The 144,179-nt window shown below is 47.1% G+C and overlaps 1 long non-coding RNA gene across 3 annotated transcripts; it reads left to right on the top strand.

Moving 5' to 3' along the window:
- The first annotated feature begins 35,323 nt into the window (after positions 1–35,323).
- On the top strand, positions 35,324–135,437 carry LOC144762056 (uncharacterized). 3 transcript variants are annotated; one of them, XR_013596032.1, is made up of 3 exons: positions 35,324–35,403; positions 70,774–70,923; positions 134,825–135,437. It is a non-coding gene; the product is annotated as an uncharacterized LOC144762056 (long non-coding RNA). The 3 variants fall into 3 exon arrangements; XR_013596031.1 differs by lacking the exon at positions 134,825–135,437 and adding an exon at positions 95,664–95,744; XR_013596030.1 differs by lacking the exon at positions 134,825–135,437 and adding an exon at positions 95,169–95,247.
- Positions 135,438–144,179: the final 8,742 nt, after the last annotated feature.

Below are 144,179 nucleotides of genomic sequence, written 5' to 3'. Positions count from 1 at the left end.
AGCTGTGCTTATCATGTGGTACTGCTCGTGCCACTGCTCTTGTGTCCGTATCAATGTAGCTAACATTTAATGCAATAAGTTTATTTCTTGATGATGATTTAAAAGTACAAACCCTGTGATGTGTTTTCATAATGACATTATTATGTATTAATTTGTTTTCGCTTACTTTTCATGTACCGCGGGAAATGGGGGTCTGAGGGAGAGGAGAGCCATATTGGAGGTCCCTTCTGCGCCTGTGCGACATTCGGCAGCATGAGGGACCTTGACAGATGGAACACCGCCAGTTGGCAGTGATGGGCAAGATGCTCCTGAGAAAGTCACCTCTGCCCTGCGAGAACAGCGAATGTGGCTCCTCATATGATACAATGTTAAATTGTCATTGTGTTTCTGCACAGTTTTTCCTGGGAACCCCGAACCTGCTAGGCGGTACCCAAGTATGCTAATGAAGGCTTTAAATCGTGTATTGTGATTGGTGTGTTACCCAAATCCTACCTTAGGACCAATCGAAATTGAGGGATTCTGACACTTTGCAACATTGGGGGGTGGTACACTGTCCCCAAACTGTATATCTACCCTGGGTTCACCTAGTGAACCGTCCGACTTGTCTGGTTTAGCTGACCTGTCACTGACCCAACGCACTCAATAGGTGACTGAAGATACAGAGCGCTGCGGAGCTCTCTGTTCGAATTTGACCATAGACTAAGGTTCTACTGAACCTTAAAGTGCTGGCGAAGCACTTTACTGGGAGTTTGCTGACCCAATTGGGGTCTTGATCGATAGCTACAGAGCGGGTGGAGCGCAGGCGTTGCTTCCGAACTGTGGGTTCCGGTCCTGTCCTGAAGAGGGTCCTGTCCTGAAGAGGGTCCTGTCCTGAGGGTTTGCTGTCCTGTCCTGAGGGTCCTGTCCTGATTCCTATTCCGAGGGTATCCTGTCCTGTCCTGGGTGTCCATTCTGCACCTGCTGTCCTTTGAGGGGTATCCTTCCTTGAGGGTTTCCTGTCCTTAACTGACCCGTGGCCAGGGTTTGGTTTCCACACCTTTCTAGGTAAATATTGCTCTGAACCTTTTGAAAATCTTGCACCTTCTGAATTTCTAACTTTTGCTTTAATAAAGTTCAACATTGCATATGTGATATTTTCCATGCCTTTCTGCAACTATTGAAAAGTCATTTATACATTTTGCAAAGTTATTCCTATGCCTTCTCATTTGTTAGAAATTATATTTTGCATAGCAGTGTGTCATTTCCTGATATGGTCTAGAACTTCGTTGCCTAGATTGTTCAAAGGCCCCTTCACCTTAAGTGAAACGTGTTATTCATTATAAGCTCTCCTATAGTCACACACACTTAGCCTATCCCTGTTTAGATAATACTGACTTACATAGTATTTTCTCGCTACATTTTATTAGTACCTTGATGATTACTCTGTCATTATTTCTTCATGCTTATGTGATTTACGTTATCTTGGTTATTGATTGCCTTATTTTACTGTACCTCATGCAAGAAATTATTGAACTTTAGATAAACATTTTAAAACTTCCAGTTGTCCGTGGTCATTTTAAACAGTATTTGAATGTTATTGGTTGGGTTTGTATTTTGCTGCCTTTCTTTACAGCTAGCTCCCTGATTCATTGTGGTCATTAGGCACCCGCATCGGTGGATGGTAAGTCGGGTGCACCGAAAATTGGTAGCAGGGAACACACACACACCAACCTGGTAGAGCTTGTGAAGTCACCCGATCGATGTATATGGTGATTTGGAAAGTATATGGGCCCTGAAGCCGGAAACGGCGAAAACTATTGGTCGGGTGGCCTCGCGCGCTCTATCAGGTGAACCATGAGGCTTTCTTGCTGCCGGGTCTGCTGGGAGGGTTCTTCAGTGGTGCGAGGTCGTCGGCTCAGTTGGTGAGCCACTGTGTGAGGTTCCGGACTGCTTCGTTGGGGTCTGTCGTGTTGGTGGGAGGTTTCTGGCTAAGGGAGGTGGTGAGCTGGTCGCGGTGATCTTGCTTCAGCTTCTGCGGGGAACCTGTTGCGGGTGGGGGTGGGTCGTGGTTCTCCTGAAGTTGAAGTGGACACAGCTGTGATCTGTCCATAGTAGTCCGGTGGAGTGGCTGAAGGAGATGTGCTTGCTGGAGGAGAAGACGGGGTCAAGCGTGTGGCCAGTGTAGTGGGTGGGGGTGTTCACCAGTTGCTTGAGTCCGAGGTTTGCGAGGTTGTCCAGCAGGGTGGTGGTGTGGCTGTCGTTGTTATTCTCTAGGCGGAAGTTGAGGTCCCCTAGGAGAATGCAGTCTGAAGAGGTTAGGGCGTGTGTGCTGACGAAGTCTGCGATGGCTTCGCTGACTTGTGTGCGTGGTCCCGGGGGTCTGTAGATGAGAGTGCCTCTGAGGGTGGTCTTGGGGTCGGTGTGTATCTGGAAGTGAAGGTGCTCGGCGGCGGTGAGGGTGTCGTCGGAGTTGGTCCTGATGCAGATGGTGTCTCTGTGGACGATGGCGATGCCTCCTCCGGTTTGGTTGACGCGATCCCTCCGGGTGATCTTGTAGCCATCCGGGATGGCTATGGCAATGTCGGGGGCTGAGGAGGCGTTCATCCAGGTTTCTGTGAGGAAGACGACGTCTGGTGATGTTGTGCCGATGAGGTTCCAGAGTTCGATGGCGTGCTTGTGGAAGGAGCGGGTGTTGAGCAGGATGCACTTGAGGTGATGGTTGCTGGTGCTCGGCTTGGCGGTTTCCGGGCCGGGTCAGAGGTAGGTGAATTTGCAGGTTTGGCAAGTGAAGGGTCCGTGGGTGCGTTTCGGGGTGGCTCGGTAGCAGGCGGGGTTCCGGCCGGCGTTGAGTGCGTGGAGGGTGGCAGCGTCGTACGTTCATCGGGTGGGCAAGCCTCGACGAGGGCCAGGTGTCCTGGCGCTGGGCGCGGACCAGGCGCGGATGGGCGCAGACGGGCTTGCCTTAGGCGCGCCTTCAGCACGTCCGAGGTGCGCCCGCTGCGCACGTCCACCGTGCGGTCTCCAAATGAGGCGAAGTGGGAGGGAGGAGCAGCTGGGAGGCGGGAGCGGGGCGGCCAATGGGCGGAGGGCACAGAAGAAAAAGGGGAGGGCTGGGCCGCGAGGGAGCAACGGCGGGAAGCGGGGAGCGGGGTGGGCACACCAGAGGGATACAACAGTTATGGGAAAAATAAGAAATACCACAAATATAGAAATAAGAAAGAAGATTGCACAGTTCAAACACAGGTGTGGGCAACAGCAAAGGTAGCGGCAGAGGCAGCTACGGAAAATACGAGAAATACCACAACTACAGAAGTAAAGAAAAAAACACAGTTCAGACACAAATGTGGGCAACAGCAACGGTAGCGGCAGGGGGACACCGAGGCCAGGGGCGAACCTGCGGCGCCGGGTCAGAGACGCGCTTTACAGATGAGGAGTTGTGTGGCGTGGGGGGTGGCATGGGGTCAGGTCACACTCACCTGCGCCGCGCGGCCTCCATATGAGGCCAAGTGGGAGGGAGGAGCAGCTGGGAGGCGGGAGAGGGGCGGCCAATGGGCGGAGGGCACAGAAGAAAAAGGGGCGGGCCGCGAGGGAGCAGCAGCGGGAAGCGGGGAGCGGGGGGGGCACACCAGAGGGATACCATAGTTACGGGAAAAAACGAGAAATACCACAAATATAGAAATAAGAAAGAAAATTGCACAGTTCAAACACAGGTGTGGGCAACAGCAAAGGTAGCGGCAGGGGCAGCTACGGAAAATACGGGAAATACCACAACTACAGAAGTAAAGAAAAAAACACAGTTCAGACACAAGTGTCGGCAGCAGCAACGGTAGCGGCAGGGGGGCGCCGAGGCCAGGGGCGAACCTGCGGTGCCGGGTCAGAGACACGCTTTACAGCTGAGGAGCCATGCGGCATGATTAACTTTGCCATTGCGCCGAAGGCTGCCAGGGTCCCTCGAGTGAGCTGTCCATCATAGTGTGTAAAGGGCGGGAAGACGGTGCACACCGCTAGTGTCAGTGGCGGGGCCAAACGGGGGGGGGCTTCTATGCGAGTTCACATGCCTCTTGTGTGGATGTATGACGTTATAACGCATACTATTACTCCGCAGACCATTACAACGCGACTTTTACTCCGCATACCGTTACAACGCATAGCGCCTTGGGGCGCTGGATAGTGGTAAGTATAATTTACTATTCTAACTCCAGTCCCCGTGGACCCTAGGGAAGGTGTTGGATAGTAAATTATACTTATTCCCTATCCTAGAGCGCCCCCCAGCGCAATGCGTTGTAATGGTATGCGGAGTAAAAGTCGCGTTGTAATGGTAGTGCGGAGTAAAAGATCCGTTGTAACGGGTGTATACCCTCTTGTGTGTATATAAAAGGTCAGACACCGATCAGAGCAGCAGATGACGAGAAAGAAGTTCCTGGTCACGGGGATTGCGCCCGTGAAAGTCAAGGATGCAAAGGCCTCCATCAAGCATCATAGCTAATTTTCGACGGTAGATATGGGGAACACGCACACCTGCCCAGCCTCGACAAAGCCACATTTTTTTTGGGCTGATTAACTTTGCCATTGGGCCGAAGGGCGCCAGGGTCCCTCGAGTGAGCTGTCCATCATAGTGTGTAAAGGGCGGGAAGACGGTGCACACCGCTAGTGTGAGTGGAAGGGCCAAACGGGGGGTGGGCTTCTATGCGAGTTCACATGCCTCTTGTGTGTGTATAAAAGGTCAGACACAGATCAGAGCAGCAGAAGACAAGAAAGAAGCTCCTGGTCACGGGGATTGCACCCGTGTAGTCAAGGATGCAAAGGCCTCCATCAAGCATCATAGCTAATTTTCGACTGTAGATATGGGGAGAACGCACACTTGCCCAGCCTTGACAAAGCGCACAATTTTTTGGGGCTGATCAACTTTGCCATTGCGACGAAGGGCGCCAGGGTCCCTCGAGTGAGCTCCATCATAGTGTGTAAATGGCGGGAAGACGGTGCACACCGCTAGTGTGGTTGGTGGGGCCAAACAGGGGGGGGGGCTTCTATACAAGTTCACATGCCTCTTGTGTGTGTATAAAAGGTCACACACCGATCAGAGCAGCAGATGACGAGAAAGAAGCTCCTGGGCATGGGGATTGCGCCCATGAAAATCAAGGATGCAAAGGCCTCCATCAAGCATCATAGTTAATTTTCGACTGTAGATATGGGGAGAACGCACACCTGTCCAGCCACGACAAAGCGCACATTTTTTTGGGGCTTATTAACTTTGCCATTGCGCCGAAGGGCGCCGGGGTCCCTCGAGTGAGCTGTCCATCATAGTGTGTAAAGGGCGGTAAGATGGTGCACACCGCTAGTGTGAGTGGCGAGGCCAAACAGGGGGTGGGCTTCTATGCGAGGTTACATGCCTCTTGTGTGTGTATAAAAGGTCAGACACCGATCAGAGCAGCATATGACGAGAAAGAAGCTCCTGGCCTCAGGGATTGCACCCGTGAAGGTCAAGGATGCAAATGCCTCCATCAAGCATCATTGCTAATTTTCGACAGTAGATGTGGGGAGAATGCACACCTGTCCAGCCTCGACAAAGAGCACATGTTTTTTTGGGCTGATTAACTTTGCCATTGCACCGAAGGGCGCCAGGGTCCCTCGAGTGAGCTGTCCATCATAGTGTGTAAAGGGCGGGAAGACGGTGCACACCGCTTGTGTGAGTGGCGGGGCCAAAAGGGGGGGGGCTTCTATGCGAGTTCACATGCCTCTTGTGTGTGTATAAAAGGTCAGACACCGATCATAACAGCAGAGGATGAGAAAGAAGTTCCTGGTCACGGGGATTGCGCCGGTGAAGTTAAGGATGCAAAGGCCTCCATCAAGCATCATAGCTAATTTTCGACTGCAGATATGGGGAGAACGCACACCTGCCCAGCCTCGACAAAGCACACATTTATTGGGGGCTGATTCACTTTGCCATTGCGCTGATGGGCGCCAGGGTCCCTCGAGTGAGCTGTCCATCATAGTGTGTAACGGGCGGGAAGACGGTGCACACCGCTAGTGTGGTTGGCGGGGCCAAACGGCGGGGGGATTCTATGCGAGTTCACATGCCTCTTGTGTGTGTATAAAAGGTCAAACACCGATCAGAGCAGCAGATGATGAGAAAGAAGCTCCTGGTCATGGGGATTGCGCCAGTGAAAGTCAAGGATGCAAAGGCCACAATCAAGCATCATAGCTAATTTTTGATTGTAGATATGGGAAGAACGCACACCTGCCCAGCCTCGACAAAGCGCACATTTTTTTGGGGTTGATTAACTTTGCCATTGCGCCGAAGGGCGCCAGGGTCCCTCGAGTGAGCTGTCCATTATAGTGTGTAAAGGGCGGGAAGACGATGCACACCGCTAGTGTGAGTGGCGGGGCCAAATGGGGGGGGGGCTTCTATGCGAGTTCACATGCCTCTTGCGTGTGTATAAAAGGTCAGACACCGATCAGAGCAGCAGATGACGAGAAAGAAGTTCCTGGTCACAGGGTTTGCGCCCGTGAAAGTCAAGGATGCAAATGCCTCCATCATGCATCATAGCTAATTTTCGACGGTAGATATGGGTAACACACACACCTGCCCTTTCTCAACAAAGCCACATTTTTTTTGGGCTGATTAACTTTGCCATTGCGCCGAAGGCCGCCAGGGTCCCTCGAGTGAGCTGTCCATCATAGTGTGTAAAGGGCGGGAAGACGGTGCACATCGCTAGTGTGAGTGGCAGGGCCAAACGGGGTGTAGGCTTCTATGCGAGTTTATATGCCTCTTGTGTGTGTATAAAAGGTCAGACACCGATCAGAGCAGCAGAAAACAAGAAAGAAGCTCCTGGTCACAGGGATTGCGCCTGTGAAGTCAAGGATGCAAAGGCCTCCATCAAGCATCATAGCTAATTTTCGACTGTAGATATGGGGAGAACGCACACCTGCCCAACCTCTACAAAGCGCACATTTTTTTGGGGCTGATTAATGAGTTACTGAATTTGAGCTTCAACTCAGGCACCTGCTTTAATTATTTGTATCTGTAAGTGCTTCCTGTTGAGGTTTAATTTTTGTGACAGGAGCCTTGTTGTCTACTTATAACTATTCTCTGACCCTGCTTAGAGGGTCAGACTAGGGTCAGAGAATAGTTGCAAGTAGGCAACGAGGCGCCGCTCAGGAAGCACTTACAGGGTTACAGCAGGTGCCCAAGTTGAAGTTAATTTCTTTGTAACCCTTTTTGTAAACGGTTACAAAGAAATTAACTTCAACTTGTGCACCTGCTGCTGTAACCCTGTAAGTGCTTCCATGAAAATTCGTCCCGCTCGCGAATTCGCGGATTTTCTGCGATTTCGCGAGATTCGCAGATCGCGACATCGCGGATCGCAAATTCGCGGAAAGTCCAAAAATTCCGCGAGCGGAACGAATTTTCTGCCGTAACTTAGTACCTACAATAGCTCAGTTTATTAGTACTGAATTTAACAACACTGGAAGAAGAAGGATGTGATTGCCCTGCTGGTATTCATACTCATTTTCTGCAGCTCACTCTGCGATATCAGTAGTGAGTCCTTAACTCAATGAGCTCAACTCCTAAAGCGATTCCATCTATGATGATAGTCTACCAAGGTAGAAGAATATTACAGGAGTGGCATAACATTATAGTCAAATAAAGAAACAATAGCTCTTACATGGCTTTCACTAATGGCGTCAATGTGAATATATGGGTGCAAGATGTGCAAGAATGGGTAGAAACTCATGATATTAATCTATATATATAGTAATCCTCCAATTCCCGATTCGGCAGCCACCACATCAAAGAGACAGAGCTCATCACAGCTACTGACGATATCCGAGTACTGCTCGACTAAGAAGCGACTGTTGCTCTGATCAACCTAGACCTCTCTGCAGCCTTTGATAATGTTTCCCACCACTCACTCATCACAAGACTGCACAACATAGGCAGCCAAGGAGCTGCCCTCAGCTGGATTGCCCCTTTCCTCACAGAAAAACCCCCAAAAGGCCCCCTTCACTTCTGAACCTAAGGAAATCATCTAAGGGGTTTCTCAAGGATCCTTGCTCAGCCCTACCCTCTTAAACACTTATAGAACACCTCTTGCCAGCATCACCAAAACCATGGACTCAACATAATTTCCTATTCTGACAACACACTACTCATCTTCTCCTGCTCCTAAGACACCACCAATACCAACTCAAAACTTCCACAACTTCATGACTGATGTCGCAAACTGGATAAAGGACAACTGCCTGAACCTCAACACATACAAGACAAATGTTCTGATTTTTTTAAACAAAAACTCCCCCTGGGACAGATCCTGGTAGCCCTCAGAACTTGGACCTACTCCTAACCCCACTGATCACGTTAGGCAACTTGGCATCATTCTGGACAACAAGCTAACCATGATGACTCTGGTAAACTCTCCTGTTTCTTCATCCTCCTCATGCTTCATAAGATATTCAAATGGCTACTCCAAAGCTCTAGATACACCATCACCCAGGCCCTCATCTTCAGCCGACTTGACTACAGCAAGCTCTCTATGCTGGGATTGCAGATCATTTCCTATGACAATTAAAAACCATACAGAACGCTGTAGCCCGACCCCGTCTTGGTTCTCACTAGATTAACTCACATCATCTCCTACCTCAGGAACTCCACAGGGTCCTTGTATAGAAAAGATGCTAGGCTAGACTCCTGACATGTTCATACAAGGCCCTACATAACTACAGGCCCACCTACTTAAACCACCTTCTAAACTTCCATCAGCTCAAACAACACCCCAAATCTGCGTCCCTTTCTCCAAACCTCACCCCCTGCCTACACCACAGCAGATGCGGAGGTCACTCCTTCTCCTACCTAGCAGTAAGGACATGGAACAAGTTACCCTTTCATCTACAGACCTCCCCATTTCTTCTGGAGTTTAAAAATTCTCAAAGACTTGGCTATTCAGCTCATCAACTGGATCCTGCCAGGGCCTGGATAGTTGTGGTGTTCTAAGTGCTTTACCACCTGATGTACTAACCCTGCTCTATGTTACAGGCAGGCTCCGGTGCCATGGGCGTTCCAAGTCCTATACAATTGATGTACTAACCCTACTGTACGTGCCAGGTCAGCTCTTCCTCTAGAGATTCTTTGAATCAAAGGGACCTTCTGGGGCTCTGTTTACCTGCAGTCATCTTATGCCAGGGCTGTATTGTGTGTCTACACTGTTATAACTGTGCAAACATCTGTTGTGCCAAGAATGCTCCAGTGTCTGGGAAGCTGAATGTGTAATTGGTAATTTCATGCCAGGTTCCTTCTTCTGCCAGGTCCACCAAAAAAGCAACTGGTGCTCTATTTTTGGGGTAATTTCTCTAATATTAAAAAGAATTGAGAAAAGTATAGTTTTTTCAAAGCGGGCGATCCCTTTCGCTGCTAGGCTACCCTCACACAGCCATTCTAAGCTATTTTTTGGCTACGTGGGATAGTTAGCGCTTAAGTTTTTATTCCAACCAAGCTATACACGCCAAATTTGTGATTTTTGGGGGATGCAATAGGAAATAAGTGCTTTGGATAAAAATGTTAGTTTTTTTCATAAAGATGGTAAAAAAATGATTTCATTTGCTAAAGCCTGCATGCTTACAGCAGCATGTCAAGATGAATAAAAAAAACAATTTTAGCATTTTTCAAAGAGGGAGCCAATTGTTTTTATTTTTTGTGCTTTCAACCTACTTTCAGTTTGTGGTGCAAACCAGTGTGAAACCCACGGTTGATCCAGGAAAGCTATATATTTCTGAAAAGTAGACAACATTTTGAATTCTGAAATATGGCCGTGTCTGAACTGGGGTGGCGGAGTGAGCTAAAGAACGGTGATGGATTAAACCCAGATCAGTTGACTGGGGGTGAGTGTTTTGTATTGTCAACGCTCCGTCCATCACCACCTTTGGTTTTTCTGAATTCTGAAATAGGTCATATGTGTAGATCCCCAAAAAACAAACTGCTGAAATAAAGTACGATTGAAAATGAGTATGAATAAACAGCTATTTGTGATAATATTTTCATCTGTAACTTTTTGTAAGAATGGCCGATTTACAAAAGCAATGAACAATTGCATTCACTAGACACTTTTGGCTGTGGGGATATGTAGGGTTTGTAGGTTCTCCAAGAGCCTGAGGTTTCCTGAGCCAAAAACTGAACTGTACCGTACAATGGTTTTTCATTCTGTACTGAGTACAGACCAGTTCATATGTAGAGTGAAAAATAGGAATCAAGGTAACTTATGTATTTCTGAAATGGGTCCAAGATATGGAATTTATGAGCAGTGGGTTTTTGTCCATCTCTGGATTTGTGGCGACCCATATGAGCATATGATTTGGAGGGTATTTTTCCAAAATTTAACCTTTCTTGAATAATAGTGTACATTTGGATGGAACGAATGCAGCAAAATCGAACTGGTAATAATAAATATCCACTATTCTTCACGCCTACATGTCTTTTGATGAAAATGGCATCTTACTTGTGCAGGGAGGCCGAGTGCCCATGACAGGAAATGACCCAAACCGAAACATGGATACAAATGGATCAAATTTTTTCACTCAAAACTTACCTGTGTTTTTTTTAAGCGGGTAGCTGTGGATTTTTTGCCCTATCTCAGCTGGCACTTAGGGAAATCTAGCAAATCTGTAAATTGTTAAAATTAGACACCTAGGAAAACCTACATTGAGGTGACTTGTGTGGCTTTCACCAGGTTAGTTGTTTTATCCAGAGTCCCTTGCAAATCTCAAACTGTGACTGATAACACATTTTCCTCACATTTCTGTGAAAAAAGTTCTGGAATCTGTAGGGAACCGCAAACCTTCTAACATCCAGCATTTCCCTAAATCTTCTACTAAAACTGGTCGAGAGAGTGTGTGCGCGCGGGAGTGTTGTCCTACTCATTTTGTATTAAAACGTGCATGGCCCAGTGATACCATCCCAGCGTTCTGCTGACAATTACAAATATCTCCTGAGATACCCAGCCCCTCCCCTTCCAAGGAGAGCCTGGTACCCAGTCCCTCTGCCGCTCCCGGCGGTTCCCTGGCAGGACCTCTAAGAATGGCACACTGGGCACAATCCAGGGCATACACAGACCATAAACTCTTTAAAGCCCCTGCCTGCCGCTGACTCTTAACAGTTGTTTCATAAAATAAATCGGCTTGTTGTAAACATTAACCGGTGAGCCAAACATGCAGTGTTTACCTCTGCTGTCCGAGAGGGCATGCCCGTGGGGTCTGTGTGCAGGATCACACAGAGAGACACACATCACCAGGCCTCAGAGACACTGTACGGACTAGTGGAGTAGGAGGGGCAAGCACTGATATACCAAAATATAAACTACTATTTTAGTGATAATAATTTCCAGACATTAACATACTCACAACCCCTTTCTTTTTTGACAGTTGCGCTAGGAGCCAATATGCTGCGCACTATAATGCCGCAAAAAAGGAGGACGTGAGGCACACATCCAACTACCGTGCTTGGTATTCATCTTATAGCAGCTTATCAATGGTAATTAACACTCTTTGTTTGTGGGTTCAAAATCTATGTATTGTTTTAACCAGGAGCTGCACTGGGCTGTTTTTCATTGCTGCGCTTCTGTTTTCCTTCGTGTAGCCAGATAGAGGTTTTACAAGTATTTTCGCTGGCGGGCACATACGGGGGAGACATCTAACGCCGGCTTCAACACAAGTCCCCAGTGTGTGTGTGTGTGTGTGTGTATGTGTGTGTAGGGGCACGAGGGTGTGCGTGTGCGCATTATATCCTGAGAAAACAAGCTCACCCTTTGCTCCTGTCAGCCAGAAATTAAGTTCTCATCATTGGACTAACTGAAAGCTATTATGACCCTGTAATAATGCACACATACTGTGCACATGACAAGTCATAGAAGATGGGCAGCCCCTGTGCCCTCTGAGCTGCCCCCACCCCCGCGAAGGGTTGGTAGGGTTAGAAACGCAACCGCAATTTTATTTAACTAGACTACTTCAAGCGTCCCACTTCAGCAGGTAAACACCTGTGAAAAAGGCTTTAAAATCAGAATTAAACAGAACTAGGCGAACACAAAAAGCACAGAGGTAAGCATATTAAAATATCACAAGAGTTTTGCTTTGCAAGAGGCAGGAAACCTTTACAACATAAAACAAGCGCTGAAACACAAACGTGGCCCCGCGGCCGCAAAAGTGATACAGTACTGGGCTACGTAGGAGCTGTGGGGCGAGCAAACATGTGTTGCCAAAGCTCGCTCTTGCAAGAGAATCGCCAAACGTGCATGCATTGCCATTGAAAGCAATGCAATGTGTGCACGTTTTTGTCTGAAAAGCCAAAGCCATTTCTGTAGGTCTTTTTCCTATCAGCGCATGGGTGCTGCGTAGGCGAGACCAAAAAATGCATTAAATACAGGTAAAGTTGACAGAAAATAAATATGGATAAATACAGGCGGAAACTTCAAAAAAATTAATCCCATAAAACCGGGAGCCCTATTTTAAAGTACTTTCAGACTGAGTTAAAAGTTACTACATTTAGAAGGTAGATAAGAATGTGCCACCAATACAATGTTGTGGAAAATAGCCAATCTCTAACGAATACCCAGGCTGTTGGCGCAAGACGCCTCTAATTTCCAATATCAATAGTTACCAAAATAAAGAGACAGGTGCAGGAAACTGGAAAGCAAGAACAGGTTTGTTTGCTCCAGAGGAGAGCACGTTGCTTCTGACACACACAGAATGTCTTCAGGAGATGCTCTGACAATTTCTCTGCTGCCCTTCTTTTCATACATTTTACAGTGACTTTATTGGTCGTCAAACATCCTTGGAATTCCTGCCTCCAGCCAGTTTCCACACAGACTCACCAGCTGTCGTTCCCCCTCCCAAATCTAACAGATGATTGCCATCTTGCAGCTGGACATTCCAACAGGACATAAAAGTGTGTGGGAATGGTCAGATTTAAAGGTTGTGCAAGTGATAAGATCAAGCATTTCTGTTCGTGTAACAAGTCTTGCTGAGTGGGGGGCAATAAAGTACGTCCGCAAGGCTTTGTTTACAACCTGGGACTGAATCAAGTGGCCAGGTGCAGTTGGGGGTTATCAGAAGGCCTAGCTCATGTGCAGGAGATGAAAGGACAAATGTGTTTTAGGGTGGGAAGTGTCTCTGTGGCTTTGTCAGGCTGACAGGGTTTTATGACCTTAGTGCATTTGGTCATGCTGAATCAGGCCACCGGGGATGGTTGCAGGGTTAGGGTGAATCATAGGTGACTTGCAAAGCGCGAGATGGCCGCGGCACCTAAAATGGATGCCGTTTACGTGCGGACAGTGGCTTTTTGTTTTGTTGTGATGTTCATTCTTATCAATTATATTTCAACAATGTATGCCTAAAAACGCTACCCCCCGGATACCTTATTATTCACCCTAAAACTGGGGTAAAAGTCCCTCTCAGCAGCCATAAATCTCCCCAAGGCACAAGGAATCTCATATCAGTTCAAATACACAGGCGGATATTCTTAAGAACGTGTGATAATTACCGCAAAATTAGCTTAACACAACTCTTCATATCGCTGGAAAACAACGTCGTGTTAACTCCGTATTCACAACACAGTGGTACCATGCGATAGGCCCACGACAACGTGTCAAATGTCGGCGATACAGACAACGAGACGCCGCAAAAATGCGAAACACCAACTCAAAAAAAGTTGCAATGAGTCCAATTGCGATATAAAAACCACGAAAACCGGTGACAGACATGCAAATCCGCCGCATAAGGCAGGAAAATGCACTATAAAAGCAACAAACAGAACACACCAAAAACAATTCAAAGTGTGTAGCACCATGGATGCACCCGGACTTAGTGCAGAGGCCAACGCGAATCCCACAGCCCCACAGACCACCAGCAAGAAACCTCTGGGTCGGAGGAGAAGAGGAAGAGGAAGACGGGGTGCAATCCGCAGCAAAACTAGATCAGCGTCACAGATGTGACAGTACACAACCATCAACTGACCCACAAGTAGATCAACATGAATGCAGTCGAAGTATCGAGGAGGACAATGGAGGAGGCCAAGAGGCGCTGGCATGATGTGAAAAGCAAAACCAAGCACAAACCCACTGCCAACGGGAAGGCAGCAACAGGAGGTGGGAGTCCACCACCACAGGAGGAGCTGGAGGAAATTAAGGCCACAGTCATCAAAGTGGAGACGGTGCAAGTAGTTGGGAGTATGGACACAGCTCGCTAGGACCTTACACAATATCAACAGGGTAAGTAACGCCACACATTCACAACCACGTGTTGCATACTGTACACCCACAATGATCTAGGATCATGTCCCTGAGCCCTGTGGCACACCGCAGCACGCACACATAGCAATCACAGCACATCCCACGACAATGTGGTATAAAGTACAACACCAACACTGAAGAACAGGGGACACAACTGGGTCCGCTCATGTGCAGAAACAGGCCTATCGCATCTAACAGAGCAGGAAACTGTGAGATTGAAATGTACATGTACAACCTCACATCTGTCACGTAGTCCAAATGTCCACTATCCCGCATCAAACTGCGAGCACCTCCCAAACAGTCACAAAGTACATTGTCATAAAGTCTGCATGTCAGCAAGAACAATGCACCAACATACATGTCAACACAATTTCAACATGCATCTTCCCTTCACATTACAGAGGGACATACAACATATCCAGCAGAGCAGACCAGAGACATCATCAGTGATGCTGGAGACGACCACCACACCTTGTTTACAGATGCCCTAAAACAGCTCATGGACTTCTTAGGTAACCACCCCCAGGAGCAGGGCAGCCAAACTACATAGAGGAGAACCCCACCCCTGCACAGACCACACAGCAGGAAGCACCCGCCACCATGGCCTGCTCCCAACGCTCCAGCGAAGCACACATCGAATTCAGAAGCCAGGTGTCAAAATGCCAAAAAGAGGTAGCCGAACAGGTGCGGGTGGGCTCAGAGCTCAGGAAAGCTGAACTACATCACATATGGGGTGCCTAAGCCCTATCATGGACTACCTACACCCCTCAAAGGAGACCGACACAGTGACAGAGACACAAGCATTTGCACATTTCCTGTACTGAACCATGCCCAGAGCACCGGAAGTACCATTCACACACCCACGCTGGACCTCCATACGACAGCCCAGTACACTCCTCTTACGTATTGAGTGGCTGACAACAAGGCTACATGTCCAAGGTCGTACGCGCCGCCAGTGGGGGAATGGTTGCATCCGCTCTACATAGCACAGTGTAATGTTGTAGGGCCCGGGCCCTCATGCATACATTATGAGCACATGGACACACTTATATAGTTGGTGGGACTGGCTACGGGCACGTGCACCCGGCCCCTTTATTGGCTGGGTCACATGTACAGTGACGCCTGTGCTGGATGTGTGTAGGGTGAGTGTAAGCCAGCCCTCACAGAGTTGTTCGTGCTGGCAACAACTACAACAGTGAACAAAAATAGAAACAGAAAACACCAGCATTACTGAGACAACAGCGGAGCATCATGGTGGTAGCCGGAGCAAGTACAGAGGTCACCCAATGAGCAAACAGAAGTGTCCATGAGTTGCAGTGCACTGAGGTTGGGGCACTAGAGCTGAGCGCGCTCATGTGAAGAAAATGTCTAGGATTGTGTCCCTTTGCAGTGGGGGGGTGTCACACCTGCATCATCTTCCTCATCATCATCCCAGGTCTCCCACACTGCCTGAGGTGACATTGCTACATGAGCTCTCCACAGCACATAACCAAAACAGAACTGGACGATGACTCGTGATGCACTGATTCAGTGGCACCTGGAGTGCTGAGGAGGGTATCGGGGTGATGTTGGCATCCACAACAGGTGTGAGCAGCTCCGTTAGTCTGCCAGTACGGCTGTTTTGAGTCTGGCAGTTGGTGTTTGGAGGTGGTTCTGGCGGTGGTGGCGTGCGCCTCCTGCGGTGATGCGGCATCCGGGCCGGTCAGGACTCAATTTGATGTGTGAGCCCTGGTGGACCGCAGTGTAGGCTGAAGGCAGCGGACAGAGCAGGGCCACTGACACATGACGTTGAAGACCCAAGGCCATCATCTCACAGGCCATCCAATATCTCAGAAGACAGGGTCCCTGAGCTGCACAGAGTCAGTAGCCCCAGATGCACTGCGGCCAGCACAGGCATGCCCCCACGGGACAGTGACTTGCGGTGCACTGAGGTAGGGCCACGCGTACTGAGTGGGTCCTCATCGACGTCCAAGGGGAATGTGGCAGAGGGCTGCAGGGGACAGTGGAAGGTGTCCTCCAGGGCATGATGCAGAAGGCAGAAGCCACCCATAAGTGGCAAATTGAGGATTGGAATGCTACTGCCTTGTTACTACCACCAAGTCTGCATCAGCTACATGAGGATGAAGACAACCCCCAGTCCATAGACTCCAATGTCACCAAAGTTCAACCAGAGAGTGTCTATGAATGTCAGGAAACAGACTTAGTGCCACCGGGGTTGAAAGGTGATGCAGACTTTGATGAGGTCGGTACAATGATATGGACTCTGCCATTGCAAAATCAAGACTCAGTCCCAAATGTGTGACCTACTCGACCGCAGTGTAGGCCGGAGGCAGCGGTCATCAGTGGCCCACATCCACGTGTATTTGGCTCACGATGCACAGAGTTGGTGACACCAGGGCAGTTGTCGGTAGTGTTCGATCACCTTCATAACGATGCTCCTTTTTTTCCTCATGACTGCAACGCATCATCCTCTTACACCACTCCTTGCGTGCAATGATATGTACTCTGCCACAGAAAAATCAAGACTCAGTTCCAAATGTGTGGCCTACTCGAGCTTAGTGTGGCCCGAGGGCAGTAGTCTGTGTGGGCCCACAGACACGTGTGGTTGTAATGCTATGCACAGTCTTGGTGGCACCACATCGAAGGGAGTATAGTGACATAAAATCCGCCATAAATAATGTTCTCTGCCATAGTGTAATGAAGACTCAGTTTCAAATGGGTGACCTACTAGTCCGCTGTGTATGCGGTTAGAGTATGTAAACGAGAAAGGAGTACTGCAGGCCTTGCTCGCGGAGGCCGTGATGGTCATAGCAGGTTGCCAGGGTTGCGGGCCTCGGGTTTGGATCTTGCACCGGCACATGTTGGGCCCTCTTCGACACAGCAGGTGAGCAGTGAGGCCTTGCTGCACAGAAGCGGGCAAGAATGGTTCCGGGACCAGCAGCCTGGGGTGCAGCAGGAGTACAGGATTGCAGGCAACACCCCTCACGGCGACGGCATCGGCCTGTGGCAGGGTGAGGGATGCCGTGCTGGCAAAGATGTTGGGCATTCCAGAAGAGAACCACGCCCAGAGCTAAGTTCTTTTTATTCACACCCCTACACTGGCCTGGCATACGCCGGGCCAGCCCACTCCGCTCACGCTTACAGGAGGGGACGTAACAAGCTACATTTCAGCGATCTTCCCCACTGGCTGGTGTACACTCCAAACACCAGCGGTGTATGTCGACATGGATATGTGTGTGATCTGCATACTGAAGTCTGTCCATCACATCCATGGCACACTTGGCATAGTGTACATTCTCATTCATCGAGCACTTGCCTCCTTCGCACGTGCCTGGTTCCCACTTCTTCTCACAATCTTCTATCGTGTGGTTGAGGTGCCATGCCATTGATGGATTATGTGCATGGCTGGCCCAGGTTCCCACAGTAAGTTGTGTTGTCGTGTCTGGTGGGTGGGCATGTTGTTTGGCATGTTGTATGTGAGTTTGTAACGTGTGCATTACCAGTGTTGTGAGTTGCATGATTGTGGAGTTGAGGTGTGTGGTGTGTTCATTTGGTACTTGCCAACAAGCAGTACATTTCCTTAGGTGCCATCCTGGTGGCGCTGGTTGATGATGGACTGTCGGTAGATGTAGGAATCATTCACACTGCCTGGGTGGTTGTCGTTGGCGTTGGTGGAGTACCAAGCTGATGATGTCATCCACAACCGTTGTGAGGAACTTGGATTGGGCTGGCTGTGAGACTCCTCCAGCTCTGGCTGTTGTTGGTTAGAAGGTACCAGAGGCCAACACGTGCAGCACTGCCAGCAGCTTTTCTGAGGTGGGATGTTGATTGTCCGCTGTGTTGGTACCGTCAGCCTGTGGGCAATGGTGGTCAGGATGGTTGTTCCTTTGAGCCTGTGGTGGACAATGACATTCTCTGGTGTTGAGTCTGTGAGGTTGGTGCGTTTTCAGGGGGTCGCTGTCTTTGTCCGCGCTGCCTCAGTGTTGATCCGGGTCCGGTAAGGGCGGTCCTGCGGGTGGTGGCGGTGGGTGTAGTGGCCCTCTTTGGTGTCCGGGCTGCATGATCAGTGTTTCCATGGCATTTGTTATTCTTCAGGTGTGGCTCTGACCTGGCCTCCCTTTTCTAGTGCAGTCTGTCATCCGACTTTACACCGGGTAAGAGCAGGTGTTACATTCCTGCTGCTAACGTGCCTTATCACCTGTTTTGAGATCTTATCGTCGATCTGGCTGGTCGTTTAGAATGTTGCGGAGTGGTGTTGTTGCGGCTTTTGGCACAGGAACACCTACTCTGCCTCTCATTAGTGATTGTTGCCTGAGTCATCTGTGGCGATGTTTTTTGCAGCTGCTATTGCAGGTAAACTGGTGATATGGGTTGTTATCACCAGTTTGTGAATGGGGCGTTAGTTTTATTGCAACTTTGGCTGCGATAAAGTGCAGATAACGCGGTGATAGTTCCTTGAGAATATGCCATACAGTTGCTTGCAGGAGATCCCGAATGTTGTACTTTAATAAGAGTGGCGTTAACACTTTTTTCATATGGACAGCGCAGTTACACAGTTCCATAGGATATGCAGGCAGTCACACTGAATTATTAAATCACAGGTGCAGTTTTCCTATCACGGCCAGTTTCACCTTACTGCTCCAGAAAGGATGTAGGTCAGTTCTTAATCTGTGTACCTCATATCTAAGCTTGGGATTGGGTAATGCCTCTATGTCCGGGAGCCATTCCTCATTTTACCATGAATCATATGCAAATTGGGGGATGTCTTACCCCTAAATTCCCCACGTCATGTTCTCTGTTTGCATTTATTGTTAAAGTGGGAAGCTCCCTCTTTGTGGTCTTAATTACCAGATCTTGTCTATGTGTAGCCAACATTACTCTGCTACATGAGCCTCCCAGTTTTTACTCTGACTCTATTGGCCCATTTCAGTTCACTGTGTGTTATCTCATTTTTACAGTGTGTTGCTACCTTTTGTCAATCACCTGTTGTTAGGCAAAGCCAGAATCTCATCACCTCAACATCTGCAGAGTAGCTCCAGGAGGGTAAACCTGTCTCCATCCTAATAGACTGTATCATTGTTGTCTCGGGTAATGTCTGTCGGGTAATAACAGAACTCAAGAACTTCAGGCCCATCTCCCTCCCCACTTCCCAGCCAGGGTCATCGTGAAGGCCCTCAACGTGCAACTCTCCGAGTTCATTGAAGTGAACTACTTCCTGGACACCTCCCAATCCGGCTTCAGAAGTAACTACAGCCTGGAGACCACACTCCTCGCTACCACCTACAACACCCACTCCCTCCTCAACAGGGATGAGACCGCAGCCCTCATCCTACTAGACCTCTCGGCCACCTTCAACACCGTCTCCCACGGCACCCTAATCACAAGACTCCACAACGCCGCCATCTGCAACAAGGCACTGTACTGGATCCACTCCTTCCTCCCTGGCCAGACACAGCGAGTCAAACTACCACCGTTCCTCTCAGAACCCATAGAGATCAGCTGTGGAGTCCCACAGAAATCCTCCCGGAGCCCCACCCTCTTCAACGTCTACATGGCCCACCTCGCAGCCATCATCAGAAGCCATGGACTCAACATCATCTCCTACACCGACAACACTCAGCTGATCTTCTCCCTCACCAACGAACCCACAACTATCAGAACCAACTTCCACAGTGGAATGAAGACCATTGCTATTGATGAAAGACAGCTGCATCAACTTGGACAAGACCGAAGTACTCATCCTTGGACCCACCCCTTCAGCTTGGGATGACTCACGGTGGCCAGCCGCTCTGGGCATTCCCCTGACCCCGACACACCACGCACGCAACCTCAGCCTCATACTGGGCTCATCGCTCACTATGAACCACCAAGTCAGTGCAGTTTCCTCAGCCTGCTATGAAAGACATTCAGATGGATCCCCAGAGAATCCAGAAAGATGGCATCCACACACTCATCACTAGCAGACTTGACTACGACAACGCATGGTATGTCCTATCACTGCATAGCCTCATAATTCTGTTGTAGGTTGCCCGGAATCACCCGGAAACAGCTCAATAAACTACAGAAAGTCCAAAACACCACACCCAGACTAGCCCGCAGCCACATCACGCAACACCTCCAACAACTACACTGGCTTCCAATCAACAAGAGGGTCACTTTCAGGTTCCTTACTCACGCCTACAAAGCTCGACATGACAAAGGACTAGCATATCTAAACAACAGCCTCACATTCCATGTACCTGTCAGACAACTCTGATACTCCCAACTTGCCCTTGCCTCTGTCCCCAGGATCCACATGGCCAGAACTGGTGGAAATGTATTCTCCTACCTCGCCGCCAAGCCCTGGAACACCTGGCCTCAGCCCCTCAGGCAATGCGCATTGCCGACCCTATTCAGGGCAGACCTAAAGATCTGTCTCTTTGAATACTCCTCCACCCAGTCCGATCAGCAGCCCCCCGCACCTTGAGACCTTCATAGGAGAGTAGCCCTCGATTTATTGATTGATTGGCTGATTGGTTGACAGCAGGCTTTTTAAACATTTACCCTCTTCCTACTTCCAATCCCACTTTCCACTTAAATTTAACATCACAACTCCATAGTGGAATTGCAGGCGAACCCTAGCCGCATATGCATTTAGCACAGGTCTTAAATACATACCACTGTAATCTTTGTTTCATTTCTTTAGACCACTTACTGAGACCATTGCTCTTGTTTTTAATGCTTCGATGTGCTCCTTCCACAAAAGCTTCTTCGCAAACCATACTCCTAGGTATACATATTTGCCTCAACCTCTAGTTTATTTGTACCTAGGGGCCATTCGTATTTGGCTACTTTTTTCCCAAACACCATCACTTTCATTTACCACGTTTCTTCTCGTGATAATATTCCATAAAGACATCCAAGTTCCAGTAATGACAAGATCGTCCGCATATAATAAGCATGCCAAATGTTTGCTGTTCATATGGGAGCTTAACTCTCTTGATGCAGCGAGCAGTGATGGCGAATCTGCTATAGACAGGGAGAAAAGCAGCAGGGCCAAGACACAGCTCTGGCGCGGCCGCTTGTGATTGGTATTTTCCTGGACAGTCTTCCTTCAGTGTCCGTTATTACCTGCGCCCAATTCTGACAAAGAAGTGCTTTGAAAATAGCCAAAACACTCCTAGGGATACCTAGATTTGGTCATTTTTCCCAAAGGCAGTGATGATCCACTCGATCAAACGCTGCACAGAAATCAACAAAGCAGCAGCCAATAGAGCCCTTTGTTTTACGGCCTACAGTGAGAGCCCATAGGCTAAAACAGTGATCTGTAGTCGAATGGCCTCCTGAACCCCTCTCCCGTCCTAATGGGACTATATTATGCGTTTCTGCCCATTCTTGGAGCCTTCCCAACATTACTTTAGAAAAACATTTTCTCCCACTTCGAGAGGTTGACTAAGTTATTGTTTTTGGGGTCCGTAAACTCCTCTTTTTTTTATATATCCACTTTATTTTTGCACCATTCCTGCTGTCTTGAATCTTAACAGTTGCTAATATTTTCTGGAAAGCTATGTAGAAGAATATGGCCCTCCAATCTATCTTGGTTTTAATTATAACAGCTGCACAGATTGCTGGCTTCACAGTCCTGGTTAGTTTTAGTGTCCCTATGGTGGCTTTAATAATCTGGAAGGCGTAGTATGTCTTTTTTTTTTTTTTTTTTTTTTCTCGAGGTAGATACCCTCTACTCCAATACCAGTCCACCCCTACTGTAATGGTATCACATCCCAGACACTCCTCTCCTGCCATAAACCCCTGACTAATGGTGCTACATAACCTATAGCCCAACTCCTTACCCCTTACTATTTTTGCCATCCCAGTCCACCTTGATCCCTCTCATACAACACACCTTTTGTTCATTACTCCACGGACTGACTGGGTTTAGTCACGCAGTCTCGGCAGCATACGGTCATTACAGACAGTGTCCTGACATCGTGTGTAGACTACGATACTATATGCGCTAACATTCGCACCATTACACTCCCTATGGACACTGCATGAATACTCACTTAGGCATTCCCTGTAACGTTCCACCTTCCGGTCTATTTACACCTGCCTCCCTGAGCTATTGATCTCGAAGCCATTCGCGATCTGTGAAAGCATGTTGTGCCACTCCCAAGATGGCCCCTTCACTGTACCATCCGAGCATCTAATTCTGCCCATTGTCCCAGACCGGGTACAGCGCATGCGCGTAGCGCAATCTCAATGCGCCTTCATCCCCATACCGGGTACTGCGCATGCGCTTGACGCAACCTAGATGCGCCTTCATCCCCTTAAAAGGGCGGACACCGGTAGAAACCTCCACCAGCAGCTCCGCACCCTGACCAGGTGCCGCGAGCGTGAGGGGTAGGTGTTCCGCCGTTCCAGTGTCTACTCAAAGGTAAGCTCAACTCGAGACCGTTAAAGCCCCAGCGTCATCATGGAGCGTGGTTGACGGGACAATATCGGGCCGAGTTGCTAGACCACCGCCTGGACCCGCTATAGATCACCTGGCTGATTGGAAGCCTTACCGGAGGCCCACTATGCAGAGTGTAGTTAAACTAGTCTGCCCCGCCTGACCACTCATTTGACCCGCCCCCAGTTCGCCGGGTCTCCATCTATATAGAAACATGGGAAGGCTGTTGTTATACATAACCCTCCCGGGAGTCCCCCGGAGCGTATCTCTTAGCACAATATGTTAGAGCATCATACTGTGGCCCACTCGACCATGCACCCGCCCCCCCCCTCGCCTGATCAATGGCTGAAGGGGCCGAGGGCTGCACTTCACCTGCCTCGCTGTCCCATGCGACAATGGATAGGAGTAGTGTTTAATTTAATTTCATTTATTTTACTTGCCTAACATTAATTGATTAGTACTGCTACCTAGGGAGCCACAGCCAATGGGGACTATCCCGCCCAGCCATTCTCTCTCTCTCTCCCTCACCCGATTATGAATTGATGCAGGGAGAGGGTCCTACGCGCTATCTGGGGCCACTATTGCCAATACTAAGTGTACCACCATTCACATCCACTTTACACTTCAACCTTACCTGTCTCAGTTACCAGCTACCTATTTTTACATCCAATAGGTGTATCCAATCCTTATTACGCTGGCCTCACGGGAGCTTGCTGCGGGGCCCATTCTCAATCCCCTTAGGGTAAGAACTTGACCAACGCTGCACGCCTACTGTTGTTTCCGGAGGGGCGGGTTGTTATCCTGAAAGCTTCGGTTATATACCACAGTTTGTTTTTTAAAAACACACAATGAAAATTCCCCAATTGTGATATCTGGGTGGTGTATGCTCCCTTTCCACACCACCCCCCTTCACTTCTCACAGTGTGGAGCCTGTGTCACAAGAGTCACGCTGCACGATTTGAACATTGAGTCACTATATTGCATTTGACTTGAGCTGTTCTCTTTGTTTTTATATTGTGTTCCCCTACCTCTAGGTCGCTTAAATAGAGCAGGACCCCTTGGCCCTCTTGTCCTCCGACCCAGCGAGGTTGTATTTGCTTTCTTTATATAGATTGAGCATTGAGTTCACTTTTTTTTTTTTTTTTTTTTTTTGTGTAGTACTTTATTTTAGGTCCTGACGAATCGCCTTTCGGCGAGAAACATGTTGACCACACTAGGGGGTAGAGTTATTGTTCTGTACACCTTTTACGGTCTCTAAACTCCCCTCCCACCCCTTTTAACTAAGGAATCAGCCACGTTATTAAAGTTGCAAGTGGACTGATTACCTTTTTTATCGCCTTCACTCACCACTGCACTGACTACACCTTCGTTTCATCCTCACCCACATCCACCATCGGCAAGGAACTAAAAGAACCCCGTCAAAAGAGTACCTTTGGGGACTCCGTCAGATATTGCAGCGCCGGTCTGACGAGGGGCAGTGAGCCGATGATGACACCGGACACCCTCTAGTAAGGGTGTGTTTCACGCTTATTACTTTGGGTGTGTGAGGCTCTCTAAGTTCCGACTAGGGAACCCTTTCTTCACAGCCACGGTATTCATAATACCAACTCCTTGCTCCACACGGTTTAACGCCCCCTGGGGAACTTTGTACTCTGCTGTTAGGCGTAGTATGTCCTAATTTCCCCCACTACAGTAGACCTTTCCTCCCTTTCTTTTGCCTTCTCCTCACATCCAGCACCAGACATATCTTTTAGGTGCCTTACCCATTCCTCTTCTTCTACAACACACCTCAATGACCTTCCTGTACCTTTCTGCACCAGCTGCCAGACCTTTCTTGTATTGTTAGTTTCTATTGCTTTCTGCATGTTTGTCCAGCAACTCTCCTTATAAGACCTTTTCCTATCGACTATTAATTTTCAATATCTCCGCTTAGCGCTGAGTAGCTGGGATTATTTCTCGTGATCATATTTTATCTTCATGCTCTTCTCCCATTTTCATATCTGGCTTTTTAGGTTTCTACATTCCCTATCAATCCATAAGTCATAGATTCTTATATAGCGCACGAATCACCAAAAAGGTCTCAAGGCGCTTAGCAGAAAGAGATAACGACCCTTGAGTAAGAAGGTGACACTGGTTAGTTAGGGAAGAGCCATGTTTTCAGACCCTTCCGGAAGGCCATATGGTTAGAAATGGATGAGAGATAAGGAGGCAGTTTGTTCCAGAGTAAGGGGCCTATATAGGAGAATGCCCGACAGCCATTTCTCGTAGTTCTGGCCCTTGGTTGGACCAGAAGGCATTTAGAGCTGGATCTTAGAACTCTGGAAGGCTTGTACGGAACCAGTTTCTTTGCTAGATAAGAAGGACCAGTTCCCAGGAGAAGCTTGTGGACAATACTAAGTATCTTAAAGTGGCTTCTTTGGCGCACAGGGAGCCAGTGTAACTCCCTGAGGCTAGGCAGAGCAGATGACCTAGGGGGCAGGCCAAGCACCAGGCGGGTTGCGGCGTTCTGAACCGTCTGTAGCTTGGTCAACAGACACTCATTTATGGAAGCAAACAAGGCGTTGCCATAATCCAAGCGACTGATAATGAGTCCCTGAATCAAGGGTTTCCTGGATTCAAGGGGGAGCCACTTAAATATCTTACGCAGGCGGCGCAAGAGGCCATAGCAGGTATGGGACACAAGATTAACATGGGATTTCATAGAGAGGGTGGGTTCAATCATGATTCCCAAGTCACGAACCACCTCTTTGGGCTCGGGGCAAGGTCCCATTTCCTGCGGCCACCAATCCTGGGTCCATATCTGCTTGGCCTTACCGAACAGCATTATTTCCGTCTTGCCGCAGTTCAGTTGGAGTTTGTTGACACGCTACAATCAAAAGAGAGAGTAAGGGAGTTTATTCACTCAAAGGTGAACTAGAGATCACTCCTATTCCCCTGGGAGGAAATGTATCAAAAACAATGAGAGGAGTATCCCCTATGAAGTTGAAGAAACAGACGTATCTGGAGGGCTGGTTTTGGCAAGAAGGAAAAAATTCATCCTTTTGTTTAAAACCCCTCACTCACCAACCTAGTGGTGACATGCTTCATCATCGGGGTCCACCTTGGCGTCCTAGCGACACCAAGGTGTGCTGCGACACCTGAACTACAGTGGAGCTGGTTGTGACTGTGGGTGCGAAAAATTTCAAAGATGTTAAAAATTGTCCTGGTTGTACTCAAAAATGTAAATTTAATTATAGAGCAACTGAACAATTTTTAAAATATAGGAGGGCGATATCCTGGTAGGGAAGTTACGGCCAAAGGATCTCTATATGTGTTGAGTGGTCAACATGTTTCTACCTTAGGGGCAATTGCCCGGTATTCGTCAGGACCAGAAAAAACAGGTGGACAGGGGGTGTGTGCTCCCTAAAAAGCACACCCGTACCTTGATCCCCTGTGTACCTACTGGTAAAACAGCCAGTGGTATGTGCTGCTCAATAAAATAAGTGAGCAGATGAGAAAGTGAAAAAGAGACTCGATTATGAGCTCTCAGGGCTTCAACGGGCAGGGCGTAGGTTCAGTGCCTTAAACGTAACATACTAGTTACTGGCCGGTAAGATCTGATCAGACCTACTCCTAGCGTCCTCTGCTCGGCTAATCAATTATGATGGAGTTTGTTGACACTCATCCAGTCCTTGATGGCAATCATACATTTCTGGAATCTGGAACGAGTGTCAACAAAATCCAGACTGCAGGTAATCAACACCTGAGTATCATCTGCATAAGATACTGTGGAGAAGCCGTAAACTTTATTACTTTAGCCAGAGGGGTGAGGTAGAGATTAAAAAGCAGGGGACTTAGAATTGACCCCTGGGGAACTCCAACGGGAAGGGGGATCTTGCTGGATTCCAGGGAGTCCACCTTTACATAGGTGTACCGGCCGGCCAGATAACTCTCAAACCAAGCACTGGCTTTGCCTTTGACACCGATCTCCCACAGTCGTTGATGAAGAATACTGTGGGAGACGGTGTCAAAGGCGGCTGATAAATCCAGCAGGACAAGGACCGCGGACTCACCCCTATCAAGAGAGAGGCGGATATTGTCCACTACCTCCATCACAGCAGTCTCGGTCCCATGAGCAGCCCGGAACCCCGACTGTGAGGGATCGAGGAGACCCTGTTCCTCTATAAATGTTGAAACTCGTTTATTAACAAGATGCTCCAGTACCTTACCAAAGTAAGGCAGAAGCGAGATCGGCCTATAGTTGGACAAGATGGTAGGGTCACTATTGTTTTTTTTTAGAATAGGCTTGATCTGAGCCACCTTCCAGCGACTGGGGAACGAGGCGAGGTCAAATGAAGCATTAAAAATATTGGTAAGAGAGCTAATCAAAGAAGGGAAAATCATTTTACACTTGCGTGGGATCACAGAATCTGTAGGGGAACCAGATTTCACCTTCAAGAGGGTTTTTGACACTTCCTCTGTAGTGATGGTCTCAAATTCCAGAATGGAAGGGGATTCAGTGTGGGCAGGGGCAGCAAGAAGGCAGGGTGGGTCCTCTCTGATTTGGTGGGTATCGGATTTAGGGGTAACAAATGTGGAGTAGATCGACTTAATTTTATTGTCAAAATAAACTGCAAGTGAGTCAACCCACTGAGCTGAGGGCAAGAATGCTGACTGCTCCACCTGCGGAGAGGTGAATTCTTTAACTATTTTATAAAGTTCTTTGCTCGAGTGGGCGGCTTTATTAATCCTGGACGTGAGGTAAGTGGATTTAGCAGCTTTTATTTTTTTCAGGTAGGTTGCATGAACCCGTTTATAATTCAGACGATTTTCTGGTGTTCCGGTCTTTCTCCACAGTCGTTCCGCCGATCTACTGGCGGATTTATCCGCTTTGAGTTCATCCATGAACCAAGGCGATGCTATAGATTTCACCTTGACTGTTGTTTCAGGTATGATAGTATCCAAAGTACCCCTAATTGATGCTTCTAGTTGGGCTGCGGTTAAGTTGATATTTGTTACATGAGGGTTTGGGGGAGTAAAAGCTGAAGAAAAAGCTTCTAGGGTCAACTTACGCCAGGGACGTACTGATTTGGTGTCTGTGCGTTTGGAAGGCCTGGAGTCAGTTGGTATGCAAAAACTAAATTTTACAAGGTGGTGATCGGTCCACGTCATAGGTAATGGGGGCTCACAATTAAGGCTAGGAAGATTGGAAAAAATCAAGTCAAGAGTGTGCCCCGCTTGATGTGTCGGTCCAGTGACTCTTTGAGATAGTGATAGCGTTTTTAGAGTAGAAAATAGATGGCAATTATCTTCATCGTGGTCAAGTTCAGCGTGGAAATTAAAGTCACCTATCAAGATGAAATTATCAGTGGCCAATACATGGGAGGCTATTGTATCAAGAAGAACATTGACAAATTTGGTTTTGTCTCTCGGGGGTCTATAAACTAGGGCAGCCCTTCCCAACGGTGTATTGTTGTACAAGATGTTAACTATTAATATTTCAAGCATTGGTTTAATGAAAGAGTCGAGAAGGGTAATGGAGATAGGAGGTCTGGCCGCCACCGCGACTCCTCCGCCTTTCCTACCTTCTCTATCTTGCCTGATTAGATGGTAGTCCTGGGGAAATGCAATAGCCACATCTGGCGAAGCAAGGCTATGTAACCAGGTTTCAGTGAAGTAACAAATGTCAGGCCGCTCCATATCTAAAAGGCTCCAGATCTCAAGAGCATGCTTGGGGATGGATCTAGTATTGAGGTATAGGGCTGATACCTGAATGCATCCTTTGGCTGTGACCGAATTCGTAGGGGCGGAGCAAACAAGATTGGGCAGAGGAATAGCGGTAACTGTGGATTTGCAGGTACTAAGCTTCAGTGTGCTCTGCACAACTTGGACTTTACGTACATTCAACGAGTTTCTGGGATTGAGGGCTAATAATTCTTCCCGTGAGTAATTGAGCATGATAGCTAGGGAAGAAACTTACCGCTGTACAGCTAAGGAGGTATGTAGGGGTCGGGACGGCAGGGCGGTGTCCTGGCGCGGACGGGCGCAGACTGGCTTGCCTTTGGCGCGCCGCCGGCGCGCCGCTGCGCGCGTCCCGCTATGGAGTGGAATATGTAGGAGAAAGGGGCGGGGCAGCTCTGATGACGCTGCTATGTGTTCCCTTGCTGAGTGTCCCTCCGCAACAACCGGCACAGCCGTGGCGGACCGGGGACCAGCAGGCGGTACGCGTAAGTAAAAGTTAATTGCGGTAGTATTTACTGCAATTTACGAAAAAAAGATGCATTTGTAAAATAAGCAAACATAATGCCACATTAGAGCACGAAGTGCAGTTAAAAATGAAAGCCCCAAATATACGAATACACAGTTCAGTTTTAAATCACTGCTAAGCATGGAAGTATAGCAGAGTCTCTCCACACAGATTCACACAGTGTAAAGCAACGGACGTCAGCCACCTTACAACAGGGGTGCCGCTCTAGCTGCCATAGGTTCTCTTTCACATCCCAACATTGGTCCTTTATTCTATTATTCTATTGCTTGGGTAATCATATCACTATTTCTTGCAATGAAGTTCTCAGGTATGTCTTCCCACTGCATCACCTCAGAGTTCTGTTGTAGGTTGGCCAAACCTTGCAGCTAATCTTCTGAAATCCTAGTGGTTAATGTTAGGGTATTCTACCTGTAAGGGGTCTAACTTTTTTAGAGCTGGTCCCCACTGAAATTATTACTAGATTCAGGGGCTATGATCCATGCTGCATTACCTTAAAGCTTATGCTTTTATACCATGAGTATACAAAGATATAATCAATCAGACACAATTGCTTTTTCCATTTCAAAAGGTCTGTCTAGCGGGACTATCTAGGGTATTGCGGCCATTTATACTGAACTTTCCTATTTGGCTCAGATGTTTTACCAGTGCAGCCTCACGCGCTGTAGTTTTACACGCTGGGAATCTTGCAGCCCTAATATTATATGCTCTCAGGGTAACTTTGACCAAGGGGTCTCTTTTACTTGGATCCAACATGATCATATCCTTACATATAATTTGTGCAAAGTAATTCAAGATCATCCTTGACTCTGAATCGAAATCCTCCAAGCTCCCTGCATGAATTATATATTAATTATGATCAGATCATCATAACCCTTATCCTTATTATGCACCTCCACTTGACAGATCACAGGCCAATTCCTGTTTGCCTTTATTTGTATTATTTTTTTTTTCAATATTTCTTGAGATCGGAGTTATCAGCCCTCCCCCGAAGGCCGTCCCAAGGCCCCATTTTTATTTAACTTCTAAAAACCCATTGACAGGAGATTCATCACACAGCTATGATTGTTGTAAGCATATTATCACATATATTCTGTAATTTCTTTAAATACTGCTCGACGTAGCATTTTTGTTAAACCTGACACATTCCAAGATAAGATGCAGAGGCTGTGTGACAACCGTCATTCCTATTCTAGCTCTGTTGGAGGGATTCTGCACATACACAGAACTATGCAAAGGAAAACAGGACCTTGGTGTATAGAGGTTGTACCTTCCTACCATCTTAGTGCCCAAAATCCCAAAACCGACTAGCTGTAGTGTCTCACTCATTCTCCTATATGATCACAAAGCTGCAAATGATTAGACAACCCAGAACACAAACCTCCTGACTCTCTCAGGAATCACGGTAGCAAGACATACCCTTTTGCTCACTCACTCGCACTTCTCCACAATAAGGATTGTCAGAGTCACTGTATAGTTCAAAATGTTTATTTTAACTATCGTGCTCTATAATGCAGTATACGAGCGGATACCAGCAGCATAATGCATAAGCCTACCACAGTTAGCATTGTTACAATACCATAGAATATGAAGGGGGTGTCATTATATACAGACAGTGGAAAAACAACTATAAGGCCTAACCACCCTCCCCTTGGTAAGTTGTGGTTTATTATATAAAGGACGATCTCTGGGCTTTGTCAGCAAACCTCAAACCTTAGAGCCTAGATGGTAGCTTTACATCAAAGGAACAGCATGGCTCTTCTCCGAAGAAAAGATTTCCCTCCAAATGTGTGTGAACAACATGCAACTCCGAAATATCAAAGCACGAGCTCTCCAGCAGCGCAACTGTGTGTAGCATGTTTTGTCTAGGTAATAGGGACTGACCAGAACAGAATACCAAGGGGCATTTTTATCAACCTTGCACATCGGGTTCAGACTGAACACCAGGATAAACAGAGAAGGCAGAAAGCAGACCGTTCACATGTGAAAGGCACAAACAGAGTCTTGCCAAATAAAGTCATGTAGTAACGAACGCAAAAGCAGCATCATGGCAGCAGAGCTCATGCTAACTTAGCAATGTGGAGAATGACCCTAAAGGCCATATAACAGCTCGCTCAGCCACCTCTCCACATTATAGGCAGGGGAGGCTAAGATCGCATTACAAATCCCAACTCAATTTGCTTTCTAGTTTTCGTTGAACCAGTACTGTGAAACGGTGACTTTTAATGTTCCTTCTTTATTGTTCTCTACCTGTCTTCTATGCCGATTCTCTTGTCGAGCCAGTCTTACTTCGCTGTTCCCTAAACCTGCCGGTGCTTCAGGAAGGGGTTGTTCAAGTGACCCTCATCTACTGTTTCATTGTTGGGGACCAATTTCATTCCTTCACTTTACACCGCCTCTTCAGCTCTCTCAAATGCATCTTTCACCATTACTGAATAAACCAAAACTTTTGTGTCCTCCTTCCCTGCTTTACTTTTAGTAAAACCTACTAGCCTCATATCCCTTGATGCCAATTGTTTCAAACTAGAGCATTTAGCTAGGGAGAACAATAACTGTGTGCAGTGTATGGGGAATTAACTTTCTCGTTACCTCAAATTAACTTCCAGGTGAACTCCTCAGTGGCCTCACTTACCGCCAAGTTAGAAGCTGATAGATTTATTATTAGCTGTTGCTTACATTTAATAACATCCAGTTGGAAACAAGCTCATGATGTTAGCTTTCGATCTTGGTGGAACGCTATAGGTTTTCATCATAGATTAGACTGTAACTATGTCTCACCTGTATTGTGCTGGGTCTGGTGGCTCAGTGGACCAATGCTTCCACTGCAGCGGCCTGTGTCTGACCTCATGGTCTCAGGTTCAAATCCTGGTGGGTCCACTCAGCCTTCCATCCATCTGAGGTTGATAAAATGAGTAACATTTAATTGGGTAACAAATCAGCATCTGTTCTTCAGCATCAAGATACCTATGGGTGAACGTGTTATGTTGGCTATACAGAGAGATCTGTTATGGCTTCCACTTCCTCCTTATTCATTACTTTCTAGTTCACTTGTGAATAAAACCATTAATGTGTCTGCTGAAGTAAGAAAGCCCCCTTTAACTTACACATCTGCCTTTTTATATTTTATTATTATACAGTTTACAAATATGTATGAGTAATATTTGCTTTTCATAATGTCTAGAGTTTCTATTGTTATTAGCTTTTTAATCTTTATTGCATAGTTATATATATTCTTATTCTTCCCACCTTTCTCTGCCCATATGCACCTTATACATTTACATGTTTTGCAGCGTAACATGTAATAGGATTATACTTGCTATGTATTGGATTTTATATTTATTACTCCTGTCCTATTTGATTATCTTTGAATGTGTCAACTATTATGTGCTTTTTTTTAATTTCAAAGTATTTCATTAAATTTTTAAATTCAGTTATTATTGCTTTACCATTACAGGGTATCAGCCCAAACTGGCTGTCTTTGCCAAGAATACAGGTAAGTGTTATACATGTTTGGCTGTTCCCCTTTCCACTGTCTTGCTAGGAGAATACGAGTGGATGAAAGGGAAAAGAAAGAGAATAGAAGAGAGAAGAGAGAAGGGAGGAGATAGTATACAAGAAGATTACTTTAGTCGTGGGTCTTTTCTGGGACTGTGCGGATATGCTTTGTGGCCAGGCGCCCTTCTTCAGTTGAGTTCACGGGAGTTCGTAGGGGTCCAGGGACTCATGCAGTGATGCCCACATTCCCCTGGTTGCTGGTCTCCAGGGTGAGTTCCGCAGGGCGGTACTGTCTGCGCCTCTGAGGTACGTCACCAAATTGATCCCGCCTTTGAATGTCGCCTTAGCTGTATCCTTCCATTTGGAAAGTACCCTTTTCACTGCCAAGGTCAGAAGGAGATCCAACAGGTCCCTGTCGTGCTGTGAATCTAGCTCTGCGGTCATAAACGCGGTGGCAAGGGTAGAGAACTCTGGTTTTAGTGCGCACCCCAGTGCTTTTTTTATGAAAATGAATATTTTCTCCCAGAACCCTTTAATTTTTGGACAGTAGAAGATGAGGTGTGCTAGGTCCCCCTTTCCGTTGTCGCAGTTCCAGCACAGGTTGTTTTCCCTGAGGCCTAGGGCTGCTAGGCGAGCTGGGGTCATTTCATTGTTCTAAATTAACTCGAATTAACACAAAACAAAAATGAGTTTCTGTTCTAGAGGGATATGTCCGCGTCGTAATATAGCGAGAATCCTATACCTCCCATTGTACACTAGCGCCATCTTGTGGCCTTTGATAAACAGTTCTCAGAGTTTAGCTTTTACATGTCTTACATGTCCTAGCTAAGAGGGAAATTGGAACTACACAGTTTTATCCCACTTCAGCACACGGTTCAACACACAGTTTCATCCCATCAGCTGTGGAGGCTCTCCCAAGTGTAACTCTTTTGAGTGACAATCTCAGGTAATCTGGGAAAATTACCGAAAGTGTGTTATTCTAACGTAAGATGTGTTGCACTTGGCAGGGATTTTAAACATTATATCCCTAAGGTCATAGGGGTTGTGAAAGATCCAAGCATCATACAAAAAACAGTGCAGCACATGTGCCATGCACCTTCAGCGGAAGAGTGTTGAAATAATGGGTGGAAATTGTGTTTCATGTAAATTAATCATTTGCGCATCACCAAGTAAAAAGTTGCCAATTCTAAGAAAATCTGTGTTTCAATCACATTGCAGAATTACAAAAAACATGTTTAATTTGTGCTTTCCTAATTGCTGATATAATTTAAAATATGTGTAATTACTGTAATGATTACCTACAAATAGTAGGTGCAATCATAACCCGATAGCTGAGCCCCATTAAATTGTCTTGTGTTGGACCTGGCTCCTTTTGCAAGGTTATCCCCAAACCTTTTGCCTTCCTGCACATATTTTTCTGGCTTCTTTTGTTGTCATTAGGACTCTGGGCACTTTACCACTGCTAATCAGTGCTAAAGAACATGTGCTCTCTCCTCTAAACAAGGTATGATTGGTCATATTTGATTTACTTGTGAGTCCCTTGTAAAATGGTATATCATATACTGAGGGCCTGCAAATTAAATGCTACTAGTGGGCCTGCAACACTGCTTATGCCACCCACAGATGTAGCCTTTCAAACCTGACTCAGGCCTGCCACTGCAGGGCCTGTGTGCGCAGATTACTGACACTGTGGCCTGGCATTTAAAACTTCTTTTCAAGCTTTAAATTACCCTTAATTACACATAGGTCACCTCTAAGGTAAGCCCTACGTCTCCCCTGAGAAGGGGGTGGTCAACATAAAAGGTAAGACATGTGCCTTTATGTTTGGTGTGTTCTGGTAAAGATAAACAGTTCATTTTCTCACTGATGTGAGACCTACTCCTCTCATTGGCTAACATTGGGAATTCCCTTTTTTGTGGTAACTCCTGATCTGAAGGGAGTAGTGTTGCCATGTTTGGTATGTTTAGAATGGTGGCGATAAAATCGGGTTACTGGTGTAGTTAAATTTTACATCACTATTTTAGAAATGCCACTTTTAGAAAGTAGCCAATTCTCTGTGCATATGGCTCTTTGTGCTTTTGACAATAATCTCTGTGACACTCTCCTATTCTCTGATGTCAGGTCCTGTTTTGACCTGAAAGAAACTTTTTTATGGATGTTGCATGAATTATAAACACACATTTCTCTGAAAAATGTCTGTAATAAACACTCACACAACGGCCAAAATAAAGATAAAGGAAAGGAACATGGTACTTAAAACAAGCTTATCAGGGCAAGACTGTAGAACAGAGCTGGCTCTGTCAGGGGCGCCTGGAAGGCTGGGGCCCCGGGCCAGGGCCCTCGTTGCCCATGTCAAAGGTCTCTGACAGCAGGAGTGTTACCAGCCCTGACTCTCAAGCTTTACCCATGCCAAAGGTCTCTGCCAGCAGGAGTGTAACCAGCCCTGACTCTCAAGCTTTGCCCATGTCAAAGGTCTCTGCCAGCAGGAGTGTTACCAGCCCTGACTCTCGAGCTTTGCCCATGTCAAAGGTCTCTGCCAGCAGGAGTGTTACCAGCCCTGACTCTCGAGCTTTACCCATGCCAAAGGTCTCTGCCAGCAGGAGTGTAACCAGCCCTGACTCTCAAGCTTTGCTCTTGCTGTGAGGTGTGTGTCTTACAATGGAACTGTACCCGCGTGGACACATCCTGCTGCGCTCTGCTGTGCGCTGGAAATGCTGGCACCGGCTCCAGGATGTCAAACACCGGGACAGGCGAGGACAGGGGGCGGCGACTCTTAATGGGAGGCGGAGTCAGAGGAAGAAACAGGTCCATCCCCGTCCCCCATTGGCCAGCCTTGCGAAACACACAGGCAGAGGCCTATAAATATGGTGGCTCCACCACTTGGAGTTCAGAGCGTCCCTCGGATATCAAGATGAAGAACGCTGGCTGTTACCTGCTCGCCCTGGCCCTTGTGCTGGGCCCCGTGCTCCAGATGTGCGCAGCTCGTGAGTACAGACTCTGTGTGGCTTCTCTACACACTGCCCAGGGGCGGAGGGTCCCCACTGCTGAGGAGGGAGAGGGTGCGAGCTCCCTTGGGAGGGAACTGCGTGCAGCTTCAGCACATGAGGGAGAGGGTGCGAGCTCCCTTGGGAGGGAGCTGTGTGCAGCTTCAGCACATGAGGGAGGGGGTGCGAGCTTTAGTGGCAGGGAACTGTGTGCAGCTGCAGCACATGAGGGAGAGGGTGCACGCATCAGTGGCAGGGAGCTGTGTGCAGCTGCAGCACATGAGGGAGAGGGTGCGAGCTTCCTTGGAAGGGAGCTGTGTGCAGCTCCAGCACATGAGGGAGAGGGTGTGAGCTTCCTTGGAAGGGAGCTGTGTGCAGCCGCAGCATATGAGGGAGAGGGTGCGAGCTTCCTTGGGAGGGAGCTGTGTGCAGCCGCAGCAAATGAGGGAGAAGGTGCGAGCTTCAGTGGCAGGGAGCTGTGTGCAGCCGCAGCAGATGAGGGAGAGGGTGCGAGCTTCAGTGGCAGGGAGCTGTGTGCAGCTTCAGCACATGAGGGAGAGGGTGCGAGCTCCCTTGGGAGGGAGCTGTGTGCAGCTTCAGCACATGAGGGAGGGGGTGCGAGCTTTAGTGGCAGGGAACTGTGTGCAGCTGCAGCACATGAGGGAGAGGGTGCACGCATCAGTGGCAGGGAGCTGTGTGCAGCTGCAGCACATGAGGGAGAGGGTGCGAGCTTCCTTGGAAGGGAGCTGTGTGCAGCTCCAGCACATGAGGGAGAGGGTGTGAGCTTCCTTGGAAGGGAGCTGTGTGCAGCCGCAGCATATGAGGGAGAGGGTGCGAGCTTCCTTGGGAGGGAGCTGTGTGCATCCGCAGCACATGAGGGAGAAGGTGCGAGCTTCAGTGGCAGGGAGCTGTGTGCAGCCGCAGCAGATGAGGGAGAGGGTGCGAGCTTCCTTGGGAGGGAGCTGTGTGCAGCTTCAGCACATGATTTCGGGAAGGACTCCTGGCAGTGGCCAGCTGGATGAATACCAACTGTCTCCAGCTCAATGCCAAAAAAACGGAGGTCATGATAGTGGGTAAGCGAGCGGATCTTTGGGGTGATAAGTGGCAGCCCCCTGAGCTGGGTGTAACCCCTATTCCAGTGACAGAGGTGAAGAACCTGGGGGTTTGGCTTGACCCTGCCCTCAGCTTTTGTGGCCATTTTAAGGTTCTTTGATTCCTAAACCAGGCAGCTGGTTATTCAAGCATCTATATTATCACAGCTTAATTATGCCAGCTCATTACTCTTGGGGGCCAACCAGGCTGAAATTGCGCGGATGCAACGTATCCAGAATGCAGCAGCCAGAGCCCTCGTGGGGCTCCCGAGGTTCTGTTCTGCTGAGAGTACCATCCTCTCGCTACACTGGCTACCGGTTACACAGAGGATATATTTTAAGACCCTCTGTCTGGCATTCAAGATCCTCAGGATGGCCTCCCCTCCGATTCTTGACAATCTTCTGAAGCTTTATGTTCCTTCGCGCCCTTTGAGATCCCTGGGCCAAAACTTGGCTGTGGTCCCACGATTTAGACTGAGTAGAGCGGGAGGACGTTCCTTTCGAGTCTTGGCTGCTAAGCTGTGGAATTCTCTATCTTCCCACATTCGAGAAATTGATGAGCTGCTGAAATTCAGGAAAGCCATCAAAACGCATTTGTTCCCTCATCCCTCTTAGGTGCCTCCTCCATTGTTCTGTTGTGTTGTGTTTGAGTATCTTACCAGAAGCGCCGGGACGCCCCTTGGCTGGGGCATCTGTGCGCTATAGAAATGTTATTAACATAACATAACATAACATGAGGGAGAGGGTGCGAGCTGTCTTGTGAGGGAGCTGTGTGCACGTTGACGCTTCCTCAGGGTTGTCTTGCAAACTGACGCATGCTCACGGATAGGTGTGTCTGCACACTAATGCTTTTGGTGCACTGTGTAAGGCTGGACTCTGTAGCAGGCCCGGCTCCAGGAATTTTTATTTGGGGGGCCAAGGGTGCATTTGGGTGGGCCACTGCGGACTTGATTTGTTGCATTTATGTCTAGGCAGGCCTGCTTCAGGGCCCTCCTTTATCTCTTTTAAGTCTTACAAGGCCCAGTAAAACTCACTCTTTTGCAAATCTCTTTTTAATGTTATCACTCTCAAAAAGTGTTATTTTCCATGTAATGTTCCTTTGATGGGAAGAGGAGGTTTCTGAGGTGGGAGTATCAGGCAAGTGACACTCCTCGGGCTCCCTCTGTGCGAACCTTCAGGGAGAATCCCTCTTCATTACTACCTCCACCTAACCACGGGCTCTGCAACACACTCCCTTACAGGCTTGATTATCCACTACTCCTCTCCAGTGCACCTTACCTCACAGATGACCTTGGGCCCCAGCCCCACATCAGGCAGCACCGGGCTCCACTTTAATTTTTCCCAGTAAAAACATTAGTAAAATCACCTTCATACTTAAAACATTGAATATAGCAGTAAATATATCGTAATTAGCAGGCACTTTAAAGTATGTTGCACAGTAGCCCTTATGGCCCGACTGCTAATTAAATAAACAAAAACAGAAGGGCATGACAGGGCCGGCTTTAGCACTGATGCGAAAGTAATTTTTGGTGCCCCACCAATGACCGCTTTCTCAGCAAATACCTTTACTACCACCCTCCCCCAGTGCCCCTCATCCCTCCATGGCCCCCCCTATTGACCTCTTCCTTGGATTCCCTCACTACCACCCTCCACCAGTGTCCCTCATCTCTCTGTAGCCCCTCCCCCTCAAGACCTCCTCCTCAGACTCCCCCACTACCACCCTCCCCCAGTGCTCCTCATCCCTCCATGACCCCCCTATTGACCTCTTCCTCGGATTCCCTCACTGCCACACACCACAAGTGCCCCATATCTCCTCATAGCCCCCCATGACCTCCTTCTCAGACTCCCTCACTACCACCCTCCACCAGTGCCCCTCATCTCTCTGGAGCCCCTCCCCCTCATGACCTTCTCCTCAGATTCCCTCACTACCACCCTCCAACAGTGTCCATCATCTCTCTGTAGCCCCCCCTATTGAACTCGTCATCTGGCTCCCTCACTACCACCCTCCACCAGTGCCCCTCATCTCTCTGTAGCCCCTCCCCCTCATGACCTCCTCCTCAGACTCCCCCACTACCACCCTCCACCAGTGCCCCTCATCTCTCTGTAGCCCCTCCCCCTCATGATCTCCTCCTCAGACTCCCTCACTACCACCATCCACCAGTGCCCCTCATCTCTCTGTAGCCCCTCCCCCTCAAGACCTCCTCCTCAGACTCCCCCACTACCACCCTCCACCAGTGCCCCTCATCTCTCCGTAGCCCCTCCCCCTCATGACCTCCTCCTCAGACTCCCTAACTACCACCCTCCGCCAGTGCCCCTCATCTCTCTGTAGCCCCGCCCCCTCAAGACCTCCTCCTCAGACTCCCCACTACCACCCTCCAACAGTGCCCCTCATCTCTCCGTAGCCCCTCCCCCTCATGACCTCCTCCTCAGACTCCCTCACTACCACCCTCCAACAGGGCCCCTCATCTCTCCGTAGCCCCCCCTACTGAACTCGTCATCTGGCTCCCTCACTACCACCCTCCACCAGTGCCCCTCATCTCTCTGGAGCCCCTCCCCCTCATGACCTTCTCCTCAGATTCCCTCACTACCACCCTCCACCAGTGTCCCTCATCTCTCTGTAGCCCCCCCTATTGAACTCATCATATGGCTCCCTCACTACCACCCTCCACCAGTACCCCTCATCTCTCTGTAGCCCCTCCCCCTCATGACCTCCTCCTCAGACTCCCTCACTACCACCATCCACCAGTGCCCCTCATCTCTCTGTAGCCCCTCCCCCTCAAGACCTCCTCCTCAGACTCCCCCACTACCACCCTCCACCAGTGCCCCTCATCTCTCCGTAGACCCTCCCCCTCATGACCTCCTCCTCAGACTCCCTAACTACCACCCTCCACCAGTGCACCTCATCTCTCTGTAGCCCCGCCCCCTCAAGACCTCCTCCTCAGACTCCCCCACTACCACCCTCCAACAGTGCCCCTCATCTCTCCGTAGCCCCTCCCCTTCATGACCTCCTCCTCAGACTCCCTCACTACCACCCTCCAACAGGGCCCCTCATCTCTCCGTAGCCCCCCCAATTGAACTCGTCATCTGGCTCCCTCACTACCACCCTCCACCAGTGCCCCTCATCTCTCTGGAGCCCCTCCCCCTCATGACCTTCTCCTCAGATTCCCTCACTACCACCCTCCAACAGTGTCCCTCATCTCTCTGTAGCCCCCCCTATTGAACTCGTCATATGGCTCCCTCACTACCACCCTCCACCAGTGCCCCTCATCTCTCTGTAGCCCCTCCCCCTCATGACCTCCTCCTCAGACTCCCTCACTACCACCATCCACCCGTGCCCCTCATCTCTCTGTAGCCCCTCCCCATCAAGACCTCCTCCTCAGACTCCCCCACTACCACCCTCCACCAGTGCCCCTCATCTCTCCGTAGCCCCTCCCCATCATGACCTCCTCCTCAGACTCCCTAACTACCACCCTCCACCAGTGCCCCTCATCTCTCTGTAGCCCCTCCCCCTCAAGACCTCCTCCTCAGACTCCCCCACTACCACCCTCCACCAGTGCCCCTCATCTCTCTGTAGCCCCTCCCCCTCATGACCTCCTCCTCAGACTCCCTCACTACCACCATCCACCCGTGCCCCTCATCTCTCTGTAGCCCCTCCCCATCAAGACCTCCTCCTCAGACTCCCCCACTACCACCCTCCACCAGTGCCCCTCATCTCTCCGTAGCCCCTCCCCATCATGACCTCCTCCTCAGACTCCCTAACTACCACCCTCCACCAGTGCCCCTCATCTCTCTGTAGCCCCGCCCCCTCAAGACCTCCTCCTCAGACTCCCCCACTACCACCCTCCAACAGGGCCCCTCATCTCTCCGTAGCCCCCCCAATTGAACTCGTCATCTGGCTCCCTCACTACCACCCTCCACCAGTGCCCCTCATCTCTCTGGAGCCCCTCCCCCTCATGACCTTCTCCTCAGATTCCCTCACTACCACCCTCCAACAGTGTCCCTCATCTCTCTGTAGCCCCCCCTATTGAACTCGTCATATGGCTCCCTCACTACCACCCTCCACCAGTGCCCCTCATCTCTCTGTAGCCCCTCCCCCTCATGACCTCCTCCTCAGACTCCCCCACTACCACCCTCCACCAGTGCCCCTCATCTCTCTGTAGCCCCTCCCCCTCATGACCTCCTCCTCAGACTCCCTCACTACCACCATCCACCCGTGCCCCTCATCTCTCTGTAGCCCCTCCCCATCAAGACCTCCTCCTCAGACTCCCCCACTACCACCCTCCACCAGTGCCCCTCATCTCTCCGTAGCCCCTCCCCATCATGACCTCCTCCTCAGACTCCCTCACTACCACCCTCCACCAGTGTCCCTCATCTCTCTGTAGCCCCCCCTATTGAACTCGTCATCTGGCTCCCTCGCTGCCACCCTCCAACAGTGCCCCTCATCTCTCTGTAGCCCCTCCCCCTCAAGACCTCCTCCTCAGACTCCCCCACTACCACCCTCCCCCAGTGCTCCTCATCCCTCCATGACCCCCCTATTGACCTCTTCCTCGGATTCCCTCACTGCCACACACCACAAGTGCCCCTCATCTCCTCATAGCCCCCCATGACCTCCTTCTCAGACTCCCTCACTACCACCCTCCACCAGTGCCCCTCATCTCTCTGGAGCCCCTCCCCCTCATGACCTCCTCCTCAGACTCCCTCACTACCACCCTCCAACAGGGCCCCTCATCTCTCCGTAGCCCCCCCTATTGAACTCGTCATCTGGCTCCCTCACTACCACCCTCCACCAGTGCCCCTCATCTCTCTGGAGCCTCTCCCCTCATGACCTCCTGGGATTCCCTCACTACCACCCTCCACCAGTGCCCCTCATCTCTCTGAGGAGGAGTTCATGAGGGGGAGGGACTACAGACTCCCTCACTTCCACCCTCCCCCAGTGCCCCTCATCTCTCTGTAGCCCCTCCCCCTCATGACCTCCTCCTCAGACTCCCTCACTTCCACCCTCCCCCAGTGCCCCTCATCTCTCTGGAGCCCCTCCCCCTCATGACCTTCTCCTCAGATTCCCTCACTACCACCCTCCAACAGTGTCCCTCATCTCTCTGTAGCCCCCCCATTGAACTCGTCATATGGCTCCCCCACTACCACCCTCCACCAGTGCCCCTCATCTCTCTGTAGCCCCTCCCCCTCATGACCTCCTCCTCAGGCTCCCTCACTACCACCATCCACCAGTGCCCCTCATCTCTCTGTAGCCCCTCCCCCTCAAGACCTCCTCCTCAGACTCCCCCACTACCACCCTCCACCAGTGCCCCTCATCTCTCCGTAGCCCCTCCCCCTCATGACCTCCTCCTCAGACTCCCTAACTACCACCCTCCGCCAGTGCCCCTCATCTCTCTGTAGCCCCGCCCCCTCAAGACCTCCTCCTCAGACTCCCCCACTACCACCCTCCAACAGTGCCCCTCATCTCTCCGTAGCCCCCCCTACTGAACTCGTCATCTGGCTCCCTCACTACCACCCTCCACCAGTGCCCATCATCTCTCTGGAGCCCCTCCCCCTCATGACCTTCTCCTCAGATTCCCTCACTACCACCCTCCAACAGTGTCCCTCATCTCTCTGTAGCCCCCCCATTGAACTCGTCATATGGCTCCCTCACTACCACCCTCCACCAGTGCCCCTCATCTCTCTGTAGCCCCTCCCCCTCATGACCTCCTCCTCAGACTCCCCCACTACCACCCTCCACCAGTGCCCCTCATCTCTCTGTAGCCCCTCCCCCTCATGACCTCCTCCTCAGACTCCCTCACTACCACCATCCACCAGTGCCCCTCATCTCTCTGTAGCCCCTCCCCCTCAAGACCTCCTTCTCAGACTCCCCCACTACCACCCTCCACCAGTGCCCCTCATCTCTCCATAGCCCCTCCCCCTCATGACCTCCTCCTCAGACTCCCTCACTACCACCCTCCAACAGGGCCCCCCATCTCTCCGTAGCCCCCCCTATTGAACTTGTCATCTGGCTCCCTCACTGCCACCCTCCACCAGTGCACCTCATCTCTCTGTAGCCCCTCCCCCTCAAGACCTCCTCCTCAGACTCCCCCACTACCACCCTCCACCAGTGCCCCTCATCTCTCCATAGCCCCTCCCCCTCATGACCTCCTCCTCAGACTCCCTCACTACCACCCTCCAACAGGGCCCCCCATCTCTCCGTAGCCCCCCCTATTGAACTTGTCATCTGGCTCCCTCACTGCCACCCTCCACCAGTGCCCCTCATCTCTCCGTAGCCCCTCCCCCTCATGACCTCCTCCTCAGACTCCCTCACTACCACCCTCCAACAGGGCCACCCATCTCTCCGTAGCCCCCCCTATTGAACTTGTCATCTGGCTCCCTCACTGCCACCCTCCAACAGTGCCCCTCATCTCTCTGTAGCCCCTCCCCCTCATGACCTCCTCCTCAGACTCCCTCACTACCACCCTCCAACAGGGCCCCCCATCTCTCCGTAGCCCCCCCTATTGAACTTGTCATCTGGCTCCCTCACTGCCACCCTCCACCAGTGCACCTCATCTCTCTGTAGCCCCTCCCCTCATAACCTCCTCCTCAGACTCCCTCACTACCACCCTCCAACAGGGCCACCCATCTCTCCATAGCCCCCCCTATTGAACTCGTCATCTGGCTCCTTCACTACCACCCTCCAACAGGGCCCCTCATCTCTCCGTATCCCCCCCTATTGAACTCGTCATCTGGCTCCCTCACTGCCACCCTCCACCAGTGTCCCTCATCTCTCTGTAACCCCTCCTACTCATGACCTCCTCCTCAGACTCCCTCACTACCACTCTCCACCAGTGCCCCTCATCTCTCTGGAGCCCCTCCCCCTCATGACCTCCTCCTCAGATTCCCTCACTACCACCCTCCACCAGTGCCCCTCATCTCCTCATAGCCCCTCCCCCCCATGACCTCCTCCTCAGACTCCCTCACTACCACCATCCACCAGTGCCCCTCATCTCTCTGTAGCCCCTCCCCCTCATGACCTCCTCCTCAGACTCCCTCACTACCACCCTCCAACAATGCCCCTCATCTCTCCGTAGCCCCCCCTATTGAACTCGTCATCTGGCTCCCTCACTGCCACCCTCCAACGGTGCCCCTCATCTTTACGTAGCCCCTCTCTCATATGCATTTCATTTGTTGTATAGCACTACTCATATCAGTGTAGTGTGTGTCAGTACTTTACACCAAGCACATATTATACAGAGAGAATGAATCATACAAGTGTGTAAATCACTCTACAGGGAATGTCACATAAGCCAATGAGGATTACAAGGTGTAGGAATCACATGTCATCCATACTGGTGGGCAGTATATTTTAAGAGGGTTTGGTCTGGGGAAACACAACATTAGAATTCAAAGAGTATTCCATGGGGGTCAGCTTTACTGATAAAAATGTATATCTGCCCAAACACACTCATTTTAGCAACATTAGAATAATAAAAGACTGGGGAAGTTCTAACTATATCACAAAACAAAAAAAGCGAAGTTCTAAGTATACCATTCATGTTTGTATGCAGCTCTTTGGTGACAGTTCATAGGTCACTGTCCTATGTTAGGATTGTAACTTCTGAACTGCAAGTAACACAATAATCTCTGTGACAAAGGCAGTAACCCACTGAGCTTCCACATAAAATACAGTTCATCTGAATTTAAAAACTATTAACAGACAAATGATTGCTCTCCAGAAGGATCAATAATGACCAGCGTTATCTGGGCATTTTGTATCGTCTTATTGCTGTCCTGCATGATAATGATAAAAACTGTTTACATGAAGCACATACGAAGTATGTGTCCTGCTGGGCCTGTGCAGATTTTAAAAAGAAAATAACACATTCTCTTACCTAATAAATTAGTCAAACTTTGTGTCACAACCCGATGAGCCTGCAGGGGTCAGGAAAGGTGACTAGGAAGAAACAAACTTATTTTCTCCTGGGCTGCATAGAAAAAGAAATAAGCAGCAGGACAGTAGGCAAAGGTTAACAAAGGTTACCAAGGTCAAAGAAAGGATGTGTCACCTTTCACCATGCAGAGATGAAGGGGTGAAAAAATAAACAAAGTCTCGTTAACATTTAAAGACCTGTGAAGTACTCGGTGCGGCTGCGATCATTTCTAAAACTGTCTGTGTGTGTGTATGTGTGCGTGCGTGCGTGCGTGTGTGTGCGCGCGCGCGCGCCCGGGTAGCTATCTTGGCCCGGGCTGACACACACGACCTGTGCGGTGCGCAGCTGCCTTCGAGCCCTCACTGCGAGGCCCAAGGCTCCTGTTTGGGTGGGCCTGGCCCACCCGCCCAACCGCTAGACCCGGGCCTGCTCTGTAGAGCCCGTCTCTGTGCTCAGCCATCGTCTGCACTGTACTCACCGTGCTTCAGCTCCCCCCCCGTCGCCTCCTCTGCCCGGGCTAAGAGGACACGCACTGAAATGATGCACTAACGCTGCGCATCCGATCCGAGATTGTGATTTTTTTTATGCTTTCTGAGAGGCCCAGCAGCCCGAGCCAGACAGCCAGCCTCTGAACAGTTTCAACGAGTGAAACCCCTTGTTTTCCTTTAGAGTGGCACTGAGGTGAAATCCTTGCCTGAAGGCAGGGATTGCACCTAAGCACTTGATGTATTGTGAGCATGGGGTGTGAAGTGCACAGCAGGGGGAAAGGGCTGGCCAGTGCAGGTGACACTTTTCCTTTGTAAAGGAATTTCTGCTGGCGTCATAGCCCAGGGTGTGCTGTCTGTGCACTTGTATAGATGTGTATTCCATACAAGTGCACAGACAGCAAACCCTGGGCTATGACACCAGCAGAAATTAATTTACAATGGAAAAGCGTCACCTACACTGCCATCCCTTTGCCCCTGCTGTCTGTGCACTTGGATGGAATTCACATCCGCTGCACTGCTCACGAGATGAATGGTGAACAGGGCCATGGATCTTTCTATTTTTGCATCCAAGGGCCCCCACAAAGAAACAGAGGAGGCCCAGGCAAGGAGAAACCAGGAAACTTTAGACCCACACCTATCTACTCTGTGAGACCTTCGGGAGGGGCTGGATGCCAGGACGCAGTGCTGCTGATCAGCCAGACTCCACAGTATAGCATCAGAAGAGCAGGCAGCAGTTTTTTTTATGTAAGTTCCAGTAACTTTAATGCATTTAAGGGTTCAGAGTGGGTGTGGGTTTTGGGGTGTCAGGGGGGCAATTTTAGGGTTCTGGGTGGGTATGGGTTTTGGTGTGCCAGGGGTAATTTTAGGGTTCAGGGCAGGTGTGGGTTTTGGGATGTCAGGGGGCAATTTTAGGGTTCATGGTGGGTATGGGTTATGGGATGCCAGGGGGAATTTATGGGTCAGGGTGGGTATGGGTTATGGGATGCCAGGGGGAATTTATGGTTCAGGGTGGGTATGGGTTATGGGGTGCCAGAGGGGAAATTATGGTTCAGCATGGGTATGGGTTTTGGGGTGCCACAGGGTTAATTTTAGTGTTCAGCGTGGGTATGTGTTTGGTGTGCCAGGGGGAATTTTAGGGTTCAGGGCAGGTGTGGGTTTTGGAGTGTCAGGGGGCTATTTTAGGGTTCAGGGTGGGTATGGGTTATGGGGTGCCAGGGGGGAATTTATGGTTCAGCATGGTTATGGGTTTTGGGGTGCCAAGGGTAATTTTAAGGTTCAGGGTGGGTACGGGTTTTGGGGGGCAAGGGTGTAATTTTAGGGATCAGCCCGGGTATGGGTTTTGGGGCTCCAGGGGGGTGAATTTAGGGTTCAGGGTGGTAATGAGTTTTGGGATGCCAGGGGGTAATTTTAGGGTTTGGGGTGGGTATGAGTTTTGGGATGCCAGGGGGGGATAATTTTAGGGATCAGGATGGGTATGGATTTTGGGGTGCCAGTTGTAATTTTAGGGTTCAAGGAGGGCATGGATTTTGGGGTTCCAGGGGTAATTTTAGGGTTCAGGGTGGGTTTGGGATTTGGGGTGCCAGGGGGTAACTTTAGGGTTCAGGGAAATAATGGGTTTCGGGGTGCCATGGGGTTAATTTTAGGGTTCAGGGCGGGTATGGGTTTTAGGGTGTGAGGGGGTTAATTTTAAGGTTCAATGTGGGTATGTGTTTTGGTGAGCCAGGGGTAATTTTAGGGTTCAGGGCAGGTGTGGGTTATGGGGTGCCAGGGGGGAATTTATGTTCAGGGTGGCTATGGGTTATGGGGTGCCAGGGGGGAATTTATGGTTCCGATTGGGTATGGGTTATGGGATGCCTAGAGGAATTTATGGTTCAGCATGGGTATAGATTTTGGGGTGCCAGGGGTCATTTTAAAATTCAGGGTGGGAGTCGGTTTTGGGGGGCAAGGGTGTAATTTTAGGGATCAGTGCAGGTATGGGTTTTGGGGTAGACTATAGAAGCACATGTGAAAATGTACCCTTCTTTTTGAAATATTTCGTTCGTTGCTATTCTTTAGCAAACATAACTCCCCTTGTTACATCATTAATTGGGGTAGCCAAAATATCTTGGGTTGGTGCTTAATTCAAAAAATTGCCTGATTCTCATATAACAGTAAAATACAGTTGCGAGACCAATCATACCACACTTAATCTCGTGACAAAAACTAATGTAGTGATAAACCGAAAAAAGTGGGTGAAAGCGAGATGGCACCTCACGGGCGCACCACCAAGCGGGGACCTGACTGGTACTCGTCAGGACTGCCCTGTTGTCATCATCGGTACCATCAAGCTTAGAACAGAAAATAGTGTCCAAATGCACAAAAGATTTGTGCAGGAACGAAATATTTCAAAAAGAAGGGTAAATTTTCACATGTGCTTCTATAGTCTAGGTCTTTGTGTTTTTGCTGCATACTGAGTGGAGGGCGACCTATTGACTGGCTTTTCCCTCTAAAGCTCCTCTTTTTCTTGAACTGCATTGAACGGCGGCTCAGCCGTGAGAGCTATCTAGCCTTATGATTCTCTTGTTTTTAAGAAATATTTAATCCGCACCCTTGTGCCGTCTAGCTCCTTTCCTGTGAGTCGTGAGCCTCAGGAATTGCTTTGTACACCTTGACTCTTCTGATTGACTAGACTATGGATAAAAACTGTTTGGCCTTTTCTGAGGATCAGATTGCCGCAATTCTAGCAGCCCCTTCACTTCTGTCAGACACACCATTACTTGGGAAATCATCTGTGAGAGAAGAGTGGGAGAAACTAAGTAATTTAAAGAAAAAACAGGTTCGAATAGCTCTACATGGGGCGTTGATGTCAGAATATTACACGTCTGGAGCATCCCCTGCAAGCCTTTTGGTTAGAATAGAACCAAGGATATTCCTTGATGACAAAAAGTTCAGACTCGACTGGAGTTACATCGCTAATAAGTGCACCAGGGACTGGTTGATCCTTATAATCAGTACAGCCCAAAGACTAAGTGAGGATTTGCTAAAAGAGATCTTAGATCTCGAAGAGAGCATTAAACGAGACGACACTCTTACGAATGCCAAAGACCATCTGAGCAAAATGCAAGACGATATCTCAGAATACAAAACGTATATGATAAACCAGAAAATCAAGGGTTTACAAAGAAATCTACAGAGATATACGCACGAGTGGGCTTTTCCTTACGTAACCGATACTTATTACCAGTCTGACTCTGAACAAATCCATCAAACAGGACCACGTAGAGGTGGCGGTGGGGCAGGCCAGCAACAACCCCGTCCTCAACAACATAAACGGACTCCGGCCAACTGGTCTTTTGATAATACGTCGAGCGAGGACGAGCAAGATAGACCCCAGGGGAACCGAGTAAGGTTTAACGAACAACCACAAAACAACGCCGATTTGGGGGTCCTACTGCGATCTTTTTTAGAGCAAGGCCAGGGGACCAACAAGGGAACAGGTCAACCAGGAAGGGGAAGAGGACGAGGCAATCGACCACCCCAATGGCAGACATACTCCCCAAGACTAACTCGCAGCAGAGGCAGACAACCCCAATAAACAATATTGTGGTCAATCTCTCAGACTACCAGCTTACAGAAAGTGAAGAACGTGTCCTTAATAAAGGGCTGGGTTTTGTTCCGACCCCCACTCATGATCCCTTTCAGTGCAGGGTAGAGTTTTTTGAGACGATCCGAAAAATTAAACTCAAAAAGTTTTTTGCCACTCACCCCCAAGAAAAACAAGGGGGCTATAATACTGATCTTAAAAGACCATCTGGATTTACTCCCTCGAGTGCAGTAGTGGGACCAGAAATTGCTGTGTTTGAAGCAAAAGTCCTAGAGGACATTGAAAAATTGGAATCCCTTAATCAGAATACAGGTTACAAGAACATGTCCAGATCTGATTGGGAAGCAATTAAGTCCCTGCAAAACAACACTAATATCACTATCAAGAGTGCGGACAAGGGGGGAGCGGTGGTGATTCTTAATACCCAAGACTATGAGGCAGAAGTCTTACGACTATTAAATGTCAGGGCCAATTACCAACCGCTAATACGTGACCCCACGCAAGACTTACAGAAACAGATCAAGAAACTGGTGGCAGATGCTAAAGAGAAAAAATGGATTACGAGCAGGGAAGCAGAATTCCTGGTGAATATGAATCCCAGGATGCCTGCATTCTATATTCTACCGAAAATACATAAGCCTGCCCGGCCACCGCCTGGCAGGCCGATTGTATCCGGAATCCAGTCGATCCTTGAGCCTTTGTCTCAGTTTGCCGACTATTTTTTACGGGAATCTGTAATTACACAAAAATCTTTTGTAAAAGATACTATGGATATCCTGAATGTGATCGGGGAAATTTCCTTTGACCCCACGTGTGAGATATTGGTTACCATCGATATCAAATCTCTCTACTCTTGTATCCCTCAGGACGCCACGCTGGTGGCAGCAGCAAGGGCCCTGAGGGACCAGGAGTGGTTTTATGATGCCCCGCAGACATTTGTGCTCCAATGCATCGAAATAGCACTCACTCGCAATTTCTTTTGCTATAAGGACAAGATGTATCTGCAAACCACGGGCACCTCGATGGGGGCCACAATGGCACCGAGCCTGGCATGTATATATGTAGGCCAATTCGAAGAGCACATCATCTATCCTACCAGCAATCCCTTCAGAGACCATGTGCATCTCTGGAGGAGATATATAGATGATGTGCTCTGCATCTGGACTGGAGATGAGACTACCCTGTTGGAGTTTCTTAATTGGCTCAATTGTCAAGATCAAAGCCTGAGATTCACCTGGTCTTACAGCAGGGATTCCGCTGTGTATCTAGATCTGGACATTACTGTCAAAGATAAAACCCTGACCACGAGCGTGCACCAGAAACCCACAGATAAGAATTCATTATTATCTTATCAATCTTACCACCCGCGGGCGCTCAGGGACAATCTGCCGGTAGGCCAGTTCCTCCGGTATAGGAGGAATTGCTCTAGCACCGAGACTTTTGTGGAACAATCACAGGTGTTGGGGGAGAAACTTTTACAAAGAGAATACCCTGCAAGAACTATTAAAACTGCGAAGAAAAGAGCCCTTAATACACCACGCAGTGCTTTGTTAGAAGTAAATAAAAAAGAGAAAAAGGACTGCTTACCGGTAGTTATGACTTTTAACCCTCTAGCCTCCAAAATCCGGCAGTCAATACGAAAACATTGGGCGATCCTCTCTAATAAAGACTTCAAAATGCCTCAACCCACTTTTGCTTTTAAACGTACCAGCAACCTAAAAGACAAATTGGTCCACACTCGTGTACAAACAACAAAAGCGAATAGCAAAATACATCTTACGGGACATCATCCCTGTGGCACTTGCTCTGTATGTCACCTTACTGAAAAAACAACTCAGGTCACCCTACAGTCAGGCAGAGAATGGGAGCTCAGGCAATTTAGTAATTGCAATACCACATGCGTGGTGTACAAACTAAGTTGCGAATGCGGCCTTCAATATATAGGCCTTACGACACGGAAAATAAAAACCCGCATCCAAGAACACCTAAGCACCATAAAATCTGGAAAGCTGACAACGAAACTTGTACAACACTGCCACACAAATAAACATACATTCAAGTGGGTAGTTCTCGAGAAGGTGACAGGGGACACATACACAGTGGAATGTCTGTTAGCCAGAAAGGAAGCTAAATGGATTTTCCAGGAGAAATCAGATAAGATGGGGTTGAATGATTTATTGGAGTGGAATAAGATACACTAAGTTTCGCTTTGGCATCTGTATGAGGTTGCTTGTACACTCTTATTGCTGTAAGACATGTCCCGGGCGCACTTATGCATACAAACTGGAGCACCCTTAATGTGTTCTTACTATGGTCTTGAATATGTATTCTGCCTAAGATATGAAAGCACGTTCATTAGATTCACAAAAATAAAAATTGGGTTGATGATAAAATAACTGCAATTGTTCCCATCCAATTTTAACATTTGTGGCTGGTCCATAAGGTCCTTTGAATTGAATCAGTGGTAATGGATCCCAGTTAAATATATTTAAGCAATGTGCATACTGGCTATTTGCAAATTACATACAAGATGTGATTGTTTTCAGATAGGTGCATAAAGTTTTAAAAGTGCTGTAAAAAGCGAGATCGAGATCACGCGCCGAAATCTCGCGTTAGTTTCCGCCTTGACGAGCACTTTTCGCTTTGTTGAATATGAACTTGCCCAATCCAAAATGGCCGACGCGGTTCCCCGCGAGATCACAGGCGGCATTACAAGTACTTTCCTAATGCAAAGGAAAACACGGCACGGGCTGAGATACAGCAGCCGCTTCTTCACTGCTCGGTAAGGCAACTGGGGGTCTCAAACGGAGGGTGTCAGGAAGCGATGTTATGCGCATATGCTTAGAAGGTACAGGCGATGGCCTGGAGACACGCAGTGTCCGCGCTGGAAACCGATCTCCATGCACGCTGCAATTTGGTGCAGGCATCAGAGGGGATCCGTTTTTATCTAACATGTTTTTTATCTAACGCGATGTGTGGAACGTGCAGGGCGTTTTGGGTAACTTGAGCAATGCACAGTTTTGCTTCTTGCCTATCGCTTGTGACTCGGTGTAGACTTGGTAACTGGGGAGGATAATACAGAAGGTCATGGCATATTGTCACTCCGCCTTTATCTACACACTATGTACAACGTAGTTATAAGTGAATGATGGTTTGCATGATATACATATGTTTAAATACGAACTAAGTATGGTGTTTTGTCTCTCCCACCTCCATAGCACTCGCAAAGGGAGAAGTGAACAATCGACTTGTTGCGATTTGTTCTATCATTTTTTTTAAAATACAACCTCGTCCCGTCTGGCTGGTAGGAGCACCTATGGCCTGTTGAGGGTAATTATCAGAGAGTCAATTGTGTGTGAGAGTAAGACACAGACTAGATGCTTTATGTTAACCACAATGGTGCGGATTTTATGTATTTACAGTTGCGAAGACATGTGGGTCCACCTGCAGTGGCTTTAATATATTTGACGCCCTGATGAAATTGCCTACAAGTTCACTAGGCAATGAAACATGTCGGCAAGTACAAGTATGAATGGTTGAATAGGTGATAACCATCTCTACTTGTTTTCTTTTATTATTCCATACACAACACAAGAAATTGAATAAAAGTAGTGTGTCTGTGTTGTGTTATGAGTGTTTTAAGGTGTTGATTGACACTATTTTGGTCCTTTTGTTTTCTGTTCACTGCACTTTTTCCTGCACAAATCTTTTGTGCATTTGGACACTATTTTCTGTTCTAAGCTTGATGGTACCGATGATGACAACAGGGCAGTCCTGACGAGTACCAGTCAGGTCCCCGCTTGGTGGTGCGCCCGTGAGGTGCCATCTCGCTTTCACCCACTTTTTTCGGTTTATCACTACATTAGTTTTTGTCACGAGATTAAGTGTGGTATGATTGGTCTCGCAACTGTATTTTACTGTTATATGAGAATCAGGCAATTTTTTGAATTAAGCACCAACCCAAGATATTTTGGCTACCCCAATTAATGATGTAACAAGGGGAGTTATGTTTGCTAAAGAATAGCAACGAACGAAATATTTCAAAAAGAAGGGTAAATTTTCACATGTGCTTCTATAGTCTAGGTCTTTGTGTTTTTGCTGCATACTGAGTGGAGGGCGACCTATTGACTGGCTTTTCCCTCTAAAGCTCCTCTTTTTCTTGAAATGGGTTTTGGGGTGCCAGGGGTAATTTTAGGGTTCAGGGTGGGCATGGGTTTTGGGATGCTAGGGGTGATTTTAGAGTTCAGGGCGGATATGGGTTTTGGGGTGCCAAGGGGTTAATTTCAGAGTTTAGGCTGGTAATGGGTTTTTGGGTGCCTGGAGTAATTTTGGGGTTCAGTGTGGGTATGGGTTTTGGGTTAATTTGAAGGTTCAGGGTGGGTATGTATATATATACACACTTTACTAAAAAAAATAAGCCAGTTACAGGTATATATTATTATTATTATTAGGGAGATTTATAGAGCGCCTGGTTTACGCCCAGAGGCGTGTCCTGATTGACTATAAATAGCTCTCATTTTCTCATGTTCTCTTATTTAAGGTTTTTTTATTTAAATATTTCACTATTTGTGATGTATCCCACATGAAACCAATTGAGATGCTCTTATTTCAGATTATATATAGCGTTTATACTTACCTGTAAAATAGTTATATTTTAAAACAAAACTTTTACCACACGTATGCCTTTGTTATAAAGGCATTTGCATGATAAAAGTTTGCATTGTAATGGTAACGTGTTGTAACAGCACTTGAGTTGTTACAACCGCGTTCTAAAGGCATGCGTTGTGATGGCATGTGTTGTAATGTCATACATGCGTGCGATGCTGAAGCTGCTATCCTTTCATCCATCAATCCAACCATCCATCCTTTCTGATTTCAATGTACTCTGCCAACCTTACACCCATCCTTTTAGCCATCATTTCAGATATTTATTTACTCTACCATCCCTTCACCAACGCACCCATCCTCTCACATTTACATTTACTATACTTTCACCCTTGTATCCATCCATTCTGATTTTCTTTTACGCTGCCATCATTTTACCCATTTAATTGGGATTTACCTAACCCACACAAACGCCACTTTGTGTGATTTTGCGTGGATTAGGAACTCCAGAGTAATGAGAGGCAGAGCATTGAGCTGCCTTGAGTGACCTTGCGTTGGGAAGTCGTTCCATGGGTGGAGCTAGGGCATTCCCACACACCTGTCTATGGATTTTACGAGCACATTGTCCTCCTATAAAAGCAATTGTTAATGAACTGGCAAAAAAGGGTCGTCGCCTTGAAATGGTATTGTGAAAATTGGTTATATTGTGTTCCTAAAGTGCTTTGTAGTAAAATATATTAAATTGGCCTTTTAATTCAGTATATTCTGTTCCTTTTTCATAAGACAATAGCATATAAATGCATCAAATTAACAAAAATGTGTGCTCTAATTGTTGTCCAGTTTCAAATGCAGAATTCACCACATTGTTTCTCAGCTTGACCTGAGCATTAATCGATCCTGATTATCTGCCATTTTAGCTCCGGCCCATTAATTAACATTAGCCACGCCCCTTCATTTGCCATGTTAGCCCCCCCCCCCCGAAATTAAGATCTAGTTGCGCCTAAGCATGGGCGGATTTTGCGGATTGGCAATCCGCGAACTTGCGTATTTACGGATTCGCAATCCGCGAAGATCCGCGAACTCTAGCGGACTTGCGGATTTTTCCGTTTTTTGTGTTGGCGCGTGTTCGCGCCGATTTTGGGGCAAGTTCGCAATTGCGAACTTACTTTTCGGCTTGCAACGGCCGCGACTATGTTGTTTCTACGTCTGGTTTATCATCACAGGTTCACAGCACCCTCTGTTTCACCACTGCCACCCTCTGGGACACCCATGCCACCCTCTAGTACATCCTCACAGGCACCTATTAGGTTTATTTATTACTGTAGATTATGGTGGTTGAAAAAAGCTAGCACACCTGCCCTTCTTCAACTGCCATCAATTAATTTGTGTTTCATTAATGTGTCAGTAATTTTGAAAGTTCCAGTCTGGCTGGCACCTGCTTCCTTCCTTATCTGTAATTTGCTTTTTGTTGCAGTGAAATTTTTTTTTTACAGGACCTTTATGGTGCTATTCTATGAGCCTGCTGTTTGGGTCATAGCAGGGTCATAGAATTGTTGCAAACTCTGGAGGGGCCCATCAGGAAGCACTACCTTGAATGTTACTAATGTTAAGTTTGAACTTTTGCACCTGCTCATTGCTTTCATTTTAGCTAAAATCGTTTTTTTTGCAATTTCGCGCGTTATTTGGGGCGCGAATCCGTGCGAGATCGATTTCGGAAGCCGCGAATACGTGCGAATACAAAATTGTTTTTGTTGCGACGTGTATGTTCGCGTGATCTTGCGCGTGTTCGCGAGGCGCTTCTAGCTATTCGTTTGCCAAGTTACCCTATCGGTCGTACACGGGCGCGGCCATCTTGTTGGCGTGACGTAATTCCGTTTCCGCCCGCTATGTGTAATCTCGCAAAGTGTGCTGCTCGCGAGTACAAGTTCGCGCGTACTCGCAAGGAAAATCTCGCGCGAACTTACCCACGCGGTCGTGAACGGGCGCGGCCATCTTGTTTCTCATTCATTGCTATGGTTCTGGGCATGCTTTCTCTATCCTCTCTCAATCTCTGCCATCCTTTGCTTGTTTGAAGTTTTTTTGATCTAATTTTACTTATTATCTAACCCTCTATTTTTCTAGCTCTATATTTTTGTGTTTTCTGCAGCTTTTAGTTACTTTTAAACTACTTTTTTAAACTCTTTTATTTTCTTCTTCACTATTCTATTTCTTCTTTATCATTTAAGTTTATTTCTGCCCAGACCATGGTAAAGGGAGCCGGGAAGCACCCTGAGAAGGGGAAGGGTCCCGCACCCCGTGCCCGGCTCCCGTGCGGGCGTTTAAGGGGGGAGCAAGTGGTACCGAGGGAGATCTTTAGCGCGGAGGAAGTGGCGGCACTGATCTTCCATGTCCAGCGCCGCCTCCCCAAGACGATCCTGGGAGGCGGCAAGATCGCGACCGGCTATGGCATCCGGGAGCGCCGCCAGCGGTGGGAGAAGGTGTGCCGGGCCATGTACAAGATCTCTGGGGTCCGGCGCACATATAACCAGGCCACCCACCGCTGGACCGATGTCATGGACCGGGAGCGGGACTTGCTGGACGCGCTCGGCGTAGAGGTCCCCGGGCTTGGTGAGTAGTAGTAGTAGTACATTTACTACTCTGTTTTATCCTGCTCTGTTATTTGCAAATCTTTGTTCTTTACCAAGAGCAATAATGCTGCCGATTACATTGAGGTAAATTATATTTCAAAATCTTCTATGCATTTCATTTTCAGGTGCACTGCTCTCCTTCTCAGTAGCCTTGCTTGCTACTATGCTTCTTTGTTTTGTATGTTGTGTTCAGAAGCATTTCATTGGCCTGAGAAATTATGTATCAGTGTACTGTAAAGAAAAGAACTGCGTAATGCTAGACAGTAAGGGTCATATTTTCAATTACCGGCGCATCCCTGCAAAGTAGCAGGGATGCGGCAGTAATTGTGTGCCATGCCACCACCACCCATTGGCCCAAAACGTCACAGAAGCCTTACGCATCTGTGCCGTAAAGGCAGCGCATTGCTGGAGTTGCGTGCCAACGATGGCGCAGCTCCAGCAATGCTCTGGGGTACCCTATCTCCCCAATGCTGCATCAAGCCGTACGTCGGCTTCAAGCGCGCAGGGTTTGAGTCATGCATCATTGTCATAAAAATGACTGATTGACATCTTGTAGATTTCCCTCAGCCACTTTTAGGATTCGTTCCTGCGCAGGTACGCCCTCCCTTGCGCCGGAACGCCCCCTGATGGCGCAGGGCTTTACAACGTGATGCATCGCCCATATGTGTTTTTTTTTTTAATATATACGCCGCACCAACACCATGGCGAGTCTTTTGTTCTGCCGCTGCGTCAGAAAAGGCACGCAACAATGGAGGAAAATCAGCCGCAACTTCCGCAAGGGACTTATAAATCAGCCCCAACAGACTGAAGTCCAGTGTCCTTCCTTTAGACAGTCACATGGCTATCAGAAGAAATAGTGGCGGGGGTGGCGGGTGGATTGATAGTTTGAGTATTCACTGATCTGCAAGCAGGATGGACTTTGTCTGTCACGTGTTGTGCACTACTGCCTGCAGTGCCAGGCCTAGGCAAACCTCTTTAGTAGTCTGTTTATTGAGTTACATAGGAACTTTCTAAGTCAACGTTCCGCAAATCAGGCAATACGAATAACGTAGTATACCACATGAGATAGATCCCGTGGAATAGTTGTCTATCTATTTGCTATTTTTCCAAAATATGTTGTTATTGTTCTTTTGAAATGTTTGATTTGGTTGAAAAATCTCATCCATGTTTTATGGTTTTTCTTTCTTTCATGTTGTACATCAGCTCCCCCCAAGGGCAAGAGGGCACAGGAGGAGGGTGCTGAGGATGCAGGCCAGGATCGGGCAGGCGAGGGCTCCTTTGCTGGCCCCAGTAAGTTTACATTTTACTAAACAGTACCTATTTTTTCCTAGCGTTCCTCATTCGATTTTTTCTAAATCGTCTTTGATCTTCTTGTAGACTGGATATAAATTCTTATCCTGCCTCGAATATGATGACTCCCTGTGGTATTACTAGACTATTCTTATTAGTCTGTCTGTGTAGCTAACTAAGATTGGACATTTGGCAATTCCATTGGACTCCCATTATATTCAGCAATACCTCTATGCACTGTCTCCTTACTGACTAGATAGTGTGGCAGAGTCATTCAGCTCCCGAAGTCACCGATTATAGATCCCCAATGATCTCTAGATTATCGTACGCAGGACAAGAGAGTAGTACGGAGTCACAGCACAGTCAAGAAGTGTCAGAGGCACTCATGCTTGCAAAAATTCCAAAACCTTTAGCTCATCCACTCTAGTCTAGAGGAACAAAAACCACAGAGTCTATTTAAGTGTAAAAGCTTTATTAAAAGTAAACACATTTATTGAAATCTACTTTGTCATAAAACTATTTAACTGTAAACGGAAAAGTGGTTAGTGCTGACGATTAATTGGACACATTTCTTGTGGTCGAGCCGAACTCTCACCTACTTTGAACTTGATCCTGGTCGTGTTCTTAGGACTCAGGAGTCAAGCTTCTGTCTGTTAGGAGAAAAAGTGGTGCGTGTTAAAAATCAAAAGCAAGCATTCATCAGTTGTGCATAAAAGTGCAGCAAGACAACAGCCTTCCCTGGAAAATGGGACATTTTTACTATGGAGTAGACAGTCACAAATTATTACATTGTATTCTGTTTTTTTAACATTTCTCCTAGACCAAATATTATATAGTAGTGAGTGGTGTATTCTAACTTTCTTAAATGTACTTTGTAGGTGTAACATCTGGTGACGGGGCCAGCGCGGAGGTGGCTGATGTGTTGGACTTGGACTCGGAGGCCTCTGGGGAGGATGCGGCGGTAGAAGAGCTGGTGGCCGTTCCTGTGGGGGATCAAACGGTGGTGGCGGAAACAGGTAAGCTATATATTCCTTACTTATTGAGATTGAAGACTGCATAGTGTGCTTTCTGCACGGGTGTATTACAATTACAAATCAACCAGGTAGTAGCCTCCTCGAAATGTACTTCGACTTAGCTGTGAAGTTTTTGGTGAGAAGAATCCCAATAAGTTCTTAGACGAACGTGATGGATGGGATGAACGAAAAGCGAAAGAAGGGTGTAAGTAAGTGGGACGCGAACTTGTATGATGGCTGGCAAAGAAGAACGATATGTGTTTGCTTGGACCCAGAGGTGGCTGGGAAGGAAAGAATATGGTATGGTGCATGGCTGGGTCAATGATGAAGCAAGGATGGGTGGAAGGACAGCAGCCTGGGTGGGTGAAACAGAAACTGTATGTGTGCGTATACTTTGAATGAATGGATGCCTGGAGCATGGTATTCTCTGACTCTTACATAGCAAATGTGTATCTAGAGAGAGTAGATGGTCGCCAGGTGAAGTAAGTGTTACCTTGAAGAGCATGTACCACCGCACCCGCACGTCCGTCCCAGTGCAGGGAAGGCAAGGAAAAGAAATTGTAAATGTGTCCAATACTACCATGAATAGTAGCAGTACTTTGTATTGCGTTTGCATTCACAGCATATATCTGGTTATTACGGTGGACACTCCGTACCTCTCTTAATAACTTTAGTTTACTTGTAGTACGTCATTCATGTGTGGGTGTATCACTGTGTTCACTCAATATTAAGCAAAGCACCTAAAGTCATCTCATCTGTCATTAAATACGTCCCATGTGAAGTGATAGATAATCAAATTAGTTAGCTTCTTCAGTTTCCTTTTCTAGTACTCATTTGCACTGTAGGGTGAAAGGTAAATTAATTAAGCAGTAGCCCTTGTAACAGAGTATTCTCAGTGCCACCCGTAATAGAAAAGTAATAGCTTCACCACCTGCATGTACTGGACCGGTACAGTAACGCAAGTCTGTCTCCATCATCATGGTGTGCAACTTTTTTTCTCGGGTGCAACTTCACTGTGCTGTGTCCATGTCATTCTGCCGGCTTGCATAAGATAACGTACCCATTTCCCTAAACAAGAGAGAAGAAGAAGAATAAGACTGGTGTACTGTCATAGTCGACTGTAATGGAAGTCCATAGTGGTCGTAGAATTAGTTCATTAAACTACCACTACTGTTAGAGCAAGGATGCAGAAGTGGGAGGGTTACATAGATACTGTCCTCAATAGTTATGTACTGTGCTTTCAATTTGCTACTTGTACTCTGTGACCCAACTTTCGGCTCAATCACTTTGTGTTATTAATAAGGAGCATTGGTTACAGACTATGTCTTTCTTTCTTCATATAGTTGCTCCTTCCAAATCAACAACAAGGAGGGAGCAGGCTAGATTGGCCCGGCAACGGAGGCTGGAGGCCACAGTCGCCGAGTATCGGCGGCTGGTGGCCCTGGAGGAGGAGGAGGACACGCAGTCGAGCGGGGCAACATCTTCGACTGCATCCTCCTCCGTGACTAAACCAGCGGGACCGAGCCGGGCTAAGAAAGCCGACCGCCACCGCCAAGCACCCGAAACACCAGCTGCCCCCCACAGGAGCTGCAAGGAACGCCAACACCGCCTACGAGTCCGCATGTCCAACCTGGAGCAGGAGGTCCTGAGGTATAAGACCTTGGTTAAGGGCCTCCGCTCCGAGCTTGCCACCCTCAGCAAGGAGTATGATGCCCATGCCGCATCATGCACCAGCACCAGCACCCTCCAGTAGTGGAGTGTCCCTTGCCCTTTTTTTATAGACTTTTGGGGGGTGGGATTTGGGAGTTGGGATCGTTTTGGGACGTTTCAGAGACAATCGTTGGGGTTAGGGTGGGTGAGGGAGATTATTTTGTTAGGGATAAATAAATATATTTTTCAACTACTTTATCTGACCATACCTGTTTTTTACTGCTTTTCAGTCTGGTGGGTGGGGGGCGGGGGTGTAACAGTAACTTTGTTTTCCTGAACAGTCGTAGGACTTTAGTAGTACAACCGTCAAACTCTTGTCTACTCCGAAATAATACTCCATTATACTACCTCCCACCAAACGCTTATCTTACCTGTAATTTGTGTTAGAAATTAGGGCTAGGCCCAGGGCTGGCTCCAGGTGAAATGGGGATTAACGTTGTCATTCCTGGGCGGGTGACATTTCCTCATTGCGGTGTTACTAGTGGTGTGACACAGTGGCAGTTGCATGCCTATGGAAAAAAAGAAAACGAAACCTTGTTTGTACTCCTTACTGTAGCATTACAACGGTTACGGTACGATCGAGAAAATAGCAGGTGACAGTACACTAGAACAGTGCCATAATGTAGCCTAACAAATGGTAAAGTATTGCAAGTATAACTAGTACTTGCGTTGAATTTATTTGACATTGGCTACTACTACTAGAAGATATAGTACTGAAGCTGAGTAAGTCTAGAAGATATCCTCGTATTCCTTCACCAGCCTGTTGCTGCTATCACCTTATCCTCCCCAGCAAGTGTGTGGAATTATTGATGTCATTTTAGTCAGACATCAAGCAAAACAACACAGCCCGGGGGAAGAGGGTTAGGGTTTGTAAAATGGATGGGAATGGGGGTTTCTTTTTGGGTAGGTTTTGTTGAGAGAAGAAAAAAAAAGCAGAGCATGGACAAACAATAATTGAAGATACAGAGTTTACAGACAATCTTTGGTTACAAAGTAAAGGTAAGCACATGCAGTCACACTCATAGAATAAAAGACAACAATGGATACTGTATCTGTATTGCGTATGTTGTTGGAGTTGTCCTGTTGAAATTGGTAAGTAAGTTGCATGCAGCAAACAATTCCTCTTATTGGCGGCACTCCTCCATTCCAGCTGACGCTTCGTCCATCAATGTGGTGGTGACCACTGACAGAAGAGACACCCTGTCCACTGCCTGCCTGGCGGATGTTGACTGAAACCCGGCCTGTAATTATTGAACGGAAAACAGGAAGTGCTATTACAATACCACTGATAAATAAATAAAAGGTATGTACGCTGTGTGGTTCAAAAAGTCACACTTTGATTTCCCTAATAGACAGTACAATATTTTTGAAATTGCGTGCTCTGTCTGAGTCACCTTTTTAAGGATCAATAAGTATGGCCAAAATATTATAGCGGATCTTTCCCCTCAAGGTGGCTGTACTACTGTGTTTTAGAACAAAATTTGACCTTCCCAGCAATGCTCCCACCAAGGCCCTTACTAAAGCCAGTCGCAAAAATGTAGAAGAACCCAATCATATCTCCAAAAACGATGCCTAGCAGAAAAATGGTTACAAAACGTACTTTGAAAGTAACAGTAGACCCAAATACAGACCGTGGATTGTATTCAAACCACTTGCCTGCAAGCAAAAGTATCCATAGCCAGCATCGCTCCAACAGTGCTCTACAACAACAGAACCGCGTTGCAATAGAACCCCCCTAAACACATGCAATCCTGCTGCTAGGGCTAACCCTAACGAACCCTAACTTACAAAGTGCCAAAACTGGTGTTTCCTTATGGATTTTGTCCAACTAACTTCTAGCCGGTATTAGACCTTCCCAGGAATGCCCCAGGCAAGACCCGCCAACCCACCCGCAAAAAAACACCCGACACAACACCACCAAACAGCGAAAAAGCTAAATCTCATACTTACAATGTCTCTCGGCCTTCGGTCCAAACGCGGCGCTGTGCAGCTAGGTCGTCATCATCATCATCAATCATCATAACTCCTGTTTTCCACCACGGATTTCCTGAAAAGCAAATGCAATCAAGATTAGACTGTCGCAGCAGTGCTTCGACAGAGACCCCGGCCGCAACCCACCCACGAACAGCAGGAAGCCCCCCAAAACGCTACATTGAGCAAGATGTCTGAAGAAATGGCAAAAAAAAGGCTGTTCCTTATGGATTTTGTCCAAAACACTTGTATCCGGTATTAGACCTTCCCAGGAATGCCCCAGGCAAGACCCGCCGGCGCCAACCCACCCGCAAAAAAACACGCGACACAACACCACCAAACAGCGAAAAAGCTAAATCTCATACTTACAATGTCTCTCGGCCTTCGGTCCAAACGCGGCGCTGTGCAGCTAGGTCGTCATCATCATCAATCATCATAACTCCTGTTTTCCACCACGGATTTCCTGAAAAGCAAATGCAATCAAGATTAGACTGTCGCAGCAGTGCTTCGACAGAGACCCCGGCCGCAACCCACCCACGAACAGCAGGAAGCCCCCCAAAACGCTACATTGAGCAAGATGTCTGAAGAAATGGCAAAAAAAAGGCTGTTCCTTATGGATTTTGTCCAAAACACTTGTATCCGGTATTAGACCTTCCCAGGAATGCCCCAGGCAAGACCCGCCGGCGCCAACCCACCCGCAAAAAAACACCCGACAACACCCCCAAACAGCGAAAAAGCTAAATCTCATACTTACAATATCTCTCGGCCTTCGGTCCAAAGTAACGCGCTGTGCAGCTAGGTCATCATCAATCATCATAACTCCTGTTTTCCACCACGGATTTCCTGAAAAGCAAATGCAATCAAGATTAGACTGTCGCAGCAGTGCTTCGACAGACACCAAAAATTACACACAAACCCCCGGAACCCCGCCAAAGAGCACCTCAAAGGCAAGCAAGTCAGCAAAAACGGCAAGAAATTTCCACCTCATATTTGGTCCAAAACACTTTTGTCCATTATTAGAGCTTCACAGCAATGGGCCCAAAACCGTCAACTCACCCGCAAAGAAGTACAACACCCCCACAAGTGCTGAGTCTTTCTTCATTGTGCGTAATCCAGCACTCTGCTTGGAGGGAAATCGCAGTCTGGAGGAGGAGGATAGAGGAGCATGTTCTTCAGAACTTGTGAACCTGAGGAATGTAGACTGCGGCACCTTCAAATCAATAAGCAAACAAGTGAAGACAGTTCTGATGATGGTCTTGTTTTTGGGATTAGGTGATTAAAGTTTGAATTAAATTAACTGTGCAAAACAAAGAAAGAGAGACACAAAGCACACAGGAATAAAAGTGAATAAGGACGAAAAAGAAAGTTCTTGATTGATTGTCTCATTTTCAGGGCTCGGTGTCAGGGAATAAGAACAAGATTTCGTCATCATACTCTGCGAATTCAGGCTGGATGAGGTCAGTGGCACCGAACAGAGAAAAAATCCCCTCATCTACGTTGCTGTCCTCATCGTCTTCATGTGGCGTGCTTTCTCGCACTTTGTAATCTGGTGGTATGAGGTGCTGATTCATCTTGATCATTGTCAGCCGCTCCACATTTTTGGGCGATAGGCGGCTCCGTTTGGCAGTTACAATGCCACCAGCAGCACTGAAAACACGTTCAGAAGACACACTTGCGAGTGGGCAAGACAAATAGTTTATAGCCAGGTTGTAGAGCTGTGGCCACAATTGTTTTTTGCCATGCCAATACTGCAATGGCTCCTCATTAAGAAAGACCACTGTTGAGTCATTCAGATAGTCCTGCACCATCGACTCAAGGTCATCAACTGTTCCTCCACTTTGCTTACTTTTTGCTGTGCCTGTGACATTTTTTAGAGAACCATACCCCATCAAACTTAGCCAATCCTCCTCCCCAGCCACTGTTAGTGTTGTCATTGTGTGTGGTGCAGATGATCCAGTTGCCGGTGTCTTTAACGGCTGAGAGGTCACTTGTGCCCCAGCCACAGGTGCAGAAGTGGATTCTTGTGACTGCGGATGGCCTGCTGATGCTGATGCTGATGTACTGGCTTCTCCTTCAATAACCTGCCGTTCTTTTTCAAACCTCTTGGCTGACCAGGCTAACCAATGTTTGTACTTTTGAACATCTGCATCAGCGAAAGGAAAGAATGCGTTGTCTGCCAGCGCCTTTTTGTAGCGTGGATCCAGAATAGTAGCACAAATGTAATGCTGATCTGAGTTGATGTTTTTAAGACGTTCATCACCACGTAGGCGATGTAATAATTTCTCAGACAAAATGAAATGGTTTTTTTTTTTTTCATCTTTTTCAAACTCAGAAGAAACCGCCATCAGTTGGTGCTCCAGTATGCACAACAATGGGATAGCTTTTCCCAAATTACAGTCCTCCTGGCTGACTGCACGCGTGAAGAACTCAAAAGGACGAAGCATGTCTGTCAGGCTTTTAACTATGGCCCATTGCGCCTTACTCATCCGCAGGTCCTCCTTCTGAGATGTAGCCTCTGTCAAGAAATAGTGATCGAGTACCGTATACTGCTCATGCAGACGCTCAAGCATGTAGAAGGTTGAGTTCCAACGTGTTGCCACCTCCTGGATGAGTGCTTTCACTGGCATTCCACGTTGAAGTAGCAGTCTCCGCAGATGCTTCCGGGCCTTAAAAGAATGGCTGAAATGGTTGCACATTTTGCGGCAGGTGGCCATTACCTCGAACGCTGGACTCTCTTTATCACTCAAGAATTTTTGAACTACCAGGTTGATACAGTGCGCCAAACACGGCACTCTAACATGGTGACCCTGTGACATGGCCTTAACTACATTGGCGCCATTATCCGTGGAAACATAACCAATCTTGCGTTTTAGGGGGGATAGCATTGACAACACCTTTTTGTCAAACTCTTCCAAAAGGTTTTCTGCTGTGTGACTTTTCTCCAAGGCAAACATGGCTAGTGTTGCATGTTTCCGAGCAGCTTTGAAAACTTGGTCCGGGTCAACACCTGCGTTTAGCTTTGCTATAACACCTGAAAAAGAGACCCAGTGTGCAGTGATGCACATGTAATCATCGCCTGGGCCACTGGTCCACATGTCTGTTGTCAGATGTATTGTGTGAACAGCACTCTTCTGCAAAGCTGCCCCAATCGCCTGCAGCACATCTTCATGTAGTGCTGGAACCGCAACTCTGGCAAAATAGAACCGGCTCGGAACCTTCCATTTAGGGCAGAGCGTTGCAACTAATTCAAGAAAACCTACCGCTTCTACAAAAGAAAAAGGTAGAAGGTCCACAGCTAGCATTTTAGCCAGCTTAGTGTTATACAGACGCGTCAGTGGGTGGTTGCGTTCATATGGCACGTCTGAAGTAAGCATTGTTCTAATGTTGGCCTGGACCAAGCATTTACGGGCTGATAATGACTTCGTTGACCCAATTTTGCTCGCTGGTGAACTTTTGTGCGTTGGTGTCTCACTCGCTCCAACACTCTTAGTGTGCCTCACATTGGGTGTGCTGCTGAGAGGGGTACTGGGTGTAAGGGAAGTGTTTGACACGTCTTCTTCCTGCTCGTCAACATCAGATGAAACATCAACGTTTCCTTGATTTTGGCCTTTCTTGATCGCAGCTAGGTGCGCAAACCATTGGACACCGTGCTTTCTGTCAAGATGACCACTCTGGCCGCCGGTACCATAGTTGCTACCTGGCTTACCACGACTAACTGCAAGCTTACAAAGGGTACAAATGGCAAACCTTGGATTTTTGGGACAAACAGTAAAGAAGTCCCAAACTGGGGACTTGAAGTGTCTGTGGGACCTGGAGGAGGCGGCGATACTGGTGGTGGTGGTGGTCATGAAGCTAATGCCAGATGAAGTGGAGGATCTGGATTGGCCAACTTTTGTACGTTTTCCACTTTCACCGCCACTAATTAAGGTCGAGGTTGACGCAGGTCTCTTCTTGCCAGAAAGAAATATGGAAGCGGGACGAGTTGGTGTACTACTTAACTCCAATGATTGTGGTGTTTCCACTGCCTCCTCATCGACAACATCATCATCATCATCATCACGCGCAGCAGCTCTTCGGGCTAGGGTCAAAATGTCTGTTTGCTGCATGCCCGCTGGGGCTGCAGTGACCTTTATGATGACTGGGTCGTCGTTGGCAGAGTCTTCATCAGCAGCAGTATCCGCCACTTCTTGTTGAGCCTCATCACACTCCATAAGTCTGAGACTTTGGACGAGCTTCCTTTTACGCTTAAGTACCTTTGTTGGATCATGGTGTGCCTCACTCTCAGACGGCTGTGGTGCTGGTTCCCAAGTTTGATCCGTATCATCAGAAGGAGGTGTGCTTGAAGAGGATGTAGACACCACCCTTGATCTCTTCCTTGCTAGGGTTGTGGAAGACAATGAAGGATCATCAGGAGGAGTGGCTTCCTCAAATGATACCTCGCCTTGATTGTCGATTTCCTGATGTGCCCCTACTTCGGGAGGAACAACTATTGTGGGCACTTGTTGTGACCCTCCATGCACCTCTGCATGCGCATCTCCTTGCGCTGCCTCTCCTTCCACATGTACTTGGGCTTGTACTTGCACATGTGATTGTTGTTGCCGCTGTGGTTGTTCAACACTCGTCAGATGAGCTACAACAACCTGTGTTGATTGAGGGACATTGCTGCTGCTTTCTTGCGATGAGCCAACATCACTGGTCGATGGTGATTGAAGAAGTATACTGGCTGCCTCTGCAGCACTCAAGGGCTTGGACTTAAGTTGGCGTGGTGGTGGTGGTGGCACTGAGCCCAATGGAGCGGGGGTGCTGCTGCCAGCTTGGTCCCCAGCAGATCCCGCTGCAGCTGCTGCAGGCATACTTTTTTTTTTACTCACAAAAAAAGGGGCGGGCGGCACACCAGTGTCCTTGGTAACTTGCTTCTTCTGCTCCTTACTGGCACCTTTCTTGCTAGAGGAGCTACGGGTTACTTTTTTTGGGGCCATCTTCTTCAGAGCAGGTCAGCAGGCAGCAGTTGCACGAGTTGCAGAGGGTTCTGTGTCCAGACGTGACGTCGCGTGACGTTATGCTGCACACACCGCTGCAGGACTTCTTCCTGGCACTGGTGGTTCTATTGAGTCTTCTTGTGCACCTAAAAGCAATGGAAGACAGAGGAACATCAGTTCAGTTATACACCCCAAAAAATCGACAAAACACAGAAAAATGAGCACAATCCCATGCCATCCATGATGTTTACATTGAAGACACCCCACAGAAAGACTAGGGACATGCAAGTATGCAACACTCACTACCCCTGGGCATAAGGGATGAAAAGTAGGCAAAATAAGTGCAGGCCTCAGACACTGCCTCTCCTCAAAATGGCCCCCTTACACCCCAAGCACATGTTGCCTGTACCAGCCAGCACTCAAGATGGCCACCACCACCACCCACATGGCCAGTCCACATCAACAGTACACCCCCAAAAAACAGAAAAACAGCCAGAAATCACCACAATCCAATGCCATCCATGATGTTTACATCAAAGAGAGTGAGACAACACCACAGGCACACTCAGTCCATGCACCACCACCACCCCTGGGCAAGCAAAAGGCCACACCAGCAGCCCCCCAAAAACGACAAAAAACAATAAAATAAGCACAATCCCAGCCCATCCATGGCCTCAATTATGTTTAAATTCAAGAAGACACCCCACAGAAAGACTAGGCCCATGCAACACTCACCACCCCTGGGCAAAGGGCCACACCAGCAGGCCCAAAAAAACGACAAAAAACAATAAAATCTGCACAATCCCAGCCCATCCATGGCCTCAATGGTGTTTAAATTCAAGAAGACACCCCACAGAAAGACTAGGCCCATGCAACACTCACCACCCCTGGGCAAAGGGCCACACCAGCAGGCCCAAAAAAACGACAAAAACCAATAAAATCTGCACATTCCCAGTCCATCCATGACCTCAATGGTGTTTAAATTCAAGAAGACACCCCTCAGAAACACTAGGCCCATGCAACACTCACTACCCCTGGGCATAAGGGATGAAAAGTAGGCAAAATAAGTGCAGGCCTCAGACACTGCCTCTCCTCAAAATGGCCCCCTTACACCCCAAGCACATGTTGCCTGTACCAGCCAGCACTCAAGATGGCCACCACCACCACCCACATGGCCAGTCCACATCAACAGTACACCCCCAAAAAACAGAAAAACTGCCAGAAATCACCACAATCCAATGCCATCCATGATGTTTACATCAAAAAGAGTGAGACAACACCACAGGCACACTCAGTCCATGCACCACCACCACCCCTGGGCAAGCAAAAGGCCACACCAGCAGCCCCCCAAAAACGACAAAAAACAATAAAATAAGCACAATCCCAGCCCATCCATGGCCTCAATTATGTTTAAATTCAAGAAGACACCCCACAGAAAGACTAGGCCCATGCAACACTCACCACCCCTGGGCAAAGGGCCACACCAGCAGGCCCAAAAAAACGACAAAAAACAATAAAATCTGCACAATCCCAGCCCATCCATGGCCTCAATGGTGTTTAAATTCAAGAAGACACCCCACAGAAAGACTAGGCCCATGCAACACTCACCACCCCTGGGCAAAGGGCCACACCAGCAGGCCCAAAAAAACGACAAAAAACAATAAAATCTGCACAATCCCAGCCCATCCATGGCCTCAATGGTGTTTAAATTCAAGAAGACACCCCACAGAAAGACTAGGCCCATGCAACACTCACCACCCCTGGGCAAAGGGCCACACCAGCAGGCCCAAAAAAACGACAAAAAACAATAAAATCTGCACAATCCCAGCCCATCCATGGCCTCAATGGTGTTTAAATTCAAGAAGACACCCCTCAGAAACACTAGGCCCATGCAACACTCACTACCCCTGGGCATAAGGGATGAAAAGTAGGCAAAATAAGTGCAGGCCTCAGACACTGCCTCTCCTCAAAATGGCCCCCTTACACCCCAAGCACATGTTGCCTGTACCAGCCAGCACTCAAGATGGCCACCACCACCACCCACATGGCCAGTCCACATCAACAGTACACCCCCAAAAAACAGAAAAACAGCCAGAAATCACCACAATCCAATGCCATCCATGATGTTTACATCAAAGAGAGTGAGACAACACCACAGGCACACTCAGTCCATGCACCACCACCACCCCTGGGCAAGCAAAAGGCCACACCAGCAGCCCCCCAAAAACGACAAAAAACAATAAAATAAGCACAATCCCAGCCCATCCATGGCCTCAATTATGTTTAAATTCAAGAAGACACCCCACAGAAAGACTAGGCCCATGCAACACTCACCACCCCTGGGCAAAGGGCCACACCAGCAGGCCCAAAAAAACGACAAAAAACAATAAAATCTGCACAATCCCAGCCCATCCATGGCCTCAATGGTGTTTAAATTCAAGAAGACACCCCACAGAAAGACTAGGCCCATGCAACACTCACCACCCCTGGGCAAAGGGCCACACCAGCAGGCCCAAAAAAACGACAAAAAACAATAAAATCTGCACAATCCCAGCCCATCCATGGCCTCAATGGTGTTTAAATTCAAGAAGACACCCCTCAGAAACACTAGGCCCATGCAACACTCACTACCCCTGGGCATAAGGGATGAAAAGTAGGCAAAATAAGTGCAGGCCTCAGACACTGCCTCTCCTCAAAATGGCCCCCTTACACCCCAAGCACATGTTGCCTGTACCAGCCAGCACTCAAGATGGCCACCACCACCACCCACATGGCCAGACCACATCAACAGTACACCCCCAAAAAACAGAAAAACAGCCAGAAATCACCACAATCCAATGCCATCCATGATGTTTACATCAAAGAGAGTGAGACAACACCACAGGCACACTCAGTCCATGCACCACCACCACCCCTGGGCAAGCAAAAGGCCACACCAGCAGCCCCCCAAAAACGACAAAAAACAATAAAATAAGCACAATCCCAGCCCATCCATGGCCTCAATTATGTTTAAATTCAAGAAGACACCCCACAGAAAGACTAGGCCCATGCAACACTCACCACCCCTGGGCAAAGGGCCACACCAGCAGGCCCAAAAAAACGACAAAAAACAATAAAATCTGCACAATCCCAGCCCATCCATGGCCTCAATGGTGTTTAAATTCAACAAAACAGTTGTATCATGCACCCATAACCAACCCTGGTCCTACTGGATACTGTGGCTACCCACAATATAATTTATTTAATTTTCTGAAAAAGTTCCAAAATTGTACTTGCAGCAACTGTAATGCCCCAAACAAACTTACTTGTGAAAGTTGATTTCTAATCCAAAAGTGATCCAAAGACAGTCAAAAAGGCCTCAAATCCAAATATCCAGCAGCACCCACAAAAAGTAATCCTTCCAGCTCCAGATCCAAATGAAAGTGACCAGGAGATGGACAAAGCACTGGGAGGAGCCTGCTGGACAGGAACAGGAAGTTGGAGACTGTGGGGCACTTCCTTCCTCCCCCCCCCCCCAAAATGGACTCCTTGCAAAAAAAAAGGCCATGCAAATGTCAACCTGAGGAGTGATTCTGATAAAAATCATAATTTTCTGAAGGTTTATCCTGTTTGCTGGTGATTTTCTTGTGCGAAATTGCAAAATCTCTATTTCGCAAGTGCGAGATTGTTCCTTTCCGCCGCAACTACATGTTCGCAATTGCGAACTCTCGCGAGGTGTGCTGTGCAAGGTGGCAAGCCGCGAGTACGTATTCGCGGGCGACAAACTCCCGCGGGAACACGCAGCAAGATCTAAAATGGCGCGTCACTCGCAAAGAAAAACAACTCGGCAAACGCTAAAATGACGGAAAGTGAACGCCGTGCACCACGCCGCGCGCCGCAACCAAGCAAAAAATCCGCCGCGAGCGGATTCACGGATTTTCGACAAATTCGCGAGCGTTCGCGGATTGCGGATTTGCCGAAAATCCGAAAAATCCGCGAGCGGAGCGGATTTTACGCCCATGTTTGCGCCCCTGCTGGCTCCAATGAGCATGGAAACTCTTCAGGGGCTGGATGCGAATGAAGAGGCCGCAGACTCACCCATTCTTTCATTTTGTTTATTACAGAGGGAGGCGACGGCTGTACTCCGACAGAGCATATGCGGCAGATCTGCGAGGAACTAGGTGGTATCCGCAATGACTGCGGCGTGAATGAAGTGTGCGATGAGGGGATATGCTGCCTCAAAGACGGCTGCGTCTTGCGTTGCATGTCATCAGGTAAGGGGCAATGCAGGGGTCTCCATGGCAACGCCTGGGGGGAGGGGGGCTCACACACTTCCGGCTGCTTTGGGTCCGGCAGGGCCACGGAACTGGCACGAAGCAGGGGGCGGGCCTGATCTTTACCATAAGTGTAAACTGAACCTACATTCAGGCGGGTAGGGCTGCGGGCAGAGGGCGCATCCAGGGCATTGTCAGAGTCCAGCCTGAGCCTCTCTGAGAATAAACCCATCACAACTTCACACGTCACAGGTGACCCAGAGCAGGCCCAGGCGCACCGGACAGACAGACGTCATCCCTGATGCTAAGGGTCGGGAGAAATATCTATATATATCTATATAATAATGAACCTCAATACATGGCATAGCTATGGTTAGGGGCCCCGGTGCAAGAAAAGGTTCCTTCGAACTTCATTAAGATGCAGAAAAGAAGTGCAAGCTTCCTTCACACACAGAACAGGGGCAGCACTGGCTGCAGCAGTGCAAGCTTCCTTCACGCATAGAACAGGGGCAGCACTGGCTGCAGCAGTGCAAGCTTCCTCCACACACGGAACAGAGGCAGCACTGGCTGCAGCAGTGCAAGCTTCCTCCACACACAGAACAGGGGCAGCACTGGCTGCAGGAGTGCAAGCTCCCTCCACACACAGAACAGGGGCAGCACTGGCTGCAGCAGTGCAAGCTTCCTTCACACACGGAACAGGGGCAGCACTGGCTGCAGCAGTGCAAGCTCCCTCCACACACAGAACAGGGACAGCACTGGCTGCAGCAGTGCAAGCTTCCTCCACACACAGAACAGGGACAGCACTGGCTGCAGCAGTGCAAGCTTCCTCCACACACAGAACAGGGGCAGCACTGGCTGCAGCAGTGCAAGCTTCCTTCACTCACAGAACAGGGGCAGCACTGGCTCCAACAGTGCAAGCTTCCTCCACACACGGAACAAGGGGCAGCACTGGCTGCAGCACTGCAAGCTTCCTCAATACATGGAACAGGGGCAGCACTGGCTGCCACAGTGCAAGCTTCCTCCACTCACAGAACAGGGGCAGCACTGGCTGCAGCACTGCAAGCTTCCTTCACACACGGAACATTGGCAGTACTGGCTTCAGCAGTGCAAGCTTCCTTCACTCACAGAACAGGGGCAGCACTGGCTCCAACAGTGCAAGCTTCCTCCACACACGGAACAGGGGCAGCACTAGCTTTAGCAGTGCAAGCTTCCTCCTCTCACAGAACAGGGGCAGCACTGGCTCCAACAGTGCAAGCTTCCTCCACACACGGAACAGGGGCAGCACTGGCTTTAGCAGTGCAAGCTTCCTCCTCTCACAGAACAGGGGCAGCACTGGCTGCAGCAGTGCAAGCTTCCTCCACACATACAACAGGCGACGCACTGGCTGCAGCAGTGCAAGCTTCCTTCACACACAGAACAGCGGCAGCACTGGCTTTAGCAGTGCAAGCTTCCTCCACTCACAAAACAGGGGCAGCACTGGCTGCAGCAGTGCAAGCTTCCTCTACACACGGAACACGCGCAGCACTGGCTGCAGCAGTGCAAGCTTCCTTCACGCATAGAACAGGCAACGCACTGGCTTCAGCAGTGCAAGCTTCCTTCACGCATAGAACAGGCGACGCACTGGCTGCAGCAGTGCAAGCTTCCTTCACACACAGAACAGGGGCAGCACTGGCTGCAGCAGTGCAAGCTTCCTTCACACACAGAACAGGGCCAGCACTGGATGCAGCAGTGCAAGCTTCCTTCACACACAGAACAGGGGCAGCACTGGTTGCAGCAGTGCAAGCTTCCTCCACACACAGAACAGTGGTAGCACTGGCTGCAGCAGTGCAAGCTTCCTTCACACACAGAACAGGGGCAGCACTGGCTGCAGCAGTGCAAACGTCCTTCACACACAGAACAGGTACAGCACTGGCTGCAGCAGTGCAAGCTTCCTTCACACACAGAACAGGGGCAGCACTGGCTGCAGCAGTGCAAGCTTCCTTCACACACAAAACAGGGGCAGCACTGGCTGCAGCAGTGCAAGCTTCCTCCACACTCGGAACAGGAGCAGCACTGGCTTTAGCCAGTCAGCCCTCAGCCTTGTCAGAGAAGGCCGGGAGACGGCACCCCGAGACCCTCCTCAGGAGGTGTTCTGGTACATTCTGACCCTCCGAAAACAGACTCGGAAGTTCCGGGAGCTGGCCGAGGCCAACCTGGAGGCGAGCCAGGAAGAAATGAAGCGCTGGTACGACCAGAATGCCACTCTGGTCGAGTTCCAGCCGGGCCAGCAGGTATGGGTCATGGCCCCAGGAAAACCTTGCGCCCTCCAAGATAAGTAGATGGGGCCCTTCAAGGTGATCGAGCGGAAAAGCCAAGTCAAGTACTTGATGGACGTCCAGTCCCCCCGGAACCCCCTGCGGGTCCTGCACGTGAACCGCCTCAAGCCTCACTTCGTGCGGACGGAGCTGAGTCTACTGTTGGCCACAGATGATGGGGCGGAAGAGGAAACGGAGCCTCTCCCTGACCTCCTGTGCACCAAAGAGAAAGATGGCTCCGTGGACGGAGTGAACCTCTCCTCTTCCCTCACTCTCCAGCAACGCGAAGACTGCCGCCAGCTCTTGGGGCAGTTCTCTGACCTGTTTTCCCTCATCCCCAAGGTCACCGACTGGTGTGTCCACGACGTGGACACCGGAGACAACCAGCCGTTCGCCACCGAGCCAACCGAGTACCCGATCAAGTCCGGTCCTGCATCCAGGCCGAGGTCTCGAAGATGTTGTCCATGGGAGTGGTCGAACCCTCAGACAGCCCCAGGGCCAGCCCAGTGGTGCTGGTCCCGAAAGTCACTGCCCCTGGTCTCGCCCCTGAACTGAGATTCTGCGTGGACTGCCATCACCCGAGCCGACGCTCACCCTATCCCCCGCGCCGATGAGCTCATTGACCATCTCGGGTCTGCTCATTTTCTCAGCACCTTTGACTTGACCTGCGGATACTGGCAAATTGCACTCACAGAGGGAGCCAAGGAGCGGTCCGCCTTCCCAACCCCGGATGGGCACTATCGCTTTCGTGTGATGCCCTTCAGGATGAAAAATGCCCCGGCCACTTTTCAGAGACTGGTAAACAGAGTCCTGGCCGGGTTGGAAGAGTTCAGTGCCGCATATCTGGACGATATCGCGGTTTTCAGTTAGGAATGCAGTGAGCACCTCCAGCACCTCCGGAGGGTGCTGATGGCTCTGCGCCAGGCAGGCCTCACAGTGAAAGCTAGCAAATGCCAGATTGGGCTAGGGTCGGTGGTCTACCTGGGACACCAGGTAGGAAGCGGGCAAATCGCCCCTTTACAGCCTAAGATCGACGCCATATTTACCTGGGAACCACCAACCACCCAAACAGAGGTCCGAGCCTTCCTGGGCCTCACCGGCTACTACCGGAGGTTCATCAGGAGTTACGGCAGCCTCGTAGGTCCCCTCACAGAACTAACGTCCAAAAAGCAGCTCAAGAAGGTGCAGTGGACTCCCGCCTGCCAAGAGGCGTTCAACGCCCTCAAGAAAGCCACGTGTACTGCCCTGTGCTACGGGCCCCTGACTACTCAAAAGAGTTTGTGGTACAGACCGATGCTTCGGAACACGGCATTGGGGCCGAACTATCCCAACTGAATGAGAAAGGTCTAGACCAGTGGTAATCTTCCTTAGCCGGAGGCTACTCCCCAGAGAGCAGAGGTGGAGCATCATCGAACGAGAAGCGTTCGCAGTAGTCTGGGCCCTAAAGAAATTACGGCCCTACTTGTTCGGAACCCATTTCCGAGTCCAGACGGATCATCAACCATTGCGGTGGTTGATGCAGATGAGGGGCGAGAACCCCAAACTACTGCGATGGGCGATCTCCCTCCAGGGGATGGATTTCACTGTAGAGCATCGCCCTGGTACCAACCACGCCAACGCTGACGACCTCTCCAGGTTCTTCCGCCTCAGCGAAGAGAACCCCCAAGAGGATGGGTAGTTCTCCCCGACTTTCAGCTGGGGGGGACTCATGTTAAACCCGGCCTCATGGCGTGGTCCTCCCTGACCTGTAGCAACACCCTTCCGAGCTTTACACCACAACAGACCCCTGAGTAATGTCCCCCAGCCTAGCCGACCCTTCCCTCCATGTTACACACACACGTCCCCGGACTTCCCCGTCTGTGCCTACTTCCCGGCCCCTAAGACGGCCGCCCGATCAGCGCGGCCCAGGCCAAGGGGCGCCACCTTGGCTGGAGGACAGCACGCTCCCCTTGAGTGAGAGAGGGAGGAGCAGTTTCTCTCACACCTCCAACCTCCCCTCGGGAGATGGGTTTCAATCGCCCTCAGGCCACCCTGAGGGCTGGCTCCACACCTGCTGTGTGTCTGGGACCCCTCCCGAACCTGGCATGAATGGATCAAAGGGCCGCGTGGCAGGAAACCCCAACAAGCGGCCCTAAGGTGCTAAGACCCCAGGATACCAGAACTCCGGAGATCAGAGAGGAGTCGTCCTATAACTGGGGATGCTCCAGGACTATCAGGAGATTCGATTCTGGAACGACGAGAGCCCTGCTGACGTGGTCGCAGCTCGCTTGGCAGAGAAGGACTTCTGCTGGAACCACCTGAGCCCTGCTGAGTGACTCGCGGCTCCCCTGACGATCGTACGACCTCCGACATCGTGCTTGAGCCCTGCTGAGTGACTCGCGGCTCCCTGACTCTCCTGGTCCGGCTGGACCCCAAAGATCGCATCATATCCCCCGGCTCGAGGATTGAGAGCTGTGCGCCGGATACGCACCGATATTGACACTGATGCCCTAAGACTGTCCCGCTACCCCTACCCTGACCGAGACTCTTTGAGCCCTTGCTCTATTTGTAACTACCTGAGCCCGGAAGATGCAGAGGAGCTGGGGGTGGGGAGCGCCGTCACGCCCCATGCAAGGAGGTCTAGAGGAGCTCGGGACCCCATCCCGAGCCCCGAAGCAAAGTAGGAGAGCGCTTTCGCGCTCCCCGTGAAGATGCCCCCCCAGTGCAGCGCCAGGAGCCCACCCTGGCCCCCGCCAACGCTGGATGGGGAAGCACCGTCGCACCGCCCCAAAGATGTTCGGGGGCCCGGGATCCCATCCCCGGGCCCGAGTGCTGGCTGGCGAGAGGGGGAGTGCCATTGCACTCCCCCAGGAAGCCGGAGGAGCTGGTGAAGACCCAAGCGTCTGCCCGCCGGAGCAGGCAGACGAGAAGAGGAATAACACTCCCGTGGCTGCACGCGAGGGTGCTAGGCAAACGGGGAGCCGGCAGGGGCAGCCGGGGGTAGGCTCCCTGAGCTGCCCTCCACTGAACGGGCATTTGGGGGTCCCGGGTGGGACCGGGACCCCAATACAGCAAGGAAGTGCAGCAATGGGCCCGGGTGGGACCGGGCCCCCGAAAGTTGGAAAAGGCTGCAGGGATTGGGCTCCCCGAGCCGTTACACTCACCTAGGGCAACGAGGGATGCCACGGCCGGAGGCTCACATCGCGGCTCTACTCAACACAGCGGGAGAGACGCTGCTATAATATTCATTAGAAGGAGCCTGAAGCTCCCCATAATGCCTTGCAAGGAATGGGGAAATCAGCGTTTTTGGTGTGTGGTGGCCCCCAGAGGAGGGGGGTTACCCTCAATTATGAATAAGGTGCTGGGGGAGCTGCTGGAGGAGCGCAGTCTCCCCCCAGCACGAAGAGAAGTCCCTCCCTAAGTCACATGGGGACTTGAAAGGAATAACCCCTCAAGGGCTCAGCCAACATTTAACACCTTCTAGGCAGGAACCTTTGTTCTACAGCTGAGGGTGTATTGAGAAGTGCATTAAGGAGTGAAGGGCTGAGTTGGGGATGTCTGCAGAAGGGCATCCCCTAGCGGTGAAGAGGTGTAATTGCATCAGAAATGCTTTTACTAATGTTATTTCTTTTAGAGGGACTGAAGTTCACGTGTCTAATGTGAAGTACATGATAAAGGTGATGTCATAAGCAAAGTGGGGTTATGTTGCCAGACATTCCTGCTAGGGTGTCTAGCTGTATATAAGTAATCCTGTGATTTCATCTGTGATGCCTTTAGGGGCTGGAATTGCAATGTAGTCTAATGATACACAAATGTGATGAGTACCCTCATTCTAAAGTGATGCTTAAACATGTATTCCTGCTGCTACACTTAGATGAAGAACCCAGATGGCTTGCCCTTAAGATGTAGAGGTGCATACCTCATGGTCAGTAGGAAATGCTCAGTCAGGGTTGTGTGTCACCAAGGCAGGGTTACCTATTTTAAATGCTTGTTGAGATAAAGGGGTGGGTCGCCACTGGGATGGTGTCAGTGTGCAGGGGCCTCGCTCCAGCTTATGTCAACTGTTAGAAAGGCGATCCCAGGGGAGGCAGAAGATGTCTGACTGCCGCCCCGGAACCCACCTTTCCGTATGTAATTGGCCGAGCGCCGTCGTTATATAAAAGAATAAAGGCAAGGTTCCGCAGCAATATGTACAGGGGGATCGAGGGATCCCAACAGTGTCTCAATGTCCAGGGAAGGGGGTAGCGGGACAGTCTTGGTACCAGCTGGTACTAGGAAACCCTGCGCACAGCTCTCAATCCTCGAGCTGGGGGGTGCCGGGAGCCGCAACAGCGTCAGCAGGGCTCGACGGATGGTTCAGCGTAGTCAGGCCGCGACAGCGTCAGCAGGGCCTCCGAAGACGGTTCAGCTTGGTAGAGCCGCGACAGCGTCAGCAGGGCTCGGCGGATGGTTCAGCGTGGTCAGGCCACGACAGCGTCAGCAGGGCCTTCGAAGATGGTTCAGCTTGGTAGAGCCGCGACAGCGTCAGCAGGGCTCGGCGGATGGTTCAGCGTGGTCAGGCCGCGACAGCGTCAGCAGGGCCTCCGAAGATGGTTCAGCTTGGTAGAGCCGCGACAGCGTCAGCAGGGCTCGGCGGATGGTTCAGCGTGGTCAGGCCGCGACAGCGTCAGCAGGGCCTCCAAAGATGGTTCTGCTTGGTAGAGCCGCGACAGCGTCAGCAGGGCTCAGCGGATGGTTCAGCGTGGTCAGGCCGCGACAGCGTCAGCAGGGCCTCCGAAGATGGTTCAGCTTGGTAGAGCCGCGACAGCGTCAGCAGGGCTCAGAGGTTCCAGGTTCCAGAGTTCTTAGCAGGGTCAGCCGTGACGAGGTCAGCAGGGCTTCGATCCCAGATACAACTGATCTCCTGATCCAGGGCTGGCCCAGATATAGGACTGGAGTCCTTTGATGTCCGGACCCTCGCGCCTGGGGGTCAGAGGCACCGGGATGAAGGTGTCCAGACACCCAGCAGGGGGGTGGAGCCAGCACCCAGGGAAGCCAGAGGGCGATCGATACCAGGCGTCCGGGGACGGCTGGAGGGCCATCGAAACTCTTCTCCTCCGGGATCCGTCAAGTGGCCACTTTACCACCTGGGTTGATCTTGGTGCCACAATGTCGGGGCTTTGCTGGGGCCACGGCCGGGGTCGGGCCGAGGCCACGTGCTCGGGACGTGATGGGCCCAAGATGGAGTCGGGCCTGAAATGGTGGCCCGGCGTGGTAGTCGGACCTGCAGAGTTGGGGCGAGCAAGGTTCGCCGGTTTCCAGGGGGGAGAGCCGTGGGTTGCCAGGGGGGCAGCTCTCGTCGAGAGTTCGTTGAGGGTAGTGTCCGGAGGGGCGAGAGCGGGTCGGTGGAGGGCCGATGTCGTCCAGGGTCCGCCATGCGGGAGGGGTCGGACCACGCCACGAGGCCGGGTCCAACACACGTCCCCTCCAGCTGAAGGTGGGGAGAGTCACCCATCTTCTTGGGGATTCTCCTCGTCGAGGCGGAAGAAGCGGGACAGGCCGTCAGCGTTGGCGTGGTCGTTGCCAGGGCGATGTTCCACAGTGAAGTCCATCCCTTGCAGGGAGATGGACCATCGCAGCAGCTTCGGGTTCTCGCCACGCATCTGCATCAGCCACCGCAGGGGCCGTTGGTCGGTCTGGACCCGGAAGTGGGTGCCGAAGAGGTAGGGCCGGAGTTTCTTTAGGGCCCACACGACGGCGAAGGCTTCTCTTTCTATGGTGCTCCATCGTTGTTCTTGAGCCAGCAGCCGCCGGCTGATGAAGGCCACAGGTTGGTCAACCCCCTTCGGGGTTGACTTGTGACAGGACCGCCCCAATGCCGTGCTCCGAGGCGTCGGTTTGAACCACAAACGCTCGGCTGTAGTCGGGGGCCTGGAGCACGGGGGCGGTGCACATGTCCGTCTTTAGAGTCTCGAAGGCCGCTTGGCACTCGGGGGTCCAGTGCACCTTCTGTGGGAGTTTTTTGGAGGTTAGTTCCGTGAGGGGCCCCACAATGCTCCTGTAGTCCTTTATGAAGCGCCGGTAATATCCAGTGAGTCCCAGGAAGGCTCGGACGGCTGTCTGGGTGACCGGGGGCTCCCAGGCCACGATGGCGTCAATTTGGGTTGGAGGGGAGCCACCTGGCCGCTCCCCACCTGGTGCCCCAGATAGGTCACGGACCCTTGGCCTATCTGGCACTTGCTTGCTTTCACTGAGTCCGGCCCGCTGGAGGGCCGTCAGGACCTCCCAGAGGTGTCTCAAGTGTTCATTCCAGTGGAGGCTGTACACCGCAATATCGTCCAGATATGCGGCACTGAACTCTTCTAGCCCCGCCAGCACTCTGTTCACTAGTCTCTGGAAGGTAGCAGGGGCGTTTTTCATGCCGAAGGGCATCACCTTAAACTGGAAGTGGCCATCAGGGGTCGAGAAGGCAGATCGTTCTTGGGCGCCAGGGGTGAGGCCGATCTGCCAATATCCGGCCGTGAGGTCGACGGTGCTGAGGTACCGGGCGGCCCCCAGGCGCTCGATCGGTTCATCGACCAGGGGGATGGGATGGGCGTCGGTCCTGGTGACGGCGTTCAGCCCCCGGTAGTCGACACAAAACCGGAGCTCTGGAGGGGCGCCGGGGGTGGCGGTTTTAGGGACTAGGACAACTGGACTGGCCCAGGGACTGTCTGAAGGCTCGACCACTCCCAGGGCTAACATCATGGCTACTTCGGACTGGATGCAGGCCCGGACTCGGTCGGGCACTCGGTGGGCCCTGTGTCGTACGGGCGGGCTGTCCCCGGTGTCGACATCGTGGACACACCACTGGGTGACCCCAGGAGTGAGCGAAAACAGGTCAGCAAACTGCCCCAACAGCTCTTGGCAGTCCTGGCGCTGTTCGGGGGTCAGGGCGGTGGAGAGGGGAACTCCCTCGACGGAGCCGTCTTTCTCAGAGTACTTCAAGAAGTCGGGCAGGGGCTCGGAGTCGTCTTCGGCCCCATCATCCGTAGCTAGCAGCAGGCTCAGCTCCGTGCGAGCAAAGTGAGGCTTGAGCCGGTTGGCGTGCAGGACCCGGAGGGGGTTCCTGGGGGTCTCCATGTCTACCAGATAGGTGACGGGGCTCTTGCGCTCCACCACTTTGAAGGGCCCCATCCACTTGTCCTGGAGGGCACAGGGTTCGACCGGGGACATGACCCAGACTTGTTGGCCCAGCTCGAACTCGATGGACGAGGCGTTCTGGTCATACAAGCGTTTCATCTCTTCCTGACTGGCCTCCAGATTGGCCTCTGCAAGTTCCCGGAACTTTCTAGTCTGGTTGCGGAGGGTCAGGAGGTACCGGTAGACATCTGGTGGAACATCTCGGACTGTAGTCTCCCAGCCTTCTTTGACCAGGCTGAGGGGACCTCGGACAGGGTGTCCGTATAATAGTTCAAATGGGCTGAACCCCAGGGACTTCTGAGGTACCTCCCGATAGGCAAACAGGAGGCATGGGAGTAGGACGTCCCATTTGCGGCGGAGGGGTTCTTCTAGGCCCTTGATCATCCCCTTGAGTGTTCGGTTAAACCTCTCCACAAGTCCATTCCCTTGAGGGTGATACGGGGTGGCGAACTTATATGTGACCCTGCATTCTTGCCACAGGGACCGCATATATTTTGATATAAAGTTTGTGCCCCGATCACTCACGACCTCTCGGGGGAATCCTACCCGGGAGAAGAGTCCCATTAGTGCTCGGCCCACCACGGGGGCCGTTATGGTCCGGAGAGGGATGGCTTCTGGGTAGTGGGTGGCGTGGTCCACCAGGAAGAGGATGAAGCGGTGTCCTTGTGAGGTGCGGGGGTCCAAGGGCCCCACGATATCGATCCCCACTCGCTCGAAGGGGGTGGTCACTAAGGGAAAGGGTTTGAGCGGGGCCTTGGCTTTTCCCCCGCTCTTCCCGCTAGCTTGACAGGTTGGACAGGTCCTGCAGTGGTTGCTCACATCGCTGCGCATCTTGGGCCAGAAAAAGTGGGTCACCAGGCGGCTGTAAGTTTTGTCCTGCCCCAGGTGCCCGGCGAGGGGTACGTTGTGTGCCAAGTTTAAGAGGAAGTCTCTGAATCGTAGGGGGACCACCAACACTCGGCTGGCCCCCAGCTCAGCAATTTTCTGTTCGCTGTATAGGAGGTCGTGGTCCCAGTAGACCCAGTGGGACCCCGATGTGTCCCCGGCGGCTTGGGTCGCGGCTTGCTGCCGGGTCCCCTCGAGGGAGGGACAGGTCTTTTGTTCCTGCCGGAATTGTTCCGGGATGTCGCTGAGCTCGGTGGGGTCTTCACGGTTGGGCCCTGGTGGCCCGGGCTCAAGGCCGGTTTCTTCATCGATGGCGGGTGGCGCTGGCGCGGGCCATTCCTGTTCTTCAGTCGGGGCGGCCTCCGCCGGTGCCTGGGCCCGAGCTGCCATGGATCGGGTTGTCACACAAACCCACTCGGGTAGTCCCAGCATTCCCAGATGCTCTCTCCGCTCGACTTGGGCCCAGGGAGAACTCTCGAGATCGTTTCCGAGGAGGCAGTCCACGGGGGCGTCGTCCCAGACGGTTACCTTTAGCAGGCCCGACACCCCTCCCCACTCGAAGGGGATGCGGGCCATCTGGCACAGGGTTTCGGAATTGTCAGCGGCCCGCACTGGGCACAATACATTCGGTAGGACCTGTTCGGGGGTCACCAGGTGGCAGCGGACGGCTGTCACACTGGCTCCAGTGTCACGGAGTGCTTCGCTTCGTCGGCCATTAATGTTGACCCACTGACGGTACTTTTGGGTGTTGCTCGGGAGTGGAGCCCGGGGAATCATGTCTCTTTCGCCCAGACAGGCTAGGGCCATGGCGGCTGGCTCCCACTCGGTCTGGTCCTCGTTGTAGGCCTCTTCTTCTTCCTCGCCTCCTTCCCCCAGGGCTGCGGCAGTGATCAGGCGGGTCGGAGGTCCGGGAACGCCGGTGCGCTGGTTCATTGGGCACTGGGGGTCACTGGCGTAGTGACCTGGCCTCTGGCATCTGTGGCAGGTAACGTTCGGGCGGGGCCCTGGTCGTGCTGAGGGGGGCCCTCTCCGGGTCAGGGACGGTGAAGTGTTGTTCTGGGGCGACCCCCGGGGTAGACTCCGGGGCGGCGCCGGCGGGAAGTCTCGGCTCCGGTTCTGGCCTCCTCCGCCGCCTCGCTGGCGGGGGTGCCCTTGCGTGTTCCGTCCGGATTCTCCTATCGGGGTCCGGGGGACCCGGGTGCTCACCCATCGATCGGCCTCGACGGCGAGTTTCCGTGGCTCGGTCAGCTTGCTGTCGAGTAGATGCTGTCTGCGCTCGACAAAGCAGTTGTTGGAGAGGTGCTCCCATACGATGAGGTCGAACAGCTGCTTGTAGGTGGTTACTTTGCTGCCCTTTATCCACCCTTCTAGTGCTCTGCTATAAAAGTTCACGTACTCCACCCAGGTGGTACCGGGGATCTTTTTACAGTCTCGGAATCTTTGTCGGTACATCTCAGGGGTGAGTCCATACCGGGTGAGCAGAGCGTCCTTCAGGTGATCATAGGAGGACATCACGTCGTCGGCCAGGTCCAGAGTGTCTCTTCCTTCGCTGACAAATCTCCCCCAAAGGCCGGCACCCCAATCTTTTCAAGGTATGCGGTGCGCGGCCATGGCTACTTCGTAGGCCTTAAACCACTGCTGGATGTCGTCATTTTTGTAGTACTCTTTGATGACATCCTTGGGAATGTGGACCTTCGTGTCGACAGGAGGCGGGGGGGTTTCGGAGCACCACGTCGCCCGCTTCTTCGCTCTTGGCCTTGATCTCCAGCTCTTTGAGGCCACGCTCGTGCTCGAACGTAAGTTTCTTTTCTTCTAGTTCGCTCTGTCTCCGTCTTTCCTCCAGGTCTCCTTGCAGCCGTAGTTGCTCAAGTGCGATTTTCTTTTCCGCTAGCTGGAGTTCTCCGTCTAGCCAGAGTCGGGTGAGCTCCAACTCGTGGAGCCGGCTTCTCTCTCGTTCTCGGGCCTCTTCGTGGGAGAGGCCCGGATCTTTGTCGGGGTTTCGTTCTTCTACGGGGGCTGCTGAGGACCCCGGGTTCCCGTCTGGGACCGGTTCACCTCCGGTCGGGGGTGGGGTCTCTCGGGCCTCCACCCAGGTTGGCAGCGCTTCTTTAATATCTTCTTTTGTACTTAGTCCGGTGGTAGCGATACCTAAGTTTCTGCAGAACTGTTTGAGTTCTTTATGGGTGTACTCCTCCAATAGTTCCTTCTGGAACTCTGCGGTCGTTCCGGCTTCTTTATCGCTCATGGTTGCTGTGGTCTCTGTTAGTAGTGGGCGAGTTGCTCGCTGTACGATATGCGTCGGCTCAGATCCCGTCGCCTGCCACCAATGTTAGAAAGGCGATCCCAGGGGAGGCAGAAGATACCTGACTGCCGCCCGGGAACCCACCTTTCCGTATGGAATTGGCCGAGTGCCGTCGAGAGGCCTCCTTGGCGAGGCTCCTCTCCTAGGATCGTAACAGCCGAGCAACCACACTACCACAGAGAGACACCACACAAGAGTAGGTTTAAGAGTCTTTATATAAAAGAATAAAGGCAAGGTTCCGCAGCAATATGTACAGGGGGATCGAGGGATCCCAACAGTGTCTCAATGTCCGGGGAAGGGGGTAGCGGGACAGTCTTGGTACCAGCTGGTACTAGGAAACCCTGCGCACAGCTCTCAATCCTCGAGCTGGGGGGTGCCGGGAACCACAACAGCGTCAGCAGGGCTCGACGGATGGTTCAGCGTAGTCAGGCCGCGACAGCGTCAGCAGGGCCTCCGAAGATGGTTCAGCTTGGTAGAGCCGCGACAGCGTCAGCAGGGCTCGGCGGCTGGTTCAGCGTGGTCAGGCCGCGACAGCGTCAGCAGGGCCTTCGAAGATGGTTCAGCTTGGTAGAGCCGCGACAGCGTCAGCAGGGCTCGGCGGATGGTTCAGCGTGGTCAGGCCGCGACAGCGTCAGCAGGGCCTCCGAAGATGGTTCAGCTTGGTAGAGCCGCGACAGCGTCAGCAGGGCTCGCGGATGGTTCAGCGTGGTCAGGCCGCAACAGCGTCAGCAGGGCCTCCGAAGATGGTTCAGCTTGGTAGAGCCGCGACAGCGTCAGCAGGGCTCAGAGGTTCCAAGTTCCAGAGTTCTTAGCAGGGTCAACCGCGACGAGGTCAGCAGGGCTTCGATCCCAGATACAACTGATCTCCTGATCCAGGGCTGGCCCGGATATAGGACAGGAGTCCTTTGATGTCTGGACCCTCGCGCCTGGGGGTCAGAGGGGCCGGGATGAAGGTGTCCAGACACCCAGCAGGGGGGTGGAGCCAGCGCCCAGGGAAGCCGGAGGGCGATCGATACCAGGCGTCCGGGGACGGCTGGAGGGCCATCGAAACTCTTCTCCTCCGGGATCCGTCAAGTGGCCACTTTACCACCTGGGTTGATCTTGGTGCCACGATGTCGGGGCTTCGCTGGGGCCACGGCCGGGGTCGGGCCGAGGCCACGTGCTCGGGACGTGATGGGCCCAAGATGGAGTCGGGCCTGAAATGGTGGCCCGGCGTGGTAGTCGGACCTGCAGAGTTGGGGCGAGCAAGGTTCGCCGGTTTCCAGGGGGGAGAGCCGTGGGTTGCCAGGGGGGCAGCTCTCGTCGAGAGTTCATTGAGGGTAGTGTCCGGAGGGGCGACAGCGGGTCGGTGGAGGGCCGATGTCGTCCAGGGTCCGCCATGCGGGAGGGGTCGGACCACGCCACGAGGCCGGGTCCAACATCAACTAATGGCATTGGGGGCAAGATGATGTGCATACATGGGAGTGGTGGTACTAGACCCCACCCCACCTGTGGGAGGGGTGGAGATGTTATGCAATGTCAAAAAGTAATTCCAATAGCTTATGTATATTTGTAAATTGGTGCATAGTATTGAGTAGTGTGTGTGTTTAATAAATGTACTCTTACTTTTATAAAGCAAAGTACGGACTGGACAATCAATTATTGAGTGTTATTTCTGCGCACCTACAAATGGCGATTACTAGCCCACACCACCTCCCTTGAGGAAGCCTCAGACTACTCTGCAACGCTACTCTCTGAGAGTCAGGCGCCACAATTAGGTGTTTGGTTCCCAGTGAAGGACAAATGTAGTCATGTTATTTGTGCAGGTTCCTCACAGATGCTGCCTCGTCAATAACTTTATTTCAGTTGTTGAGACTATAAAAGTATCACATGCATACAATACCCCAGCAGCAACAGAATTCCCCAGCAACACCTAGCACACGCGTTCAAGACCTACCAGATTCGTATATCACAACCCACGCATTGAATACTTCTTCATTCCGTGACGGCTACCAGCAGGTGTGAGTTCTGGAACATGCCCAAGTGACCTACAAATATGTGGAATGAACTCAGTAAGTCGCCGCAAATTGCACTCTACCGCTGCCATTGGAAGGGGACTCCAACACCCAGAAGGCCCTGACTTCGCACCAGGAGGCGCCGGCGCTGCTGCTGTGCACCCAGGGGGCGTTTAAAACAACTCACAGCACCCGCTTTGCTAGAGCTGCTTTACCGCAAATTGCTCTCTACCGCTGCCACTGAAAGGGGACTCCAACCCCCAGAAGGCCCCGACTTTGCGCCAGGAGGCGCCGACGCTGCTGCTGTGCACCCAGGGAGCGTTTAAAACAACTCGCGGCACCCGCTTCGCAGGACTCTCCTCAGAGACAGGCAGAGGCTGAACTGGGCCACCCCGCTAACTTCAATATTTTCAACGACAGCTATGGGTAAGCGGAAGCAACTCTGCAGCCAGGAGCAGGTGGGGCTAAAAGCAAAACTTCCTAGGAAGTCTGTGTCTATTATTTCATATCTAACTTCGGCGGTAGGAGCCTTAAATAGGGAAATAGCTAATGCAGAAAAAGAACTGGGACTGGGTATGAGTCAAGATCCTGGGGAGGGGAATATTTAAATGAGGTCTCCCCCAGAATACCTGTAACCCTGGAGCCAACCGTGCTGATAAAAAGTCTGGATGTAGCGAGAGGAGAATCAACACATGATGTTGCTCTGTCTTGGGGTACTGATGGTGTGATCGAAGAAAATTTGACAAACTTGAACAGGGCAACAAAAGGGGCGATTATGGGGCCTCTGGGGAAAAAGAGGATCACCAAAACAGTAAATACACGTTAAAGAGGTCCAAAAAAGAGCAATTCTACACATGAGGATGTCGTGGATAAGAACACTCAACTAATATTACGGAAACTGGTGGAGGACATGTTTAGCTCTCGGATAGAATCTATACTTACAAGTATTGCTAAAGATATAATTGATTCATTGAATACTTGTGTGGTGGGTATTGATTATTTTTGGAGGCACTCGAAATTCTCATTAGATACCCCTAATTTAACTACAAAGCCCAGGTCCAAACAGAGTCTACAATACCCCAGGTCCAAAGTGAGTCTAGGTTTCATATGGGTGAGAAACGTCCTGGTACTCAATCTCAATTGCAATCTCTGGATAGGACAAAACCCACCCCCTTGAATAGGACAGGAGTAGTCAAGGGGATCCAAGCGGGGGCAGGAGCTCCAAACAGGACGGTCAGAACCAAGGTATACAAGAGAGGAACACTAGACCGAATAGCTGTAGGCTTAATCTTCCCCCAGAAGCCACTCCTCTGGTAGCTGTTCTTTTAGCTGTACCTCCACTTGGAGACCGTGACAATAAATCCACCCGGGCTTTGCTACAGAAAACTAAATATGGTTTGACCAACAGTGTAAAGGCAATTCCGAGGTTTCATCTTACATTATAATGGTAAGACGTGTGGGATGGGTGGGAAACTGCCCCAAACAGCCTAAAGGTGATTGTATTATTTTTAATTTCGATAAACAGGATATTGCCGGCCGGTTGTTAAGGGACAGTTCTTTGATGGGGAGGGGGGCATCAGGGCTATGCCCCTGGGTTTCTTTAACCCACCAATAATAGGAATAAAAGTATTTGGTAGACCTCTAAGATCCCTTAGTGAGGCATGCCCAATGATGTAATATCAGGAGATTGTCTTTCTCGAAATGAAGAACTAACGACCCATTCTGATAGGCCGAGCTGGAGATAGGTAACAGTCCCATAGTCATTATCCTTGCTGACCGCGTATGAAGGAGATGGTTTAGTTTTAAGAAATAGATTTCTCCCACTGTCCCAGGTAGATGTGAATGACTGACTGGAGGCGTCCCATGAGAGCTCCAACGGAGACAGCTAAAATGGCCAGGTTACAGATGTAGACACAGCCCCTAAATGCAAGATCATCAGCTGGAATACAGCAGGCCTTAGAAATAAAAGATGATTCAAGCTGGCTGGGTTTCTTAAAACAACACAACATAATCAGTCTTCAGGAGATGTGGCATTAGGCGGATCATTTGGCTGGATTGGTATAAATCGTATTGTTCCCCCACATGCTCTGCTCCAGCAGGCAGAGCTAAGGGGGTCCTTCTAATGCTTTTTTCGCTAAATCTGAAAGGGTCCCTTAGGAGGCTGGAGGCGGGTTCCCATAATTGCTTGATAGTAGAACTGTTAACCCTTAACTCCCCCAAAGTATTATTTGTTAATTTTTATAACTCTGTTGTTAATTTTTATAACTCTGTGGAAAGTAATTTTATACATCAACATTTATGTTACGTGAAATGTTTCCTGGAAGGATGTAGGCTGAAGCAAACACATTTTTACCACATTGTACTTATGGGCAATTTTAACATTCATATTTGTGAATTGAACTGTTATGTTGATGAACATTTAGGGCCAGCTCATTCTGCGACACCCCACTTTGAGCACACACAACAGGAAGAAGCCTTGGAGGACCTTCTGGCTGATGTAGATCTTTTTAACCTAGTTTTAATGATTCAATTGATCGGATCCCCACTTTTAAAGCTAGGGAGAGGGACACCGTTATTGACTACATATTAATCCCCCCTCCCCCCACCATGTTAGCTCTGGTAGTGTTTTACAATGCCAGGAGGTCGCCTTTCAGTGACCACAATCCAGTAATTCTAGTGCTAGATAAAGATTGTGGACTTTTGGGAAAAACGGGTGAGAAAGTGGGAGTTAGTTCCGTGGTAACAACCGATCAGGGGAGGAGGCTTAAATGGGCCAAGGAAACTCTGGAACTTTTTTTATCGAATCTCTATGAAAAGGCCAAAGATAACATTGCAATATTTTTTGATAATAGCACTCCAGGGGATGAGGTCCTTAGAGCCTTTGAAGGCATTTGTGGTTAGGGAGCCTCTGATCTGAATAGGACATCCAAACCCAGACAAACTAAGGGTGAAAGGTGGTTTGACAACAACTGCTCACGGGCCCATCGCAATCTGGCTCAAGCCATGAAAAATATACCTCGAGATAAGGAGCAGGTAGGCCTGCTAAGGAAACAGTATAAGACCTATGTGGAAAAATGTGATCAAAGAGGAGGCCTGGAATTCACTCTTATCTGTGGAAGTTCAGTCAGGGCTCTTTTCTTGTTAAAAACTACCCCACTAATTGAGCCATACCTGAGATTAGTTACTAAGCCTTTCCATCACTGGCTTTTAATCAGGTTTCACTTTAATCTAATTCACGACTCGCTGGGTAATCTGCAGGGCTGGTGTAAACCAGAGGACATAGGTCCATGTCCCTGTGATAATTTCTCATCACAGGATACACTGCACTTGATAATGTTCTGTGACTATTACAATGAAATTCTCAGGAGATTTTTAGTTTCTCTATTGAGGGGAAAGGCCTTTTTACAGGTTAGACTGGCATTACTCTATCTCCAACTGCTAAATGATACATGGACATTTTTAATATTGCCAGTTTTCTAGTTGTAGCGGTTTGTCTTAGGAAAAAAAGGTATCCAATGCTAAACATTACACGAAAATGTGTGTTTTATTTTTCTATGAAATTTCTCTTAAATGAGTTTTAAAGTATTGATGTATTTTATAATTGATCCTGTTGTATTAATTCTTCTTTTAACATCGCCCATACATCTTATTGATCATATGATTTTATTATATTGTATATCGTGTACTGTACTTTTATGATTTTATTTAATTGAATAAAGTGATTTCACTGACTGGCTGACTGACAGTACAGGCATAGTAAACAATCAATTTTTTTTTAAAAACAGTCCGTAATAACGTGGATTGTCCTTGGAGTGAAGAATTCCTAAAGCTCTGAGGGAGAGAAAGGGTCCACAAAAGTGCATGTGCATTCGATTTATTTATTTTTTTACATTTTTTATTGCAGAATCAGATACAGTGAGTCCCTTCCTCATTGCAACCATCAGGATTCAAGCAAGCCGGGCCGAAGAAGGCTGTGATGCCAGAAACCGGTCCCCAGAAGCTTGTTTCCTTCCCAGTATAAGAATTGGCTTGGTAGTTTGGTTTGCCCTGTTCCCATCATGCACTGGGACAGGAACAAACTAATTTGCATATAGCCAGATTCTGAGCTGGGATGGTGCAGTGAGCTAAAAAATGGTGATGGATTAAAACCATGATCTCTTGACTTGGTAAGAGTATTCTGCATCATTCAGAAACTCTGTCCATCACCACCCCCCTGTTCCAAAATCAGAATCAGATACAGTATACATTAGTTATCTTCGGGATCTCCTTGTGCAGACTCATTGCTCTCTTATCCCATCCCGGATGCATTGTACACAGCCATTCAGCCCACATCCTGGAGGTTGGGTGGCATCACTCATTCACAAGATGCTCTATTGGCTAGGCTGCCTGCTGTGATCTAAATACAGAGCCATCCGCCCACTGCTTTTCCGCTTTATCGCCCCCTTTCCCCACTATCACTTGACTAGTATTGTTCCTAGGTGCATGTGCATTCGATATAATGTATTAATAACCATCATACAAAAGCAGGAGCCTAGAGTTAGTAAAGTCTGCCTGACCCCCAATTGACGAATAAGGACTTTAAAAGTGCCTGTGCCTAAAGTGCAAAAGGATCTGAAGACTGATTACAAAGATCCAAAATCTGGTTTGGTTCAAACTATCTAAGACAATAATAAGAGCAATAAAAACAATTATAATCAAGACCAGGAAGTGTAGCAGCAAAAGTCTATGCTGTAAGAGTTAACGGCATGACCCATCATGCAGTACTATTCCATGTTTAGTACAAAACAAAATTAATCGATAGCTACTTATATAAAATCATTTAAGAAATATTAAAATACAAAAGGATTACGTCAGTTACATGGTCAATGCGTGTCATCTACTAGTCCACATTTTACCTAGAAATTTTGCAACGTCACAGAGAATTACCATGCTGGAGTCATATTTTAAGACATGCAATACATCACTGTGACAGCGGGTACCTAGCTGTTTGCAGATAGGAGCTATCTGCCTAGATCTCAAATGGTGGTACCTAGGGCATGCCAAAAGTATGTGACCATCATATGCACTCATACACCCATACAGACACTCACACACCGCCACTCACCCATTGAATTACTCACACACTTAGGCATTCATGCAAACAATCAATCACACTCCCATTTACTCACCTATACAGTTATACAAACACCACCTCACTTATTTATACAGATACCAAAACATACTTAGGGGCTATTGTATCAAGCCCTTTTCCCATTCGCAAACGGGCCGATTCTCAGATTAGGCCCGTTTGCGAACGGGAAAAAGGCCTTTTGGGATGTACGATCCCAAAAGGGCATAGCAAATTAGAGAATCGCAAAATTTGCGATTCTCTATTTTGCAATTACATTTAAGGAATCACAAATTGCGAAAGCACCTATGTTGTGTGAATTTGGAATAAGAAATTTGCTTTTTTCAAAGTGCCACACCTACATGCCCTTATGGTATGTATGTGCGCCACATGTGCGCACACACATATTTCAGGGGTGCAACAGGTTGTCCTTTTGACAGCCTGTCACCCTTGAAATTGCATTCTCAATTTGCGATTCTCTCATTGCGAATCGCACATTGAGAATGTCTTCCCATTCATTCCTATGGGGCTCCTAGCCCACAGGAATGAATGGGAAGAAATTCCTTATTTACGAATCTCAATTTGTGATTTGCAAATAAGGAATATGTTGGATTCGCAAAATTTTTAGCAAATCCTACGTCATTGCATTTTGCAATTCTCTAATTGTGATTCCCTAAAAATTGCAATGTTGTTATGTTATGTTATATGGATATTTATTGCGCGCACAGTTACTCGTAAGTATCCCGGCGCGAAGCATAACCACAGAGAAGTCGAGAGCTGAACAGCAGAACATAACAACTTTAATAGGCTACATTAAAAAGATGAGTCTTAAGAAGCTTCTTAAAGCAGCCAAGGTCTCTGGTGTCCCTGAGAGTAAATGGGAGGGAATTCCAGAGGGAAGCGGCTTTAACCGAAAAGGATTGACCGCCCAATCTGGTTCGCCGGAAGCGGGGGACTACCATCCGGCGTTGGGAGGCCGACCTAAGGTGGCGACTTGGGACATGAAAAGTCACTCTTTTCCTGAGATAGGCAGGGCCAGTATCATGAAGGGCTCGATGCGTGAGTACCAGGGCCTTGAATTGAACTCTTTGGGCCACCGGCAGCCAGTGAAGATTGGCTAAATGCGATCTTATGCTATTTCGTCTAGAGATACCCAACAAGAGTCTCGCAGCCGCATTCTGGATAAGCTGCAATTTGTTTACCAGAAAGGAGGGGGAACCCAGATACAAAGCGTTAGCATAATCCAGGCGGGACAGTATGAGGGCTCTAGCGACCGTTTCTTTAGCTGGCTGGGGTAAAAGAGGGAAACATCTACTCAAAGATCTGAGGGTCCCGAAGCAGGCACCCGTCAGACGCTTGAGGACACTGGAATTTGGCCATAATTTTGACGATGAATTACACCATTTTTTGGCATAATTGAACCAGATGTCCGATTTAGAAATGCCTTCAGTATTGACATTCTATATTGATTGTTTGATTACAATGATTACTCCTAGGACTGCAATGTTCTGACATGTTTTCTCTCGCCTGTTTTCATTGTGTTCCATTGTTTGACTTTCTGTGTTGCGAACTATTACCAGAATGGGACACAATGCCAACACCCTGTTTATACAATACAGATGCATTATACACAATGGATAGATGACTATGTATATTATGTCTTTCTTAATGAGATTATGTTTTGATATAACCCTGTTCTTCCCTCCTGTACCCCCACAATTTAGCTATTCAATGAGCTGTGTCCAGTTGGTTTGCTATTCCGTTCTGTCTCTCTTTGTTGCACATTTATATTATGTTTTCCTCTAAAGTATTTTGGCACACACCCTTTATTTTGCAGATTCGCTTTATAGCTTTTGCCTCCCTATATTATATATTCCTTTCGTGAGTATATCTTATTTACTACCGTATAGACCGCTTTAGTTTCCTCCAGACCTGACTCTGAATGATACTCGTGCTATTGAGGACCCTTCTTACTTTATTTATACAATATATGCCCATATACTGCTTTAAGATGGCCGCCGCGTAGTAGATGGATTACGACCTTACCTTCATGGCCGCCATGTTTTCTGACTTTTACACAAGTTTTGCTGCGCTCACACGCATTCTGGCACTCTGTATAATTCGGCAATGTCTTGTAGGATAATTTATATATTTGTACAGACAGATTTATGTCGTCTCGGTTTAATGGACGGTTCCAGTTACTAGCATATTTTAAAGTAGTGGCTCTTAGACGCATGGACCTAGCATTCATGCTGCTCTAAGATGGCCGCCCCATAGTAGATAGATCATGACCTTTCCAGTATGGCCGCGACGTTTTTTCACGCTGACGCACGCTTAACTGCGCTCACATACATATTGGTACGTTGTACTAATCGGCAATTTTTTCGCAGTATAATCCTTCTTATATTGCTTCATTCTTTATATATACAGTTTTGGCTAATACCATAGTCTAATCTAGTGATTCCAAGATGCACGTTATTGCATGCACACCGTTTCAAGATGGCCGCCCGCGATCAGACGTTCTTGACTGTTCTAACATGGCGGCTAAATGTACTAACTTGAATATACCTTCCTATACTATAATGGATCAGGCCACCACGCATTTGTCACGACATAGAAACATTTATTAGCCGTCAATTTTATTGATGAAATCGAGTAATTTCGATCCCTTGCTCTCCTCAAACAGGTCTTCAGTATTATTAACATTACTACACCATTATTCTCTTACTCTTACAAGATGGCGGTCGCAATTTGCCGACATCTTACAGCCTGCTCGCGTTTACCGCCGCTCAGGTGAATTTCATCTTTCAATTGAGAGAGGCATATATACGGGTCTAGCCATGGCCGGTTACCATCAGGCGTTATACATACTGAGGGGACGGTTCGTGTGGGCGGTTATCTCCCGCTTTTTCCATCTTCTTCGAGGTGAGTGCTTTTGGGTCTCTTCTTTTATCTTTTCCCCCCCTTTTTTGTTAAACACATATTTTTTAAATTCATATTTTCATAAAAAAAACGTATCTCCTGTAAGGTCTGCTATAGCTTGTCCCCTTAGGGTTTATCTCTTTATTTTGCTTGGGGTTTCGTTTTTTTCAACTCTCTTCCTTAGTTATAGGAATTGTAGGGCCATGACTTTTGCCATCAGGCTTAACCTCTTGGATTGAGGATAGTCATCATAGTTCCCCATGTCTTAAGACCAACAAGCAATACATGGACTCACTTTGTTTATTGGGTTTATATTTTTATATTTTTATGTTCACAGTATGTACAAATCTATGACCACATCGCTTCTTCTCTTGGATGTTTTTTTGATTTTCAGAACTAAGGAGGAAGAAATATGAATACTTTCATTTGAAGTCAGGATATCCGCTGTAAGGGGCTCTTGGCCATCTATAGGTATACTCTATTAATTATTGTTTCTCTTTTAAGCCTTACTACACAAACATGACTTGCAATAATGATTGTAGTCTTCCCTTTTCTTTTTTTTCGTTCATCTAGATTTTAATGTACAACGCTTTGTTGGTGCACTACATATTTATCGGATGAAATAATTGGATATTTAAACATCCTTCTGATAAACGCTGATAGTGTTCTTATAGGTAAGCAGGGTCTATATTTTTGTGCATTTTTAGCTTTGTCACTTCGCCCTTGCTTATCTCTTCTTACTCAGTCTATATTAGACAAGTGTGCATGAGCAACTTACTATCTTAAGATTAAAACTTCTTGAAAGGACTCGAGAAACTGGATTGTCTTGAATTATTATGTCTTTGACTTTTAGAACTAAGGAGGAAGAATCATGGATATTTGCTTTTGATGTCAGAATATCGGCTGTAAGGGGCTTTTGGCCATCCATAGGTATATTCTTTTTACATTTGTTGTTACCTTTCTTCTCCTAACTCTTATTATACATCATGAGGTGCAATAACTATTGTTGTCTTCTTTTTTTTTTCTCTCTTTATTTATTCAGATCTAGTGCACATCGTATTGTTGGTGCACCATATATTTATTCTGATGAGATAATTGGAGTTTAAACCATTTCCTCTGATTAACGTTGATAGCGTATCTATAGGTAAGCAGGGTTTACAATTCTCTGCACTTTGGCTTTGCCAATGCCTAGTTTTTCTAAGATAGTTTAAATTAGACAGTTGTGCCCGAGTCACCGATTATCTAAGTATATTCCCTAAAAAGGACCCTATACACCGGACTGTCCTGTTTAATTACAACAATATATTATAACCATGTTTTTGGCTTATCCCCCTTCATAGTACCTGTGCCAAGACTCCGCGCACACAAGAGACTTAGTGACCGATTTGCTTCATGAATATTCACGTGGATACTCACCATTGTGTAAGTGGTATATTGTCTCGTCTCTATTTTGGATCATCAATGCTGACTCTCTGAACATGATTCCTTTGCCGCGATAGTTTAGTTTACCTGCACAATTAGTTCCTTCCCCTGTTGTTTCATCACTCACATATGGGTCTTTCTTTCGCTTTTGTTTATTTATCATTTTTTAATCCTTACAGTATTGAAAATAAAGATTGACAGAGCTGTCTGCAACCCAACTGATTCGACACCTTATCCTGGATATTGATTTATTTCTTGATAGGTGCACTTCCCTCATTTTGGGCCTTTTTGTCTTTAGGTACCAGGAGGTTCTCAAATTACTAGATTGTGTACCCCCCCAACACATATTAAGAGATGTTTTGTACCCATTCCACAACAAACTGCATACAATAATGCATGATTTATTGAAACTGTATGTTTTCACCCTTCAACGATGAGTTTCAAATAATTTTATAAAACTGAAATAATATATGTTTCCCCCTTTAGTTTATATAATGTTAACTTGGGGCATCATTCACTGGTTAAATTCCAGGAACGCAGCTATGTTTTGATACTTGTCTTGGAAAAGTAGATTCACTGTTTTTAATGCATGGGACTATTGTATACTCGGCTGGGTGTTGCAATGTTCCAGCTTTTAATTGTATGTGTATATCTTTTGTCTTTTGTAAACACAGCCCTGAAGAAGTCCCGGCAGGGACGAAACGCATCGGCTGTCCTATTCTCACTTTATTGAAAAATAAATCATCTAAACAAAACGGACTTTCTGGACATTCACATTTGTAAAATTTTCATTGATAACCTGTTCATTTCATGGTGCACCTGTGCTTGCAATTAACCCGTCAGACGCTTGATCTGCTCTGCGAACCTCAGATCTTCGTTGAACCAAATGCCCAGGTTCTTAACAGGGCCACCTTCAGAGAGGGGACGGGGAAAATCCGGAGGCCAAACCGATTCAGTGAATTGGCTTGGAAATTGACCGTATAGTAAAATCTCTGATTTTCCCTCATTACATTTGAGTTTGGAATGAGCTAACCAGGTAAAGACTGCTGCCAGGCATTTTTTGCTGCTTCTGTTTCTAGTGTCGAGTTGCCCCATGTAAACAGGAGCTGGGTGTCATCAGCGTAGGCCATAATTTTTGCACCCAGCTCCTCGGCCAGGTAGATCAGCGGGGTCATATAGATGTTAAAAAGAAGCGGGCTCAATGTAGAGCCCTGTGGGACCCCGGTCTGAACAAGCCTGGCCGAAGAAGAGTACGGGGGCATCCAGACTTGCTGATAGCGGGAGTCCAGAAAAGACTCCAACCAGGACCACACAGCCCCCATGATGCCTATCTCAGAGAGGCGAGCCAGGAGGAGTTGGTGAGGAACCGTATCAAAGGCGGCAGAGAGGTCCAATAAGATTAGCACCGCTCTGCCACCCTTGTCCGTGCACTCCCTAATGGCTTCCACCACCTCCACCAAGGCTGTCTCAGTGCTGAAGGAAGCCCTGAAGCCCGACTGGGCTGGATGAAGTGCACCAGACTCCTCTACAAAGGCGTTCAGCTGCCGGAAAACAACCTTTTCGCAGACTTTCGCCAGTGCCGGGAGCAAGGAGATGGGGCGGTAGTTGGCTGCTGTAGCGGGGTCTGCCGAGGGTTTCTTCAGGAGAGGCAAGAGTTTAGCTTGCTTCCACTGCTTAGGTACCACTGCCGATTGTAAAGACCAATTGATCAAAGTAGTGACCTCAAACCCTACACAGTCTGCTACTCCCGCCAGAACTCTTGCTGGACATGGGTCCGAGGGGGAGCCTGATTTTAAAGATTTCAGAAGTGTTAGGATGTCCAATTGATCTACCATAGTGAATTTGGCAAGGCAACTACTAGCAGGGGCACTAGATGCCAGCTCCAAGGGGAGTGAGGCAGCGTTACTCAAAGCTAATCCCTCTTCAATAAGCCTGATCTTATTGATAAAGAAGGAAGAAAGCTCCTCACACCATTCGGCAGAAACCGGGATCCTTTTATGCTCCGCTATAGGTGATAGAAAGCTTTGAACAATAGCAAAGATTTCCTTGTTGTTATTATCCGCTTTTAAGATCCTAGCCGCAAAGTAGGCACCTTTCGTAGTCTTGACTGCAGTGTAGTACTCTCTTTGGGCTGCACGAAGGTCTGCTTTAGTTTGCGGGGAGTATGCAACCCTCCAGAGCCGCTCAAATTTTTTGCAGGACCTTTTTTGTTCTTTTAATGCTGGCGTATACCAAGGTTGGGAAGGTAACACGCGTCGAGAAATATTCCGAGCCGGTTTGGAAATGGACTCAACCCCCCGACTGACCCAGATGTTAAAGAGATCCACTTGGCTCTCTAGGTTGATAGTCCGGACCATTTGGGAGTGCGTGAGAGCTTCCACCAGTCCAGGAATATTAATTTTTCGTGCTAAGGGGCATGACTGGGGGGGAAGATGGTGGAGTGGCAATGCCACATGCCAGGCGAAAATAATGACGGCATGGTCGGACCAGGTAACTGGCTGGGGATCATTGAGGACCAAGGCAAAGTTGGAGCAAACCAAGTCCAACACATGTCCATGAGAGTGCGTTGGTTTCGAAACCCACTGAGTTAGGTGCGTTATGGCCAAAAGGTCTTGAAGATCCAATGAGTCCGAGGAGCTAATGGAATCTAAATGAATGTTAAAATCTCCCGAAGACGGCTGTAATGCCAGAAACCGGTCCCCGGAAGCTTGTTTCCTTCCCAGTGTAAGAATTGGCTTTTGTAGTCTGGTCTGCCCTGTTCCCATGATGCACTGGGCCAGGGACAGACTAATTTGCATACAGCCAGGTTCTGAAACTGGGATGGTGCAATGAGCTAAAAAACGGTGTTGGATCTAGCCCTGATCTTTTGACTGGGTGAGAGTACTCTGCTTAATTCAGAGACTCTGTCCATCACCACCCCTTGTTGTAAATAATTTTGTCCACCCTAAGCGTGGAAGGGTATACTCAGATGTGAGTCCCTTGCTCATTGCACCATCAGGATTCAAGCAAGCCGGGCCGAAGACGGCTGTAATGCCAGAAACCGGTCCCCGGAAGCTTGTTTCCTTCCCAGTGTAAGAATTGGCTTTTGTAGTCTGGTCTGCCCTGTTCCCATGATGCACTGGGCCAGGGACAGACTAATTTGCATACAGCCAGGTTCTGAAACTGGGATGGTGCAATGAGCTAAAAAACGGTGTTGGATCTAGCCCTGATCTTTTGACTGGGTGAGAGTACTCTGCTTAATTCAGAGACTCTGTCCATCACCACCCCTTGTTGTAAATAATTTTGTCCACCCTAAGCGTGGAAGGGTATACTCAGATGTGAGTCCCTTGCTCATTGCACCATCAGGATTCAAGCAAGCCGGGCCGAAGACGGCTGTAATGCCAGAAACCGGTCCCCGGAAGCTTGTTTCCTTCCCAGTGTAAGAATTGGCTTTTGTAGTCTGGTCTGCCCTGTTCCCATGATGCACTGGGCCAGGGACAGACTAATTTGCATACAGCCAGGTTCTGAAACTGGGATGGTGCAATGAGCTAAAAAACGGTGTTGGATCTAGCCCTGATCTTTTGACTGGGTGAGAGTACTCTGCTTAATTCAGAGACTCTGTCCATCACCACCCCTTGTTGTAAATAACTTTGTCCACCCTAAGCGTGGAAGGGTATACTCAGATGTGAGTCCCTTGCTCATTGCACCATCAGGATTCAAGCAAGCCGGGCCGAAGACGGCTGTAATGCCAGAAACCGGTCCCCGGAAGCTTGTTTCCTTCCCAGTGTAAGAATTGGCTTTTGTAGTCTGGTCTGCCCTGTTCCCATGATGCACTGGGCCAGGGACAGGCTAATTTGCATACAGCCAGGTTCTGAAACTGGGATGGTGCAATGAGCTAAAAAACGGTGTTGGATCTAGCCCTGATCTTTTGACTGGGTGAGAGTACTCTGCTTAATTCAGAGACTCTGTCCATCACCACCCCTTGTTGTAAATAATTTTGTCCACCCTAAGCGTGGAAGGGTATACTCAGATGTGAGTCCCTTGCTCATTGCACCATCAGGATTCAAGCAAGCCGGGCCGAAGACGGCTGTAATGCCAGAAACCGGTCCCCGGAAGCTTGTTTCCTTCCCAGTGTAAGAATTGGCTTTTGTAGTATGGTCTGCCCTGTTCCCATGATGCACTGGGCCAGGGACAGACTAATTTGCATACAGCCAGGTTCTGAAACTGGGATGGTGCAATGAGCTAAAAAACGGTGTTGGATCTAGCCCTGATCTTTTGACTGGGTGAGAGTACTCTGCTTAATTCAGAGACTCTGTCCATCACCACCCCTTGTTGTAAATAATCTCTGAATATAACAGCAGTGCCGCCCCCTCTACCTGAGGAGCGATCGGCTCTAGCCAGGCGATAACCACGTGGGACTGCCAGTTCAACTACTGGGGCACATGAATCGCTTAGCCACGTTTCTGTGACGAACAGAATGTCTAGATTATTGTCTCTAATGAGCTCGAATACATTCTCAGCATGTTTCACCATAGAACGGGCATTGATGAGAGCTGCCTTGATTGGATGCGCACTCTGGTTTTTGGAAGATGCGTGTGATAGGTGTGAGGGAAGGTGAAAATTACAGACCTTGCAATCCCATATCGTGTCGGAGCTCGGCGAGCACCTCTGCAGCCCCGAATGAGAACCAGGGTTCAGGGAGATCAAGGTGTCACGACTGTAAAACAAGGGACTCAAGATGTCTGAAGGTGGCAGGGCAGCCGGACAGCCACTGGGCACGGGCCAGGCGCGGACGGGCGCAGACGGGCTTACCTTAGGCGCACCTTCGGCGCGCATTCGGCGCGCCCGCTGCGCCCGCCCGCTGCGCCCGCCCGCTGCGCCCGCCCGCTGTGCCCGCCCGCTGCGCCCCCACCAGCACATGAGGATAAATAGGGAAAATAAGGGTAGCGGGAGGCGCGGGCACCTGTCTCCGCCCTCCGGCTTGCTGGAATGTCCCTGATTGGTCCGCCTACCTCCCCATGAGCTCTCCACTCAATCGGCACCCAGCCGTGGTGGAACGAAGCTCGGGATTCGGCGACCAAAGTAAGTGGTGAATCAGAGGAGCAGCCTAACTCGCTGACTTCCTCGTGGATGTGAGCCAGTAAGCAGCGTGTGAGACAAGAAACACAATAATAATCTAAAAATAGGAGGAGCAGCCTAACTCGCTGTCGTCCTCTGTGCAATTTGAGAATCGCAAAACGCGTTTTTGATACTTATGGCCCTTACTCTCTTATACAATCACTGACACAAGCACACACTCATCCATACAGCCACTCTCACAATCACTCACTCTCACATATAGTAGCTTATGTATTCCAACACTAACATATACTGCGTTTCACATATGTAATTACTCACATATGTACAACTGAGACATCTATTCACTCACCAACACATCCATACACACACTCACCTATCCATATAGCCCCTTGCAGTTGCACTCTTAAACCCATAAACCCAGTAACTCACCCACTCACACATCCATTCAGGGAGTCATACACACCCCATCCACCCACACAGACACTCAGGCACCCATACAGGTACTCAGACAACCAATCAATAACTCATATAGACACTCGTGTAGCTCCTCACCAACCCATGCAGCCGCTTACACACCAACTGACAGACTAATACAGATATTCACACAGATTAGTCACTAAACCATATATTCAGTAAAACACGTTTAATCACTCCCTTATACAGTCAGCCACGCACCTACTAAATCATCCATTCCGACACTCATACACCCACTCATTCTTCCATACACCTTGGTGTGTATATATATATATTCACTGAAAAAACCATAGGTTATAGACCATATATAGTTAGGAATTAGCATTTAAAAAACCTTATTTTACTCACACAAAACCATGGAAATTCCATATATAGTTAGTTGTACTAACTATATATCGCGCACCCGCAATCCACTGCTGATCATGTCACATATTACATCATTCATGACATGGTCAGTGACATCACTGATGACATCACTGATGACATCTCAAATGACATCACTGATGACATCACTGATGACAACATCCAGTGACTGAATGTTTCTGTAAAGTTAAAATATGTCTTACATATTTAAGAATGAGTGGATGTATAAGTGTCTGGATGAAGGATTTAGTAGGTGCATGACTGACTGTATGAGTGAGTGGTTAAATGTGTCTCACTGAGTGCATGGGTTAGTGACTAAACTGTCTTAATTTGTGCATCATTATGTCTGTTGTTCTGTAAACTGCTGCATGTGTTGATCAGTAGCTATATGAGTAACTATATGGGTTATTGATTGGTTGCCCAAGCATTTGTATGGGAGACTGAGTGTGTATGTGGGTGGCTGGGAGGTGTATGACTCTGTGCATAGATGTATGGGTTCAAAAGTGCATGTGGAAACAGCTGTATGGGCGGTTGACTGTGTGCATGACTGTATTGGTGAGTGAATAGATATCTCAGTGCTACATGTCAAAGTAAGTACATATGTAAAATACAGTACATGTGAGAGTTGACATATATAAATAACTGTGCATAAGAGCCAGTGAATGTGTGAGTGGCTGTATGGATCATTGTGCACTTGTATCCAGGATTGTATAAGTGAGTAAATATGTTTGAATAAGTAAGGTGTGTATAACTGTATAGTTGTGAAAATGGAGGTGTGATTGATTCTTTGCATGACTGACTAGGTGTGTAAGTAACTCCATGGATGAGTGACAGTCTGTGAGTGTCTGTTTACACTGAGTGTATCTAAGGTTATATTACAGTCTGAAGAGGTTCATCGTATTATCACATGAATGATGTCATCAGTGATGTGATCAGTAATGTCAAATGAGATGTCATCAGTGATGTCATCAGTGATGTCATTTGAGATGTCATCAGTGATGTCATCAGTGATGTCATTTGAGATGTCATCAGTGATGTCATCAGTGATGTCACTGACCATGTCATGAATGATGTAATATGTGACATGATCAGCAGTGGATTGCGGGTGCGCGATATATAGTTAGTACAACTAACTATATATGGAATTTCCATGGTTTTGTGTGAGTAAAATAAGGTTTTTTAAATGCTAATTCCTAACTATATATGGTCTATAACCTATGGTTTTTTCAGTGAATTTCCAAGGTTTTGTAAATGCTAATTCCTAACTATATATGGTCTATAACCTATGGTTTTTTCAATTAATTTCATTGGTTTTTTAAAAGCTAATATCTATAGCTGTAAAATTTATTCTTCTTTAAATCCAAAAATATATTTTATATGTTTATTAAAACATCTTTTTAATATTTTTTTTGTTTCGCTCCCGGTCCGCGAACCGGGAAGCTTCCCGTTAGCTCAATTTGATTCCGCGATCCGGTCCGCGAACCGGTAAGAAATCAACATAGTGACGGTATCGCGTTGCCGCGTAATGCGTCTTATGACGTACTGCGTTAGCGCACCCGGAAGTGCCCCGGGGCGCGGACCGAGGCGCGAAACGCAACTCCCCGGAAGCGATCCGCGGCGCGAAAGCGCGACGTATCGCGTTGCCGCGAAATGCGTCTTGTGACGTATCGCGTTAGCGCACCCGGAAGTGTCCCGGGGCGCGGACCGAGGCGCGAAGCGCAGCGAACCGGAAGCTAACCGGGGAGCGTTCCGCAGCGCGTAACATGAGCGTTAGAGGTCATGTGACTTGTTAATAAAACTTTTCATTGGTTCATTTCACTTTTAGTTTCATAATTATGGAAGGCTAGGTCAGGTGACCTAAAAATAACACTTTTCATTGGTTGAGAAGTATTGTTTTTTCCAAATGATGAAAACCCCTCCTTCTTTCCTCACTCTGACTTTCATTATTGTGAGAGGAAGACCTATTTTGCTTCTTGGAAGACCTATTTTGGTTGTGTGAAAATGGCTTCATTGATTGCTGCAGCTGGTGCACCCCCACCACCACCTCCACCTCCTCATGGGAAGAGAGGACCACCTCCCCAGGTGGTTACCAACACTGAGGAGGAAGATGAAGAAATGGATGAGGAGGGAGAACAACCACAAATCCTGGAAGAGTTGCCCCGGGTTTCAAGAAAGAAAGCCAGTTTCATCTGGCAGTTTTTTTCCATCCCTCCTGGCCAAAAAAAGGTCAATGCCAGGTACGCAACATGCCTCATATGCAAGGAACAATTGTCCAGGGGGACGGACAAAAAATACAGTTATGGTAATCACACCATGCATAGGCACATGACGAGGAAACATCCCCTAAATTACAGCCGGGCGGAATTAAGGGATATGATGGACAATCCTAGACCAACTCCTGTGGCGAGACCAACAACATCGGTTTCTTTAACACCAGAGGAGGCACGGGAAACTGTGCCAAATATCCAACCAAATTTTGGGCATATGATACATTTATGTATGCGCTGTCGTGCATTATTAGCTTGTGGCAACATGAGCATCAATGCACTCAACCTTGCATATGAACACCATGATTGCCCTAACCGCCCCCAGTAATTTTTTTTTGCTCCTGTTGAGCCCTTTTCAACGCCTGTTTTTTGTTGTTTCCCCCCCCCAAAAAAAACCAAAAAAAATATACAATCGTTCAAAAAATACAAAAAAAACAAAAAATGTTCAAAAAATACAAAAAAAATATAAAACAAAAATATAAAAAAAAAAGTTCTTTTCAGAACTACCTTCCCTTTCAAAAAAAATTGATACAATGTTTAGCACTCTGGCAAACTCTATTTCTTTTGGTTCGCTCCCGGGTTAGCTTCCCGGTACGCGGACCGGGAGCTAACCAAAAATTTTTTTTTTTTTTATAAAAAGTGTAAGTATAAGGAAAGTAAACAGAGAGTGATGTTAAAAGAAAGACAGCTATAGGGAGTAAAGAAGAGATACTGTTTAATAGATCTATTTACCGAAGAAAAGACAGAAGAGGGTATAATTGTGAAAAACAAAATAGATAACGAAGTGAAAGAAAAACAAGCATTGGCATAGCCAATAGGTCTCGCCTTTGGGACCTTCTAAGTATTTAGTTATGCAGCATAATATCCTTGGTGCAGCAACATCAACTGTTGCATGGCTAAACACGTATAAGGTCCCAAAGGTGAGACCTATTGTCTATGCCAATGCTTGTTTCTTAAGTAGAATTGCAATACGTCTGACTCTTCCATGTGAAAAGATCTTATCTTGTGCTCTAAAGATTGCTAAAGTCTCGACAGAGAACAAGCTAGGCTGTAAGTAGGGTAAATTGCGCTTGGTGATCTGTTTGAGGGAGCGTCTGCTTTGCCTGGTGTCTTTGGAGAGCAATTTTGATTGTTATACTGGACAATATAGCCCTAATGTAAATAACATAGGGGCATATTATCAACATAGGCAATAAAAGTTTTGCAGCTTTTATCGGCAGAAATGTGTCGCTAAAGCTGCTTTTGCGGCAGAAAACTGCCGCTAAAGCCGCTTTTGCACCAGTTTTCTGCCAATAAAAAGAGCAATAATTTTATTGGCTGTATTCATAATATGCCACTTAGTGTGCTTCAACTACACAGAGAAAGCATTATGAACAAATAGTGATACAGTGATCAGTCAAAGACACTAAGAGTAATAGAGATGGAGTGAGTGAACAAGAGTGAGGAACTATGAGAAGAGATGGTCTGAGAAAAAGAGTGGACGGAGTTGAGTAAGTAGGTAATAGAGAAAGGAATGAGGGAAGTAGCAAAGGCAGGAAACTGAGGATTAAAGAAATGAAGCAGTGGAACTAATAGTAGTTCAATGTGATAGAAATGTAACGAAAAGAGTACAAAATATTTACCTTATAATTGTCGTTAAATTACTCACTTTTTGTTTTTATACTTTCAATCTGTGAAAGAGAGAACAAACATTAGAAAAATATAAAAACATGTATTAAAAAATTACAAAAGACAAGGGCAAAGATTGAAGGACAAACAGTTTTTCAACAACTTTGACACTTACAGAAGCTACACAGTCCTAAAGATATACATTTTAAACTAACACTATCTTGATGCAGATGAAGTGAGGCCTATCTTAAAACATGGTGCATATTTTGCATTGCTGTTGTTTCAGAAAAGTGTTGCAAGACACTAAAATTTTAAATAATTGCTTCAGGATGCCAATAAGATGTCTACTATCCAGAGTTTTGTTTCAGGTGAGGCCTACTCAGGGTTGCAGATAAAATTTCGAGTTGTTGAAGAGAATAGAGGACATAATACATGTGAAGGTCTACCAATGAAGTGAGTCATGTCCACTGCAATCTTCAACAAAGTCCAAACCTCCTATGTTTCCCTGGACAGACCTAAACTTGATCTGCACAATGTGATTCGTAATGATAGGAAACACAGGTGATGTAATTGAAATACATGCAATTTATTTTGCTCATTTCACAATCACATCACTTGTGTTTCCTTTGCTTAGGTATCTCATTGTGCAGATGTAGTGTAGCATATGAAAGAATACGCAGAAGTGCAGCACTGCATGCAACAACTTTGACACTTACAGAAGCCTCACCTTCTCCATGCCTCCTACACAGTTCTACATATACATCATAAATGCAAACAGTACAGAATTAATTATACATGTTAAATGGTTTATTTTTGCTGTTCTCAGAATGTATCAAAATTCACTAAAAACACTGACTTGAAGGTATTCATCATGTAACAGCGGGGAAAAAAAAACACAATCAAAATGATTGTGTTTAAAAAACCCATACAACATCAGAAATCAAAAATCAGAACTCCTTAAAGTTAACTTACTTTCCATGACGTCCAAGGATGTCCTATGAACAGCTTACACTCTTTTGTGCTGTTATTACTTTCAGCCCGCCACTTTCTGAAAGAAAATCTCCATCGTTTTTAAAAACATGTTACATACAATAAATGACTTCTTGCTCTCTACCACAAGATTCCACAAGGCCAAATCTTGTCAGAGCCATGTATAACTCTTGGATTTCTTGTTAGCCAATCCCGTCTTTTCACATTTCCGCAACTTTCAGAATTAAAATGTTGAAGATCATTTTCACAATCCTGGAATAGTAATATCTTCCCCTTCTTGCTCAGTCATGTTCTACTTTTCCTATGACACTGCTACAAGCAGACTTACACTACCTCTATGACTACTACAATTATTTAATTCTCTACATCACTTTTAATCACAAAGCAATGTAAAACAGTAGACAGCATTGCAGACTTACATTCCCTCTACTCCATGTTTTGATTGACTGCTTCAATTAGCTTATAAAAAGAAACAGTTTTTCTGAACTCATTCAAAGTGCACTTATTTCTCCATGATGTCCAGTCTTGTGGTTAGAAGTTATGTCTCTGAACTACACTTATCCTCAAGGCCAAATAGTGTAGAAGCCATTAGAACTTCTTGAAATTCCACAGAACACATCCCGAAATTATCTCCCTAAAATTTTGGTTTTAAAAACACCAGGTAAGAGTTTTTAAGGTCATACGGCAATTTTTTTTTGAAAATTAAAACAGAATCATTGCAGAATGACCAGCCATTTCTAGACTTTAAATAAGCTGTGTAATGTCCTGATGTTATTGAAGGGCCGTCATGATATATAATTGCTGTAGTTACAAAAGTCCTTCCTGATATTGACAACTGCGAAGCTACAACATTTTTTATTAAAGTTGTCAATTTTGTTCCATCAGGCCTACACCGTTGGAACATTAAAATGATGTACTGGCCATATGTTCGTATAAATAATGTGAACGTCATTTCAGATTTACATTGGCTACACTCCATGTTGTGATTAGCAGCTTTTACTAGCTTATTAAAGGAGACTGATTTACTGTCTGGCAAAGTTAAATATATAAATCTTTCTGAGTCTACACTAGTAGTACTTGATACCATACAGTTCTCGCAGTCATGCTGCCATTGATAAGAAAGCCCAAACAGCTGATCTACATCTACACCTTCAGCATGTAATACATCAAGCATATACATTAAAAACTCCTGACAATCTTGCTGAATATTTTGAGAGAATTGTGTTTGGCCTGAACATCTGTCTAACAGATTTCGAATTTCAGACACACTTTCTATGTTTCTTCTATCAGTGGTACATTTCTCTAACACAGAATTTAACAAACTGCAAAATCTTTGATCAGAATTGACCACAATCTCTTCTTTTACATTTTTTAGAGAAAACAAAACATTAATTATTACATTAGCATAGCAGTTGACACCAGAACTGTTTTCAAACTGAAAACCAACAACATCTTCAACAGAATCCTTTTTGTTTCTGCTTGTAATTTTAGGTTCATTGACTTTTTGTCTTTTTGCTACAACCTCCCCAGTATTGTTCTCATTTCTTCGTTTCCGGCCTACCACACGTTTCTCAAACAAAGGAAACTGAGGCAAATGTGGCGCATACTCTCTTCTTAACCTATTGTATTCCTTAACACAATCTAGATCCGCACAAATGTTTGTGACATCACACTCAATCAAGTACAATCCCGATAAAGTTCTAACTCGTGACAATGCCACATATGCCATACCCTCCTTGAACACAGAACTGCCAATATTCACCAATGCACTGTCTACACTTAAACCTTGCGATTTATGGATTGTCCCCGCATATGCCAAGCAAACAGGAAACTGCTTACGGCGAACATATAAGTCTTTTACAAGCAAAAATCTAGCAGAACAACGAGCAATTAGCTGTACTTCCTCAATGCCATCAAATTTAATTTTTAAAAATTCAATTCCATCTCTATTTCTGTATTTTACAAAATCAACAACATTACCCATTGATCCATTTACCAGACCTCTTTCAACATGTAAATTCCTTCTTAAAATTATACGGCAGTTCAAGCACACATTCAGAGTCTTTTCAAAACCTGCAGTTTTAGATATACTCTTCTCTAATGAATCCAATTTTGTTTTCAGATTCTCAGACAAAATAATTGTTGATCCCATATGCTCTACTCTATCAATAGCTTCCAGTTTCACAATCTCTTGCTTTTCTAAATGCAACATTTTGTTGTTAAATTTGGCACATTCTGCAAGAGTTGGCATCAAACATATTCCAGATTTCTTCTCAGTAATTTTCTGAAAAATATTCTCAGGCACAACATCTTGTTCTGGATATAAATTTGACAGTAATCGTGCATGTAAAGCTTCTTTCCCATGCTCGGTCACTTTTCCAATTCTAACATCTTGTAGAATAGTCTTGTAAACTTCATCCTTCGCCTGACGCATATTTTCATGCAGTTCAGCATAATTGAAGTTTAACCATATATTGACGTTGCCAATGCTGCCTAGGCACTTCCTGGTATCTTCATGCGTGAGCATTTTGAACACAGGTTGCCCTTTCACTGGTGTCAGCTGCAGAAGATCTCCGAAAACAATGATGTGTTTGCCACCAAATAACACATCATACTCTGTTTTGAGAACTTCTTGCATCCTCAAATGCACAAAGGCAAGCATGACATTGGAAACCATGCTTACTTCGTCAATGATAAGAAGTTTCATTTTCCTCAAGATTCTTGAAACTTCAAAACAAGCATCTCCAGATAGCTTGTGATATTCTAATTTGTTGTCATGCTCCACTGGCAGCATCAGTAAACGATGTAAAGTAATCCCTTTAATATTATGTGCTGCCAGTCCAGTTGGAGCAGTGACAACACAAGACAGCGATGACTCTGTCTTTTCCTGCAAATAGCATGAAATTGCTTTAATGAGGAAACTCTTTCCAGTTCCCGCTTCTCCACTCACGTACAGTCGGACAGGCTTCAACGACGTACATGAGCACTCTTTCTTATCATGACTTAATCCACGATCAATTTGCATGGTAACTTCATCATATATTTTCCTCTGCTCAACGTTGAGTTGCCTTTCCAACTCTTCTAAGTTAACCGCATCCTCTTGAGCATGTGCCATGGCTCTTTCCACTTCATTCATAGCAGTGGCAGCTTCATTTTCGATAACTGGTCCTCCTAGTGGATCCTGACTCAATGAAGCAGAACTCTGACTGTCCTGAGAACTGTCTCTGGCAATCTCGGCTGCAATTGTTGCTTCCTGCTCAATTTCCGCATTCAACATTTCTACATATTTGGGAAAAGCAGGACATTCTATGGTCTCCTTGGCGGCATTGAAAGAGTCTTCGTAACAGAGAAAATCTCCAAGCAGTTCCTCTTCTGCACGCCAAGGCTTGAAAAGTTGCAAAAGTGCTAAATAGAAAAACTCCTTTTTTTCAGGAGATTCGCCACTCAATTTTCGATGGTTTACCAAGTGGCATTTTCTTTGCTTGACCAGACATCCCTCACTTCCTATTACAGCATACACTCCTTTCTCAGTATCTTCTTTGATGTTCCTCTTGAATATGTAATTTTGCAGAACCTCATACAGACAAACATTCTCGAGGTGACTGCTTCGATTTGGATAATATGTATCCAACATGTTTGTCTTCAAAATGTCGGTACTGTTTGGCTCCTTTTCCGCCAAATACTCAATTTCCCGCACAGGTTTGAGAACTCGATTACGCGTTGCAGCAAGACCAAGACTCGCCCAAACGATACTCCTGGACTTGGCATAGAGACTTGCTGAAGACAACCGGTCAGAACATTCGTACGCTCCGATTTCTCGATGCGACAACATCTTCAGACTGAAACTGTACAACTTCTTGCTGAGGCTCTTTTCATGGGAAATGTCCTCCCACATATCCTTCAATTCTGTCTTCTCTTTTTTGGTGATGTAAGACGTCACATACCGAGCCACAGCCATACAGTTATCAGCCACAAACTGTATATCCATGTTAGCATTCCACATGGACAAAATCACCGGGTTGTAGTCGTTGATGTACTTGGACTCTTCGTTCCTCTTCAAATTGTAAGTGTTTTTAGGTGATTTCTTCATGACATTGTGTCGCAACGAAGACATCAAACTGTTTACTCTTTCTTTAGAAATCACCGGTCGTGGAAAGCCGAAACGACATTTAGTGTAGAACTTGTCTTTGTTTCGGAATTTACGACGGCAGTACTTTCCACATCGATGGCTTTGGAAACGCAGAACTTTTTCTCTTAGGCTTTTCTTCTCCTTTGCGTTTGGAACAGCACACGTAGAATACTGTTGGATGAAACTCATCACTGAGTCTTCTGGATCCGTTCCAAATTTAGGTGCATCCTTGATCCACAGCAACATATGTATATGAGGAGCACCTCTTGCTTGGTACTCCTTTCTCCAGAAGAAATCCAACACCTCTCCAAGAGGTGGATTCTTCTTATTCATGATGAAAGACATCATAGCTTCAAATCTATGATTGAAGTACCTACATACATTGACTGGATCCAAAGAGCACAGTTCTCCGGGTGTCTTGAATTCGATGTTATCTACGTTAGCATTTGCCTCTCGTAGAAATTCAAGTAAGTCTTCCCAGCCATACTCGGCACAGCTCAGAGTGAGGAACCATGTGGGAGTACCTAAGTTCCTCAGCATACATTTTAAATCACCATGACGACGGTACCAGTACTCATTAGTACCACGCTGACACGCCATGAGATTAATCAGGTGAGAATCCAAAATACTATCTTGGACATTGACTTTATCCATAAAGTCACTTGCCGAGATGTTTTGCATGTGTATACCACTTTTCAAGATGTGGTTCACTGCATATGACAGTCCAGACAGATCGCTTTCAAACAGGAGATGAAACAAATAAGGAATGCATTGTCGAAACCTAGCATCTCCTGCATACAATCGCAAAGTCCGGTATTCAGAAGCAGGAATTTGATGAGGTCGCTCATCATATCTTCCTCCCTGACCTGTTGGAAAAAGCTGTGGGAAACACCGAGCTTCCAAACTTTCCTCCCAAACACTAATGGGACTCCCTTTGGCTTGTTTCATTTGAAACAACTCAATAGCATTCCCCATGACTTCCTTGGAATGCAAAGGATGAACACTATAATGTTCATATATTTCTTCACTAGTAGAGGGTTCTACTTTCTCAATTTGACCAGCACACAAATCGCTATCCTCTTCCTCACTTACTTCCTCTTCTGCAACATATACATTCTTATAGTATTTATTATTTTTTTTCAAATACAATGTTGCCTTTTTGACTTTCCTAACATCTACTAAATCTTGCCATATTTTCTTATTCTTTGTCGGAACCCCATTAACTAAGATAACCAGAGGTTCCTCTTCCACTTTTTCTACTCCAATTGTGTTAATGTTTTTCTTGAAATCTAGAGGCAAATAAACAACTCTTCCCTTTAATCCTCTCTGTAAATCTGATGGAGGCAATTTCCCTGTCTTTGGCTCCATTCTTACAATAGCCTGAAAGGGATGGATACTTTGAATCAAAATAGATTCATAAGTATTTAAGTCCTTCAATTCAGAAGGAATCTCAACCAATTCCAGATTATTATGAACTGCTCTAGCAGGCATCTGGTTTTGTTTTAATTTGTTACAACAATAAGTACACACACGTTGATCCAATCCCAAATCAAAACAATTTTCTACCATCAAGTATGTTGCAAAATCCTTCCATTCACTATTATTTTCCCTTTCACTTTTTGCATATAAATCCACTAACTTAGTCTGATTCTTATAATAAGTGCGTCGACAACACACACAAGTGAAATTAGGCCTCTCACTTGATTTCACCTCAAACGTCGCAATTTCCCTCTGGAAATTATCTGTACTGGAAACCTGTACACTATCTTCCACATGACCCTCTACTTCTTGCTCAATTTCAACATTCTCCTCTTTACTTCCAAAGTAACAAAACTCAATTTCTTCACATATATTCTTCACATCTATTTCAGAACCATGCAAAAGAGCAGCGCATAATTGTTTCAGCATAATTGCTGGACTCTTAGCATAATACAACATTCTAACTAATTTCCTCACTTTATTATGATGCACTGCTAGCATCCTGAAATGATGAAAAACACTCTGGCATACTCTCCTGGAAAGACAAGCCAGTGAATGACCATGCAAACCTGTCACTTCTCTTACTCTGCAAGGATCTAATTCTTGCAACAACATCATTTTCTGCTTCAAACTTTTTTTGTTAAATGACCGTACAAAATCACAAAGCAAATTGATGGAATCCTGTCACACACTGCAAATACTACTACACTTCCAGGTGTACACAGGACCCTTAGCACGTCTTCCTAAAACCTCATTACCTAACACCTCTTCTGCCTCTGTTGTCACAAGTTTTTCTTTTTCAACTGGACAACCATCTTTCACTTCATAAGCACGACCACTGGTGTCAACTGCATGCACCAAATCATTATCCTGGAAATAACTCTCCTCATTAAAAAATGCCTCACAGCTTGAACTATGCATCCATTCTCCAGAAAAAACTTCACAAAAATTACTACGATTAACTATTCTCTTCCATCTACTATTTCTTTTGAAATCAAAAATTGCCTTGTTTAGCTTCCTAATTCTATTGATTATCAAAATAAATAACTTACGTTTAATTTCAAATGCCTGATCAATAACTTTCTCAACTTTTTTTTTTCTCTTATAAAAAACTAGTTTCTGTTGACCTTTCTTAATATTTTTTAACAAATTGCCAATTATCCTGTTGCGGAACATTCGTTTACGAATCTCCCTAAACTGTTGTTTCCTTCTACTATCATGCACAGATTTATCTCTTGCTCTAGCAGTAACATTTTTCATTGTCCTTTTCTTTCCATTTGATTTCCTTCTCGTTTTATGGACTGAAACATTTTCTGTAGTAATATTTTTTTTAATACAAATATTTCTTATGAAATATTTAGAGCTCTTACCCGGTGCTTTCTTCGTGGCTTGAGAAATCTTTTTGTTAGAGGACTGCTCCGTTTTTTTTTTCACCTGCTGTCTTTGACGTTTTGCAGCCTTTATCTGTCTTTGTATTGTAGGCATGGTGAAATCTTGAAATGATCTGCAGTTGAATCTGTGGAAAAATATAATAAAAAATGTTATTAAACATTATTACCAAACAGTAAATCAGTAACAGTGATCAAAAACTTAACACACTACTTGACATTTTAATTTGAAGATTTTTTAGTCATTGGCAATTTTACAATACAGAAATACCAGAAAAGAAATGACATTTATATTTATGTTACCTATGCTATTTTATATGTGAATCTGATCTAATTTTATGAGCATATTTTAATATTTTATTGAAGACACTACACATAACCTGTTTTTGAAGGTGTCTTTATTTTTAAATTAAACGGTTTACCTTTTTACTTGTTATTAATTATAAATTTTAAAAATAAATGTTTATATTTCCAAAGGCTCAAGCAGGTCAGCTTCCCATCCTATATCATATAATTCGGACAAATCTGCATCCTCATCACGCTCTTCTTCATCCTCAGGATTTAAATCATCCAAAGGATCAACATCCACTGATGTTTCAATTACAAGTTCAATGATGAGGTCAAAATCAACTGATTGCAGATTGTCGCTCATGTTGAGGTTGTCTTTATCTTTAAAGAAAGATAACAACAATGAGATGTTGCAGAGTAAGAGACAAATCTCAGAGATTATAATAGTAAAATTGTTTAACAAGATTAACATTTAGCAGCTATTATTTAGCCATGTCCAGCAATGCTGAGCAGGTGAAGCCTATGTCTAATTTTTCACTGAACAGGACTCATCTCTTCTTAACCTTGGATAAGCCTCACCGACTCTGTGTCCCCTGCACATACTTAAATGTAAAGGGGCAGATTTAAATTAAATGGCACATCCCCAGGCATGCACCAGTTAACGTGCACCACTGCTCTGCCACCCATGGTGTGCCGCATTTACAATCAGATAGGAGAAAGCTGCGTCAAAACCCTGCGCCTGCTTGAAGGTGGCATAGGTCTTGACACAGCATTGTGGAGATGGGGCACCCCTGAGCCTTGCTGGAGCTGCATCGCACTTGCGATACAACTCCAGCAATGCGCCACCTTTACGGCACAGATGCGTCACGCATCTGTGCCGTTTTTGCCCCATGCTGCGCCGCATTGTAAATGCAGCACACCATGGGTGGCGGAACAGCGGCGCAGGATGACTGTCACATCCCTGGTGATGCGCCAGTCATCATAAATCTATCCCTAAGCTTCTTATCTTGTTACAGATGAACTGCCATATGTATCATCAAAATATTTTACATTTTCTAAATAGCGAATTTTAAGGAATAAATAGCGATTCTTTACCATTCCTAATTTGCGATGAGCAAATTGCTAATTGCAAGTTACCCATTCATTTCCATGGGCTAGGAGGCTCATAGGAATGAAGGTTGCAATTTGTGATTAGCAATTAGCTCATCACAAAATAGGATTTTTTTCAAGCGTGCAGGGGTATCTCAAGAACACCCTGCTGCACCCCTGAAAAAGAAATTTGGGAGCATATGGCACACCTACATGCCCTAAGGGCATGTATGGGCGTCATATGGGACCTTTTGTTTTTTAGAAAAAAATGCTTTTTGAAAAGAATTCGCAAATTACCACAAACTAGAAGTTGGTGGTAGTTTCCAAATCCTTAATATCATTTTTTACATATTTTTTGTTTGATACATTGCATTTAAGGAATCGCAAATTTTGAATTATTGACATTTTAAGTCATTTCCACATGTGCAGTGTTTTCAAAATATGATTTGAAAATCGTTTTTGGGGAAAAGTAATGGTTTGCAAATTTATGACAAGGACATAATGGTGTATGCTTCTCTATAAGCCATTTCAGTGTCTCTGATGTCATTTTTCCCATATTACATTATAAGACCTTTCCCCATGGAGCACATTCCTTCTAAATATGCTCCCACCTGTGCATTGCGAATTTAGATTTTGACTGTTTGAGTCACAGAGCCATGTTAAAAGTGACCCAAAAAAATTGCAAACGTTTTAAAATAACACATTCATGTGTCTTAAGGACATTTTAAGTCATTTCCCCATGGACAATGTTTTCTAAGTGGCGCAAAAGAGGCATACACCTATCATAAATCTGTCCCTAGCATTTTAAATGATTAATACAGGATAACAATAAGATGTAGCCTATCCAGAGGTTTGTTTAAAGTGAGGCCTACTCAGGATTGCAGATTAAAGTTACGCTTGATGAAGAATACAGAGGAGATAATACATGTAAAGCTCTACCAATGAAGTAAGTGATGTCTACTTCATTGCGCCAGTCACCATAAATGAATCCATAAGCTTCTTATCTTGTTAGACATCAACCGCCATATGTATCATATAACTATTTTGCATTTCCAAAAAAGCGATTTTTAAGGAATAAATAGCGATTCTTTACCATTCCAAATTTGCGATGAGAAAATTGCTAATTGCAAATTACCCATTCATTTCCATGGGCTAGGAGGCTCATATAAATGAAGGTGCAATTTGCGATTAACAATTTGCTCATCACAAATTAGGAATTTATTCCAAAGGTGCAGGGGTGTCTCAAGAACACCCTGCTGCACCCCTAAAAAAGAAATTTGGGGGCATATGGCGCACATAATTTTTAACAACATTCCTTTACCTCAACAACGATTTTCAAATCATAACTTCAAAACACTACACATGGGAAAATTACTTAAATTGTCCTTAAGACACATAAAAGCGTTTTTTGATTGGCTTTCCTGCATGGTAGGGTCACTCTTAACATGGCTATGTAACACAAACATTCAAAATCTAAATTTTCCATGCACATGTGGGAGCATATTTACAAGCAATTTGCGCCACAGAGAAATGTCTTACACTAAAATGAGAAAAATAACATCAGGGACAGTCAATTGCCTTATAAAGAACCGTACACCATTATGTCCTTGTCATGAATTTAAAAACAATTCCTTTTCCCCAAAAACGATTTTCAAATCATAATTTCAAAACACTGCACATGAGAAAATGACTTAAAATGTCATTAAAACACATGAAAGCGTTTTTTGATTGCCTTTCGAGCATGGTTGGGTCACTTTTAACATGGCTATGTAACACAAACATTCAAAATCAAAATTTTCCATGCACATGTGGAAGCATATTTACAAGCAATTTGCGCCACAGAGAAAGGTCTTACACTAAAATGAGAAAAATAACATCAGGGACAGTCAATTGCCTTATAAAGAAGCATACACCAAAATGTCCTTGTCATGAATTTAAAAACAATTCCTTTTCCCCAAAAACGATTTTCAAATCATAATTTCTAAACACTGCACATGGGAAAATGACTTAAAATGTCATTAAAACACATGAAAGCATTTTTTGATTGCCTTTCCTGCATGGTTGGGTCACTTTTAACATGGCTATGTAACACAAACATTCAAAATCAAAATTTTCCATACACATGTGAGAGCATATTTACAAGCAATTTGCGCCACATAAATCATAATTTTCTCCTTAAAGCACACTATTCTCTATCTAAATTAAAGAAATATTTTCTCACCTTAGCAAATACTTTGAGTTTGAAAACAGTCTCAGAAACACACCAATTTGTCTTCAGCAGAGCAAAAGGTATGCACTCCAGAGTCTGCAGCTATCAAAAGCACAGAAATGCTGTAATTCTTCACACATATTTCTCATGTCACCCAATCAAAACTCTTCCCTCACTTTTTTTCAAATGAAAACCCTTCCCCCTCTGCCCTTTCTGCCTATTTTCCATAGCAACCACCTCCTGGAATACCTCTGGTGTTTGCAAGTTCACACAACAATGTTGCAATTGAACTCTGAACTCTCAGTGCACCTGCATATCCAGTGCATTCTTTCATTTAATGATTTTTTATTGACCACTCAAAATACATCTTTCAAAGAACACATCTGTGCACCCTAACTTTCTGTTTTCATCAATCAAAATCCACCAATCACTGTTACTGCTTCATGAACACAGAAACTCCACAGTTTTTTTTTCATTTTACACTCTCATTTTTTCAACTGCCATTTCATTGCCACACTTCATCTGACTGCAGGAGAACCTTCTCTCACCATGTTTTCTGTCTGGATTGTTGGTCATAGTTATATTCACTGGGCTCAAAGGTACGTTGAAAGCAGGAATTTACCTAACCTCAATTTACAAGATGTGGAAATTAAGTGGTTTGGCCACAGAGGATTAAAATGTCACCAATTGATACCATTGGTGAAAACCTTTATGCATTTGCCAAAACCTGACCTGTTAATTGTGCACTGTGGAGGTAATGATTTGGGCACTTTGACTGGTGTAGGTCTGGAAATGCTTTTAAAGGACACCTTTGAGCAATTAATGGCACTTTTTCCTCAGACTGCCTTGGTATATTCAAATATATGCCAAAGACAAAAATGGAGGTGGTCAAACCAATTTTGTCCACAAATTGAGAAGTCGAGGAAGCATGTAAACAAATCTGTTTCAGCTTACATGAGAGACCATGGAATGGGCTCCCTGTACAACAATAACTTGCGTTACTACATGCAAGATATCTACAGAGGAGATGGAGTTCACTTCTCAGATGAGGGCAACAGAGTTTTCACTCTGAATTTAAGAATGTGCATTGGTACCTACTTATAAGTACCTAAATGTACCATAAACCCAAAAGCTCTTCTCAGAGCTACCCTACATCTAATCACTCACAATTATTATTTTACTCTAACTTTTTTCACTAATTTTCAACAAAGTACGCTCCCTGGGGCGCTACCCGGTACGCGTACCGGGAGCTAACCTCGCGAATTTTTTTTAAAAAAATGTTTTTTTTTCGCACATATAAGCCTCCTCAGCCACCCTCAGAAAACCTAGGGGGTCAAGATAACTCTACCGTGCCCCCTTCTACCCATTCTGAACATTATTTGCCCTCCATCTTGTATCTTAATTCGACTGAAACACAAAATGGTGGACTCCCGGAACGCTTAAGGTCCGCGAACCGAGGCGCTCAACGGTTCGCGTACCGGGTCGCTCCCTGGGAAGATAAAGAAAATAAAAAATATTCAACAAATCCAACAATCAATTAACATACAGCATTTGAAAAGTCTATCATTCATTTTTCATTGTAGTACGCTCCCCAGAACGCTTCCCGGTTCGCGTACCGGGCGCTACCCACGCAAAAAAACAAAAAAATTTTTATTTTTTTTTTGCCCCGCGGGACCCTTTTAAAACCTCCACATTAAACCTAGGGGGTCAGCGAGGATCTACTATGCCCCCTTATGGTTATTTCCCCCTTTGTTTTGGCCTCCTCTTGTCTCTCGATCCTACCGAGAGAGAAGATGGCGGCCGCTCCGGACTGTTTAGAATGTTGACAGACACCGGAGAGCCAATCAGCTTCGCTACGCGAAGTTTTGGTACGCTTAAGGTCCGCGAACCGGGGCGCTGCCCGGAGCGCGCTTACAGATATATATCTTTTTTTGAACGTTAATTTCTCAAAATCCACTGCAGCACATATATTGAGACCTACAAAAGGCACATCGGGCTACCAGTCCCTACAATTTTGCCAAGTTTCGTGCAAATCCATTCAGCCGTTCGGGCTAAAAGTGAGGCTAACCGCCCTATGGAAAACTCAATGTTAAAAACACGTTTTGGGACCCCCCTTTTTTCTCGGCCCCCCCTGGACGAACCCCCCCCAAATTTTCAGGGGCTGCTCAGAAACAAAATGTTCCATTTTCCAGAAAATTTCAGCCAATTCCGTCCACAAACGCCAAAGTTATTAGACATAGAATTTTCAAAAATCCCATAGGGAAAAAATCCTAACTATATATACCTACTGGCGACCGCCAGTAGGTAATATATATATATATATATATCGATGACTGGCAAACATTAGCCTCTGAACATGTTTTACTATTGATTGTAATTCGGGGCTTCTTTTAAATTACATGGATTTAACCAGTAATAATCTTTTCATATGCAATGTTAAAGAAAGACTAGCAGCGATAGTATGTTTACACTGTTTGTTGCACACATGACACTGGAGGTCACCACCAGGGGGTGGTGATATTCTTCAACAAAAGTATATAAAAAAGCATTCAAATTTTGACTATGTTGCAGCGTGAACAAGGGCACCTTTGCCCGAAAAGCGCCGCTGGTTCTGTGGGTTTTGTTGAATAAATAACATCTTGCTGACTTTGCTGGTCCGTCCCTCTACTTGCTGGCGTGGAAGCGGTGTCTGCGAGCGCAGAGTGTGCTGAGGAGGAGCTTTATTTCCATATATATATATATATATATATATATATATATATATATATATATATATATATATTCACTGAAAAAACATAGGTTTCAGGCCTTATATAGTTAGGAATTAGCTTTTAAAAAACCTTTGAAATTCACTCAAAAAACTATAAGTTTTAGGGGTGTTCTGGTTAGCTGGACATTTCACTCCTACAAAACCATTGAAATTGCTCCTATATAGTTAGTTGTACTAACTATATTTCGCGCACCCGCAATCCACTGCTGATGATGTCACATATTAGATCATTCATGACATGGTCAGTGACATCACTGATGACATCTCAAAATTCCGGGTAGCGCTCCGGTTCGCGTACTTGACGCGTAACGGAACTTCGCGAAGCTGATTGGCTCTCCGGTGTCTGTCAACATTCTAAACAGTCCGGAGCGGCCGCCATCTTGTCTCTCGGTAGAATCGAGTGACAAGAGGAGGCCAAAACAAAGGGGGAAATGATCATAAGGGGGCATAGTAGATCCTCCCTGACCCCCTAGGTTTGATGTGGAGGCTTTAAAAGGGCCCCGCGTGGGGAGCGCCCGGTACGGTTTTGTGCAATGGGCGGTGGTAATCTAAATGATGAGGGGGGGAGGGGGGGATCGACAGCGTTCAAAGCACATCAGCGTGCATAAACACGAAAATGTTTTTATCTACCACGTACTTGACTTATCTCTCTGAGATGCATTCCCTTGTGTTTCGGCAATGGTAGTCTGTTCATTACATAGATCGCCCGAGGGCGGTAGTACAGACCGCGCGTAGGAAAGGGTCAAAAGCCAGGGGTATAGGAGTATGTAACAAGCGAGCCATTTAATTGAAAAAACTAAACGTGACAAACGGTTGCAGGATCAGTGAAGGTTGATTTTATAATTGAAAGTATAACAGGATCAGTTACAATAAAATCGTCCATACGCACACCATGGGCGAGTATCATGGGTAACATTATTTCGAAGCTTTATTAATACAATAATCAATAATGAAAAATCGACATCAATAGGGTTGTCCGTATTCCTAGTCAGTACCCTTCCCCGCCCGCCATGTGCACAAAGACCGCATACATCCCCCATAAGTAACTAGAACGTCATAAGGAGTTGCAAGTTGCTCCCATACTGGTGCCATTTTGGTCGAGGCCAGGCAGGTCCAGAGTATAGTTCAATGTCTCCAATAAGTAGCGGCAGGACCAGAATCCCTTTCGGCAGTTCTGGCTTCGTCATTACGAGCACTAGAAAACAAGACATTCTGGGCAATACCACCCTTGACGCAGCCCTTTATTCTACAAGCATTTGCAATGCAATAGGTCTCGCATTAGGAAAGTTGAGGTATTGGTATTGTAAATGGCAAAGTTTTTATTTAGGTTTCTTTTTTTTTAAATAGCTAAATTAATAGCTTCGTCATTTACAATGCCAATAGTTCTAACTTTCGCAAATGTGATACCTATAGCATTTGTAATGCAATATGTTTTGTATTTACAAACCGCGAGAGGACAAAAAAAAGCTCCGGACCACCGCCTCCTCCCAGGCCTTCAAAAGGGACCTCAAAGTTCTCCTCCTCCAGAGACACCTCCAAAAGTAATTCACGTCCTCTTGCTATTTGTGAGGAAGACTTCCCACTACTGATAATTTCTACTTTCCATGACCATGGAAGTGCCTTCCCAGTGTATGCCTGTGATTGGAGGGTCTGCCTTTTTGCAGTATTTTCCATGTACTGGTGTTCGGTGCCCTTTTGTAACATGCACACACCACTCTGCCCTTGCAACACACGGCTGCTACCTCTCACATGTCTTTGCCTTTGATACTTGCACAAGTGCCACCTTGCCCATGTAACGCTTGTTCCTGAGCCTGAGTGTCTAGCACTTATTGCAGGACTATACCTCTAATCATACTCTGTTTTCTCTTATAACTGCACACTTGTCACTTTCATTTCCTCTTGTGCACTTTTGACTACCTCATGTATTTTGGTTGCTCACAATTTTTACTCAAGTATTTTGTTTGCTCACGATTGTCACTATTACCTTTACTACCTCATGTATTTTTGGTTGCTCATAGTTTTTACTACCTCATGTATTTTGTTTGCTCACAATTGTCACTATTACCTTATGTAAGTAACGTATGTTTTTGCAACCTGTTCTTTTGTAATGTTTCTCATTATGTTTCATTTCTGTTCCTGTTGTGAAGCCTCCAACGCCTTCGGGTAAAGTCCGCGCTATATAAAAATGCATAAATACATGAATAAATAAATACCGCCTTCGGGTAAAGTCCACGCTATATAAAAATGCATAAATACATGAATAAATAAATACCGCCTTCTGGTAAAGTCTGCGCTATATAAAAATGCATAAATAACTAAATAAATAAATACCGCAAATCAAACATCCTCGTCACTCTGCCGGCCTGTGACCAGGAAGTCAGGCAGGCCGGCGCGACAACCGGAAACAGGAAGTAGGAGGGCGGGAGCCTACCCCGCCTCCCACGGAAGAGCCGCGATTGGAGCCGTGTTTGGAGCACCGGAGCAGGCAGGAGCCTACCCTGCGCCCCAGTGCCGAAAGAGGGAAGAAGAGTCCTGCTGCCGGGCCCTGCAGCTGAGGAGAGCCGCCGCACGAAGGAAGCCGGTGAGTGGGTTGCTGAGCTGCGGGGGGGGAGGGGAGCATGTGTGTGCGTGCGCGCGTGCGGGGGGGGGCGGGCTGTGTATGTGTGTGTGCGTGCGTGTGTGTGTGTATGTGTCTTGGAGTGCGTGTGTGACTGTGGGGGAGGGGGTGTGTGTGTGAGCGAGTGTCTGTCTGCACGCGCATGTGTACGGCGCGGGATGCGACGTGCGCGTTCGCGCACACGAATCCAGGAGAAAAAGCTCGTACACCCTCTTGTCCTCCTTCCCCCCAGACTGATCGCTATTGGTCTCCAGCTGGACAAATGCATCCTTGCGGATGCATTGCCAGCGAGACCCAAAAAGAGAAAGGTTAGAAAAAATTGGAGGTAAGGTGAGAAGGGATTCAGACAGCTGAGGGGCAGAGAGCTGAAGTTCTACCAATTGATGAGTGCACGTAATTCACCTAGTTTTCCTTTGCATTCTGGTATTTGTAGTATTCATTATTCATTTGTAAACAGAAAATGACAAGTATCCGAATGTAAACAGAATATGAATAGATGAACTGATTGCACCTCACACGTGGCCATTTGAAAGCACTAAAGTGAGAGATCTAATGGAAAAGGGCAGAGGATTGTTGACAAGGGTAAGTAACTGAGTGGAAGAGGTACTAAGTGAAGGGAGAGAAAGATCGAGATGAAGTGGGACAAGGAGGATAAGGGAATACAGAGGATGTACTGAAGGTCAGAAAGAAGGGAGGCAGAGGTAAGGATCTGAAGTTTTGTCAAATCTGGTGCGAGGAATTAAATTGCTACAATTTTTGTCTTTGCATTTTGGCATTTGTGTTTTTGCATTCTAAACTAAAATTCACTGCTGACGTAGGATAACTTGAAATTTTAAAGAAAAAGGATTGGAAAAATCGCAAGTAAAGGCAAGGGAGTGGGTGTGGGAGGAAACATACTGGGCAAGTAAAATGGAGGGATGTGAGAGTCATGTGAATTAAGAGGAAAAGGAATGGAATTAAATAGTAGGGAGATGCATGGGAATATACAGAAAGAGAGGTATAGAGGAAAGGAAGGAACACAGAAGAGGGAGTGTGGCCCTGTCTCCTAAACCCTTTTCAATCACACAAGCATCAATCCCATAAATCCTTTCTCCTTCTATACCATACCCCATGTCCGTTTGTACCCGTCTGCTAATACCAGCCACTGAGAAGCATGGCAGAGGAAGGGTCACTGCACTACACACGGGCCACAATATGGGCACTGCACGTATGTCCCAGGCATGGCCCCTCAAAAAGAAAGGACATTGCGGGGATTTATGATAAATACATTTCAGACATTATGGTAAAATATGCACTACTTTACTCCATTTAAAAAAAAAAACTATTCTCAGCCGGAGATTTCCCATGAACGTCCCTTGCGGCTGTCGTGCTCACTTTCTCCACTTCCTCACACAGTATAATTCAGGACTTGGGCTTACCTTACATGCCACCACTTTCAAAGTTCACCAACCGCCACTGCAGTAGACTGTGATCTTTGAAGTTTTAGGATTTCCAAAAGCTTACTATACAGAAGCATTTGCGTGACAGCTCACACTTTCTTGTTATGCCTTTTGCAGTGGCAGCATAAAGAATACTGATGAAATGAGGTAGACACATGGTTTAGGTTAAAACTTAGGTTTATTAGCACCCACCGGGAGGCACAGCCAGCAGTAAGTCCAGAGCTTCTCACTCTGCCTGTTGCCAGGTTCCTTCCAAAGGTTCTAGTGACGCATCTAACATTTCCATCGATGCACCACACTTAAAGGGCAAGTTACCACACATTCTAAACACATTCTAAACAAAAAGCTTTACAGCGGGTCAAAGGCAACGCAAAACAATCAATATACATTTTAGGTTTGCAGGATAAATATAATTGCAAGACACAGGTGTAACTTGACAAGTTGAACAAAAATCCTAAATCTGATTTCTGATTGTACAGAAGACAAAACCATAAAGACTACTTCCCTGCAAACGATAACCAAGCTGTAAATTGTAGGAGAAGATAGAATATTAAACGCACCTACGTTTACCAAGCGATGTAGTGACAGCATTTTAGAGCATAAAAGTAAAATAAAACATTTTCTTGTGAATATGTCCTGCCAAAATACAAGGTGGATTCGCAGTATAAGAAAATGTTTTACGGCCACAAAAGTAAAGAATATTTTACAAAAAAAAGCGTTGCAGAAGGAAAGTGGCCAGGCAAAGACGTAATTATGTGTTCTCTTCCCACAGTTCTGTCCCGGTCTGTGGGATTAATAAGCAGAGAAAAAGTCTTACCTAAAATCAAACACACATTAATGGGAAGAAATATTTCTGAAAGAGATCCAGTGGGAAAAAAAAGCATTGCCAATGTCAATAGGTCTAGCCTATGAACGCCTCTTCAGTCACTGGTGTGTATAGTTACTACATAAGTTGCGATATATGCACTCTGTCACTTATCCATGCACTTATGCCTCCATTCATCCATACACTGACTCATGTTTGCTTTCACTGGTTTACCCACCCACAATAAAAGTCATGCATAAACTTAACTATCATATGCAAGATAAATTGAAAGAATAAAGTATTTTAAAAAAACATGCCGCAGCCTAATTGCGGCATTCAAATGCATGCAATCAAAATCAAATTGAAAATAACAGCGGTCAGTGTCTTTGAAATGATACTGTACATAGTGAATTGTTTTACATTTCTAACAAAGATACCATGTTTAGAGGCAATGTGTAGGTCATCTTGAAATGGTAAAACAGTCATACACAATGTATAATACCATTCCATGATGACTAGCTGGTTTAGAAGCAGTGGCCGCTCGAGATGCAGGATACTGCAAATGAAATGAGGGACAAGCAAGCATCCCAAAAGCCCTTTCTGGGTAGTTGCAATAAGCTCTGAAAATCAAATACAATTAAAAAAATACATAAAGAAATAAATCCCGCCTTCGGGTAAAGTCCGCGCTATATAAAAATGCATAAATAACTAAATTAATAAGTACCGCAAATCACCGCCGTCACTATGCCGGCCTGCGACCAGGAAGTCAGGCAGGCCGGCGCGACAACAGGAAACAGGAAGTAGGAGGGCGGGAGCCTACCCCGCCTCCAACGGAAGAGCTGCGATGGGAGCCGCGTTTGGAGCACCGGAGCTGGCAGGAGCCTACCCTGCGCCCCGGTGCCGAAGGAGGGAAGAAGAGTCCTGCTGCCGGGCCCTGCAGCTGAGGAGAGCCGCCGCACGAATGAAGCCGGTGAGTGGGTTGCTGAGCGGGGCGGGGGGGGAGCATGTGTGCGCGCGCGCGCGAGTGGGGGGGGGGAGCATGTGTGCGCGAGTGCGGGGGGCGGGCTGTGTATGTGTGTGTGCGTGCGTGTGTGTATGTGTCTGGAGTGCGTGTGTGTGACTGTGGGGGAGGGGGGTGTGTGTGAGCGAGTGTCTGTGCCGTGTGCCTGTATGTGTGTGCCTGCGTGTGCATGCGCTCGCCTGTGTGTGCATGCAGAGGGGTGGGGGGTGAGGGCTGCCTATATGTAAAGCGCGCTGATACCTGATTCGGTTCGGGGCTAAAAAAAAAAAAAAAATGGCTGTGAGTTACTCTGCGCATGCGCGGGTCAGACGGGCGCTCCCGCGTTGAAAACTGCGAGGGAAACGCTCGTGACACTTTGGTGTCCACATTCCCATTAACGGGCAACAATAGTCGTCGAGACAGACACTCTCAATGCTCACGCATTGAGAGTACGTCTGCTCGACCTAACAAGATGGTGTCTTTCAAAAGCCAGGGGTATAGGAGTATGTAACAAGCGAGCCATTTAATTGAAAAAACTAAACGTGACAAACGGTTGCAGGATCAGTGAAGGTTGATTTTTTAATTGAAAGTATAACAGGATCAGTTACAATAAAATCGTCCATACGCACACCATGGGCGAGTATCATGGGTAACATTACTTCGAAGCTTTATTAATACAATAATCAATAATGAAAAATCGACATCAATAGGGTTGTCCGTATTCCCAGTCAGTACCCTTCCCCGCCCGCCATGTGACCGCATACATTCCCCATAACGTCAAGGCTAAGTAACTAGAACGTCATAAGGAGTTGCAAGTCGCTCCCATACTGGCGCCATTTTGGTCGAGGCCAGGCAGGTCCAGAGTATAGTTCAATGTCTCCAATAAGTAGCGGCAGGACCAGAATCCCTTTCGGCAGTTCTGGCTTCGTCATTACGAGCACTAGAAAACAAGACATTCTGGGCAATACCACCCTTGACGCAGCCCTTTATTCTACAAGATGGTGTCTTTCAAAAGCCAGGGGTATAGGAGTATGTAACAAGCGAGCCATTTAATTGAAAAAACTAAACGTGACAAACGGTTGCAGGATCAGTGAAGGTTGATTTTTTAATTGAAAGTATAACAGGATCAGTTACAATACAATCGTCCATACGCATACCATGGGCGAGTATCATGGGTAACATTACTTCGAAGCTTTATTAATACAATAATCAATAATGAAAAATCGACATCAATAGGGTTGTCCGTATTCCCAGTCAGTACCCTTCCCCGCCCGCAATGTGCACAAAGACCGCATACATCCCCCATAACGTCAAGGCTAAGTAACTAGAACGTCATAAGGAGTTGCAAGTCGCTCCCATACTGGCGTCATTTTGGTCGAGGCCAGGCAGGTCCAGAGTATAGTTCAATGTCTCCAATAAGTAGCGGCAGGACCAGAATCCCTTTCGGCAGTTCTGGCTTCGGCATTACGAGCACTAGAAAACAAGACATTCTGGGCAATACCACCCTTGACGCAGCCCTTTATGCTACAAGATGGTGTCTTCCATTAAGAAAATATTGTTGGCAGCATTTTGAAAGGAAATATAAACGGCCGTTCTCCTAGTGAGTCTCACATTGTTACATTTATGAAAAATGTTGAAGAGTAGTATGTTGAAAATCTGACCAGGAAGAGTCACCAAAAGGCAAAAAGTTCCGCCGGACCCCGGGAGCCGGCCGCCTATGTCGGGGGCGATCTCAGGCCACACCAGGGCAACAAGACTTGGGGAGGGGGCAGGAGCCAAGCGCCCCCTCCCAGTCCGCGCCACCACACCGCCCCTCGGGGGCCTCCGTCAAGCGGTTCAGGGAGGCACCGCAGGCAGCGGTTCTTCAGATCAGTGGCTCTCACCGGCAAGGCTCCCCTCCGTCAGCAGCGATCGTTGGCGCTGTGGTTGCGGCCGGAGGCCCCGCCTAGTCAACGCCTCGGCCTCTCCATGTCGTAGGCCGCAAGAGTGGGCGCAACTCAGCTGGCCGAGCGAGACTTGGGAAGGGGGCAGGAGCCAAGCGTCCCCTCCCAGTCCGCGCCACCACACCGCCCCTCGGGGGCCTCCGTCAAGCGGTTTAGGGAGGCACCGCAGGCAGCAGTTCTTCAGATCAGTGGCTCTCACCGGCAAGGCTCCCCTCCGTCAGCAGCGATCGTTGGCGCTGTGGTTGCGGCCGGAGGGCCCGCCTAGTCAACGCCCCGGCCTCTCCATGTCGTAGGCCGCAAGAGTGGGCGCAACTCAGCTGGCCGAGCGAGACTTGGGGAGGGTGCAGGAGCCAAGCGCCCCCTCCCAGTCCGTGCCACCACACCGCCCCTCGGGGGCCTCCGTCAAGCGGTTCAGGGAGGCACCGCAGGCAGCGGTTCTTCAGATCAGTGGCTCTCACCGGCAAGGCTCCCCTCCGTCAGCAGCGATCGTTGGCGCTGTGGTTGCGGCCGGAGGCCCCGCCTAGTCAACGCCCCGGCCTCTCCATGTCGTAGGCCGCAAGAGTGGGCGCAACTCAGCTGGCCGAGCGAGACTTGGGGAGGGGGCAGGAGCCAAGCGCCCCCTCCCAGTCCGCGCCACCACACCGCCCCTCGGGGGCCTCCGTCAAGCGGTTCTGGGAGGCACCGCAGGCAGCGGTTCTTCAGATCACAACAGAGTCTCATGCTCGATCGATTGAGCTGGCCGAATCAGGCAACAAGAAGGTGGGGGGGGGGCACCTCTTGCTCAACCACCACCTGAGGAGGTGGTACTCTCTTCCTAAGAGGTGGTGGTGGTGGTGGGGATGCACCAGCTGAAGCTACAACACTTGCCATTGCTAAGTGATGAAAAAAGGTCTTCCTCTCACAAAGATGAAAGTCAGAGTGAGGAAATAAGGAGGGGTTTTCATCATTTGGGACAAAAAATAGTTCTAAACCAATGAAAAGTGTTATTTTTAGGTCACATGACCTAGCCTTACATCATTAGGAACCCAAAAGTGAAATGAACCAATGAAAAGTTTTATTAACAAGTCACATGACCTGTTATGCTTACGTTACGCGCTCCGCGCCGCGCCCCGGATCGCTTCCGGGAAGCTGCGGTTCGCGCCTCGCGCACCGGAGCACTTCCGGGTGCGCTAACGCGGCGCGTCATATGACGCATTACGCGACAACGCGATACGTCGCGGTTACGCGACGCGTCACAATGTTGTTTTCTAACGCGGCAGTTGCGCAAACAGAACGTTTATCGGCCAGGCATATGGAATACATACACATTCATACCATACAATCAGGGCATGTACGCACAGTCACACCATACAATTTTTCACGTTCACAGTGATGGTCTGCACTCCATGCAATATCTCACAGCGCTTGTCTATGTCTTTCCCTACATGGAGCACGGTGCGGTCCATGTCCACTCCATTCTTCAGTCGGAACTCCGATGTAACCTACAGAGGAGAAAAGAAAGGGGGGGGATACAGCATTCAGAGGATGTCAGCGCGCGCAAACACGAAAAAGCTTCTACTTACCATGTATCAGACTAGCTGCAGGAACGTGTGATACAACAGATCTTGGCTATCCCTTTCGCATTATTTTTCTGTGTAACATATCCTCCCCTTCTTATGATGCCAAAAAATGTTTCATTTTGTTTGTCTCTAAATTCGAGATCCCTCTTCGTGTATTTGTTTCTCAATTAGTCTTATTTTATGGGACAAAATACCACACCTTACATTCGGCAGATACCTTAAGCTACGGTCGACCATTTTCTAACAATTCTGGAAAAAGGGCAGGTGTGACGGATACAAATTTCAATCAATCCAAAATTCAGGCAAAGGGTCTGCATTATCTGTCTTCTATTGTTTGGGAATACAGCCATTATTCTAAAATCCTACCAACCTAGACGATTGTTATGACGCTGATTCCATACTGCCTTCGAAAACTCTTTTTTGCAAAAATGTCACTATACAAATACGGGCCTACAACCACGTGGGCCGGTCACGTAGCAAACTGGAATCGTATATGATGAGGGGACCTTTACACTGTAGAAAAACGTAACGGGCGGGCCATTAGGTTGCAGGAATTAAGGTGTCTAACAGTTGCCGAATCGGTGGACGTTAATTTTATAATGAAAGTACGACAGGACCAGTTACAATGAAATTATCCAGATATACATTTGCGGGCAAGTACCATGAGTAACGTTAATTCGAACTTTCAATAGTACAGTAATGAATAATACATCAGAACTTAATATCAATAGGGATGTGCAAATGTTCAATCAGTACCCGTCCCCGCCCGCCATGTGCTCCAAAACTGCATACATATCTCGTGATATCAAGGCTGAGCAACCAGTACACATCAAGGAGTTGCGAGTCTCATTTATACCGACGCCATTTTGGGCGAGGCCGGGCAGGTCCAGAATATAGTCAAAATGTCTCCACCAACCAGCGGTCGGAACAGAACCCCTTTCAGCAGTCCAAAAAGTTCAGTTAAATGACAACAGAAGGGACAGGCAACAAGAACCATCAGTCAAAGAGGGGAGGGCAAGTTCTTCTCTACCGGGTCAAGTTGGGGCTCCACTGGAACTGATCGAATTGGTAGTCTACAGTGTTTCTGGATGTATCAGACTGAAGCTGGCGTCAGCATGAGAGCACCCCGTGGCTACGTCGTGGCCATTCCGCGAGCAATCATGGCAGTCGCTCCCCACAGGAAGTCTGCGGGAGTCGGGGGCCCCGGTGACTCTTGTAGTATCTTCAAGGCTGAGGGGACGCTTTTGGGAATGGGGCCCATGCCCTAGCAGTCAAGCGTCCGAGTTACAGGGTTGCCCAGAGCCATCCTTGCAGGCCAGGCCCAAGTCTGTGGAGCCGACCGCCATTTCGTGAGCTCCGTGGCAGCCGCCTGTCGCTGTACCGCAAGAGTGGGTGCAATTCAGCCGGATGGCGGGTGAGACGCTGTAATAGCAAGAGCAGGCGCAACTCAGCTGGCCGAGCAAGGCACTGTGCCGCAAGAGCGGGCGCAATTCAGCTGGCCAAGTGAAGCGCTGGGGTGCAGCTGAGAAACCTCCACCTGGGGAGGTGGGGGAGGCTCGTTCGCGCCGCCTCTCCCTTCCAGTGCACCCCACGCCGTCTCCTGGCGCAGGTATATGTGATGGTCGGACCAGGGCACCGCAGGACGTGTCTTCAGGTCAAACGGATTGTGGGACAAGGTCCAGAATGGAAGAGTCACCAAAAGGCAAAAAGTTCCGCCTGACCCCGGGAGCCGGCCGCCTATGTCGGGGGCGATCTCAGGCCACACCAGGGCAACAAGACTTGGGGAGGGGGCAGGAGCCAAGCGCCCCCTCCGAGTCCGCGCCACCACACCGCCCCTCGGGCCCTCCGTCAAGCGGCTCAGGGAGGCACAGCAGGCAGCGGTTCTTCAGATCAGTGGTCTCACCGGCAAGGCTCCCCTCCGTCAGCAGCGATCGTTGGCGCTGTGGTTGCGGCCGGAGACCCCGCCTAGTCAACGCCCCGGCCTCTCCATCTCGTAGGCCGCAGAGTAGTCGGGGAGAAATCCCGGGAACGGCGGCATGCATTTGGATCGATGTTGCAGCAGGCTGCCATGTAAATAGTTATTTAATAAAACGTTTTACCCTGTTACTTTGCTGGTGTGTTGTATATATTTATAATATTTGCATAGGGTTTGTCGTTATTTTGGGCGGGGTGGGCGGCGGAGCCGAGCGGTCTTGCAGCCATCATGGCGTCGAGCTCAGTTCCTCTCACTAGTTTCATATTTCTTATGAGGGGTTGTTCCTAATGTTTCTATTTTAGCGAGGTCAAAAAGAGATCCCATTAGTGGCCTACTGATTTTGATTGATTCCTTTTCTTTTTTCTAACGATTTTTCACTATCTGCAAAGACTAAACAGAGTATTGCGACTCTGTGCTTGTTTGTAAATAGAGAATGAACCAAAGAGAACCAATTCCAAAACAGTAAATGCTTGGATAACAATCAATCAAATGGAGAGGGAAGCAGGCACGACGGATTACAACGGGGGCAAAGGCCTGCGTTACCTACCCTTCACTATCTGCAAAGAGAGAATACTCCTAAAAGAAAAGAGGGGGGGGAGGGGGGGCAGCGTTCAAAACAGATCAGCGTGCATAAACACGAAAATGTTTTTACCTACCACGTACTTGACATTTTAAAGCTTTTGATATTTGCTAAAAAAAAACATTGAAATTCACTGAAAAAACCATAGGTTATAGACCATATATAGTTAGGAATTAGCATTTACAAAACCTTATTTTACTCACACAAAACCATTGAGATTCCATTTATAGTTAGTTGCACTAACTATATATCGCGCACCCGCAATCCACTGCTGATGATGTCACATATTACATCATTCATGACATGGTCAGTGACATCACTGATGACATCACTGATGACATCTCAAATGACATCACTGATGACATCTCAAATGACATCATTGATGACATCACTGGTGACATCTCAAATGACATCACTGATAACATCTCAAATGACATCACTGATGACATCACTGATGACATCTCAAATGACATCACTGATGACATCACTGATGACATCTCATTTGACATCAATGGTCACATCACTGATGATATCATTCATGTGACAATACAATGCATCTCCTCACACTTTAATGTAACCTCTGTTACACCCAGTGTTAAATACAGAATATAATTTTTTAAACCATTGACACACCAATACTAGTTACTACATACGCACTCACTGATTCCTACGTCTACACACACATTCACTCATTCACCCATACAATCATTCATACATACAATCACTCATCTTTACAACACTATCATATGCACTCATACACCTATACAGACACTCACACTCTGCCACTCATCCATGGAGTTACTCACACACCTAGTCAGTCTTGTAAAGAATCAATCACACTTCCATTTTCTAATCTATACAGTTAAACATAGAGTACCTTACATTTTCAAACATATACTAACACATTCTTACTCTCTTATACAATCATTGATACAAGAACACATTGATCTGCACAGAGTCACACATCTCCCAGCCAGCCACACACACACTCAGTCTCCCATACAAATACTTGGACAATCAATCAATAACCCATATAGTTACTCATATAGCTACTGATCAACACATGCAGCAGTTTACAGAACAACAGACATAATGATGCACAAATTAAGACAGTTTAGTCACTAACCCATGCACTCAGTGAGACACATTTAATCACTCACTCATACAGTCAGTCACGCACCTACTAAATCCTTCATCCAGACACTTATACATCTACTCATTCTTCAATATGTAAAACATATTTAAACTTTACAGAAACCCACAGTCACTGGATGATGTCATCAGTGATGTCATCAGTGATGTCATTTGAGATGTCATCAGTGATGTCATCAGTGATGTCACTGACCATGTCATGAATGATGTAATATGTGACATCATCAGCAGTGGATTGCGGGTGCGCGATATATAGTTAGTGCAACTAACTATATATGGAATTTCAATGGTTTTGTGTGAGTAAAATAAGGTTTTGTAAATGCTAATTCCTAACTATATATGGTCTATAACCCATGGTTTTTTCAGTGAATATATATATACATACATATATAAACATATATAATCTGCATATCTATATAAATACAAATATAAATGCATGCATACATATACATATATACATACATATGCATGTTATTTACATGAAAGTTTGAAAAACACTATTAAATGCAAAGCTAAAAAGCCACCTCATTACAAACAGAATGGCTTTAACTTAAACGAGGGCGAGATCTATTGCATTTTCAATGCTTGCTTACTTTGGTTCCATCAAGAAGGCATTCAGATGTGTCACACATTTGCCATACATTCTGAATGTTAGCACTCAAGTTGCTCATTATATCACTGTAGTAAAGCTACTGCTCACCAGGGAAGTCTGCTGCTGGTATTCAAAGTGCATGTTTCAGTCTGCATGTCAGAATTTTTTTAATGAAATAGAAGAGGATTTGAGAAGTCACTCAAAATGTGCTTTAATTTTTCTTTCTGAAGCACTAATCATACTTTCTATGGCAAAATGAACCCCCTCATTTTGTTCCTTTTTAAATTAAATGTTTTCAGACTTACCACTTCATTCCAATCAAGAAGGCTTCTGGTGTGCCATACTTTTGTCATAAGTAAGATTATTAGCGCTCTAGTTGTTCTTTCGAATACTCTGGGACATTCAGTCATTGGGCTATACGTGGGCTACATCTGGGTGATATTTGGGCTACATTTGGGCTCTTTTGTCACTGGTGGCCATCTTGGGAGACTGCATGTCGAAATGTTTAATGAAATAGAATAGGATTTGAGAACTCACTCAAAATGTGCCCTAATTTTTCTTTCTGCAGCACTAATCATACTTTCTATGGCAAAATATATCCTCATATTGTTCCTTTTTAAATTAAATGTTTTTAGAGTTACCACTTCATTCCAATCAAGATGGCTTCTGGTGTGCCATACTTTTGTCATAAGTAAGACTGTTAGCGCTCTAGTTTTTCATTAGAACACTCTGGGAAGCTGCAGTAGAACACAAAGGAATCAACTGACAGTCTCTGTCCTTGTTGGATGTACATGTTTTACTGAGAATGTCAGACTTCATTCTCACATGACTGAGAAAGATAATGTGAATTTACAGAATTAAATATGCTTTCAGTTTAGCTTACAGATCCCCTTCAAAACCACTGTGGGAAAAGCATGAGATAATAGTTTTCTTTCAAACATGATTCATGATATCCCAGCAGAAGGCTTTTTCACATGGTAAAATCACCTTAGAACACACCACAATTCCTAAAATGAGTATGGTACCATCAACAAATGATTTATAATGTAACTAAAGTCCTAAAACCTTCTATTAACTGCAATGCTTTTTAATGAGGTGCTATAATGTATATTGGTCCCAAGATGGCTGTCAACACTTCTGGGCCTGGGGGGTCCTTGTGGGACCCCCTGAGCAGGCCCAGGGGGTTAGGGGGCTTCTACCCTGCCCCCTTTTTGAGTTCTACACGTTTGTTTTTCTGCTTTCCTGTGCCTCAGTCTACCGAGGCACAAGATAGCTGCCAACACTTTCTGGTTTGGAGTGTTGACAGACATTGGCAGCCAATCAGAATGCAGCTCGTGCTCGGAAAGGTAAGCTTACAGTAAGCTTACACGTAAGCTGCTATAGATATATATATTTTTTTTCTCTTTTGATTTTCTCAGGAACTACTGGAGGGATTTTCACCAAATATAGCAAAGGCACTTCTGTGTAACGGTCCCTACAATTTTGCCAAGTTGGGTGTAATTCCGTTCAGTGGTTCGGGCTGTAGACTTGTCAGAACGTCCTATGGAAATTAACATGGGGAAAACACGTTTTGGGACCCCACTTTTTTCTCAGCCCCCACTTCAGCTTATTAAATGGAATCACTCATGTTTGTTAAAAGGGCCCTCACTCACCAACCTACTTGGTGACATACTTCATCATTGGGCCCCCAGCAGAGAGGCCGAGTGCCTCTCCGGTGTGTTACGATGCCTGATTGCAGCGGAGCAGGGTTTTTTGGGTGACAAGTGCTGGTGCATGAGGTGAGATTAAAATGGGCTTACTGCTGACCAAGAAAATTTTAATTAGGTGGAGAGTAAGGCCAGGTTAAAAGGTTAAGGTGGATGCGGTGATTGAGTAAATTGTTCAAGTGCATCCAAGGTTTAGAAGGTCAGGTTTACATGTTTCAGCCTTTAAATGGTAATTGCCAGGCTTTCGTCAGGACCGGAGACCATGGCGGTGTGCACTGGAGGGTTGGGTTGTTAGCTTGTCTATATCTTTACAGCTTCATAATTGTATTGATTTTATTCTTCATTTTTTCCTCAGTTGGTTAATCTGCTCCTCCACCACCCCCTAACAATGACAAGCGCCGACTCCGCCTGCGCTTGTCACTGGAGGCGCCGGACAGATCTTGCTCTCCTGTGACCGACATCAAGAATCCTTTCCAGAGTCCACTGCATGAAGGACCCTTCGATGAGGGAAGGATGTGCTTCGCTGACACCTCTGCGTCTTTCTGATCATACCCCTTTAGACAGAATATTAGACAGCCCTGTGTGAACCCAAAGCATTCAGTAACTCCCTGTACATTGCAGATTACTTGTGGCAGACAGACACGTGTCTGGATAAGATCAATCCCATGTCTTCTGGAGATAGATTTGCATAGCCCAGCTCTGACAATACCATCTAGCTTGCTCAGCGGTGGGGGCTCTTTAGGGATCATACGGAGGCCGCAGCACATCATGAGTGTCTGATAAGAGTATTTGTTGAGCCAGACACAAAGCCTGATTTACTTTTAACAATACCAGCGGACCCCCTTGACACTGTCCCTTGGATGAGGGCAGAGCTCCCATTGACACTGTCCCTTGGATGAGGGCAGAGCTCCCCTTGACACTGTCCCTTGGATGAGGGCAGAGCTCCCCTTGACACTGTCCCTTGGATGAGGGCAGAGCTGCCATTGACACTGTCCCTTGGATGAGGGCAGAGCTCCCCTTGACACTGTCCCTTGGATGAGGGCAGAGCTCCCCTTGACACTGACCCTTGGATGAGGGTAGAGCTCCCCGTGACACTGTCCCTTGGATGAGGGCAGGGGATATGGGAAGATTTTGATCCAGGTGTTGTGTTACTTTCCCTTCTGTCTGTCTTCCATCTGTATCCTTGTCTTGTACACTGTGTTACTGTTTCAGAGAAAAGGTAGAATGCCTTGCTTGTAGTTCTGTAATTGATTAAACCAATGTTGAAACTTCAAATACGCAATAAAATCTTAATGCTTTACCATAGTGGGGTGTCATTCTTGTTTGCACTGCACAGAGCTTTTATTACTGTACATCACACTAAAGTAAACAGTCAGGTTTTAATGGACAAACCCTGTGGGAGCCAAAAACCTTTACTTAATTGTTTGCTCTGGTTCATTGGCCCATTAATGTAAGTAAATACAAAATGTATGCCACAATTTAAAGGTATAAAGTCTTGAAAATATACTTCAGCTAAAAACATAATTTTGCTTCATAAATGCTAAAAAAATACATTAGAATCACAGAAATCATATCATTCACGACATTAAAAATAAACTCCATAAAAATATCTACACCCTTTGCATTCAATATAACACCAGGACTTGATTAATTGTAAGCTTATACATCATGCCTTCTGCAAAAAGCTGGATACAGCAAACAGTATGCAAGTATTAGTATCTGTTTTGCATGTCATCAACATCAGCTTTATTTTGCTGAGTTCACACCATGAAAGTATATTAACAACATTAAAAAAATATCTCAATAAAAATTCAATACTAGACAAAACGTTGTAAAATGATTCATTCAAAACCTCAGTTGGATATTAGAAATGACAAAAATAGGGCGGGAAAAAGTAAAAAAGAATCATAGGAACTGATTTGGATCTTGGCAGATGGGATACTCTATCACATAGGTGACGGACATGCCGTCCGCCAAAATATGAATCCCATAATACCTTATGGCATTTAGATTTCACATCCACTGAAATCTGAATCAGGCCCTCAGTAGTCAGACAGCTTGAAAACAAAACCAAGTTGACTGTTCTGGTTGGTTAAATAAATCACAAAGAGTCTACTAAAACCTCAGTTTTGGATCTGGGGAGTATTCGCCTGTGGGTTGAAAAAGCCTCCGAGGAGCCAAGAGATATACATAGGGCGATGGATAACAGTGAGTGTCTTCTTTCCAAGGCTGATATGTCCAAAACTAACCAGGTAACACAATTCAATATCTCTTCATTCGATCACATAGCAATGGATCATAAAAAAAGACATCAACGGGCACAATATACAATTGTGGCAATTAAATAAAGTGCATCTGATATCAATGTAAAAATGCTAAGACCCATAAAACAGTAAATACATCAAGTACCAAGTGTATGTGTACCAACAACATATTAAAATGAATAAGAGTAACAAATAAATACCATTATTAAAACAGCATTGTCTTTCGCAACCGTAGAGTGTTCTTTAACAAGAACCAGCTGCTTTGCATACCAATTGTCATCCGAGTTGCTGTAGAAAAAGTAGCACAGCTGTCCACCTCCTGATGTTTGGATTTCATAATAGTGGGATCACCTTTTGAACAAGGGGCCATAAAACGTACAAAACAATACTAGGTGCAACAGCGACTACGGTGAGGTCTCATCACGAGGGTGTTGTAAAATGTCAGCAGATGCAAATCCATTGCAGGGGCCTGTGCTCGACCTCATGGTCACAGGTTCAAATCCCGGCGGGTCCACTCAGCCTTTCATCCATCTGAGGTCGATAAAATGAGTACCATTGAGGTGGGTAACAATGAACATCTGCTATTCAGCGCCAAGAGACCTCTGGGTGAACGTACGCTTTACAAATACAGATGTTATGTTATGTTAAATTGTCCCTGAGGGAAGCACAGAAATCATCTGATAGTGCAGGTTCAAAAGAGCGTTAATAGCACCCTTTCCAAGGAATTCTGTACAAGACGAATGAAGGGAGCAAATAGCGTCCCCTGTTGGGACATGGCAGAAATCTCTGACAGATGGTTTCACTACTTCCTCCCTCTCTACACAGGCCTTTCTATGGGAGAGGAAGCAATACTCTATCCACCCTTTACCCTCCTTGGTGATGCTTCTAGGGTTGTCAAAGACATGGGGAAGCCTAGGGCAAAGGTGGTCTCTCTAATACATCTGAGCTCCAGGGATGCTAGGACCATGGCGACAGGAGAGGCAGTCATAGATAAAAAGATGGCTAACGTCAGCCTCTTAATATAGCCAAAAGGAGCACCATAGTAAAAAGGGAGCAAGACGTATATGATCTTTGACATATTCTAGTCCAAACTCCTGATGGACTATAAAATGGGAGGTAGACGGCGGAATCCCCACGTGGAGTCAACAGACTCTGTTCTCTTCCACTTGTGCCCTTATGATGTCCCTGTGTCCTCATATCCCTGAACCATATATGAGGCAAGGAAGACACTTCATCCTGAAAATGTCTAAAATAGGTTTGCCCCCCAGGGTAGTAACTAGAGAGAAGACAGACCTAACCGCACAAGAATACCGGCTTACTCTACTCAAAACACACGGTGACCATGAACAACCTTAACGTACATCACCCCAAATAAGGAAACTGGCTCACTCTAGCGATGGAATTCCGACAAACACAAATTTTTGGATGTTATGGGGTCCACATACCATTATGTGTGTCTTTGACAGATTAGTCTGCAGACCTAGCTTCTCCAAAAAAACAACAAGGAACGTAATCAACTGCTTCAAGCCATTTGCAGTCCTGGCCAGTAGCACAGCGCCCTCCGCGTAAAGGAGAGCCGGCATGGGCTTACTTACTACTTCTCATGAGCCCTCACATTTACTACAATAGATTCAAACTAATTAATGTAGAGCAGGTATAGGATCAGGGAAAGCACACACCCCTGCCTGACCCCACAATTACCTGAGAAGATTTGTGTGCACTCACCATTGTTGCCATATCTAACTGATGATTTCAAGTCCCAATAGAGATATCGTAAAAATGCAACAAGATCCGCCTCCAGGCATGAAGATGTTAAAATGACCCACAGTTTTGACCGGTTAACGAACTAAAAACGCGCTTGATAAATCCAAGAAGGCCAGTTGAAGGGAAGAACCCATGGCATCCTTATATTTAGCTACTAGCAGCTGAAGATTAAGGGAGTGCACAGTAGTTCCAAGGCCTGTCTTGAACCCATACTGCAATGGGGAAATTATGTCATTTCATGATGTCCAGTCTAACAAGTGATCCAGTACTATGCGCCCAATTATTTTTGTGACTGCTTCAAGGAGGATGATGGGTTGATAGCATGCAGGGTCAACCAAGCTGCCCTTCTTCAAAACTGGAGCAATAACTAATTTGCACCAAGATTCAGGAATGCCTGCCTTAGACACAGAGTTAAAGACATAGGCATGTAATGGTGACCAAAATTCCATATTTGTCTTATAGGTCCATGGGGACCCCATGTGGTCCAGGGGTCTTTTTGACATGGCTATTTTGAATAGATTTAAGAACCTCTTTATTAGTCACGATAATGCTCAATGGCAAGGGTACATCAAGCAGCCCGTCTACCTCACAGCTGGCATTGGATAAATATATGTTACTAAAATGCTTGTTCCATATATCGGGCTGATATGAGAAGTTGCTACGTCAGGCGGGGGCGCCCCCGGGATAAAGAATGCCCTAACTGTCTTCCAATTTAGTTGGGTGCCCCTAGCATGAAAAGCAACCTCTAAGGTTTCCCACTTTTCAACCCGCATATCAGCCTTTCTTGATTTTAGGGCAACTTTGTAGTCCTTCCCACAAGCACTAATAAATCCCTGGTCCCTCAGGATGGACTTTAGTGCAAGGTGCAACCTATCCCTTGTAACCCTACTAGACCTATCAAACCATGACTTCTCCTTCCCAAGGGTGTTTCGAGGTGGCTTGGACAAGGACTTCATATATGAGTAGCCAGGGCACTGAAGTGGGTAAGGACAATAGAGGGCTCCACGACTTCGAACAGACAGTCCAATATTAGACCAGTACAGTCACTAACCAGTTGGGCCGTCACTTTATTCATGTCGGCAGAGCGCCAAACTATTCTTCGACCTGCATCTTTAGTGACCAGTAACTGATTAGCTCCTATCGCACTAGTCTTCTTGTTTCCAATGGCAATAGAGAGGGCTAGGGGGTTATGGTCATTCAAAGTGTGGAAATCACCCTTCCATCAGCTAACAGGGGGTGGAGACTCCGAGTGGTGAAGATATAATCTATTTCAGACCCCCCCTTCCAAAGTAGGTGCGACTAATGGCAGAGACATGAACTGGGACATCCCGGTCCAAGGCAATCGGTTTCGCCTTTGGGGCTTTATATGTATTTAGCTATGCAGCACATTGGCCTGGGTGCTGAAACTTCTACTGTTCTTTTAACATGGAGGGAAAGTAAGCACCAAAGTGCGTGTCATGCCAGGTATGGAAACACATGGAGAGAAAGATTGCCTTTCAGCTGGAAATGGTATAGTTGAAAGCTCTGTTTTTAGTATAAAATCAAGGTCTTTGCGGTCATATCACTGAAAATACAAGATTTAAAAAAAATTATTTTGGTCTACGGGTACTTGTGGAAGACAATTTCTATGGACTGGAATCTAGAGAATGCTAAAGTGATCCTGGTATTTTACTGACCTCTGCTGGTCATTTCCTATCAAGAAAGTTAAATAGAAGCAGTTAAACAGAAAAATTAAAAAAAATCCCTCAGCAGAAAGTAATTCTGGTGTTTTACTGACCTCTGCTGATCGTTTTCTATCAAGACAGTTAACTAGAGGCAGTTAAACAGACAAAAAAAGTCCCTACGCAGAAACAGACAAGTCCTAGGGCTGATCTCCAGAGCCCACAAAGTACATAGACATATAAGTATATAATAAGAATATACTAAATTAAAGAGGTCTCGAATGCTCAACCTAAAAACTGTATTATAAAGCTAATGTGTCTGGAACCCCACCTTGACTCGAAGGCTTGCATAAACACATCGCTCAACCGTAATGGGGATATTTTTAACCCTTGCATCCAAGCCACCCTGTACTCGGCCCCATCAGATGGAGAGGCAGCAAGGGTATATGCAATATACCCATCGAGGGCAACATCCTCTTGTGACCTTGTCTCCTGAGGAAAAACAACATTGTATCCCTAAATAAAAGTAACCCACTCATCCTTATGTAGTTTGGAATGTACACCCGAAATTGTCCAAATAAGGGAATTAAGTGGAAAACCGAGATTCCTAAAAGTAACCACAAGGGTGATACACGACTGCTCAATCCAGGCCCCAGTACTATTTGACAAAGAACCGGGCAAAATCAACCCCAAAGTCCATGAGTCCAAGAGCGGGGCGGGGGGGGCAACTGGGGCCAGCGAAGGGGTAACAGACGATCCAGATACACTTTGGTGCGAGTTCATTGGCTTTATAGGGCACACAGTTAATACTCTTTAGATTAAATATAACATTTTGATTCTCACATACGAGTTTAATAGGACAAAACCAGCCACAGCAAAGACTAAAATATCTTGTGCGTGAATTTTAAACTTGTAAAGCCTCTGTGTGCCGTGTGACGTGTAACAGCTGGTGTGTGGGTAATATCCACTTCTTTCAATGGGCCACACATGGTGGGTAGAGATAGACATAGAGGAACTCCCAGGGCAAACATCAAAGGACTTAGAGGAGCGGACAGCACCCCAACTGCTGGAAAACCCTTCTGGGGTAGATTTCCAAACCATTTCACACATTAAACTCTTGGCCATGGTTGGTGAAATAACATCTAGAAATGTGTCGAAATGCGGTCATTTCTAACAATTGCAAAAAGATAGCTAATGCTCCCCCTGTTTTTCATATCTTCTTCAATGCCTCCATCTGCCTTGACATTCCCATAGGGTGGCCAAAGGGAGCAATCCATTTAGATCTTATGTTATGGTAAAATCAACAAAAGAACAAGAGATGTTCCACATTTTCAGGCGAGCTATTACACGCCAAGGATGAGAGCTGGACCAATCACATGTCCATTTAAAGGTAAAGTGGGCAGTGAAAGTGTACCAAGCCTAAATCTGATGGACAGGACCTTCTTCTGCTGAGAAGTGATCTAATTTAGCAAATCCTCAATTAGTAGATCTCATTTGAATGTAAAAAACAAGCTATAAAAAACTCACAGGCGATGCCAAGCATTTTCATGTCATCATTTCTCAATATCTAGTTGCAATATTACTGAACCGTGTCTAGGAATCTGCCAGGGGTCCAACCAGAACAGTCCAGGCTCAAGGTTTTTAAGGTGAATTTCACATAGGCAGCCCAGATAATCTCTAGGGCGCCTGGTCTGGTTATGTCATCTAGTAGTCCTTCTCTATCTGTATCTCGTCTACAGTCCACAAGCATATCTAGCACAAGAGAGGTTTTGTCTTTGGAAATAAGGGAAATGGGTTTTCAGGCACAATCAAATCTCAATGGAAGAGTCTGAGTTCTTCTTAGGACCTTCAATAAAGGTTTATTCTTTCTTTTATCTAACACTTCAAACTTGGGATTGCCCCAGAGGTCCAAACCATAGAGCACTGTTCTGACAGCCTTAGCCCTACATATTTCTAGAACAGGAGATATAAAAAGTGGACAAGCAGTTGGCAAATGTAGGTAACGCGGTCACCCTGTGATTCAACGCTAAATTGCTCTTTTAGTTTTAATCACATTTTATTGATTTTGCAATTTAAACAGAAAACACACTGGCCAACACACCAGATAAATGACAAATAAAATTACAAAGGAAAATTCAACTGCCTGCACACACATGCCTCCCCCAACCGACATCCATCGACAAAATGCAACACAAAGCCACATGTGACAATCAGTATCATCCACCCACCCACCCCGTCCGCCCTCAACTCATAAATGGCCGGATGTCATCATCAATCGATTGATACTTGAGATGAACGGGTTCCAACTCTATGTCCCGGTAATCGGCCCACCCCTGCCATATCTTGCGTTGCTTCTTGGGGCAACCCCTTGTTTTAAATACTGTCACTTCCAGACCCATAGAATGGTCCATTGCTGTCTTCCAAACAGCCAGGACAGGGGAGTCGCAGCCTTCCATTCCCACTCCATGTCAGGCTTTGCTAAAGTGAGACCCAAACACAAGAGAGATAATCAGTACCTATTGCCACCCAAATCGTCAGTGAGATGTAGTTGGGCACGTTTGGCATCCATTGAGAAATAACCAAGAGAAAACCCTGCTAAAACAGGCAGAATTTCTGCAAATCAGTGCAGCTCCACACTGTATAAATAAATGTGCCTTCCCCAGTGCCACACAGAAGACAGTTTGGGGAGTCGTTCATACCCATGCACTAGAGTCAATTGGCATGTAAAATATACCCTGTGGAGATACTTAAGCTGGATCAGCCTGAGTCGAGCCGCTACTGCAGTCAATCAAGGCGCCTCAAGTGCCTCTCTCCAATCCTCATAACCAAGAACCTCAACATCCGCCTCCCATGCAGCCCCATGGACAAGAAGCCTGTTGGGATGATTGGAGAACGAAATCACTGTTAACTAGAGCAACCATGTGCTTGAACCTATGGACTTTATCCAAGGAAAAAACCTCTGTAGCACTCAACCTATGAAATGATTTTTGAAGACTGAGTACCATGAAATGTTACTTTGTGGCATCCATTTCTAGTCCATGATTTAAGCAAAACTAGGAAAAGCTCTCTAAGAAAATTTTAATGCCCATTGGAGTCCTGGATAATAATAAATTGTCGTCTGCAAAGAGAAAACCTCGGACTTTCTGACCCGGACTCTAGTGGAGTCATTAGAACAATTTGAGAAAATATCAAAACAACAATTCATAAAGAGTTGGAGCCAGGCCGCAGCCCTGGTGAACTCCCTTCTTTATTTTTATTTTCTTTGTAAGCTCTCCGTGTACACCCCGCCAAACTTGAGCAGAATTCTCTGAATGCAATTGAATTAATATATAAAATAAATGTAGAGGGTCTCCATGTTTTGCAGGCACCTCCCACAGGTTTGATCTCTGGTCAAGATCAAAAGCCTCCTGAAAAGTCCATAAAAGCCAGATCGTAGTGGTATAGAAATAGAAACAAAGAGATAGGAGTATACCCGTTAAACCAGTCGAGACTCTGGTAAAGTGTGCGTACAAAGACCAATGTCTCAATTAGAAATTATTTCACATGGGGGTGTGGCTTGGACGGCGGTGAGAATGGCAGCCTAATCTGTCTCCGCTCCGTACAGGGACAGAATCAGATCCTGATGCAGTGCGATTCAGAGCCCGAGCGTCACTCAGATCGGTGACATCTGCAACCGCTTGATTTGGTGCGCGGGGAAAAGTGATTTGCGACTCCGTTACGGACAATGAAAGGAGTTTTATAGCCGATCGGGCTGACAGTCCGGGGACCCGATAACCAGCCGCCATCTTGTGATCGCGATCTCCACTCCTGACTCGAAGGTGCTCCGATGCTTGCAAGTCCCAGATAGAGTGTGGTTTCTACACCGGAGGTGAGCGCTTGATTTACCCACACTCAGGGCGGTGCACGGATGATCCCGATGATATGCCACGGCAGCGGAAGGCAAAATAACCTGACTCGCGCCACTATTGCCTGACTACACAATGGCATCCTGATCAGACCCTGCAACGAGCGCAGCCTGCCT

This window comes from Lissotriton helveticus, chromosome 6 (genome assembly GCF_964261635.1).
Source record: "Lissotriton helveticus chromosome 6, aLisHel1.1, whole genome shotgun sequence".
Classification (NCBI taxonomy): domain Eukaryota; kingdom Metazoa; phylum Chordata; class Amphibia; order Caudata; family Salamandridae; genus Lissotriton; species Lissotriton helveticus.
This window is presented reverse-complemented; position numbering and strand designations above follow the sequence as displayed.